The following is a 100975-nucleotide window of genomic DNA, read 5'->3' as shown; positions in this document are numbered from 1 at the left end:
TAATTCAATAGGCCGTCACAACCGGATGTCTTAAACCCGCTCACCGATACCTACCTGAAAAGACCTTTTCTGGTAAAAGCACAGGGGAGGACTGAGTTTTGCATTTACCGACAACTGTGCCTTTCGAGTTTTTTATTTTAAGTAAAAACAAAGTAACTTTGTACTCAATCATTTTTTATTACAGCACAACTATTTACTTATTAACTACTACTGCTTATTTATTGGTCGAAATAGTCACTGTCATCATCACTCGACTCTTCTAAATTAATAATTAACGGTGTTATCAACCGTGCCTTGTACTGGTCTTCTTCTTTTGTGGAATGTCGTACACAATTGGCCCACATTTCGGCAGTTATTTTGGAAGCTTCTTCCCTAATTATGTCAATTGTTGCACTACTAAATTTTGGTGCCGTATTATTCCTTCTTATACTATTTTTCATTTGCGACCAGATTAGTTCGATGGGGTTAAATATACAATGGTACGGCGGAAGTCTAATCACCCTAAATCCACGATCTCGCGCCATAGCATCTATTTTATATTGTTTCTCAAATTTTCGAGTGTGTAACACTTCTAATAATTGTGTCTTTGTATAATTTTCTTCAAAGTATAAATCATGTTCTGTAAGGGTCCGTTAACTTGGCACCACCTAGTTAATGAATTTTACTCAAAAGCTAGCACCTCGTTGTTCTAACCTAGCACCAGCTAGCACCACCAATCAAAAAGCTAGCACCACCTAATTATTGAAATAAAAGCCTTATACTTTCGGGGGGGGTCAAGTTAACGCTAGCCCCCCGACATTATTTAATTCTCATGAAAAGTTGGTCCGAGGTAGTTTAGACCTAGCACCAGCTAGCACCATTAGTCTCATAGCTAGCACCACTCTGCAAGTATTAAAAAAAAATTAAAAACCAAAAAAAAAGTAGCCCCCACTTTTTTTTCTTTAATGGCAAAAATCAGTAGGTTAATAGTCTAGAGCTAGCACTCGCTGTATCCATTAAAAAAAAGTGTGTTTTTATTCAATAAAGCCATGTAATAAAGAGTTATTTTCGGGGGGGGCTAAGTTAACGCTAGCCCCGCAATATAATTTAAAGACAATGAAAAGCTAGCACCTAATAGTTTAGAGCTAGCACCAACTAGCACCATTAGTCTCATAGCTAGCACCATTAAACAAACTAAATAAAATAATTGAAAAACCCTGAAAAAATAACTCGCATCTATAATTCCCAATCGTGGCCGGAAATAAACTATGTTTGAAAATTAATACATTACAATCATCCATTACTTATAAAAAGTCATGTTTTCTGCATTGAATAGAACTTAATATCTACATTATCTACATATTTAATTAAATTACATCACTTGCGTTCAAATCGTTCTTCATTTATTTCAACACACTAAAAATTAGGCCATGATAAATGTGATCATTTAATTTTTTTCCACAGTCATACATTTGACTGACATTACGTAAATAACAAATTTGAAATAACAAGCGAGACTATAAAATTTAAGTCATTTGTAATTTATAAGTCCGAGGTTAATGACGAAAACTTTTGTAAACTCTAAATTCCTAAAAATATTATTAAAATAATTTAAAATCCTAGAAACTTAAGAAAAAATGTGTCTAGAAGTCAAGTACAAATTATGAAGTTTTACTATCCTTAATAATAATTCCTATTTTGAGGCAAGCGTCTATTCTTTAGTTTCGAAATAGACAAAATATTGGTTATTGGTTATTGGTTAAAATGCAAATTATTTTCTAACATATACTTATCAACTAACAAATTATGTGGACCAACATATTTTACAACAATGATGTGGTTCATGTAAAACCAAAACTTTATAAAGAATTATAGATTTAAAAGGTCCATATTTATTAATCTAACCATTAAGTGTACATACTCACACAAATGAACTGATGCACGTTTACCGGATATTCTTAAACAAATTTTCCACAAAAATCAAAATTATAACTAATCCGGTGTTACTGGATACCGAGGGAGTTGAAACCCAGCTCTTCTGGATCTTTTGTAGGATATGCATTTCTTCACAACGAAAACTGGAAGATGTTCGACATTTATTATGTTGCATGTTGCTTTTTTTATGCATTATAGTTTTGTAAAGGAATCACGAATGTTGTTTTTATAAGTCCAATTTTTTTTTGTTATGCTGTACCCAGTATTTTCCTATTTTCTTTCTATCTCTTTTTTAAAACAAAAGTATTATTAAAGTGGCCTCTATTACATTAGATGAGCAAGTTGGAACTAGTTATAAATTTGAATTACTTTATAGCTCCCGTAAAACAAATTTAATTAACAATTGATTATTAATTATTTTATCTCTATTCACACCTGGATAAGTCTGAATAGGCAACACATTTTACTTTCCATAAATGACTTCCTCTTAAATTTCTTGTAGCAGTTACAAATTATTTTCAACTTTTGCTAAAAACGTTTTGGAATTCCGAAAAAAACCGATATGCTTTTAACTTTGGCAAAATGTGAAGGAAATTTTGAGGTTGTCGTTCATCTATATGCCAGGCGATACAATTCCTTCTAACCAAATATTTATTGAACTCGAAAAAAGCTTAAGAGAAGTTGATTAATTTAAGAAAACTAAAGTTAGGCATCTTACAGTAACAATGCCAGAAATGAAGCTGCCTTGTTTGAAATTATAGAGAAAATCCGCACGTGAGTCAAAAGCAGATCGGAAGACAAATGCAGATTACTCAGAGTTCGGTTTTTAACGTCCTGAGGGCAAACTGATTTCATCCATACCACTTCAGCCCTTCCAAGTCAAAATGAAGATCATTTGCGCAAAAGGATCGTGTGGTGTTGTACAGATCTCAATTTAACACCCGAGATTCTAAATAGACTACGTAGAAATTTTGAACACAGGATAACGCTGTGTGAAGATAGAAAAGGCGGGCAGTTTTAACCATACCACCCTATTATTGGAAACATATTATTTTCCATTATTAGTTGCCCGGCATCTTTGTTGTCATTTATGACATAGTGTGATTTTTGTGTTGTTGTTTTGTGCTGTAATTATTAGTTTAAAAAGATTAACAGATTGATCAAAGATGCTTCTGATGTGTATAACATGTTGCCTACATCAAAGTATTCAGATGATTCATGCGTGAACATTTAAAATAATGACCCTATACAGGGCATTACACGAATGAGTACGAGTCTGCAAGAATTAAAAATGCAACCCAAAATACAAATTCAAAACTTACTTGGATGCCTTTTTTAAATTTCAAATAGCGCTAAACATAGTTATCCGGGAGTTAGAAATTTGTCACTGTTTGTCAGTATTTGAAATGTATTCAGATAACGATAAAACGGGTCTATCATTTATGGGGAATGTAAAAAGAAGGCTTCTTTGGCATCTAGAATGTATGTGGACCCTTATCTGCAGAGAAAAGCATCTACCAACAAAATCTTTAAAAAGCTGGAAATGTCGTTACCGAAGAGTTGACCACCAATTAACAAACCAAGGCGGAGAACAGCTACCGGCGCCGAAAATGAGTTTACTGTCTTAGGAATGGTGGAAAATAACTCTCACGTGGTCCAAAAAATAGTCGCAGCCGCAGTGTATGTTAGTGTAGCCTCTGTCAACAGGATTTTGAAAGTCAACAAATTTCATCCCTACCTGACCTGACCTGACCTAGTGCAAGAATTAAATCCCGCATATTACGGACAACGATCAGCTCTTTGCAATTTCTTGATGTTAATAAAAATCTTTTTGAAATTTCAAATCAATTGACGTTTTTTGTCAAAAGTTAACAAAATTCAAAATTGCTCACTTTGAAAAAGAATTGATAAAACTTAAAAAAATATCCATGTAAGCTTGGACGGTGTATTGTGGGTTGCAATTCCAATTCAGTCAGGTTCACAGGTCAGGCTCGTAGTCATTCGTGTAATATCCTGTATTTACTTAAAAGAAAAAAATGGAGTTACAGTTAAGTCGAACTTATTTTTAAATATTTGCCTACAATATATGTTTTTTGGAAATTATTTATTTTATTTACTGTCCCATAGTCATAGTAGAAAAGTACCGACAGTATGCAAACAATGTCTGTTTTAGGGATATCCGACCCGGCATTGAGGGGAGTAGATGTCTGATTAAACTCTGAAAGAAGCGTGTGTTCACAACTCCTTTCTGAAAAGTAATACGAAGTTTAATGTTAATTAGAACCATCTATAGTTATCACTACTAGAAATAAAAAACCGGTTTTTAAATTCACAGCTCGTTGGCTGTACTATTTTCCAATTCCGAATCACTAAACCCGCGGTCCTCACTATCTCATTATTTATATTATTATTATTATTAGTGATTGAAAAAAAAAATCAAACACCAAGGTTGTACAGTTATTTGACATATCGAGGAGCACCCGTTTAGTGACTCACCGTGTATATCGGCACGGACTAGAACTAATGGAAGAATTACAGTTTCCTTGATTAAGAAGAGTCCGTCTTGACGACGACAGTTTGCACTACAAGACTACTACAGGACAATTTTTTTAAACCTAAATCAAGTAAACAATATTCCAAATAATCGAAACGTGTTTTTAGATCTCGTTTTTACGAACATTCTTGATTTGCAAGTTTCATCCGCAGTCGATCCTATTTTTGCTGAAAGTTGTCATCATATTCCTTATTCGTGGTCCATTTTTTATGTTCCGTCTTCAAAAAAATTATCTTCACAAGCCAATGTATTTGATTTTGCTAACGGTGATTTTCAACAGTTAAATTACTTTTTAGCCTCTATTAATTGGGTCAATCTTTTTTCTGGTCTTGAATTAGATGATATGGTTACTGCTTTTTATAATGTTGTTTTTTTTGGAATGGACACATATATTCCTAAGAAAAGGGTACATTATTTTTCATCAACTTATCCCCGATGGTTTAATAAAGAGTTAAAAGATTTGTGTCGCCTCAAGAAAATTGCCCATTCAGTCTATAAGAAATCTGGCAGATATGATGACTATGAATATTTTAAAATCTTAAGGACCCAATGTAAAGAACTTAACGAAAATCTGTATAATTCCTACCTTTCTAAAGTCAGCGATAGCATTACAAATAATCCACAGTTCTTCTGGAAATTCATTAATGATAGGAAAAAAAGTAGTGGTATTCCTTGTGAAATGCAATATTTCCAGAAGTTTGCCAAAACTGGCACTGAAATTTCCAATTTGTTTGCGGAGTTTTTTTCCTCGGTTTACGTAGAAGACGCCAACAATGATTTTGATCAAGAATTTGATGGTATAAATGAAGTAGCTGATTCTGGACTGAAAGTTGAGTTATCAGAAGTTTTTGAAAATATCGCTCGTCTTAAACATTCTTTCCATCCTGGAGCTGATGGCATTCCAAACGTTCTGCTGAAGAACTGCATTTACACAATTACAATGCCCTTGTGTGAACTTTTCAAAGTGTCTTTGTCTCAGGGTAAATTTCCTAAGGCCTGGAAAAATAGTTACGTTACACCTATTTTTAAATCTGGGGATCGTAATAAGATCGACAATTACAGAGGTGTTTGCAATCAGTCTACCATTCCTAAAATATTTGATTCCATTGTAGCCAAACAATTGGAATGGATTTCTTCTTCTATCATCTCCATCAAACAACATGGTTTCCGCAAACAAAGATCTACTTGTACCAATTTAATGGAATATTATTGTTATTTAAATGAAGCTTTTGATAAAAAACTACAAGTGGATTCTGTGTATACTGATTTTTCAAAAGCCTTTGATAAGGTAAATCATAGGTTATTATTCTGTAAATTGCGTCACTTAGGGTTTAACAATAATACCGTTAAATGGTTAACATCATTCCTGTCGGAAAGATCACAGCAAGTTAGGATTGGTAGTTACATGTCGTCTCCTTATTTGGTTCCATCAGGCGTACCTCAAGGGTCGCACTGCGGACCAATTTTGTTTTTACTGTTCATTAACGATTTAATGCGTGGCTTTCGTTACTCCAATTTTCTGTTGTATGCGGACGATTTGAAGGTATTTAAAACTGTTAGTTCCGTGAAAGATGCACTTGAATTACAATCAGATCTTAATATATTATACGATTGGACAGAAAACAACTTATTGCCTTTGAATGTTAACAAGTGTCTTATTATATCATTTCTTAATATCAAACTGAGGGTGAACTTTGACTATTATTTGGGTAATTCTATCTTGTCTCGTGTTGAGGAAGTCAAAGATTTAGGTGTGGTTTTCGATTCTAGATTAACATTTAAGAATCATTATTATTTTATTTTTAATAAATCAATACGGACTCTTGGGCTCATTTGGAGGCATTGTCAACATTTTTCGATTTCGACCCTTAAACTATTATACTTCTCTCTTGTTCGATCTCACCTAGTTTATTGTTCTTCCATATGGTATCCTAATTATAAAACAGATTGTGATTTATTGGAAAGAGTACAGAAAAAATTCCTTCGCTTATTAGAGTTTAAGCTTGGTCGAACTCATATACAGGGTAATTACACTTGGGTAATGTGTAATTTTCATATTAATTCACTCGAAACTCATCGCATAATTTCCGATATTTCATTTCTTCGAGGACTTATTAATGGTGAAATAGACAATGCCTGCTTACTAGAAAAACTATCTTTCATTGTATTGCCTGCTGATAGCAGATTGACTCGCAGTCAACTGATTTTCAGAATTCCTTTGTCGATAACAAAAAGATCGCAAAACCATCCAATTAGACGAATGATGAACACAGCCAACACACTCGCAGAGGACCAGAGGTTCAACATATTTAATATTAATAAAACTGCGTTTAAGAATTTGATCAGGAATCTAAGCTATTTTGTAAATTCTTAATTAATCATTTTTAATTTTATTTTGCACGTATTTATTTATTTATTATTTAATATTTAGTATACATATTTAGTTTTATAAGTTTTGTTTCTTGTATTATTAATAATTTAATTAATATTGTAATAGGGGTATCCCGTTAATAAATATTCTAAATATTCTAAATTCTAAATATTCTAAATTTGATGCTAATTTTACGATCTTATAAAAATATTACCGTCGCAACAACAAAGTTTTGTCAAAACTAGAGCTTCTTTATTACAAATTTGTAATAAAGGAACTATGGTTAAAGTGTTAACTCCAAACACTATCGATACAAAAAAATAAATTAGTTCTTATTAAAATGAGTAACGTGTTTGTTAGAAATAAGTAATGAATTTGCATTAACTTGAAAATAAGTTGTTTCTAAAGCGTGTTATTCAAACAAATATTCATTGTATAAGTGTAGTAGGGATCTACAAGGCCCGTCAAACTGTTCACAAATGCTATTTTGTCCGTATACCTGAAGTATTACTAAGCGCGAAACTAAAGAATAGACGCTTGCCCCAAAATAGGGATTATTATTACGGATAGTAAAACTTCATAATTAATTTGTACTTGACTTCTAGACACATTTTTTCTTAAGTTTCTAGGATTTTAAATTATTTTAATAATATTTTTAGGAATTTAGAGTATACAAAGGTTTTCGTCATTAACCTCGGATTTATAAATTACAATTGACTTAAATTTTATAGTCTCGCTTGTTATTTCAAATTTGTTATTTACGTAATGTCAGTCAAATGTATGACTGTGGAAAAAAATTAAATGATCACATTTATCATGGCCTAATTTTTAGTGTGTTGAAATAAATGAAGAACGATTTGAACGCAAGTGATGTAATTTAATTAAATATGTACATAATGTAGATATTAAGTTCTGTTCAATGCAGAAAACATGACTTTTTATAAGTACTTAATGAATGATTGTAATGTATTAATTTTCAAACATAGTTTATTTCCGGCCACGATTGGGAATTATAGATCCGAGTTACTTATTTTTTCAGGGTTTTTCAATTATTTTATTTAGTTTGTTTAATGGTGCTAGCTATAAGACTAATGGTGCTAGTTGGTGCTAGCTCTAAACTATTAGGTGCTAGCTTTTCATTGCCTTTAAATTATATTGCGGGGCTAGCGTTAACTTAGCCCCCCCCCGAAAATAACCCTTTATTACATGGCTTTATTGAATAAAAACACACTTTTTTTAATGGATCCAGCGAGTGCTAGCTCTAGAGTATTAACCTACTGATTTTTACCATTAAAGAAAAAAAAGTAGGGGCTACTTTTTTTTGGTTTTTATTTTTTTTTTTTAATACTTGCAGAGTGGTGCTAGCTATGAGACTAATGGTGCTAGCTGGTGCTAGGTCTAAACTACCTCGGACAAACTTTTCATGAGAATTAAATAATGTCGGGGGGCTAGCGTTAACTTGGCCCCCCCCGAAAGTAAAAGGCTTTTATTTCAATAATTAGGTGGTGCTAGCTTTTTGGTTGGTGGTGCTAGCTGGTGCTAGGTTAGAACAACGAGGTGCTAGCTTTTGAGTAAAATTCATTAACTTGGTGGTGCCAAGTTAACGGACCCGTTCTGTAAGGAAATTTTGAAATTTGAAAATTTTAACAAACAAAATTACTCTGAGTCCGGTCCTTCGCGTCTCGACCGTCCCTGGCCCGTCGAAAAGGTCTTTTCAGGTAGGTATCGGTGAGCGGGTTTAAGACATCCGGTTGTGACGGCCTATTGAATTATAATGGGAGTCAAATTGGTGTGAAGTCATAAACGCCAAATATATTTGAGGATAGTATACCACCTTGGATTGGTGCAGTGTAATACTAAAAATAACTGTATTGTATTCCCAAAATTATCTGCGAAAATCGAGTGAGCCCTTCCATCAATTTTTTGGGGGGAATAAATAAATATTCTTAACAATTCACCATGCTTACAATAACTTTAAAACGTCTGCAAGATCTCAAAGTATTCATTTTGCAACTCTTGAGTTATTCACTAAAATAAATTGACTGATCCATATATTTTTTTGAGTCACTGTAAAAGCAAATCTAAAAAATATGAATGCAATGATAAATTACGAAAATATACTGATGATGTTTTCCACATTTTAGATAGGATTTATTCGGCAAAATCTTGAGATGACGTCTTCAAGTTTTTGGGCTTGATAAACAGATATATTTTGATTGAAAACCTACCATGTCAAACAGTAACTTCAAAACGTCTGCAATATTTCAAAATTCAGTTTTGCAATTCTTGATTTAATCAATAAAATAAATTGACTCACCCCCTATAAGCAAAACTAAAAAATATGAATGGAATGATAAATCACAAGTATAGTCTCTTCCTATTTTGGACATTTTAGATAGGATTCATTTGGCAAAATTTTGGGCTGACGTCATCAATTTTTTGGAGGGGATAAGTAAATATATTTTGAATACAAATTTATTATGCGTATCATATGTTTTAAAACATCTGCAAGATTTCAAAGCATTCGATTTTGCAGATTCAAAATTAAATTGTAGGTGAAACGAAGTTCACGGGGTCAGCTAGTTAGTTATATTTCACTTTAAAAACAAATTCTTACAATTTTAGAGAGGAATTTTATTTTCAAATTTCACAAAAAACTGAATCGCTATCACTTGACAAACGCTTTCAAATAAGCAACTTTTTGTTTTAATAGACAAACTTTGAATGAACGGCGGCAAATGAACCACCCTAATTTGCGACCCCACTATTCACTGCACCCCTATGATGACTTCTAGCACTTTTCATTCTGAGAAACTGATAACTAAGCCGCCGCCATTGCCGCCGCAAGTATTTGAGTTGGGCTTGACGGTTCGAAGAGATTAACTGTGAGTTATTTATAATTATAAGATTTATAAGCAACGGCGTTGACAGCGCCGTAACACGCCACAGTGTCGACACTATCCGACTATTTAAGATTACCATGGCAACGGAAAGTTGAAATGCACGTGTGCGGGAACTTCGACTTTGCTGACTGCGCGAAAGTCATCAAAAAAAGTCATGAATACAATAGTATATTATTAACTAAGGTTGTGAAGACAGACATTCTAGACCGAGCGCAAATTAGAACCTGAGACGCGCAGCGTCGAGGGCTCTAAAGCGCGAGGTCTAGAATTGGCTTCACAAACGTGGTTAATATACTATTTTTTCCACTAGTAGCCCATTTGAGGTTTGCGAATTTTCAAAATGTTTTTTCTGAAGTGCATCAATAAAAATGTGTACTCACGTCATTTTAGTAAGCTTTGGAATTTTATTATTTTTTGACAATCCAGAAATGGTCCAGAACTTTTGTTTTAATTTCCTCCACATTTCCCGTTTTTAATAAATTTTTGTGTGAAAAATGTTGTAAAGTGAACCATCATGTACCCCTCCTCATTTCGTCGTACTTACGCGACCGCGACAAATTTGGCTGAAAAAGGTATGGACCTTTTATCGTTAAAGCGACACGGGGAATGGAAATCCTCCAGCATAGCAGAAGGATACAACGACGGCTCAATCTTCAATAAAAAAAAAAAATCGCCGAAATCGTCCAAAGCTCATCTGCGGCAAATCAAGTCAAACCAAATAGGAACCATGATTCAGTTTCAGTCCCGTAAACTTCATTTTCACTCCCATCAACTTCATCAACTTTGTTTCACCAATTTATCCTCAATTTATAATCAATTCAGGGTTTGGAAATCATTCCAGGGCATAATTTAAAAGCAAATTTTCCAAAATGATCGTTTTCAGGTTATGTCTCAGTTTTTCTGACAGTTGTGGACAGTTGTCACATTAGGTGGCCAACTTCACGTTTACATTATTGACCAAGGTTCACAATTTTCCAAATTACAGACCTCTAGACAAGTCGACAATTAGCCATTGTAATGCTACTAGTGGAAAAAATAAATTATTGTGCTATCATTACCTCGAGTTTTAATGTTTTAATGTTATGATTAATTTTTATATCTTTTATCGCGTAGATAAACGCCACACTTACCCAGAAATCGCATGAGATAACAACGAGTAAATTTTTACTGTGGAATATATGTGATACTTGTTACTGTTACTGTGCTTTTTCTACTGATAGATTTTTCTTTAGTTGATCATCGAAAATTTTTCATTCTACTCAGATCATAGTGAATGGAAGAAAATGAAGTTACTTTTGTACAATTATGTTTTCGCGAGTGTGTTAATTTCAGCCGAAGTGATAACATTAATTAAAGATAATAGTATCACGTGTGTTTTAACAGACGATTCTGTTAACTCCACTATATACGTAACAAATGCCGATGACCTTGAAAAACTTGAACGGATAATTCCTGAAATAACCAATATATATGACGATGATTGGCAATGGAGACGGTCGAGTGTTGACTTTTGGCCAATACTTGACCCACGTTGGACAAGTAATTAAAGCACACAACGAAAGGAGATTTCTTTACCGTTTCTCAGATTTTAGGCCAGACACTACAGGTGTCAGACTTGAAAACCGATTCTCATTATGTTTAAAACAACATTCAAAAATTCTTTTACATGACATAAGTTACCAACACTCTACAAACATACCAATCCGACATGTGAGTATGTGACAAAAACGCATTTCTTAAGTTCATTAATTTTCCGGTGTTAAAGTTGAATGGCCCCTACACCGCTTGTCAGTGGCAGCACTACGAAATAAAAAAAAATATGACACATGGGAGTCTAGTCAACATTGAAAACAACAATGTTATTAATGTAACAAAATTGGACTTTGAACCAGATTGGGTAACATTTTCTCCAGACAATTTAAATATTAAAGTACATAAATGTAAGAACTTGATCCTAAGATAGCAACCAATAGTAATAATAGTATGTCTCTATTTTACAGATCAATTTCGATACTCTACAACAACTAGCACAAAACCGTCATACATTAACATAACATCTATGAGCTGCGTCTCTTTTTATGTTTCTGTTGATGAAGGATGTTACCTGAATATTTCGGTACAACCAGCAAACAGCATTACAAAAATAGCTGGATTTAATGAGAAGAACAAATTAAAACAGTGGAAAAAATACGAAATAAGGGCTGATCCTAAAGCGATTAATCAAACGCTTTCGATATACAGAGGACGAGACGACAAAGGTACCAAGGGTTATTGGACAATTGATGATATACACGGTTGTAGTTCCGAAACAGGTAGATATTTTTGCTAAATTAAACTAAAACACCGGATGGAATACTTTCATCTCGAAATACGTAAGTATAAACCTTAGCTACAAAATGATTTTCAGTTATTTATCGGACCAACTTGAGTACATCTTGGACTACCCAGAAGTGTGCGGAACTAAAACAAACGAACTCTTCAAATAAACTTTGCACCAAAGCCTCTTTAGGAGAAAAATGTAACATTAAATGCGATGAAGTTTTGGGACCGAAATATCCCAATTGTGAGGATCATCGAATATGCTTGTCAAAAAATAAATGTTACTGTGCCTGGGGTTTCAAGGGAGAAAAGTGTACCGAAGGTGTTACGTAAACAACTGAAAACAGTTAAAATAACTATTTCTTATTTTAGAATGTGAAGGAGATTCTTGGGGATTAGATTGTTTGAAAAATTGTACTAACTGCGAAAAATGTGATAAGAAAACCGGATGTCAAAAATGTAAGGCACAGTACTTCGGGGAACAATGTGTGTATAAATTTCCCGTCGTGAAAAGGCCACCTATTTTAGAACCCAGTGACGACGAGTCGATAAGAATTTTAACAAATATTGAATATGGACGAGACGAAGAAACGCCAGAACATTATTATATTCAGTGGAAAAAGGTATATTACACCTACTGTAAGTTGTTGCTTGTTTTTATGTAATGTTGCTAGCTTGACAACAACGATGGGTTTGAAAATTACACAGACCAGCAATTCCTCATGACAAAAAATAATGAATCGTTCTCAACAAATATTTCGCGGGATGATTCTTATCAGTTTAGAATACTATTGGTTAGCCATAATTCATCATTTCAACAAGATACCATCCCGCAGTTAACCGTATACAAAAGTAAGTATGTAACTATAATATAATAATATGATACAGATATTTTTGAAAGGTATGTAAAAAAACGGAAAATTGGACATGAAACACATGTCACAAACTCAAAATCAAATTAATTTTCCGTTTTTGAGACAAACTAAACAATCGATCAAAATTTAGCATGCGCTACTGGTTTACGGCAATTCGTTGTTTGTTAAGCAACATTTGCGCCGGGCTAATTTTACTTTCAGATGAAGAACAATAATCGTAGTTCGGCAACAGAAAGAAAAACTTTCAAATAGGTTTTCTTGAAAAATGCAAAGTTACGCAAATGCCGAAATGATCAACGTGGTCTTTAATGCACGGCAGAACATTTGGAAATGGTCTCGAAACTCGACGTCTCGATGGTGAAGCTTTCTCCAGTCGGAATTTACCAGACCGTGGAACTTTCCATGCCGAAAAAATGATAATGTCGTTTCTAAAAAACTTGACAGGCGAGAAACAAATTTTGACTTTTTACTTGTCACTGTTGACTAATACTTTAGGCTAGTTGCTTGAAATGCATTAATAATGTACACCTTGCACTTTGTTAATATTTGTCAATGGCGGAAGAAAAGTATGGTATAGGAGTAATTTTTGTGAGATTGATACAATCAACAAAGTCTTGTATGACTTTCCAAGATGGGCGAATTTAACTTTTTTTACATACCTTTAAACACACCCTATAGTTAAAACTTAAAAAAACAATTTTAGAATCTTTGACTGCACATGTGAAAGACAATGATACGATTGTACTAAACTGGACTAAACGTGATCTACATGAAAATAATACGTACAAGATAGCACACAGGGTATAAACATCGACAATATTATATTGAATTCTGTTTCCTCTCTGTCAAACCCCTACAACGTTTCAGAAATTCTGCACATTATTTAGCACACTTCCTTTAAAAAATTCTTTGCTTTTTTACTATCCCTATCTTTCTTTACATTCAAAATTGCGTATCTCTGTATTGATCAATGTACCAGTGTTTGTAAAGTAAACATTCTGTTTCGTTGATATCTACACCGACCGGCATGAAAAAAAGAGCAGCTAATAGTACAGTGCTTTGACAATTTTACTACGCTTATTTTTGATGTTGTTGCTTGACCAGCATATTAATTGTGTGTACCTGCACCCCACACTTTAGATGAGCTTCAGAATATGCTTTTAAAGGAATGAAAGAATATCCAATAAGAATAAATAAACAATTTATTTCATGGGAGACCCTAGATAATGGCAGCAGTCTTATTGGTTCGTGGGAGAAATACGCGTTATTAACGTCGTTATACAGTGTGCCCAATGAACATTGCTTTTGCTTTTTTGAAAACTTTAAATTTTTTTTCATTTTTATTTGATTTTTGAATTTTTTACCATTTTCTATTAAAATAGTTTCCTAGTTCCAGCACATGTTTCTATGCTTGGCAAGTTTCCTCTCCGTCTAACCCCTGCATGTTTTAGAACTTTTGCATATCTTTTGGCACATTTCCATTAAAAAATTCTTTGCTTTTTTACTATGTCTATATTTCTTTACATTCAAAATTGCGTATCTCTGTATTAATAAATGTTCTAGTGTTTGTAAAGTGAATATTATGTTTCGTTGTAATCTATATTCATCGCCCTAATTTTTATTTATCTTTTTCTGGGTAACTTGTATTACCTTTTGTAATTATTTAAATGTGCTTTTTGTTTTTCTTTTGCAAGCGATTTTTCTTTATTTTTCTTATTTCGCTAAAGTTATAAATTAACGTTGTTTATCTTCTATCTGTCCTCTCTTTGAGTGCCATCATGTATGATTTAACTCTTTTCTTTTTTGTATTTAATTAAGTATACATTTTAATAAGATTATGCGTTTGCATTTGTTAACATTTTTAGTGTAAAAAATCATTCTGCGCTGACAAAGCAGAGGAAGAATATAACACCACATCTACAACAACTATTGCACTGACTATAAAACACTTTAAAATATGCAGCATCAAGTTGTTCTTTACAAAACATGGAAGCGATGAATTCATAGAGCAAACAACTGTGATACCTCAAACTTCAACGAAGGAAATATTTCCCGCAGAATTACCAAGAAATGTTACCTTCTTGAAAAATCAAATCGTCCTTCAATTTAACAAATGCGACAATTTTACTGGACCGTTGAAATATTCAATTGAACTTATATGCATAAGCGAGTGGTGTGCAAATAGACCTACTAAAGTTGATCCGTGTCATTTACTAAACTACTTACCTAACATTACTAGAGATGTAAAAGGTTTATCACCTTTTACGGAATACAACATCACCGTAACTGCGAAAAGGATTGATCAGCATGACAAAATAAAAACTTATTTAACGAAGTCAATGCCGTCAGGTGGATGAGCATTTATCTCTTTAAAATTAACGAATTCATTATTTTTGTTCATTGCAGCACCACCACCAGTAAATACTTTACAATTATATTCTAATGACGAAGACACTTTGTCTATAAGATGGAAGGAACCCTTTCCAGCAACAGGAAAAATAGAAGCGTACAATTTTACTCTCAGCGATAACACCTCAATTCTTACTACAACGAATTGTACGTTTTCTTGCGAAATGTGGCCCGAATTTCAGTGTGCAGATATACCGAGGGTAAAAAAAGTTAGCGTTTACAAAGTGACGGTGAGTTTGTAAGAACTTTATAAGTTTCATTAAAGAAAAAAAGTCAGTTTTAAAACAAATAAGCTGACATAAGTTGAAGCTGTGCCAAATAAACAAAACTGTCTTAGGTTCGAGCAAAAAACTACGAAGTTGCTGAATGGAGTGAGTCCAATTTTACTATAAATGTCGAAAATGGTTCGTCTTTTATTTGTGTAAACGTAATAAATTAATTTGATTTTTTAGTAACTCAAGCACCTCAAAATTTGCGGATCGAATTAAGTCCACAATCAATGGACGAAGTGATACTTAGATGGGAGTACCCACTTTACACATATGGAAAAATTGAAAAATTTTATACAATACTACACGACAACAGTAGGACAGAAAATAGTACGATCCAAGTTTCCAATGAGATAAACTATAACAAAACTGTATAATACTCTACATTTCTTCTACAGCAGTCAATAACGTGATTGTTTCAGATTAAAATCAAGTATGGACATAAATATAACTTCACTGCTTGGGCACAAAACGCTCATGATGGTGAAAAAGCATCGATTTATTTCGTAGTCTCTAAACCCATTTCTAAATTGTCGAATCAAGCGTTTATATTATGGTGTACAGAAAAATGTTATTTAGTAACACAAAAATCAAAAACTCTAGAAAATACGAAATACAACATTATAATAAAACAACATAATGGAACCCAAGAGGAAGACGAAGCGAAAGGATTAATTTCTTTTTCGAAAGATAAAATTCCATGCATGGAAAATAACGCATCATGTGACATCCATTCAGAGTTTCAAGACGTAGCAAATCAATATTATTTTATAAAAATAGACGGTGAAGAAACTCCTATCGAATTCACAGCATATGAATTTAAACTCGACATTATATCCCAAACAAATAATAATATTATTATTTTTCTTATAGTTGTGCTAATCCTTGTCGTTGTCTTCCTTCTAGGATTCTTGTTTCACAGGTTAATTTACTCAACGCCCAGAAAATAATTGTTACCAATTTATGTCGTTACAGGAGAAAAAGTCAAGCACAAATGGCCAAGAACAACGAAAGCGATCCTTCTTTCGAACCTGTCAAGTTCAACCATTTTGAGAATTTCTTCTCAACTGCGCTCGACGATGACCCAGATGACAACATAATAACACAACAATTCGAGGTCAGCTTAAAACCATTCGTTGCGTTCTTAAAAACAACCCTTTTCAGGCTGTAGCAAGGGTTACAAATTGTCAACAAGGCCAGTTACACGAAAACGCTAACAAAAACCGCTACAACAATGTCTTGCCATGTAAGCATAGTTTAAAACATTTACTAATCTAACCATTTTTTCGTTTCTAGATGACGACACTAGAGTAATTTTGCAAGGAAACAGCGAAGGAGACTACATCAATGCAAACTACGTCGACGTAAGTCGTCACCTGAGAACTGGTTTGCCGCATATCCAGACCGCGTCCGAGGGAGTTTCGCCTCTACTGTTTGGTGCAGATTTGCCGCATGTCGCACTTGGGCGAAGCGAAAAATCGAAGTTGAAAAGTAGTCGTTACTATTCGTCAATGATTAGTGATCATTTCGTGATTTCGAGTATGCATTCTGAATGATTCAAATACTAAGGAATCAAGAACCGATTGCCGAAATACCGAGAACTACCGACCTCCTAAACCTATAAATCAAATACCCTTACTTTTATTTACTAACACTTCGCTTTCAAGTTGAGTTGAATGTTGAATATAGAAAAAGGAATAAGTTAAAAATAATGCGGCCTTTTGTTAGTTGGGGCCTTCGGGCCTAACTCTTGATTACTCTCTAACAAAAATTTAATGAAGTAACCAAAGTTACTAAATAATAATAGATTTATAAAGTACGTTTTTTGTTTTTGTTTTTTTTTTTTATTCTATGTAATATTATTTCATTTATTTTTGTATTTTTTACGATTTAAATATATTTTTTGTATTAGTCCAGAAATTATTAGATATTTTCATACCGCAATAAAACCAAACCACAGCGAGTTTCATTGAGTAATCAATACCCGAAGTAACGATTATAAATAACGATTACTTTTTTAAAAAGTAACGAATACGTACGAGTACACCAAAGTAACGATAGTTCCCATCTCTACTGATTTGCCCCATGTCCAAGCAGAAATCGATACAGTACCGTTATCCGTACGTACTTCCTTGCTGTTTTGCTTTTCAGCGTTAGGTTTGGGGTTGGGAAAGAAATCGTATTCAACTTCACGCGCAGAACAATAAGAATAATGTGAAATAAATAAAAAAGAAACTTAACAATTTTGCTGAATCTGAAATTTAAAAAAAGCAACTGTAATTTGTGCAACTCTTTTTCTGTTGTTATAGATGTTACAAATGTTTTCAATTTTTTTTTTAAGAAAGATTGAGTTTCAAATTATTAGATTCGAAATTTTACAAATTTAAATTTCAAATAGATTTGTTGTTCGATAAACCAATAATTTAATTTTTTACTAAACAGTAACATTTTTGTTTAATTTTTTCTCGGGAATGATTGAACTTATTTTCTCTAGTTTTAGTGAACAAGATTTATAACGCTGCATACCAGTAAAAGAGTTCACAAATTTTTGTAGTATTCTTATTTGTAGAAACGATATTTCTACATCAATAATCACAAATAATATATACATTTTTAATTTTTTAAATTAAAATGTAAAAGTAATATGAAAATTAAAATTTCGAAGCAAAATCTGTTTAAGTGGATTTTGCTTCGAAATTTATTACTGGAACGTTTACAAAAATCAACTTTTGACATAAAATGCTTGCAAATTTGAAACAGAATTGGAATGTTTCTTGACAATCATGCCTAATACATTTTTGACTTGTATCTTTTAAAAAGAATTATTTCCGAATTTATAGCTATTTACAATTTACGATTTACTTCAAGAATAAATTCCGTATTAGAATTTTACCTATAACTAAATAGATGTATGTTGTTAACTTATATAAGGTACTTTACATCGAAACGAGTAATTTGTTTTTTAATATGACATTGCCTTTCTTTATCATTCTATTTGTCTAACAATTATTGTTGTGCAATTATACGCGTGTAAATAAAAATAACTTTACAATAACTTATTTATGGGTAAATTTTTTTACCAATTAATTTAAGTGGATGGTTATATGTAATCGTAATAATACCGCATAAAATTCACTCACTGTTTAGGTATATCAGATATCAAAAGCTATTAAATCCAAATGTTATTGTTTATTTTTTTTATGTCTCGAACGTAAGCTAAGGAAGTATTGTAATCAAGTTCATCGGGCGACTGGCTACTTTTATGGCTTCTCAACGATTCATGACTCCTATAATACGAAAACATAAGTCTCTCGTTTCCGGTTGATAAAACGCTGACCAACATTTGTAATCATCCTCCCCATCATATAACGTCATCTCCAACTTTTACAGCAATAAATGTTATATCAATTTTAAAAAATAACATACTTTTTCATTTGTTGTAAACAACAATAAACTTATTGAATTTTTACCCTAAGCATCCAGATTGAATTGAACTACCATAACCCTAATTTCTTGAGATTTTGGAAACAGGATATACTACATAAAGAAAGTTAAAAGAATTTGAAGTAATGTAATGATACTCTTTTTACATCAACATACTATTGTTTTTGTTTATAAATTAATTGGGCATCGTCCAAAATACTGTTCATAAATTATAAGTGCAGGAAGAATATGCAAAAGCATGCAAATACATTTTTTGCGTATAATAATATGTATTTTAATTAGTAAAAAAAAGTAAAAAGTCTAGTTTAATACCTTACCTTATTAAAATAATAAGATTAATTAATTATGTAGTTAGCAAACAATGACGTTTAATTTATACTTAGTAGGGTTCACGGCATTAACTTTTCACATTGCATGTTTAATTCGGAGTTATAATTTGAGAATGTAATGTTTGTATTGATGAGGCTGATACGTGTTTAAACTCCATATTAATTTTAATAATAATGAAAAAACTTTCAGAGTTTAAGTAATATATTTGTAGTCACTGCTCCACGTCTTTCGGTACACAGTACCGTCTTCAGGCAGAAGAGAAACTAATTTACCCGTTTATTTATTTTTCTAGTTTAGTAGTACTTGGTAAATTCAGAAAACTGTATGTTATTTAAAAATACGCGACAAATCACAAGGCCAGGCAATCTAGAGATCTGACTGCTGGTTTGCGCGGGAAATACTGCATACTTTTTAGGTAAAAGGAGTCTATGATAAGCGCACGTAGGAGATGATAGACAGAGAGCTAATATATAGAGCTAATGTATTGGAAAGAAATAGGACAAGTTTACGTGTGCACACCACAGCCTCCCTTTCTTTTCTGAACAGTTTGGGATCATACCATAGTATCATATCTAATCTATCTAATACTATTAAACGAGCAAAGTTTGTATATATATATATTTATATATATATATACGTATCCAACCGTCGTTACCAGACCCAACATATTAAACAGACGTTACCAAGCCCGGTTGTTTTTCCGAGTATAATATAATAAATTTAATGGTTTTTGCAATAACAAACTTAAAAAAAAGTAGAGGGGTAAAATTATTCCTTGAAAAAAGTTAACACCATATTCATCCAACGTTACCAGACCCACTATGTCCAACAGCTTTCTCAGTCCCATTTCAGTATAAATAACACAGTAAACCGACGTTATCAATCCCGACATTGTTGCCACATTAAATTTATGGAAAATCGCTTCACATTGTATTGATCTGTAAAATTTCTTGTGTATCTTGAAAGTTGGATGTACAACCAGTGGATATGCAAAAGTGTCACAAAAGAAAATAAGAAAAACCAAAAATATATCTTATCTGCCTGTCTTTTTGACGCCATGAGTGCCATGACAAACGGATAACCATTAATAAAATTAACGCCAAGGCGATTTTTTTATTAACAGATATGCAAGTTTGATAGACATCAGTAACATTTTCTTTTTACTAGTTGTACATGTCTATCGAGTTAGTTCAACCAAAATTTGGATACCTATTCCCACCTAAAATTAAAAAAAAAATTATAAAATAACATAATTTTTCACTTGCGGTTTATTAATGCAATTTTTATTTGACCTTAGGCGTACAGATTTGTAAAAAAAATGTTAGCACAAAAATTTTCTAATTTATTTCATAAAGTTTTTAAATGAAATTTAAGCTTTTCTTACACATAACATAAATCACAAATTAAGATTTTTTAATATTAAAATCCTAAAAAACTCGAAATTTTAACCACAAAATGGTACAATATGTGTTAGAAACTTTAAAATTAATTTAGAGATCTAAAATTGCATATTTTTTAAGAGTAACTTTAATATTTCAAATTATTAATTGAAAAATTTAAGAACGCGAAACTAGTAATAAGAAGACCCTCTTCAAAAGAGTTACAATGCTCCATAGCAATTATTTAATCAATACTTGTTAATAAGGGCAATTAATAACCGCCTATTAACAAACGAGTTGGTTGCAATACTTTTCCGGTGATTGCAATTTCATACACGAAACTGCTAAAAATCAGTTTCAAATTTCATGATATTTATAACATTTAAATAAAAAGTTTCACATCAAATGCGCGGGGGTATATCTGATTGCTGTATTAACCCATTAATTATAAGTCGTTTATTAATAGCCGTAATTAATGAATGATTTCGAGACAGAATCACCAAAAAATGTTTTTAAGCCTAGCTGGCAGCTTTAGAAGCACAACAAAATGCTCTATAATTTTCTGCAATTTTAAGCTTGTCTCTGTCTATATTGTTAAATAGAAAAAAAATAATTTAATGAATTATTGGTACTCTTAGTGTCAAAACTCAATTCATAAAACGTTTGCAAATTTACAGGCCCAGTAAAGTATCACTGTCGAAGGATCTCGATCCCTTAATAATACTTAGCGTGGCAAACGCTACAATGAAATTAGTGCATGTGAAGTCCATGTGTCATTTTAGTTTTCGTGTAGGTACATATTTTGTCTGAACCATATGAATTCTGCAAAATAATCCTTATGCTTGCTGAGCCACATTTTAAGACTTTCATCTTTCTCTAGATTGTCTGTTTCCCGTCTAAGTATACCGGGTGTCCTACGTAACGCTTTCGGGCACAACTCAGGTATTTTTGAACGGATTGTTATGAAATTTGAAATGTAGGTATTTTGATAGGTGAGGATTAATATGAACCGGTGAGAATAATCATTATCTTGAAAAAGTAAATTTTCCATGCCTTAATTTAATTTTGAAATAATTAAGTTTAATTAATTTGCATCACTTGATTAAACATGAAAAATAAATACTGTATGCAAAAATTCATGTCCGAAATACGTCTGGTTAGCCAAACCGATAAATTATTGCGAAAATAATTCCAAAAATTATTAAAGGATAGGTTGCTATGAAACAAAAAACTGCTATCCTCGCATTTTGGACACCCTTGCGGGAATTTGATACCTCTTTGCCAAGCGTTATTTTTCGAATTTTAAGAAAATACTAATTTTCAGTCATTAATTTTTTTGAGACAGCTGTATAACCAAATCTAAAAAATATTAATGCAGTGATAAATCACAAGTATAAAGTCATCATATTTTGCATATTTAAGATAGGATTTATTTAGCAAAATTTTGAGCTGATGTCATCAATTGTTTTTTAGGGTGGATTAGCAAATACATTTTGATCAAAGATTTACCATGTTTATGATAATTCAAAAAATATGAATAAAATGCGGATTTATACCGCAAAATTTTGATGTTTCATAATTTTGCTTTTTTCCAAAAATCTGCACTTTTTGGGTAAAACTCAATACGGAGTCATAAACTACATATGTAGGACTATGTTTTTTCATACAATTTAAAACCCATTTACTATGTGCAATTTTAAAGTGACGTCATCACATTATTGGTGAGGACGATTAGACAAATTTTGGTTAGCGTTTTACCATCTACATGATATTCCTAATATACTCGTAAATACAAAAATTTGAAAACAATCGCCCCGTACTTTCGGAGATTATCTGCCTAATAAAAATCAGGGGCTGTAGACAGACGGACAGACGGAAATGGGAGACCTATTTCTTCGTCCTGTAGGGGTAATGAAAGGTCGAGAAAACGTAGAAGTAGAAAGTCGGCCGATGGACTTGATTACAATACTTCCTTTACTTACGCTCAGTAAGTAAAAAATCAACTAAATGCGAAATTCTAACGAACAGAAATAAATAAAACATTTACCGACAAATATATTCATTAAAAAAAATTAAAAAAAAACTAAATGTTGCTTTAAAAAGATTGTTGTCAAAATCTACCAATAGATGTACAAATTAGATGTAGCTAAAAGAATGATCTCTGTCAATTAATATTAAGTGAGGATCAATTAATTTAGAATATAATCAAGTTCCTATCTTCAAATAAAAATTAAGTAAAATATGGATGCGTAGATCATTATAGCGAATTTGAAAATAAGAGAGGATTAAAAAAACTACACTTACAGAAGTATACAATTTTGCACTTTTCAAATTACATTCAGTTAAACGCTTTGGTGACCTGACCTGACCACGTTCATTATAACTGTAAATGCTCATTCACAATGGGCATAAAGCATAGGGATGTCATAAGCATTAATGCATAAGAATTTATGTTTAGTGCTCTATTATGCTTCTATTCGTTTACAATGAGCATAATGCTTAGGACATCCTTATGCTTTATGCCTATTGTGAATGAGCACTTATGCTCATTGTGAACGAAGACAACCATAGAGCACTAAACATAAATTCATATGCATTAATGCTTATGACACCTTATGCTTTATGCCCATTGTGAATGAGCACTAAGGCATAATTATGCAAAATTTTGAGGAGTCATTTTCTAATTTCTGAAATTAATTGTCAAATGTTGTATAATTTTTATATATTTTTCAAAAAATTTACATATATCGTCTACTAAATATAAATACAACGATCTGATTTAAAAAAAATAATTTTTAACTTTCATTTGTTTTTATCTACGACATACAACTTATATTTTTTAAATGACACCAGACACTCTGAATATTTTTTTAGGATTCATGTAGAGATTTTTTTCTAAATTTATTGATGTATCATAGTGTACATAATACGTTAATATTTTCAAACATTAATAATTTAATACATCATATTTGCAATAAAATGTCTTGAGTTAATAATGTTTTCGTATAGAAGTTTAATTTTCAAATTTAAAACTCCTATACATTAATAAGTGTTATAAACCGTGTTAAACTTGCTATGTAACAAAAATTTTGGTACACTTATCCGTCACAGTTACCTTGCTAAAAAAATTAAATTAATTTTTACCACAACTTTTTAACAAAATGCGAAACATGGTACATCAATGTATTCAGAAAAAAAAATTACAAGAATTAAAAAAAATATCTAGGATGTCATTTAAAAAACAAAAGTTGGATGTCATAGGCAAAAAAAAGAAAGTTAAAAATCAGTTTTACAATTAAGATCGCAATACATTTAAAATTATTCAATTTGATCTATTCAAAAAAATAAGATAGCTACGGGCCCGGGCTATTTTTTTTCGAACATATGGTATATTTAAACTAAAAAACCTTATCTTTATTATTTTTATTAAACATAAGGCTGAATTATGTATTTAGTTAATTAGCATTTTACCCCTGTCTCCACGATAATCCTAAACTGTATCTAGAATTTCAAAATAATCTGTATAGTATATAATTTTGGAAATTGTCTCTAACAGGAACGGCGGACAAATGACAATGAAAGACATAATTTTTCATATTCTAGGTCTAATAAGAGTTATGTAACATCGAGAAAACATGAAACTAGCCATTCCTCAAACGATTCATTGTAAAAATGCTTTATTAATTCAAATAACATATTTTTACTCAATGCAAGCAGTCAGATACAAGTAGAATAAGAAAAGTACTCATGATTTTCTTAAATACTGAACTGATCTGCTAGAATGCAGTGTTGCAGATTTACGGATCTGGTAACGTTGGTCCGATCTGGACGATTTTATGCAGGCAGATATTATATACAGCTAAGCGACACGACGCCCTCTGCAGAAAAGGGGAATGAACTATTTCTGTATAAAATTTGACGTTCAACAGTTTTACCAGACCCACATTTTTATTTCAATTTTTAATTGTACTGGGCCCAAGAAGGTGATATACATGGTTAAACGTTATCAGACCCGAACCCGGGTCTGGTAACGTCTCAAAAGGTCTGGTAACGTTTACTAGATATAGCGAGTCGGGACTGTGTAAGCGGTATAACAACTATATATATATATATATATATATATATATATGTAATGGGTTTCTCGAAAACGGCTCTAACGATTTCGATGAAATTTACAGGTTAGGGGTTTTTTGGGTCAAGAAATCGATTGATCATAGTTTTAACTTCTGAAAATTACAGCTTCATGCATTTTCAGCAATTTTCAGGCAGTGAATTATATTTGTTGCTAGGCAACATCAGATGACACTACACGAACACGAGATTGTTTTATATGAGAAGTTTGGGTGACAGTCTGACAGTACGTTTGACGTACCTTTTTATCTTCAATTGTACGTACCGAAACATACTCCACTGTATAGAGGACGTTGAAATTCACCTCCTGAGGTGAGAAAATTTACCAAAAACTAAACAGTGAGCGGATAAAAGGCACACGAAAGTGTGTTGAATTGAGATTATTTTGTCAAGCATTCATTTCAGAGGTTCCACGGTCAGTGTCAACATGTGATCGTTTTCGGGGATGGGACCGTGTTATTTGAGTTTTTGGGCTCAACGTTTCGCACACTTTCGTAAATGGCATCTTCGGGAGCAGGGTTGAGATTGAGAAATTAGGAATAACACAAAAGAGCACGGTAACTCAGTATATTAACCACACCAGAGGCGAAACTCTTCTGGCAGTAAGAATGTGGTTGTGACCTTTTTCTAGAGTCGAGAGAGAACTAGGAAAAAAAAAAACGACAGAGAGAAAATTTGGGTAACAAATGAGATGTCAAACAATAATTCCAGTTTTCTGTTCTTTAATCTCTACATGTCACTTATCAGTGTTTAAAACAAAGACTGCTTATGGAATTTCTTTTTTAATGTGTATTTTTAAGTAGCGCGTGTACTTCAAAATGCATACTATACGCATATTTATCTGTCCTAATCTGATCTAATACTACCAAACGAGCCGAGTGAAACTCGGTCAACCAGATATTAGTATATTATTAGCCAAGGTTGCAGAGCCAAGCATTCGAGACCGAGCGCAAATTAGAACCCGAGACGCGCAGCGTCGAGGGCTTTGAAGCGCGAGGTCTAGAAGTGGCTTTGCAACCGTGGTTAATATACTCGTAATATTTTTTTCACTAGTAGAAACCATAAGACAACAAACTGAAAAAATAAACGTTCAATTTTTTGACGCAACATGATTTTGTTTTGATTTCTAATCAAACTTGATCTAAATCTTCAACACAAAGAAAACCGTTTATACTTGTCGCTGAGTTAATCATTTTATCTTCTATCGTCTACCAACTACCGTGCGTATACTCAAGTAATGTTTGTAGCACACATTTGTTCATTTTTTAAGAAATAATTACATCAAACATTGCGTACATAACCTCAATTTTTCTTTTTGAACCGGTGGTCGCAAAAGTTGAATTTGCTACCTCTAAATGAGTCGACATTTGCATGCGTCATGGCTGCTAGTGAAAAAAATAATAATTGACAAAGAGTTCGCAAAGGAATCCAACGGAAATATTTATACAATTGTTTACAACTACCAGTACAAATAATTCTTTTATTTTCAACTGAAAAGCGTATAACTATATTAAGTACTACCTAGATAGTTATTATGGAGTTAGGGGTAATCAAATAGATTTAGGTTGCAGTCAACATAATTGTCACTGATACATAAGACATGGAAACGAATAATTTATTTCCAAATCCAAATATACTGCATTTACAGTTTTAAACAGTATCACTGCTAATTTTCTCTGCTTTCCCGACAATAGCTACTTGTAGTCAATATCCACGTAATGTAATAAAATACTGGAATCTTATTGTTTGAGACAACAACCTATTTTTACCCGAGTGTTCTTTATCAGTTTGAATATTTTATATAAAAAAATTACATATTAAGCTGCAATTTTAGTAGGACTGCAGCGAGTCAACGAGCCGCCATTACTCCGCCAATGCAAAGAAAATATCATTTCATTATCCTTTGTAAAAATAATTCCTTTCTGTAAAACACATTTCAATTTGGTACTCCGTATTTCGTTCACAATTCACCATTTAACAATGGAAATTAACAGTGCAACATTTGGATTCTACAATTTTTAGGTAAAATGAATGACTGCAATGAGTTTTATCAAATGTAGATTTTATATAAAAATAAAGAAAAATAAGTCTCTTTATTTTAAAAATATTTAGAAAAAATCGAATCAAAACATCAATAACTTAACATTCATTGTTCGTTATACTTAGTTAACTACTTCACCACGCGATTTCTAATTATTGGTCCTTGCCGTATTACTTGTTCCGCGCGTGAAGTTGATTAAGAAATCTTAATCTTAATTATCTCTTAAAAATGTATCTATTATTATCTGTAATTATTGATGTGGAAATATCATTTCCACAAATAAGAACACAGGTATGCAGCATTATGAATTTTGTTCACTAAAATTTTAGAGAAAATAAGTTCAATCATTTCCGAGAAATTATTAAATAAAAATGTTATTGTTAGTAAAAAATTAAATTATTTGTTTAATGAGTAACAAATCTATTTGAAATTTATATTTGTAAAATTTCGAATCTAATAATTTGAAACTCAATCTTTCTTTAAAAAAATTGGTCTAAAGAGTTTAGACAGTACTTCCCTCGCTGTCGGAAACTTGACGACTGCATGCCTATTGTGTTTTTTTTTCTCATTACATTTTTGTAGTGGGAATTTAAAAAAAAATGCGATGACGTCATCAACATTTTTGCAAGGACACGTATATCAGTTGGGATAGATGTAGTGTAATATAGTTGGATTAATGTATCTTTTTACACACGTGACCAAAAGCTAACGTCCGAACTAATAACTGTTACTTTGTAGTAATTAGTCAAAAAGATAGCAATGTTCATAACGTCAACATGACACAAATGTGTAGGCTCAGGCAGGTCTTTTGGTTTCGGTGCTTTCCGATTGGGTCGTGATTTTGTCGGACTGGGAAGAACGCAGAATCTTTCTTTTCGAGTTTTAATCTTCGAAACGGTTCGGCGAGTAACGCCTAGAGCATCTGCAACTCGCTAAAAATTTGAGCGAAATTATTAACCATGAACCTTCAAGTGGTTTTTACTTACTTACTTGTTCTGTACCATTTAATGAGATTAAAGGACCACCATTTTCCTTCTCAAGAGCAAAATACTCTATAAAGTTGGACACGATGTCCTGGGCACGGGAACTCAAACGTTTGCCCGCCATGTTGTAGACCAAACACGAATAAGAAATAAGATAACAAAACATAAAAAATAGGACAATGAAACAAGAATCCTAACAACCAACGAACTTTACGAAGAACTGAATAGAAAACTTAAATAGAACAACGAAAAACTGCGATTAACCACTCTGAGTAAAACCAAAAATGACAGTGACGTTTGTTGAAAAATCGATGAATTATTAACAGTCACTAGATTGACTACATCAGTGCCTGTCGCACTATGTGGACGCATTTATTGCGTATTTTATCTTTTTCTAATTCAAGGAACTTTGTGGAAGAGAATAACTGACGTAGAGCGTAATTTGGCCTAATTTCGGTAGACATACTATTTGTCTGGCTTTTCGTTTTTGTAATCCTTAAAACAAAGATTCTTATGGTAGGTGCTGTCTGAGCTTGTATGATACTTCGGTCACGTGTGTCAAAAGATACATGAATCCAATTATACTAACAATAAAATTATTGTATTCCCAAATTTTCGGGAAAATGAATTGGGTCGTTTTGAATATTGATTTGTTATAATCAATAAAATAACGAAACAATTTACTCACGTATACGGCAACTGAAAATCGTTTATGTATAAGCATTCTTAATTTAAGATGACAAGCGTAACAGCATACGTGAGAGTCAAACAGAGAAACTGTAAACAAAACCGATGGTCGTCTAGAAATTTGTATTGCTTCGACTTCCGCTTATTATATAAAACATTGGGTTTTATTTTAATTTTTGACGGTGGAATTCACAATTGGTTGATTATAAACATGTCTATTCCACATTCGCGGAACCTAGTCAGCGCACAAAACAAATGCATGTCTGTAATGTTAAAGTCGATGTAAATAAGCGTGCTACCCTTATGTTTCAACCGAATTTTTACTTTAAAAAATTTTGTGTCTACCAAATTGGGTTGGTCCAATATAATACTAATAATATATAAGTGTTGCCTTTAATTTAATCAATAAAATAAATTGACTTCATTAATTTTTTTGAGCCACCTCTTAAGAAAATCTAAAAAATATGAATGGAATGATAAATCACAAGTACAAACTCATCATATTTTTTGCATTTTAGATAGGATTTATTCAGCAAAATTTAAGGGTGACGTCATCAATATTTTAGGAGGGATGAACAAATACATTTTGAACAAAAGTTTACCATGCTTATAATAACTTTAAAATATCTCCAAGATTTCAAAGCATTCGGTTCTGTAAATCCTGATTAAACCAATAAAATAAATTAATGCATTCATTAATTTTTTTGAGTCACCCTGTATATGCAAATCCAAAAAATATGATTGGAATGATAAATCACAAGTACAGACTCATCATATTTTGTACATTTTAGATGGGATTTATTCAGCAAAATTTTGGAGTGACGTCATCAATTTTTTAGGGGGGAAGAGCAAAGACATTTTGATAAAAAGTTTACCATGCTTATGATAACTTTAAAACATCTCCAAGATTTAAAAGCATTCGGTTCTGTAATTCCTGATTAAATCAATAAAATAAATTGACGCATTCATTAATTTTTTTCAGTCACCCTGTATATGCAAATCGAAAAAATTTGAATGGAATGATAAATCACAAGAAGAGACTAACCATATTTTGTACATTTTAGATAGGATTTATTCAGCAAAATTTTGTGGTGGCGTCATAAATTTTTTAGGAGAGACGACTAAATACATTTGGATCAAAAATTTACCATGCTTATGATAATTTTAAAACATCTTCAAGATTTCAAAGCATTCGGTTTTGTAGTTCCTGAGTAAATCAGTAAAATAAATTTTGCGCATTCATTAATTTTTTTGAGTCACCCTGTATATGCAAATCAAAAAATATGAATGGAGTGATATATCACAAGTACAGACGCATCATATTTTGTACATTTTAGATAGGATTTATTCGGCAAACTTTTGAGCTGACGTCATCAAGTTTTTGGAGGGGATAACCAAATATATTTTGACTAAAGATTTATGGTGCTCTTTATAGCCTTAAAACATCTGCAACATTTCAAAACATTCGGGTTAGCAGATTCAAAATTAAATTGCAAAATGTTGTTTTATAATTTTGATTTTTTTTCCAAAAATCTGGACGTTTCGGGTAAAAACTGAATTCGTAGTCGTAAACTACATGTGTAGGACTATGTTATTTTATACAATTTAAGACCCATTTACTATGTACAATTTTGAAGTGACGTCATCGCATTAGTGGTGGGGATGATTAGACAAATTTTGGTTAGCGTTTTAGCATCTACATGATATTCCTAATATAAGTACAAAATTTCACAACAATCGGTCTAGTACTTTCGGAGATTATCTGTCTAATAAAAATCCGGGACGGCAGACGGACAGACGGACAGACGGACAGACGGACAGACGGACAGACGGACGGACAGACAGACGGAAATGGGAGACCTATTTCTTCGTCTTCTATATTCGTAGTTTTAATATTGAGGGTGAAATTATATGCATCGTTTCATTAGAAACAAATATGGTGCGATCAACAAAAGATGGACGTGCTAGATGTCTTTTTCACAACGAAAAATGAGGACAGTAAAATACATCATGATTTTTGTAGACGACGCCTTCATAATTCCCTGTGAATCACTGCTTATCGCACAAAAATTAATGGAAAAACCAAGATTTCTAAATAAATCTAGAAAGTTCTCCAAGTTAATTCATTAAGCATACACTTGTGACAGCATTATTTCACTTTCTGAGTGAATAAATAAATAAATATAAAAAAAATATAAAAAAACAACTCGAGGAAAGTATTTTGTGCTAACTTCATGGTATCTCATCACTTCTGAGTTTTCAGCACTCCTCTCTTTCTTATTTCTTAAAAAAAAATACAGAAGCAAAAATTCAGTTCAAAAAGCTAAAGCTACGTGGATCTTTTCTACTTCGAATCCATACAATATTTCTTTAATACTTGTCAGTATTTTCTTCTAATTCAGAAATAAGTAAAAATCCTTACATAACAATCTGCGTTAATAAAAAAAAGCTTATAAAACCTATTAAAGAAATATTTCAAAATATATAATCTAATTGCAAAATTTAGAACAAACACAGCATTAAGAAAGAGGATTTACACGAAACTTTTTCCTTATCTTTCAATGATATAAAAAGTATATCAACGGTAACCAAAAAAAAGGGGAATTCCCCGGAATTATCAAACAAATCGCAAGAGCATGTCTCGGTACAATTAAAAACTCTGAAAGGATCTTTGATTTTTATCTAAATTGTATTCTAATATATAGTTAGTTAGTGCAATAAACCAAACACAGAGCTAACTTTTTTAAAGAATTAGAATCCAAAAACCCAATACGGAGAACCGAAAGAATGCACATCTTAATAGGAATTTGAGAGCAATTATTATTAGGGCGAAATATTTTTCTTATTAATGAGATAGCGTGCTTAAAATTTGAGGACTAAGAGATCCATACCGACCACCTCGCCAGTGACCTCTACTACTCTGATCTGGTCTGCTTGGCGTTAATCTATCCTAGTCAACGCGATCAGACTGCCCGAGACACCTACGAACATGTTGGCATATGGCTAATGGAACTAGTTTTGAATTTTGAAAATTAACAATTAGGTTTTTGAATGAGTTATTTAGTACATTTGGGATATTGATTCAATGATTAGTTCATTGTTGCAAACTATCAATTTTGGAGCATCTTTTTTTGTGTTCTCAATATGATACCAAAGCCACAGTAGATCCAAAGCGTCGCAAAACCAATTGATAACAAAGAATGAGATAAAAATAGTACAGTATACAACTAAGTAGAGTTGATTTACCTCCTTATCTGATATCAGCTCATAAAAATTCAACAAATATATTACATTTCATCCAGTTATGTACGTTATGCTTGCAAACGAAACATGTGGTACTTGTTGTTCCTGGGTAGTTTGGCGAGAGCTGAAATTATTACGCTTACAACAGGAACAAATATAACGTGTGTCGCTACTGACAACAGCGTTAAGTCAACTGTTTACCTCAGTCCACCAATTAATTCAGGTAACTATAGTACGATTTGGCAAAAATAAATTAATTTTATTCACAGTTAGTAACATACAAATTTTCTGACCCCTAAAAGGTTGGAAAGTGAGCATGAACAAAATAGTATACAAACCTCGGCAAAAGTACCATTCCTGTGTCTCGAGAACTACCTACGCCTCTCGATAAACTATAGTTCTCTCGACAGAAATGGAAGACTTTCCGCCTCGGTATGTAATATACTATTAATTAATTTCAAAATACATCATTTCAATAATTTTGATGCTTATAAAACTAAAACAACAATAATACAGTCTCATCTTGTTTAATAATTTAGCCTAGATAAAGTAAAACTGATTATTATCATTTTAATTTTGTTGAGTAGACGATTTATTACTGATATGTACGTAGATAAGTAGAACAAAGAAGACTGATTGTGTTACACGTGTACAGATTGTTCGAAAGCGGCGTTAAGATTATTGTTGAAAAATTCTTTGACGAAGTCTAATAGGTCTACAGTTTATAGCAGTTATACACCCTATATATTTTTCTATACGTATTTCTGTGGAAAAAAGATCGCATTAAAAAATTCAAAACTCCACAATTTTTAAAGAAGTTGAAAACTATTGACAAAAAGACATCTGTGTTTGATATAATTTTATTCCTATTTAGTAATAATTCGAAAAGTGTACAAGAATAAGGGGTGACAGTTGGGACACCTTGTGATTTATCTTTTATTCACTAGTATGAAAATAAAGAAAACCAACGTCAAGCTACGAATTTCTATTGCAGACATTGACGCACGTTTATGTTATCACACCGTAAACCTTGTTTATATATTAATCACAGATAAGGAACCAACTGCCAGGACAAAATGTGATTAAATAACGTATGTCCTATCTACCCCTTTGCGTTTTCACCAAGCTCACACTTTTCATACTTCGACATTAATAAATATTAATTCCCCCCTCACAATATCACGAATTCGGTTGACGGTTTCCAGGTTTCATAAAACACCCGACTGAAATCAATGACTGGATTCACGATGATTGGGAAACGGTAAATTCGGTAAACATGAACCACAATCTAGTAATCGATAAACGCTGGGAAGGTATAAAATATATTATATAAAGAAAGTAGAACCAAAAAATTCACTGCATATGTCGCCAGGTTTTCAAATGCTTCACGAAGACACTGGTTACGCTCTAGATCAGAATTCCTTGTCGTTTTCCGTTTGTGTGACCGGAAACTTCTCCCTCAACGTCTTCACCTCAAATTTTTTAAAGGAAGGGTGGCTAGACGTTACACCACCGTACATTAACGTAAGCAAAAACGCTGATAAAATCGAGAATTTCCCCTAACCCTTGAATACCTAGTTCTCCACGAAGAACAACTCGTGCAGATGGTTCCACTACAGTCTCGTCAAACACGGTAACACCATCACGCTAATTTCGGCAGACAACGTAGAGAAGTTGTACAATGTGGATTTCGACCCGTACTGGATCTACGTCAAAGACCCAAATCGAAACACTACTTTCTGGAAATTACACAAATGTAACACTTGACAAACTAATTTCAACAAATTAAACTTAAAATCAATAATTATAGACAAGTTCAAAATGGCTACCATACCAACTCGAGAACAAGAAGAAACCAAACTGGCAGTCAATTTTACCGACAACCTATGCCTCTCGATGTACGTCTCGGTAGACACAAACTCCTACCTAGACATAATCCTAGAAACTAACACCAACGTCACTAAAAAAACAATCATCGGATTTAACGAAGACAACACATTAAAGGACTGGCAAAGAATCCAGCTCGAAGCACCGAGTTTCGGGGAAAGCAACATTTCGTTTTCCAGAGGCCTGATCAATGAAAAAGACCAAAAAGGCTACTGGGCAATCGACGAAATTTCTTTCTGCAGCAAAAACATCGGTAGAACTAAAACAATCTCGCCGTTGGTTTTATTCACCGAATTTATTTGCAGAAGTTCTCACCGCTTCGTCGCAAGATGAGGCTCCTGAAGACTACAGATGTGAAAGCTTAGAGCAGAAGGAGCAACTTGCCCAAGCCACAAACTTACACATGCTAAAATGCGATAAGCCGGGATTTTTGGGCAAGGACTGCAATGTTCCCTGTGACGTGGTACTAGGATCGTCGTACCCTCACTGCGAGAGTCACAAGATCTGCCAGGACGCGTCTTCGTGTTTTTGTAGTTGGGGCTATACAGGACAAGACTGCAACGAGAGTAAGGGAAAAATGTGATAGGAGCGGCTAATTATTTGTCTTTTTAGCATGTGGGAGTGGTACATGGGGCATGTTCTGCAAGAACAAATGTAGCGAGAAATGTGGGCGAAAATGCCATGGGTCTACGGGAAAGTGTTTGAGTCCGGAGGGTAAAAGTATTTGTCGCACTTTTTTTTATCTGTCTAAATTGACTATCTCTAGACCGCCTGGGCGAAACTCTACCCATAAATGTTACCATCACGGCAAACAAAACTATCATTTTTTGGCCAAGCATCGACAAAAAGCTTAAAGATGTGTGGTACGATGTCAAATTTGTGTGTGGGAGCAACTGGTGCAGAGGACAGGTAGTTGAAAACTACACCATCGGTATTCCTTCGGGAAATGAAGAAGTTTTTGAGTTTAAAAATTTTAAACCTCTTACGAAGTACCAAGCCAACGTAACTGTCTACGGGTTCAACAAATCGCTAGAGAAGCAGTACAAAATGATTAGAGCCGACAGTAAACCCGCTGGCATTTTTTAAAAAATATATTACATCTTCAATTTGTAGATGTCTATGTGATCAGAGACGTGTCAATTTTTAGTAGTACTTTTAGCAGTCTTTGGGTGAAATTCGGAGTCGCAGGTATGCCAGACAAAGATTCGTCTTACCGGCTTTGGTATCAGGAAATCGACTCCAAATCTCACCCAAACAACACCGAAAACGTATCTCGTTGTAAACTGTGGGACGGCTACATGTGCGCAAGAATTGACAACTTAAAAAAGGAAACGCTGTACGCTGTAGTGGTAAGTACATGCAACACTAAGACGATATACTTGACGAACGTTTCGACTATAGGTTGAGCGCATCAAAACACAAGATCAAACAGAGGCTTTGTCCGAAATATCCCTAGGCTTTACTAATGTATCCGGAACTGACGCTCCTGAAAATGTGAAAGTCGGGTGGGGTTCAGATGGTGAAGCTATCATTTCGTGGACCCGCCCGATGATCACAGATGAGCAAACACGAAAATTCCTGGTAGAGGTAAAATCCGCAGATAATGTTGTGAAGCATGTTGAGGTCAAGGAAAATCAAAAAACAGGCAGGTGCAAGGTAAGTTAATTTTGATCAAATTATCAAAAGGGAAAAATATTCCACAGTCAATTGTTGCTATTCCAGAGCAGAGATAAAGTCTGTTAATAATGACGCACATTTGACTTAAAATCTAACCTCGAATGTGTAAATTTAGGATATTTACGACTCGCAAATATGAAAACAGGGTCACAAGTTTCTTAAATGTAACTTTATTTTCCCGGATAACTAGATCTTTCTGAAATAAGGTGTTCTGAATCGTAAACTACTCGGTATATATTGGAATTTTAACGTGCACCGGAATAGGATGTCGAGTTCGAGCTACGAGCTAACGTTTTTCCATACCGACATCCGACACCGACACCAATCTGAACAGAGGTATATAAGAGAGAGAGAGAGAGATAAATTGGTGTGAATGTGTTAGTCCAAGATCCCAGGGCCCCCAGAAGTTATTTATTTTCTCACAAATTAAATGTATAGGATGCAGTCGGATTGGTATATACCTTGAATGTATGCATACCTGCTAGCTTGGGCCGACGGCGAATTTACAGGTACCAGGTGCTAAAGGTAGGTAAAAGCAGACTTACATTTCTCAAAATTTCAGTACTGATTTTTACGGTTGTTTTAGAAAATATTGTTGAAACTTAATAATTTAATTTAATGGTAAATTTAATAAAATATTAGTTTATTTTGCATGGTAAATTTCAAAATAATTCATTTAAATATGAATCATTATTATTATACAATAAGCTGTGATTTTTTGTCAATCTTCATTGTCATCATCATTGAAGTTTGATAACTCATCGTCAATCCAATAATGATATTAAGAAAAAATGGACAAAATACAAGTACCGCCCACCCACCCCTTTTCAATTGTGATGAATGCTTTATTCATCGTGAGGTGAACGGCGAAGTTTAGTTGCAAAATCCTCATTTCTCTACAAGACATTAACATATGAAATTCATGACAATTGAGATTGGGGTGGGTGGGTGGGGCTTAATCTTTGTTTTTTTTTTAATATATAGAGTTTTCTTTGAACAACAGGAAAGTTAAACATGTTTTAAGTTTCTTGTTGGGAAGAAAAGACTTCTTACATTAAGAAAAAATGGACAAAATACAAGCCCCGCCCACCCATACCTTCGCAATTGTAATAAATGCTTTATTCATCGTGAGCCGAAGGGCGGAGTTTGGTTGCAAAATCCTCATTTCTCCACAAGAAATTAACATATGAAATTCATGACAATTGAGATTGGGGTGGGTGGGTGGGGCTTAATCTTTGTTTTTTTTTTTTAATATATAGAGTTTTCTTTCAACAACAGGAAAGTTAAACATGTTTTCAGCTTCTTGTTGGGAAAAAAAGACTTCTTATGTTAAGAAAAAATGGACATAATATATGCCCCGCCCGCCCACCCCTTCTCTATTGTAATGAATGTTTTATTCCTCGTGAGCTGAAGGGCGGAGTTTAGTTGCAAAATCGTCATTTCTCTACAAGAAATTAACATATGAAATTCATCATAATTGAGATCGGGACGGGTGGGTGGGGCTTAATCTTTGTTTTTTTTTTTAATGTATAGAGTTCTCTTTGAACAACAAGACAGTTAAACATGTTTTCAGTTTCTTGTTGAGAAAAGAAGATTTCGTATATTAAAAAAAAATTAACGATCCGTTCGTAGTGATGACCGAATCTACCCATCCCTTTATCCTATACATTTTATTTGTGAGAAAATAAGTAACGTCTGGAATCTTGAGATAAGCGAAGACAAACACGTCGGAGGTCACCAATGTAGGTATGCGAAGAAAAAATGTTTGCTGCTTCGGTGCGTAATCGAACCGCACATATCCCGTTTGCCGGGCAGGAGCCTTGTCCACTAGGCTACCGAGCGACTGATCTTTACTTCGCTTACTCAGCTATTGTTGTGCCGCTAGAAATGTAATCATGACGCGCTGGATCGGCGGGACTCAATAACAAAAACGTAATTATTAAAACGACTAAGTAAATGAGAACGGGAATTAGCAGCAGAGTGCAACGATGATTATGATATTTCTGTATGATAAATAATCAAAAAACCAATCGTCATTAATCATCATTTTTTCAAAAAATACAAATGCAACGTATTTTTCGTTTTTATTATTTTTTAAGAGAAAATTAATGACTTCGCCGCGTATACGTGTTTAATTTATATAAATTGACAACGCAGAGTTAAAACTCCATCCGTGTGTCCCTGGGTAGACGCACTCTTTTTTTCATACACACTGCATTTGCACCAAAATGCGAAAAATTCCTTTCCAGAATGTGTATATTTTTCAAAACCTTGCATCATCAATTTAAAAACATATTTTTTATCGCTATTAACCGTATTGATCGATGATATATAGATTACATGTTGAGTGTCGTTTTTGAGACAACAAACATTCCACTCCCTCTTGCGAAATACTCTTCAAATGTGTTTACGAAGTAACTGCTAGTGAAAATTTTGCATTTATTGAAAAACATTTTGTGGTAAGCGAAGAACAATGTGCTGCCGCAGTGGGAATCGAACCACACGTCTCCCACATGTATTATATTCGTTTTATTTTAAAACCTTGATGAATGACACAAATATGAAAAATTCGCTTTGTTCAAAATACTCTTTGATCCAGTTAATCTTGGCATTGTTTATCAAGTACTTACAAAATATAAGCGATTGATAAATATTTGCAACAAGTGATCAGCGAACCGATAATTCTTTCAAAATGTTTATGAGTTGAGCATTAAAATTTTAGTGATACAATCCACACCTTATATCTTAAGTAGGCGTCAAGTTTATTTGCGATAGGATCTATAAGATAAATTAAAAAAATTCCAAGGTTTCTGTAAAAACCCAACTGAAGATATTGAAATAAGTTACACTTCAAAGGAAGTTAGGGATCGTATTTTCGTTGAAGATCCACCAACGCCGCAATTTATCTCAGAAATACATGTAATAATCCTGGAACAATCTCAGTAATTTGCAAAACTGTACCAAAGTACGAATGCAATTTTTTTTCTGGAAATTTAAACAAAATTATGACGGTTGTAAAATTAAATATAAATAGATCTAAAATATTGAAAGGATGATAAGATATGTGGCAAAAAATATTTATTTATCCCGTCACTCATAAACTCGTAAGCCGCCAATAATCCAAATTAATTGAAATTCATTATATGTACTAAAGTCATTTATTTTTTTTAAGTAAAAAGCGATACAAAATTAGAAACTTAAACAAGAGAACTTTTTACATTTACTTTTACTTACAAAAAATGACAACAAGGTTCAGTCGTGATTTTAGCGTTACTTTACATTTTATTTTTCAAAACGAGTGACGAAAGTGGCTGTTTTGTCACAAGTGTAGAAAAAGGGAAGGGACATCAGTTCTTTCCCCATCTTACTACCGAGAACAAAACACACTTTCGTCACTAATTTCATTTTCCTTATTGATTGAATTTTTTCGCTAAAGTCACGATTGATAAGTAAGGGAACATGCAAAGGTATGTACCTATGCATGCATCCCTTCGTTTGAACAATGATGTCTCTATTTGTAGCTTCCGGTAGAATACAATTCCTGGTACACAATATCAGTATGTGTACTTACGGAATACGAAGGGGAAAAGTACACAATAAATGCGACGTTTGTTCCCTTCAAGTTTCCGCTTTCATCAAATCGCCCCATAATAAAGATATGTGGTCAAACATGTCATTTACTGATCCCAAAACCCGAAAATCAAAAATACCAAAGGTAAGACGTTTCAAAAAACAACGCAGAAAATATTTGTTATTTAAACATTTATTTTTGTTATCTACGTGCGACAATATTTAACAAAAATTTCAGACGTAGTTTTTTTGATAAGCAAAAGTACGCAATAAATGTCCTCATTTTTGAGATAAAACTTACAATTTTTTTAGTTATTCCCAAATAGTGGGAGTTCCCGCCAAAAATAATTACACCAACATAATGAAATTGTTGGAGAGTAAATCAGATCTAGGAGAACACGGGTTGCTACGTTTGAACGTTACCGATTATGACGATAAATACTTCATAGCAGAGACAGGCACAGAGTCGATTTTCCAGCTGAACGGCATCAAAAATTACACACTACATTTTGTACACGAAAACAACGACGATTACTCCATTTATCCTAGACAAAATCTAGGGGAAAAAGAAGCAGACGGCAACCAAACGTTGTTATCATCAGTACCATTCTTAACATTATTTGTAACCATTTCTACCATTTTATTAGCGTTATTATCATTATTATTCTTACTGAAAAACGTTAAAAAACGAAGGTTCGTATGTCCGTTTTATGTTTGCAACATGTCTCACTACATCTCCGTTATTAATTTAGAACTAAATTCGATGAAGAAACCAAAATAGTAGGAGAAAAATTATTAAACCCTTCAAAGCAAGGTCCACAACAATTTACCAAGGTGGACGTCCGATTACTGGAAACCTACATCAAACAGGCGTTGCTCACCGGGAAGGACTTCATTGCACAATTTCGTGTAAGTAGCACCAATTTTTTTTTACTCAAACTAACACCCAACGTAGTCCCTCCCGGCAGCCAACAGACCCACGGTCCACGCCTTCCACAACAAAAACAAAAACAAGAACAACGAAAACATACCATGTAATCGAATTTGACCAAATAAAGCTTTTTTTTCAAAATTCGTATTTTTTTTAGATGACCATAATCGCGTCACTCTCGCAAAAATGGAAGGGCTGGGAGACGACGATTACATAAATGCGAGTTACATAGACGTAAATATGTTTGCCTTGTCAAAACCCGGTGTACCTTCTCCTATTATAGGGTCTCGATCGTCAACAAACTTACATAGCCGCTCAGGGTCCCAAATTTTACACTGTTCGTGATTTCTGGAGGATGATTTGGCAAGAGAACGTCCACATCGTCGTAATGGCGACGAATTTCATGGAAAACAAAAAAGTTGGTGTGTTTTATTGCAAACGAACGTAGCTAATTGACTGTTTTATGTGAGCAGAGGAAAAGCGCTGAGTACTTTCCCCAAAAATGCGGCGCTATTTTCGAGTGTGGCACACTCACGATAAAGTTAACGAAAGAGGAGGTTTACGAACACCACACTGTCAGAATTTTGGAAGTCTGTTACAAGCGAGCAGTCAGACAGATACAACACTTCCACTTGACGTGGAGTCCTGATAGTCATAGGCCTTTGTACCCGAACTGTATCGTACCTTTAGTGAAAACGATCCGCGCAATCCGCGAGAGTAGCGACCGGCCGATTTTAATCCACTGCAGGTAACAGTCCTGGACTTTACTCCGAAAGTACTAAAGTGATTGTTTCAGTTCTGGGTCCAACCGGACTGGAACTCTGATTTTGTGCGACTTAGCGCTCCAAATGGCACAGTCGAGCGACAGTGTGGACTTTTACTCGCTGCTAAAGACCATAAGAGATCAAAGACCCAACATGATCAGCAGCGAGGTAAAGTAAAACCTGCACTGAGATAAAAACTTTTGCAAAGACAGTTTCAGAAACAGTACATTCTGGCACACTTGGTCGTGCTCGAGTGCCTCATGGAACACGAAAACGTGTTCAAAAAGTCGTTCAGAGAGAACTTGCACTTGCCAGTGTTTAAGGAACAGTTGAACTACGTGGCGAGACTCGCGTGGCACGACGACGTCGTTGAGCACTGGGCGTCGAGACGCAGTAATTCCAGCAGCTACACGTTTTTAAATTATGCAGGTACTTTAAGGCCAAAAGCGTGCACTTTCCATTTACTTTGTCTAAAATTTAAGTGGACGGCTACAACACGAGCAAAAAATTTTTGACGGCGCGGTCGCCCTCCAAGCAACTGATTTCTAGTTTCTGGAAAATGGTGACCCAAGAGAAAATTCACTTGATTGTGCTGCTAGATCAGGAACAAGACAAGGTAAAGGAAATATTCGAAGTCCAGGTTTTAAACGCACCGTTGTAGATGTGGCCATACCAAAACGTGAGCAATAACACGCTTTGGTCAGTCAAAGAGGTCAAGTCGTGGAAAACCACCTACTGCGAACTCACGAAACTGTCGCTGAAGGTTTCCCGATTACCAACGAACAACGTATGAATAAATCGCGCGTTTGTAAAAATTTTCAACGTTGGGTTTTAGATTATACACGAACAAACGATTTGGTTGATCGAAATGGACAATTCCCAGCACTCCGAAAACACAAACTGGTTTCTTAACATCATAGACGATTTGAATAAACTCAGTGACTCGAAGCCCATTCTAGTGATGTGCCAGTGAGTATTTTGTCGGTTTTCCACCCAGTCTTGAAAATTTTTAGTTAACAGTGACGGTGTCAGAAAAAGTGGTATATTCGTTACTTTAGACTACGTAATCGAAAAATGCAAGAAAGAGTTCGAAGTGGACGTCTGCAACGCCATAAGAAACGTCAGACGGAGCGGCTTACCTTTCGTCCAGAACCCTGTAAGTTTGAATACAGAAGCGGCTTCACTTTAATGTCAAAAATATAACGTAATTTTCAGAATGAAATGGAATTTCTGTACTCGACGGCTCTACAATATTTACAGAAGTTTGACGCGTACGCTTGCATATTATAACCGTTATAATACATCTTAAAATGACACGAAGCACGGGCTGCAAAGGATACGAAGACAATTGCAGCCGGTCCGGGCACAAAGCTGTCAGACTTCCGGAAGGAGGCAGCTTTTAAGGAAAATACTCTCTAGGCTTGTGCTGGCCGCTCCTTTGCAATAATTTCAGATATTATAGTTTAAGCTTTGTCTGTTATTGCTATACTAGAATCGCCGAAAGGGAAAGTCGCGTCTGACCAAAAAGAACGCTAGGTTCGGTGTTTGATCGCGTGATTTTATTCGGCGGTTCAAGTATAGTTTAATAATAAAACCCACTACGTGAAGAAATTTGAAGCGTATGACGATTTTCGTAATGACGTCATTGGTGAAAAGCCGAAGAAGAGGGACACGATTTTAACCCAACTTTCGTATTTCGACATCAACTAGAATCACGCGTTTTTGTTGTTTGTTTGTGTTTGTTTTTAGACTTACTGTGAACTTATTCATAGACCTAAGTGTTTTTCTTTTATCTATATACTTAATGTTACTCTGATAGTCTGAATAAGTTTGATAAGACACTTACAGGCTAGATGGTTTTGTGTAAAACTGCACAATAAATTGAACCAGTGGTGGATCGTGAGGTTTAAGCCGATATTAATATTAATATTAATAATAATAACCTTTACTTTCAACAGGTTAATAACGCAATTACAGAAAATATAAACCAAAGTAAACTTAATTTACAATCAAGAATGTGTACAAAATAAAAAGAAAACAAAAAAAACAATAAATGTAGCAAAATAATTAATAAATATAAAATAAAATAGTTAACAGTTTAACACATTTGTAACATTTCTTCTTTTGAGTCAATGCTCATAAATAACTTAAGATCATCCTCTGCAAAGAAAAGCGTTTCAGATGAAATAACACTCGCCAGGTCGTTGATAAAAATCAAGAATAACGAAGGTCCCAGATGGATTGGAGCCCTGAGGCACTCCAGAAGTTGGTTTAAAAGTGTGAGACTTATGATTTCGATATTTGACATATTGCACATGGTTAAATAGGTATGATTGAAATAATTGCAAGAGATAATCTGAAAAACCAAAATATTTAAATTTATCAATCAGAAAAAAAAATATCTGTCCGATCAAAAGCCTTTTTTCTTTTTTAAAATAAGTGATTGTCTAGTGTAAAGACAACATTGAGCTCTATGGGGAAGAACCGGCCATTTTTGTTTAAAATTTACATTTATCAAAATATTTGCTTTTTAAAAAAATATTGAATAAACAAAATACATAACGTGAAACTAGGCAACCCTATTTACAAAGGATCCGTTTCAATCATTGGTTGAGTTTGACACAGCAGAGAACCTTGCAGTTATTTTTATGTTTTAGCAGCATTGTGCTCTATTTTCTATTAAATTTGCATATTTTTAGTCACAATTTTGGTAGTTATTTTTTACTTTTACTTTTGACAATAATAAATAATCGAAATTTGAAAAAATCGAAAAAATAAAAATTGGAAAATCGAAAATTTAAAAATCGAGAAATTGAAAAATCGGATCATTGGAAAATAGAAAAGTTAAAAAAAAAGATGGAGAATCGAAAATTTTAAAAATCCCGAAAACTGAAAAATTGAAATATAGAAGAACCGAAAACCCGAGACATCAAAAATCTAAAATTTTAAAAATTGAAAGATTAAAAGTTGAAAAATTGAGAAATCGAAATATAAGGCAGCCGAAAATTGAAAAATCGAAAGTTTAAAAACGAAAAACTGAAAATCGGGAAATCCAGAAGTCGAAAAATCGTACGCTTATAAAATCGAAAAATTGAAAAATCAAAATCCTGAAAAATCGAAAAATTGAAGAATTGAAGAAGTGAAAAATGGAAACTTTGGGAAGAAATGGGAAAATAAAAAAAAAAGATTACGTCAGAAATCGGAAGACTGAAAATTTAGAAACGTCAAAATTTGAAAAATTCAAAAATTGAAAAATCGAAATATTTAGAAATCGTAAAATTGAAGAGGATAAAAATTGAGAAATTGTATCATTGAAACATCGGAAAATTGAAAAATCGAAAAATAAAAAATGGACAAACCGAAAATTTGAAGAATGGAAAAATTGAAAATGCCCAAACTTGAAGTACTGAAAAATTGAAACGTCTAAAGTAGAAAAATCGAGAAATCTAAAAGCCGAATAATCTCAATAATGTATTTATACCTAAACCACAAGTTCAGGATTATGCTATAGACAAAACTGTGGAACTTCCTTGTCCACTTTGTGTATCTTATATCTGGAAATCTAACCTTGAAGCGTTATATTCTGCCTCGATACCTTTGGCTAGGAAAAAATACGATCAACTGCAAGGACTGAAGTTGTTCGTGTCGGAGGAGTTTCAGTCATTTTAAGTTAAGTTCTGTTAATAATAAACTGAGGAATGAACGAAAACAATTTCAGTATTAATAATTTTATAACTCTTCCGTAATGTAGTCTACTATTTTATATAAACAAAGACAATTTGTAAGTATATTTTATTTTCCAAAATTCTGAAAATAGGCCTCCTTTTAACATTTATTTTAAATTGTTGCAATTAGAATCAAGTTTTTTGAGAATATGCACCAATTTAGAAGCTTCTGATTCAAGACGACGTAATCTGCACCACAGTACAAATAAATTTTGTTTATCAACACATTGCGTGTATAAAAAAATAAATTTCGTAATTCCATAAATCAGTAAATAAATTTGGAAAAACCCACGTTCTATTTACTTTAATCAGTAATCTACCGTCAAACATTTACACAACATGATTCACATTCTTATGCGTTTGTTTACCTTTGTGCGCATTTAACTAAGTTCAGACCATTTTAGGCCAGTGCCGATAATTTTTGAGCACAAAAAAAATTAGAACAGGATGATACCCATTGCAAAAGAAAGAAAATATAACAAAAATAAAAGGAAAGATAATTTACGGGCGATCTGAGGTCGGGAAGTGGAAGAGGGGGAGCTTTTAAGGGTAGAAAACGGTTTATCACGATTTCCGGCAAAACTACAAGTCCTATCGCAAAAAGTTAAATAGCAAAGTTATAGATAATAAAAAGATTTACAACTTTTGTATTTACACTTTCTTTACATAACCTCAAAATTTATGCGAAAAATGCAAATAACCGAGTTTTTGGTTTTTTATTTTTATCTCCCACAAAAAAATTTTTTTTTTCGCGAAATTTGGTGAAAACTTACCTATTTATGTCCCAAACTCACTGTAATTTTATTCAAAATATTTATTTTTTCGCCTTATTTTGATTTAATATCGAAAAGCTACCCTAATTTTCAATCGAAAATTCTCACGTCAAAATGTTTGCTTTTTGAAAAAATCCGTGTGCTTTTGTTCGTTGAAATATCTAGTTTCTGATGGTGTAAAGAAAAGTATACATTACTATGGCAAATTTTCACAGGAAATCCAAAAAAACGAAACAACTCGAATTCGAAAATTTTTTTTAATCATGTAAAATTTTGAGATATTTATTAAAATTTACACTTTAATTACTCGAAAAACGTAAGATTCCATGTTACACTGATAAACCAAAAAATTGAAAATCCATGAAACAAACGCCTTCTGTTGGTGGGAGATTTGTCAATATGAAAGATGATTTAATTCTTGCCAATTGATTTTCGAAATCTTAATTGATTCAAGGTTATATTGTCATTTATACATTTATAAATATATTTGATTAATTGTAATCCATTTTTTGCGATATCTTCTTTGTTTGCATGTTTTTTATAAAAAATATTGGCCAAATTTGACAAATTTTTATCGTCTAACTAGCAGACCCAGGAAACGTTGTTTTGCCATATAAATTATTTCTAGTGAATATTTTAGTAGATAAATAAAAAATTAAATTAAAATAAATAAATAAATTATAATTAAATTAAATTATAAATTATACATAAAAATTTACACACACTGTGACACTAGAATTTTATATACTTATTAGAAGACAATGAATTTATGATGTTTTTCTTCAATTGATTCAAAAGGACCAAAAAATCAATATCTTGACCCACAATTATGACAGTTTTATTAGTATCTATGGCACTTTCTATGACGATCTTAATTATGTCAGCATCAGCATCTTCTTCTGCTTGTTTACAGGAAAATCCTTGTGACTGTAGATTCCAAAAGTTTCTTTTAAATAAGTCAATTTGTCACGATTCTCTTCAACTAACTCAGCCTGCACGTGTATTTTTATAAACAATGTTGTTCATTCTTCTGATTGGCTAAAATTTTCCGTAGGCCATTCAAGTATATAAGTTATCTTAAAATAGCAATAAATAGGCACCTATGCATATTATTTAAAAATTATCCTACAACTTTAACAAAATATTGTAGATGTCTTATAAAGTATTAAGTTTATTAACTTATTTGGTTGTTAATTATAGTAGTATATATCGATTTGCAACTTTTTAATTTATCAATGTAACATGGAATCTTACGTTTTTCGAGTAATTAACGTGTAAATTTTAATAAACAGCTGCAAATTTTACATAATAATTAAGAAACAACTTTTTGAATTCGAGTTTCTTCGTTTTTTTGCATTTCTTGTGAAAATTTGCCGTAGTAATGTATAATTTTTTTACACCATCAGAAAGTAGAGATTTCAGCGAACAGAAAGCACACCGATTTTTTTAAAAAACCAAATATTTTGACGTGAGAATTTTCGATTGAAAATTAGGGTAGCTTTTCGATATTAAATCAAAATAAGGCGAAAAAATAAATATTTTGAATAAAAAAAATTACAGTGAGTTTGGGACATAAATAGGTAAGTTTTCACCAAATTTCGCGGAAAAAAAAATTTTTTTGTGGGAGATAAAAATAAAAAACCAAAAACTCGGTTATTTGCATTTTTCGCATAAATTTTGAGGTTATGTAAAGAAAGTGTAAATACAAAAGTTGTAGATCTTTTTATTATCTATAACTTTGCTATTTAACTTTTTGCGATAGGACTTGAAGTTTTGCTGGAAATCGTGATAAACCGTTTTCTACCCTTAAAAGCTCCCCCTCTTCCACTTCCCGACCTCAGATCGCCCGTAAATTAATTTTCCTTCTGTTTTTGTTATATTTTCTTCCGTTTCCAATGGGTATCATCCTGTTCTAATTTTTTTTCACTTTTTACCATTTTCAAAGGCTTCGGCACTGGCCTATTGTTCTTGACGAAAATGACTACTTCTATTTAGTCAATTAGATTTTTTTCGAAAAATTACGTTGGCCAAACCGTCAAGACATACGTATTTCCACGATTGCAAATATTTGCACACTCGCAAATCATACTGATAAAATGTAGAGGTTTACTTAAACTTCCTCAAGTTAGTCAGCATGTCTGTGCGTTTGTGCCTGTGTTATATTTTTATTGCCACATTTGCGATTCACGGAAATGAAAACGTGTTTAGTTCGGTGGCTGCCGATGACAAAATTAATGCAAGTCGTTGCAAAGGTTCCGATACTAGCGTTGGCGAGCTGAGTTGCCACAAAAACCCACAAAATCTAGCAACGTGCGACCTCACTCAAGATCGGGACACAAAAAGCGGCTTTGTGTTATGTGCCGGAGAAAACGGATGGGAAGAGAAACAGGACTATCTGTCAAACATAAACGACGAACTATGGAAAGGTACAGCATGTTTGTTTAAACGTGACTACCGAGAATTGCGCGCCAAAGATTTTAAATTTCATGAATGAACACATTTTTTTTAAGATTTGCCAATTTTCGAAAATGAGCTGGACGTAAGTGGCTTGGAATTAAACGCGATGTACCTTCTCTTTGTATGCAGTCAGGGTGATTTTACGTTGGATGACATCGTCGTGATAAGTAGCCACCCCGATAAGTTATCCGACGATCTACTAATTGAATGCAAAAACTGGAACGACTATACGCTACAGAGGTTGGATGGTGAATTTCGAATACGAGATGGCAAAAGTAGGGTCAAATATCTACCTGTGGCTAGTCATGACAAACCACACCTTTCAACAAAATCAACAAAATCAAAATCTTTCTGGAAACTGCAAAAAAGCAAGTGAATTTGACGAGTTTAATTTAAAACGGACACTTTTTTGTAGAGACAGTTATAGAAGCTGACAAGCAAAATAGCCATTCGTGCGTGATCAAGACAAATTACCACGGAAAATTAATTTTGAGCATGTTTGTGTATCTTGGAAGTGGAAGTATTTTAAATGTTACGGTAGCATCCGGTGGGGGAAGCATTTCTACAATTTTTCAAAATCACTCTCGGTGGACGAAACATGAACTCACATTTTGTTCCGATGAACAAACAAATGTTACTATTGGCCGAAAATTCGACAGTTCTTCTTCTAATAATCGGCGGTATTGGGCTATAGATGAAATTAAATTTTTCACAGGTAGATAACTTAATTTTGTTTTCGAGTCATTGTGGGGTATTTTAGGCAGCGCCGGTTCCATTGATTACAGTATAAGAAGAGAACCTAAAAACCCAGTCGTGCTGGAAGCCCCAGTACTGGAACACATTTCTGATAACTCCATAACCATACGTGTCAAGAGCTTTACGTACGCTCCCCTCCAGCCGAAGCAACGAAAATGCATAATCCAGTACAAACAAGTAAAAATTGACATTAAAGGTGTTGGTTCTTGTAATTTTTAATACTTTTCAGGAAAACGAAGTCGATTTTAAAAATTTTAAAATATATAATAGCTCCAAAGACCTACTTTCCAAATCGTTTGTGATCCGAAGTGTTGATACAATAAATTCCCGGTATAAAATACGAATACTATTAATTAGCTCATATCGCTACTACTCAGATCAAAGAATACCTGAGCTGATCACACCCAGAAGTAAGGTGTCCACTTGTAACTTTTTTTCATTTTGAATGTGATTACTTTCAGAATTACACTTCTCCCAAGTAACAAACAACAGCTTTAGATTAAGATGGTTTCCACAGAAAAACGAAATATTCCGATATCAGTTATCGGTATGCTTTAACACACACTTGCCCTGAATTTACATTTTAAAAAAATGGTCACATTTCAGTGTACACAATCGTTCTGCCAGCATACTGAAACAAGTGTGCTTTCCGATTCTGTCAAAGAACACTTAAAACCTTCAACAAACTGCACAATATTGGCCTACACTTTTGAAAGTAAGGCACGACAGTTTTATGACGAAGTCAGTGTTACCACACTTGCAGCCACGACCATTGACGACAATGAAATGCCTGATAATATTACCTACGACCAGAATAAAACAGTGATTTCGTTCAAGGACTGCTCAAAATTTAGTGGACCCATAACTTACACTTTTATGTATGAGTGCGTCAGCGCTTGGTGCGAGAACAATGATGGTAAGAGTTTTACGTACCACATGGAAGTTTACAAAAAAAATATTGAAAGGGATATAGCGTTACAAGCGTTTACAAATTACAATATAACAGTAACAGCGGCAAGAATAAATGATCAGTCAAAAATATACGAACTTCAAACTGCTCCAGACAGTATGCAACTCAAAGTTAAAATCTACAAAAGTATAACATAATTTTGTAGCACCCAAGGAAGTTCGAAACTTGACAATTGACTGTCGGAGTAGTAGTACCGTCCGGTTACGATGGTTACCACCGGACCCACCAACCGGTCAAGTGTCAAGATACATTATCTCTCAAGGGAACTCAAAAATACCACTAGATAATGACAACCGTGACACTTTCGTTTCTACAAACATACTACTAGAAGCTAACGTAACTAATATTGAGGTTCGAGCCAAAAATCGAAATGTCGAAAAATCGGGAGCCCCCAAGTCTGTTGAACTCTCCTCTGTGCCCCTGGGTTAGCTACACAACCATTTATTCTTATAAATATTTATTATGTTTTAGTAAAAGACATTCTGCAAAATTTCACTGTAGTACCATCTCCAAAAATATCATTCAGGTGGCACCGCCTAAACAACCTCTCAATTCAGGTCCAAAACGAAATTCTACAAGATTCCAACGGCGAATTTAACGTAAGTCAATTCAATCAGTTTTTGTAAAATGTTCAACGATTTTTCAGATTTCAGTTGGCAGAGAAGACAAAGTGAAGTTAGTCGTGTCGAGTGTAAACTGTCAAAGCGAACAAGTAACTATTGAAGTGGAAACGAAGCCTCCAGAGTTTAATTTGTCGGGGAACCCTATTATAAAAGTATGGTCAGAAACAAACTATGAGTTACACGTACCGACACCAGATGGTGCTACAACCGAAAGCACAAATTTTACTATTTTAATTAACCCTGACGATGTGAACTCCAAATGGACTGTACCAAACCTACAAGAACAAAATGGTTACGTTAAAGCACAAATCCCTCCTAATGTAGCGGTTTTTCTGAAGAACCAATCATACGAAATGTTTCTTCAAGATGTCAAAAGTGGTGAACCCTATCCTTTGCTTCTGCGACGTTCGAACACCGAAGAAGACTGGAGCTCCTTTCGAAAAGTCACTAGTTTATGTTTAATAATAATTAATGCAGTCACTTTAACTTGCTTGGGATATCTTATTCTGGCGTCTGTTGTTACACTTTAGGTGACACTCGAGTCTATGGGTGTGTTTTAGGTACATCTATGAAAAATACCCGTTCAACTTAAATAGGGAGGCACGTCACCGACAAGAAGGTTATCAGATGGCGACTTTAACGCACTTTCCGAACATTATAAAAGGCAGAGCTTGAAACAAGTTCGGAAGAAACTAGATTAGATCCAGGGTTTTTATGATTTTCTCCATGTTTCGAATATTGTCCCAAGAGCTGTATCAAAGGACAAAGGCTATCCCTCCTGGGCCTCCAAATGATATAAATACGTAATGACGACCTGTTAGTACAGTATTTCATTAGTAGAACCTTGTGAAAGTGAAAACAAACTCCGGATCATAGAAAAACCTTTTAAATCTTTTTTGAAGTATTATTATTTTTTTGACTTCTCTTAATTCCATAGAAATTTCCTAGTAACGATTATAATAATAATAATAATTTAGTTTCGTATTTTTGCACTTAAATTGCTTATACACGTCATTAAAATATACCTATACATGAAGTATTATCTTAATTACAACTTTACACAAAATTCTTATGACAAAGATTTTAGTCAGACATAAAAATTCTTCGTAATTGTAGAAAACCTTTTTAATTAAAAAATATTTCATAAAGCTTTTGAATCTAGGCAATGTCAAGCTTTTCACCGATTCTGGTACTTAGTAGACAGACAATTAGGTCCAATTTGACACTTTTTTAAACGATGATAGGGTGTAATTATTTGTGATTTGTTTCGTGTATCATCACCGTGAAAACAGTTATTGCAATCGTATTTACTTACATATATTTTCTTTTAAGGGGGAACGCTAGACGAGAGACAAGTTTGAATTGGGCGCCATTTGTTGCCTTAAACGCAACCAGCAATTCTTTAATTTACCTGACGCGCTGGGATAGACGACTACCAGACGTGGGTCATAAAAGTATCCTAAACCGATAATGCAGAGTAATGATAATTTATGACCGGCCCACAACATACCTTCAGCACAGAATAATCATTTCTCGTATTCTTTTGACATATTAATTTTAATATTCGAGATAATTATTATATTATTCAAACACAATTTAGACACTGCAGAGCAAACAAGGCTTATCAAGCCCGTCTATTACTTTATTCGCCTAAATGTATTATTAATACCGTTTTCAAATTACACCAAAAATTGAAAAATCGGAAACTTAATAATTGAAAAATTGAAACATTTTAAATGAAAAAAATCGGTAAATCGAGAAATTGAACAATCTAAAAATTAAACAATTTATAAATCGAAGAATTGGAAAACCAAAAAATCTAAACCGAGAACTTAAAAAATCGAATAATCGAGAAATCAAAACATCAAGCAAAACAAAAAAATTAACGGAAAATCTAAAACTTAAAAATTGAAAAATTGAAAAACCGAGAAATCGAAACATCAAAAAATGGAAAAATTGAAGAACCGAAACATTGCAAAATCTCAAAACTGAAATACTGAAAAACTGAAAAATGGAAGGAAAATTGAAAAATCGAAAAAGTGAAAAAATTCAAAACTGAAATCTTGAAAAACTGAAAAATGGAAAGAAAATTGAAGAATCGGAAAAGTGAAAAAATCCAAAACTGAAACATTGAAAAATCCAGAAATCGAAAAATTGAAAAATCACAATTGAAGAAAGAATTGAAAAATCAAGCAATAGAGAAATGGGAAAATCAAAAAATCAGTTAATCGAAAAATTGAAAAATCGAAAAATTTAGAAACGTCAAAAATTGAAAACTGAAAAATAAAAAAATTAAAAATCGTAAAACTGAAATATCGTAAAGTTAATAAATTGAAAAACTGAAAATTTTTGAAAAAAAAATCGTATCAAAAACTAAAAATTCAAAAAATCGAGAAATCGAACAATCAAAAAATCAAAACATTGAAATCCCAGTAAGTTGATAAATAGGAAAATTTAAAAAACAAAAATTTTAAACATCCAAGAATTGAACAACAAAAAAAATCTAAGCCTGAAAACTCAGAAAATTGAATGATCGAAAACAAAAAATCTAAAATTTAAAAATCATGGAACTGAAAAATCGAAAAGTCGAGATAGTGAGAAATCTAAAAACCTAAAACTTTAAAAACTGAAAAATTAGAATATCGAAACATTTAAAAACCGAGAAAACACAATATCAAAAATTTGAAAAATTGAAGAAACGAAATATTGCAAAATTCCAAAGCTGAAATATTGAAAAACCTAAAAATGGAAGGAAAATTAAAGAATCGAAACAGTGAAAAAATCCCAAACTGAAACATTGAAAAATTGAGAAATGGAAAAACGGAAAAATCAAAAAAATTGGTCTAAAGAGTTTAGACAGCACTTCCCTCGCTATCGGAAACGTGACGACTGCATGCCTATTATGTTTTTTTTTCACATTAGATTTCAAAGCATTTGGTTTTGTAGTTCCTGATTAAATCAATAAAATAAATTTGCGCATTCATTAAATTTTTTGAGTCACCCTGTATATCCGAATCCAAAAAATATGAATGGAATGATAAATTACAAGAAGAGACTCATCATATTTTGTAAATTTTAAATAGGATTATGCGACAAACTTTTGAGCTGACGTAATCAATTTTTTGGAGGGGATAAGCAAATATATTTTGAATAAAAATTTATTATGCTCTTTATAACCTTAAAACATTTGCAAGATTTCAAAGCTTTAGGTTCTGTAGTTCCTGATTAAATCAATAAAATAAATTTGCGCATTCATTAATTTTTGGGGTCATCCTGTATATGCAAATCCAAAAAACATGAATGGAATGATAAATCACAAGAAGAGACTCATCATATTTTATACAATTTAGATAGGATTTATTCAGCAAAATTTTGAGGTGACGATATCAATTTTTTAGAGGGAATAACTAAATATATTGTGATTAAAACGGTCCTGGTTTAATAAGAAAAAAATATTGTTCGTCTATAAAACAAGCTCGTCTTAGACAAAGTATTCGTAAAAAAGTATGTCGTAAAAAAATTTACGTATGCTGGTCCCGACTGCGATTATGGTTTAAATATTTTTTAGAAAATCCTGTCATGGATGTAGAAACATTTGTGACAGCCAAAGAGGTTTTTTTAAGAAAATTATCTTTGAATTTAGACCAAACTGAAATAGACACTAGGCAACAGGCACATTTGGGCAAAAGAAAGAGAAATTAGGGTTACGGCTTCAAATTTTGGACGTATTTACAAACTTAGACCGACTACAGCAATAGCTAAAACTGTGGAGTCTCTGTTGTATAGTACATTTAGAGGTAATAGCCATACATACTATGGACAACAAAGTGGGGAAAAAGCTGTCAAATGTTTTGAAATAAATAAAAATATAAAAACTGAACGGTGTGGCTTGTTTATTTCAAAACAATTTCCTTACTTGGCTGCTAGTCCAGACGGGGTTCTAGAGAATAGGAGTGCATTAGTCGAAATTAAATGCACTTCAAAATCGCAAAATTTGTCTCCCGAAGAAGCGGTTAGAAAAAAAATAATCAAATTTTGTACATTGACAGACAGAGAATTGAAAGTAAAAAAAAATCATGATTACTACTTTCAAGTCCAGGGACAAATGCTTGTTACGGGTATTTCACAAGTTTATTTTGTTGTATGGACACCCAAAGGAATAAATATAGAAAAAATTTATAAAGACGAAAAAATATATGTAAAAAGATGGCAGATAAACTTGGCAGATTTTACTTTGGCGCATTATTGCCCGAAATATTTAATTGATTCAAGAAGAAAGAGGAACCTGCCTTTGCGAGAGATTTTTTTAAATAAATAAAATTTGTTTCTATTTTTTTATGTACTTTAATAATTTAGTACATTTTTCATCACCAAGACTTGCATATTTTTATTATAAATATATTCTGAAAATGATCTCTCGGCAAATGAAAACATATACGAACACTTTTTTCGAGTAAACAATGAAGGGAGAAGTTACTGGGCGTAGGGCTTTTTTAAAACACCTCCTTTCTGGGATAAGTAGTAGATACACTTAGCTACTTATACGTGTTAAACAAAAGCTGTATTTTATATATTTTTTATTATTATTATAAATATGTCTATTAGTTTTATTAATTAACAAAGCAAAATATATATTAACAATAATATTACAACGAATTTTTAGTAATCATGTGTATTGAATTCAGGATCCTGAGTGGAGTAAAAATATTATAGTTTCCCAGTTTTAATTCGGTTTTATGATAGTACCTCATTGCGTAAAAGTTAATTTCCTTAACAATAGATTACTAGGGCCGGTCCTGGCGGCTTGTTATAAAACTGAGTTCCTTGCCATAAATTAGAAAAATCAGCCGAGAACTGTAACAATCAGCTTATGGTAGACCAGGCGATAAGGGTTTTACCTGGAAAGTCGCTTCCGTAAATTTTAGTGGCGCTCCTGTCGGCAAAGTACTGAACTAACTGCTCAAATTCTGTCGAATTGATACCCATTTTTTTCAATAATTGTTAGTTTTTGTTAAAAACTCAGCTAACCAATAGATCATTAATTTTCCTCTGATATTCCTGTTAAAATTATTTGACGTATTTTGCATTAATTTGTGGTGTATTTTGATTTTAATAAACACCTTATTATTTAAACAAATTGTACCACTAACAAACATTTAATGACTCTGCGCCCTGTAAAAAGTGATGTTTTATCCATGTGCGAATTTTCAAGCGATTCTATGATGGTTATGACTCAAAAAACTTGAAAAGAAAACATACAATGGTGCTTTTTTTACGATATTTCTCAGCCATATTTTTTTAGTTGATTGAACTGGTCTCTGCGCTCTAGAATATGAAAATAGCTGCAGTTTGATGTATGATACATCTATATTAATATCATTTTTTCATACAAGAAACCAAAAAAATGTTTTGCCATTTTCCAGATTTACTCATTTATTCTTTTTTACGCTTGTAATTTTATCTTTCAATATATGTATTAAAATGTAGCAGCGTTTAATTATTACTACCTCTTCCCCTACATACAATTTAGCTCTTCCATTTCCAAGAAAATGGACCTACACCCAAATAAATAATTTTCTTATTGTCCAAATGCTCGGTCGCGGTGAAAAACAATTTGGGCAGGACACAAAGTCGGTAATTTTTGATGTCAGAGATATTTCTCTTCTTGAACACACGACATTGATGCTACTTTCCAAATACTAGGAAAAAAGAACACTTTAATATTAAATTAAATAGAAAAATCAGTAAAGCAAAAATAAATTTGGAAAAACTCACGTTCTATTTTCTTTAATCAGTAATCTAGCGTCAAACATTTACACAGAGTATGATTCCCGTTCTTACGCGTTTGTTTACCTTCGTGCGCATTTAACCAAGTTCACACCATTTGTCTTGACGAGAATGATTAGATTATTTTTATTTAGTCAATTCGATTTTTTTCGACAAATTACGTTCGCCAAACCGCCAAGACATACATATTTCCACGAATGCAAATATTTGCACACTCGCAAATCATACTGATAAAATGTAGAGGTTTACTTAAACTTCCTCAAGTTAGTCAGCATGTCTGTGCGTTTGTGCCTGTGTTATATTTTTATTGCCACATTTGCGATTCACGGAAATGAAAACGTGTTTAGTTCGGTGGCTGCCGATGACAAAATTAATGCAAGTCGTTGCAATGGTTCCGATACTAGCGTTGGCGAGCTGAGTTGCCACAAAAACCCACAAAATCTAGCAACGTGCGACCTCACTCGAGATCGGGACACAAAAAGCGGCTTTGTGTTATGTGCCGGAGAAAACGGATGGGAAGAGAAACAGGACTATCTGTCAAACATAGACGACGAACTATGGAAAGGTACAGCATGTTTGTTTAAACGTGACTACCGAGAATTGCGCGCCAAAGATTTTAAATTTCATGAATGAACACATTTTTTTTAAGATTTGCCAGTTTTCGAAAACGAGCTGAACGTAAGTGGCTTGGAATTAAACGCGACGTACCTTCTCTTTGTATGCAGTCAGGGTGATTTTACGTTGGATGACATCGTCGTGATAAGTAGCCACCCCGATAAGTTATCCGACAATCTACCAATTGAATGCAAAAACTGGAAGAACTACACTCTGCAGAGGTTGGAAAGTGAATTTCGAATACAAGGTGCCAAAAATGGGTCGAAAGATCTACCTGTGGCTAGTCAAGAGAAACCACACCTTTCAACAAACTCAACGAAATCAAAATCTTTCTGGAAATTGCAAAAAAGCAAGTAAATTTGACGAGTTTAATTTAAAACGGACACTTTTTTGTAGAGACAGTTATAGAAGCTCACAAGCAGAATAGCCAATCGTGCGTGATCAAGACAAATTACCACGGAAAATTAAATTTGACCATATTTGTGTATCTTGGAAGTGGAAGTATTTTAAATGTTACGGTAGCATCCGGTGTGGGAAGCAATTCTACAATTTTTCAAAATCACTCTCGGTGGACGAAACGTGAACTCACATTTTGTTCCGATGAACAAACAAATCTTACTATTGGCCGAAAATTCGACAGTTCTTCTTCTAATAATCGGCGGTATTGGGCTATAGATGAAATTAAATTTTTGACAGGTAGATAACTTAATTTTGTTTTCGAGTCATTGTGGGGTATTTTAGGCAGCGCCGGTTCCATTGATTACAGTATAAGAAGAGAACCTAAAAACCCAGTCGTGCTGGAAGCCCCAGTACTGGAACACATTTCTAATAACTCCATAACCATACGTGTCAAGAGCTTGACGTACGCTTCCGGCCAGCCGAAGCCACGAAAATGCATAATCCAGTACAAAGAAGTAAAAATTGACATTAAAGGTGTTGGTTCTTGTAATTTTTAATACTTTTCAGGAAAACGAAGTCGATTTTAAAAATTTTAAAATATATAATAGCTCCAAAGACCTACTTTCCAAATCGTTTGTGATCCGAAGTGTTGATACAATAAATTCCCGGTATAAAATACGAATACTATTAATTAGCTCATATCGCTACTACTCAGATCAAAGAATACCTGAGCTGGTCACACCCAGAAGTAACGTGTCAACTTGTAACTTTTTTTCATTTTGAATGTGATTACTTTCAGAATTACACTTCTCCCAAGTAACAAACAACAGCTTTAGATTAAGATGGTTTCCACCGAAAAACGAAATATTCCGATATCAGTTATCGGTATGCTTTAACACACACTTGCCCTGAATTTACATTTAAAAAAAATGGTCACATTTCAGTGTACACAATCGTTCTGCCGGCATACTGAAACAAGTGTGCTTTCCGATTATGTCAAAGAACATTTAAAACCTTCAACAAACTGCACAATATTGGCCTACACTTTTGAAAATAAGGCACGGCAGTTTTATGACGAAGTCAGTGTTACCACACTTGCAGCCACGACCGTTGACGACAATGAAATGCCTGATAATATTACCTACGACCAGAATAAAATGGTGATTTCGTTCAAGAACTGCTCAAAATTTAGTGGACCCATAACTTACACTTTTATGTATAAGTGCGTCAGCGCTTGGTGCGAGAACAATGATGGTAAGAGTTTTACGCACCGCATGAAAGTTCACGAAAAAAATATTACTAAAAGGGATTTAAAGTTACAAGCGTTTACAAATTACAATATAACAGTAACAGCGACAAGAATGAATTATAAGCGGTCGAAAACATACCAACTTCAAACTGCTCCAGACAGTACGTAACTCAGACAAAGTTAAAATCTACAAAAGTATAACATAATTTTGTAGCACCCAAGGAAGTTCGAACCCTGACAATTGACTGTCGGAGTAGTAGTACCGTCTGGTTACGATGGTTACCACCGGACCCACCAACCGGTCAGGTGTCAGAATACATTATCTCTCAAGAGAACTCAAAAATACTACCAAATAATGACGACCGTGACACTTTCGTTCCTATAAACATACGACTAGAAGCTAACGTAACTAATATTGAGGTTCGAGCCAAAAATCGAAATGTCGAAAAACCGGGAGCCCCCAAATCTGTTGAACTCTCCTCTGTGCCCTTGGGTTAGCTACACAACTATTTATTCTTATAAATATTTATTATGTTTTAGTAAAAGACATTCTGCAAAATTTCACTGTAGTACCATCTCCACCAGAAATATCTTTCCGGTGGCACCGCCTAAACAACCTCTCCATTCGGGTCGAAAACGAAAGCCCACAAAATTCCAACGGCGAGTTTAACGTGAGTCAATTCAATCAGTTTTTGTAAAATGTTCAACGATTTTTCAGATTTCAGTTGGCAGAGAAGACAAAGTGAAGTTAGTCGTGTCGAGTGTAAACTGTCAAAGCGAACAAGTAACTATTGAAGTGGAAACGAAGCCTCCAGAGTTTAATTTGTCGGGGAACCCTATTATAAAAGTATGGTCAGAAACAAACTATGAGTTACACGTACCGACACCAGATGGTGCTACAACCGAAAGCACGAATTTTATTATTTTAATTAACCCTGACGATGCGAACTCCAACTGGACTGTAACAGACCTACAACAAGAACAAAATGGTTACGTTAAAGCACAAATCCCTCGTAATGTAGAGGTTTTTCTGAAGAACCAATCATACGAAATGTTTCTTCAAGATGTCAAAAGTGGTGAACGCTATTCTTTGCTTCTGCGACGAAAAGACTGGAGCTTGTTTCGGAAAGTCACTATTTTGTGTTTAATAATAATTACTGCTGTCACTTTAACGTGCGTGGGATATCTTCTTCTAGCGTCTGTTGTTACACTATAGCTGACCCACGACTCTATCGGTGTGTTTTAGGTACATCTTTAAAAAATACCCGTTCGACTTAGATAGGAGACGCACGTCAACGACAAGGAAGTTATCAGAAGGCGACTTTAACGCTCTTTCGGAACATTATAAAAATCAAAGCTTGAAACAAGTTCGGAAGAAAGCGGACCCACCCGCAAAGGTAATTAAGTCGAGTCCATCGGGCGACTATTTTTTTTTCACGTTGCAGCCGTCTGAACTGGAAGTTCTGGTCGAACCGTCTACAAGTAAGAAAAAGACTTCGGACGCTACTCGCATACCCGTGAAAGACTTCGAGGACTATCTCATGACAGCTCTTGGAGACGACCCATACAGCAACGACTTGACACGACAATACCGGGTAAAAGCCAATCGCATTTAACACTTCATTTCAAACGCACTTTTAGAAACTACCAACCAAAAACGGGAAAACACAAACCGTCGGCTCACACAAAAACAACCACCATAAAAATAGATACCAAAACCTGACGGCTTGTAAGTACCGCGTTCACGCTATTTCGATTTTTAACTAATTGTCGTAGTTGACGACACGAGGGTGATTCTCAAAGACAACGACGACGACGACTCCGACTACATTAACGCCAACTACGTAGACGTAAGTTTGTAAAGTGGCGAGTTTTTGTTAAACTAACTAATCACATAGGGCTACGAAAACGCTAAAGCTTTCATAGCGACGCAAGCTCCTCTAAAATCCACTCTTAGCGACTTCTGGTGCATGCTTTGGCAAGAAAAAGTCACCTGCATCATCATGCTGACCGAATTAGTCGAAAATGGCACCGTGAAATGTGAACAATACTGGCCAAACTTGGACAAAAAAACTAGATATGGGGAGATTTTGATTTCCACTGTGTCGATTAAAACTTTTGCTGATTACACGATTCGTGAGCTTCACGTGTCTCGCAACGAGGAGTCGCGAGTGGTTACCCATTTACAGTACACTACTTGGCCTGACCACGGGGTACCCTTGTACCCTCAGAACTTCACCCCTTTCGTGAAAAGACTCCTCGCAATGTCACAAAAAAATGGCCCTATTGTTGTCCATTGCAAGTAAGGCGGCAAACTCGACCCGACTTTATCACTAATAATTTAAATCGTTTCAGCGCTGGATGTGGCAGAACAGGAACTTTGATCCTGTGCGACATCATTCTCAGAATGGCAGCCAAAGAAAAATACGTTGATTTTGTCAAAGTGCTGACGAAGATGAGACAACAACGGATTAATTTAGTCCACAATGTGACTCAATACGTGTTTGCTCATTCCGTAGTCCTCGAGTGTCTATTCGGGGTAGATTTTGCAATCCCCATTAACGACTCGTTTCAAGACAATGTCTTCAAACTACTACGAAAAACCACAGTCAAACCCATGATGGAACAACTCGACAAAGTCATGATGCAGCACAACAAAAGACAACCCTGTATAGCCATCAATTTGAGCGACGACGACAAAAAGAAGAACAGATTCTCCCACATCCTTCCAGGTCTGGCACGCGCTTAAATTTGCAGAAACCAGTTTTAAATTCAAACTTTAGGTCAAGCTCAGTTGTACTTAAACCCTTCGACTTCGAGCTCCTACATCAACGCGATAGTCGTGGATTGCTACCGCTGCCCCAGGAAGTTCATCGTGACCCAACAACCACTCCCCAACACCGTCGAAGACTTCTGGAACCTCGTCAAAGAATTCGAAGTCAACACGATCGTCTCTCTAAACGAAATCGACGGACAGGACCCGGTAAATTCCAACCCCCACGAACTCAATACATTACTAGAGAGCGGATTTATAAGCACAAAAAAATTAAGAATAAGCGCTTAAATAAGCACAACATTCAATAAAAAAGTTTTATTTTAAGCAAAAAAGCATTAAAAACATAATCGTATTACAAATCAAAGAACACTTCTTAGAACTTTGGATAAAATATTATTACAATAATACTTTATATTTTACACGCGTATTTCAGTTTTCTTTAAAACAATTTATGACTGTAATATGTTCCAAGTTGTCCACTGTAAAATTTTTTCGCCGATCATTTAAAATGTGTTTGAAATTGGAGAATGTGCGTTCAACATCGACACTCGTTGTTGGAGCAAAATTTGAATTTTGTAACTAATGTTGAATCTAACTCCAAATTTTCCACCTTCTGGCCTTGTACAACACGAGCAACGTCGGAAAAAACACCGAAACCTGCAGTTTTATTTAACACTTCGTCAAGTTTTTGAGATACTCTAGTACCAATATCACCCCTTACTGCGTTTGCTTGTTGTTTAAATTCTTTCACTAAGTTTATGGCATCTACCAACAACATGTTGGGTTTTTCTAACTTTTCTATTACCTCACATACGAATTGATAATTGCTTCTTAGAAAAGCTAGATCTTGTCGCAAATCTTTGTTTTCCAAAATATTTATGCAATCTTTAATCGAATGTGAAGAATCTTCGCTAAACTCCGTAACTACTTCCTCAAATTCTTTGATATATTTGTCATAATAAAATGTGGCCTGTAACCATGTTCCCCACCTCGTTATAATCGGCTCTGGGGGCAATGGTATGTTTGGAAATTTTTCCTTAAAATGTTGCACTCTTAGTGGAGCTTTAACAAAATTTTTTTTACCATTTGTCACTAATTTATTAACAGTAGGAAACTGCAAACGTATTCCTTCAGCCACTATGTTTAAACCGTGGACAATGCAAGTAGAGTGAATTAAACTGGGGTACAATATTTTTAGATTATTCCCTGCTTTCAACATATAACGAGCTGCATCCGAGATCATCAATAAAATTTTATTGGCAAAAATAGTGACGTAAGACTGTCATTTACAAATCTTGTAATCGTATTGCCATTTGTTTTATCTAACATTTTCAAACTTACTACATACCCTCGACTAGGGAAATTTTCATTTAAGATTCCAACAATTAAACTTGCCACGTATCTTTCACAACTATCGGTTGTTTCATCGACAGCAAACCATAAATAATTATCTCCAATGCGATGTTTAATTTCGTTGTAAACTTGCTGAAACACTGGGCCTATATAATTTTTTCGGAGAGTCCTTTCAACCGGAATATGTCGATTACAGTGTTTTTCAAGGAATTCTTGAAGAGGGCCTTTCTCCAATTTTTTTAAAGGTATATTGGACTGGATCATCATTTTACATAAATCGAAATTAAACTGAAACTGCTCATCTTTTGTGGAAGTAGATGCAACAGATTCATGTATGGTCTGCTATTTAATTTTAGAAACTTCAAACATTTTCTTCCTTTCTACATGAAGAGTCGTTCTGACATGTTGCATCACGTTATATTTTTTATCACTTTGAATCTAAGACAACATACATATACAGGATTAACAAAGGAAAATAGATAAAAAAAAATTAGTGGGCTTACGGTTTTCACACAAGCTCTGCAGAATATTTTTTTGTTTTCTAATTTTATTTCTGGAAAATCCCTTATCCACTCATCCGGCGTCGATTTTACTTTCGGCATTCTTTTAAAATATTAGTAATGTTACCAAAAAGAACTCAACATGTAACAAGGGAGAACCACGTATAACACTGTACTACGACAGATGCGATAGACTGATGGTTGTGAAATAAACGGTTCATTTACTTAAAGTTTCCATTAGAAAAATTTTAAGGTAGGTGGTTGGGTACAATAATCCTTTTTTCTAGAAAATCTTCAACGGTCTTGCCGCAAAATGCCGAAAAAGAACATCTGGTTAAAAGCTTTAATTCATTATCAACGGAAGTAAGGATTTAAAGTCATAAAATCTATGGAGTATTTTTCCAATCCTATAATAAAATTTTATTACCCAAACGACCGGAACCTATTCACAGAAAGGGTCTTGAGTAAGTGTACTTCAATGATCAAGTCCAGGTAAAATGCATACGATACGATACGGCTAACTAACAAGTATTTGTCATCCCGACAAGGCCGGCATTTGAACAAAATATGCATTAAAACTAATATTCGTCGAAAAAAGCATTAAATAAGCATATAAGTTTTAATATGCATAAAATTGAAAAAAAAAGCAAATAAGCATAAAAAAATGTGTCAAATGACTCCAAATTGTATCATAGTTACAGATATAAAAAAGTGCTTACATTTTTCACAAAAAGCATTAAACCTAGAAATCCGCTCTCTATACATTACAAACGCGATTTTTTCAGAACTGCCCCCAATTCTGGACGCACGGCACCCAACTAGTCGAAGAGAGCGAATTCCGAACGCACGACATCACAAAAGTGAAAATCTCGCAGGAATCAGACGCCACTGAAAGAACTGTCAATGTTATAAAAGTGAAAAACTGGCAGAGAGACGCGGGGTATCCTAGCAACCCCAAGGACTTGATTTTGGTGTGGAAGGAGACGTTTAACACGTCGTGGAAGGGTAATAGTCAGATCGTGGTCACGTGTTAGTGAGTACTTCAACGCCAAGTTTGTGGTTATTTTTACAATTGTTTTTGAAGCGATGGCGCCACTGCTAGCGGGCTTTTCGTGGCTTTGGCTTACCTTATTGAGAAAATTAACTACGAACAGTCGTGTGACGTTTTCTCCGCCATCAGAACGGTGCGGCAAAGTCGGGAGGAGTTCGTCCAGGAATGGGTAAGCGCGGAATTTTATGGAAATGTGAAAATGGAAACATTGTGGTTTCAGGGCCAAATGGAATTTCTGTACAAAGCTGCGAAAGTGTATATTGAAGATTTCGACGACTACGACAATTTCGACTAAATTAAACTACTGTTGGCGTATTGGACGACTTCAGTTGGCAGCCCTGGTGTTTTCTTGATAGCGTCGGCTAGTTGTAGTGGCAATAGTAGAAGTTTAAACAGTTGGTACTCTTTTTGTATCCCGCTATTCCCAGACCCCAACATTGAAACGAGTTCGAGATTCTAAAATAGGCGCGGTGTTGCCAGCGTGCGTAAATTAAATTAAAATAAATTAAATTAAAATAAATTAAATTAAATTACCTGTATTTGTTCGAAGGCCTTCATCACCACAGGTCTCTCAGCAGTTTGTACATTAGAGTTCGAATTAGCAAACTTCAAATACCGGTTGTACACCATCTCGAAATTCATTGGTTGGTTGTCATATATCTCGCAGTGATGTTTCATCGAAATCAGCAACGTTAACTCAAGGACGCTCAAATCTTGCAAAACTTGAACGATTTCGTCTTTCTCGAAACGTTGTACCTGCTCAAGGAACGCCTGATGTGTTAGCTTGTTGTTAGTATCATCCAGTTGTGACACGACAACCATCTAAAACACCCTGTATTACTTAACTACGTAACAAACGATTGTTATATGATTATTACCAGAATATTTTTCAAGCTCTTTTCACTTAAATCTACATCCAGCAGTCTCTGCATCACAGATTTAAAATTTTTATCTTTCAACAAACTACCAACATGAGCGTTCCACTCTTTCTTAAAACTAGCCGAAACATCTAAAGTTTCGTCGTTATGAATTAACAGAAACGCCTTCAAGCGTTCCAATCTATATTCTAAATTAGACTGGCCCCTAGTTTCGTCTGTCCCCATAAACAAAAAAATCTGTCTATGCGAAAACCTGCTCTTCACGCGCTTTTCCAAAAGTTCTATAACATCCAACCGACACGTGACACCTAAAAACGCACGATAAAAACCACCAAAAGTCACCCAAAAACCTACCAAGGACACAAATGGGGGTTTGCGCTGACTGAGACACATCGAACAAATTATACAACAACGTCTGATTGTGGTGCGAACAAAACAAATCAAACTCTTCGATAACGAAAATGACGCTTTTGGCGGTGCCCCGTTGCCCGGACTTCAAACAAGCCAGCAAAAACGCTAAATTGTCGGCGAAGCTCCCGAACACCTTTCCGTCCACCGCGTTGTCTAGTTTCATCTGCGACGTGATGCTTTTGAGAGCCAGGCGGTCGTCGGTGTGGACGAGACCGTGCAGCTGCACCAGAATGGCGTCCGACTTGAAGTCCAGGTCTTTGAGGACATCTCTAACCAACTAAGTAATGGAGATTAGTGAGGTTATGGGGGCTGAATGTGACTCACCGTGGTCTTGCCGGAGCCGCGGGGGCCTATCAGGAGGGCCGAATTGGACTCGCCTGACTCAATGGTTCGCTGGAGGAGGTCGCGCACTTGCAGGCGCTCATCGCGGTGGCCTACGAACTCGGTGTTGTTGAGGATCCTGGTTTTTAGGAATTTGCGTAAAGTGGTGAGGTTTTTGTCGGTCAGGGGCTTCATTTTTGGGGGCAGGTTGTTATTGTCATTGCTAACCTATTTCAACAAATTTAAAATCGGCGAAATCGCAGAAGGCGCGCTGTGGTACCAATATCAGAAAGTTGAAGTAACTGCAAACGTGCTTATTTAATTTAATAATAAATTAATAAAAGACCAAAATTGGTATGTTGTTATAAATTGTCAATTAGTAATTCATGGACGTTATAGAAAAGTTACTATTTAAGTGTTTCTTTAATATTTACTTAAAACAAAATAATCACTGATGAGGGAATTTTGTGTTTTAGTGTTGTTCGACATAGTCAGGGTAGGAAACCTTAAATGTGAAGGTCGTTGAATGCCATTTGATAGTTTGTCTGATGAGCGCAGATGTCGCTTACGTCGAAATGTATTATTTTTACAGAGTCCTGTACAACTTAGCTGCCACCACAGACCATTAAGCAAATAGAAAGACGTTCAAAAACCACTACGATTTAATGTGGCGATTACAGCGCTGCTCGAGCTCCTGCATGAATTAAGTCCACTGATTACTAGATTATAATTACTATAGTAGTAATTTTATTTTTAATTACAATTTTAATTCTATAAAAATGAAACTAAATTCAGTAATGAAAAACATATATTTGATAACAATGACAAAATTACAAAACAACTCTCAAAGAAAAACAATTTCATTTCGAAATACCTAAAAAAAATAATTTAATTACAAACTGCTTAAAAAAAACTCTTGAAACTACGGGTAGGTGTTAATTTTAAAACCTATTTGAATTATTAATTCTTCTACGATTATGTACTTCAAATTGTTTTTGCAGATTGGTCAATTTTTTATTTATTATTAGACGCACTGCCAAATTAATAATTTCCGTTCTTAAATCAGCAATATGAATGTCACAGTTAATCCAAGTAAAGTTAATTGTTGCTGTTATATGTTCTTTTAAATTTCTTGCAATATTTGGAACTTCTCCAAAATTATCTAAAAAGAAGACTATGGTATCGTAAATCTCAGCTAAGCATGTTACAAATTCTTTTGTAGCATATTTCAACCTTAATTTTTGATCCTGTTCTTTGTAAAGAGTGAAAATATGATGTTCTTCGGTTTTTTGTGCAATTATACAATTTTTACAGTCTTTACATGTGATAGCTTTTAATTTTTTTATTAAAAAGCCACAAACATATGTAATAGCCTGAAGATCATATAAATCTTTAAATGCAGCTCTATTAGTTGAGCTAGAATTTTCTAAATTTACCAACTCATTGATATTTTCTGTAAACTGAAAATTTGTTGGTTTTGATGACGAGGATAAAAATATTCTAAGATTATCGAGAAGTTTTCCTACATCTTCTTCACAATTCTTACCATATGCTTGATATGCTATCAAATTATTCAAAATACTTGTTTTTAACGCCGATATAAATTGAAAACACGATGGATTACTATTTCCTGAACCGTATTGTCGTATCACTGAAAATAAATTTTCTAGAGGATCCTGATTCAACATTCTTGTTCGCAAAAATTCGAATTCATTTTTTTCACACATCTGCCAAAGAAGTCTAATTCCACGAATGTTATTTAACCAACCTTCTTTAAAGGGCATAGTTGTTTTGAATTGACCACGTACTTCGTCATAAAATTTCCAACTTTCGATTTTTTTTTCCATTTTATTCCAAAAATCAAAATGACCAGATTTCTTTGTTAAAGCACATCTTAGCTTTGGATTGCAGTGGTTGTTACGCATATTAATACCAGTGGAGTTGAAACTGTCGAATAAATCATTTGCGTCTTTTACAAAGAAAGCCGTTTCGATTGCTTCTGAAGGAATATTTTCTTTTGAATCTATTAGAGTTTCAAGTGCAGCTGCCATACTGGCACTAAGTGTTTTTGCTGCAATTGACACTTTCATCTTTAATAATCTATATCTGTTCACGTAAAGAAAGGGTTCTCGGATTTTATGCAAAGTTTGAAATCTTCGAGTACTATCAAATTGATAAGCTTGTCTCAAATACATAAATTTAGCTTTCTTGGTTTCATCATAATAAATCGTATATTTAAGGAGAGCATTTCTTAATGATTTCAATAAATGGGGACTATCATATAAACATACAATTTTTTTTGAATTTACCTTAAAGTATGGTTAATTATACTCTACATTTGATTCTTCTTTTAAGAAACGTAGAGCCTTTACATTCGAACTGGCCTGATCACAAACGGTGCATATGACTTTTGCGCCGGCCATATTAAGTTTGCTAATAATTTCTTTAATTATTAGTTTTAATTTTATACTTTTAATAGAGTCCTTAACAAAATAGTACGCTATTGGTTGTTTCCATCCGGAACTAATACCTTGTATCATAAATACTAACGCATGGTTAGCATAATTTTTATTTCGTCCTAAAGATCCCAAATCCTCAAAACCAATAATTTTGTCAGTAGATCTCGAATAAGTTAAATTTGTAGATAAAGACACTTCATCAAACATAAGCTTGCATAATCGATCTCTTGGTTTCAGTTTCTCAATTCTCATTTTTAACTTATCAAATAGTTTGTCATTCACGCCACATTCAAAAGGTATATTTTTCAAAAATTTGTACAAAGTTGTTTTTGACGGAAGTCCGAAAAAATGTTTTAAAAAGCGATAACATTTTGGACCTCTTTTGTACATAGCCAAGGCAAATATTTTATTTTCAGTTGACCATCTAGGAATTTTTTTTTTCATGTTATCAAATTGGGATTTTATGAAGCTTGCACTTACAGAATTGCAATTTTCTTGTAAAATGTTAATTAGATGATTTTGGGGAGCACGTTTTAGAAGATCCAAGTTTTTTTTTGATTTACATAATTTTAAATTTAATCTGTTTATTGCCTGTTTCTGGCGTTTTGTTATTCTAAATAAAGTTTGCTCTCTAGGAGTTAAGTCGTCCACTCTTTTGCATCCTACCTTTTTCAAAACACTGGGTGAATATTTTCTTTTTTTCGGAGTATGTGATATTGTCGTGAGAGTATCACAATGGCGTTTGCGTCTTTGTGAATTTACGCTACCATCATACTCAGATTCCGAAATAGTTCCGACTAAAAAAATAAAAATTTTATAATTTTTTTGTTCACTTTTACTGGAATACCCATCACCATTAGTATTAATCACAGCTTGACTACTGTCCTTAAAAATAGTGGGAATTGCGTATTTATGAAGGTTCGTTTGTGCGGTGCTCGTAAAGTAATTTTTACTGAAATGATCTTCACAAATGTAAGCTTTTTTACAATTAACAACAATTTTTTCTGTGCAGGAGGCATTAATGGTATCTATCCACTTTTGTTTTTGAACTGGAGATTTAGGAAAAATAAAAAAATGTTTATTTTTGTTCTTGTTGATTCCTGTTGCGTATACTGACGGACAATTTGGAACTTTGCATCGATATTTATTAATAATTTTCATTTCCGTTGTATCTGAAGCAAGTAAAACTATATTAATATGACTTAAAAATAGCAGATATAATAGTCACCAAACTTACTACTGAAAACCTTTTGAAAAAATTATAATTTGGCGTTTGAATTTGAATGACGTTAAAGGAGATATTTGTTGACAGTAAACACGATCTATTACGAAATTAACACGAGTATAAGCGAATGAGTGTTTGCTCCAGCCGCTCGCGCAGCGCTAGTGTCGCTTCCTAGACTATACGATTAAATGGCAATGAACTGTCTTCCTATTTGTTTAATGGTCTGTGGCTGCCACAGTGTACTGTATAGCTGCCAACTAAAAATGGACCAGTGGCGTTGCATGAAAGATTAAGTTGTATTTAAAAATAATTGTTTAATAGTACAAAAATATGTATAATTGTACAATATGTCAGTTCTACTCCAATGCAATATGTAAAAATGTAAAAACTTTATTAAAATATTAATAAAAAGTATATAAAAAAAATACACAACGGTATTATCTATTTCTTAATATATGCCCACCAAATTTTTGTTTAAAATTGAAAAAAATTTGCAGCATTGCTCAACAGAAATTTATATATTTATATCCTGCCATTTTGACATTTCAAAAATTCAGATTCTGAAATAGTTGTCTGTGAATAGTTGTCATGTATTAAGAATTTGTCACTGAATTACCAGATGGGCCCAGGCATAATTAACTATTCACCAGAGAAATGGAAACAACAAGAACTTTATTGAAGTTGCGGGAAAAAGTTACACGTACAATAGTATAGGAGGTGCTCATGTAGTTGGAAATTCTTATATTTCTTCCACCATGTCTTTATAAATAATTCAGTAATAGATAGTTGTGCAGTAATAAAGTATTATTCCAAGTGTACAGCATCAGTTGTCCATTTACTGCAGACCCTAGGTTCTTAATCCAGACCAAAAAGTACCTTACATTGTCACATCAAGTGGCAGAACCTTTCTTGTTTGATGGCCCCAGCTGTGAGCATCCAATGAATCCGCTCCAGTTGTCATTTTTCTAACATAAATTAAACCTCAGGTAGAGCTCATGAAAGGAACTTGATAAGAACGCAGAATCTGTAGCATCTACGTTTCTCACAATATTATCAGTAAAATATTTTTCGGCTATTCATGTCCAGAAACGAATCGATTTCGTATTTTTTGTCTTCGTCGCTTTCTTGTCCATATTTGCCCTCAGCCCACTCCCTTTCCAACTGCCATCCATGTTTATAGTCGCTCCGGTCGTGCAGAAATATACAACTGTCCCCAAACCCGCAAAAACCCGTTTCTTTGTAATCTTTACAAATATCCGGCTGATAGTCCCATCTGACGGTGGCGCGCAAATTGGCCGGGGCCCTAATGGGGCCCTTTCTTACAAGCCCGGAACTGGCATTACCCGCAGCGGTCTTATCGTCTTCTTTGCCTTCCAGTTCTTTGTTGATCTCTAACCGCTTTTCAAAGAGGGCTTGCGCGTCTCTGTCTCGCTCGGTTTCAATTTCCTACACAAAAAAACGGTTTAGGGTCACTTTGTCGTGTTAACACGATCACTCACCAAAATCGCCGTGGCTCCTTGATCGGTGGGGCCTTCGGCCATTGCGGAGCGCTTCGACTTGTAACTAACCAGGAGGTCTTCCTCACTACTCGAGTCATTAACATTTTCATTTTCTTGTTGCTTTTTTTTACTCGTACTTTGAACATTGGGGTTTTTCTTCGACTTGCGATGGTTTGGACGTTTCACTGACGGTTCTTCGTCGCTGCTGTTGGACTTTTCTGAAGAAAGTGAAAAACATAACCTTTAAAACGACGAAATGGATACGTTAATAAATGACACGTGATTACGCCAAAGTTTGGTACTTACCTTCTTCAGAACTCGATTTCGGCCTCTTCCGATATTCCGTGTTTCGTGCCTTACGCTTTTTAAAGATAAAACTACAACTTTCTTCAAGTCCTGTTTTGACGTCACGTTCGTCCTCCATGTTGGTTGACTTCACTATGTCCCATAGAATACCCTCACTATAGAATACGATCTCCAATGCTTGTATGTTGTTCCTAATGAACGCCTCTACTGGTGTGGTACGGAACTAAAATCGGCGCCAAATTTGAAAGGGAATTTTGCTAATAGATTTTTTTTTATATTTAAAGGGAAAACATTGTTTGTGCATTTTTATATGTTAGTTTCAAAATGCCAAAATAGGCCAACATATAAAAAGACACAGACACAAACAGTACAATAAAAAATGTGGAATATTTTCCAAACAATATATTTAACCGTAACATTGAATAATTAATGAAAATACTACTACAAATAACAATAAAAATACCATAATATGACAAAATTCTAAAAGTACCAAAAAGTCAAAGAAAACAGTGCAAAATAAAACAGCATAAGAAAATATTTTGAACAGAAATCGCATGATAAACGAGATAATGAAACTGGCTTGCCCTGATAACTTACATTTGTACTTTTATTTAAAATAATAGAACAAATAGTACATACCTATATACACACCTAATTATTACCTATATACAACTTAATAAAAGTGTGTAGATTTTTAAAATGCAAGTAAAAAACATGTATTTGTTGCAAGCAGAATATTCTTAACAAAATAGCCACTACATTAAAATAACAAAATAAAGTCTGAGACTTTTTAAAACTAAATTAATTTTTAATCTCCCATCAGTAGAAACGCAAACTGCCTTTGCACTTTTTGTTCATACCTTAAGAAATGTGACAATACAATCACTTTGATAACATAACAATAGGTTAAAGATTTAGACAACTCAATGAAAATCTGGAGATTGCAATTTCGACCTCCTTAGGTATCACAGTACAATATATCTCGGTGGTAATGTTCGAATATTTAACCTCATATAGCCATCATTTTCTTCTGGTATGCACAAAACAAAGCTGATTAATAACCTGCAAAATGCAAAATTATACAAATGTTCTATTTTCTTTTAAAACGTAAATATAATTTTTGCATTTCTGTCTCCAACGAAATTGATCTGTTCGGTTCTTGCCTACCAAATACTATATTACTCAGTTTTTTCATGTATCCAAAGATAAACACTCTTACAAATAAATGGAAAAGTTTAGTTTTTAGTTCTTCGGTATGCAAGCATTCCTGAAAATCAAAATCAATTGTAGTTCGCAGGTGGCTTATAATCCTTCTAGAAAGAGAAGAATGATAAATTGCAGACGGTAAAAGAATGCGCAGGTGATTATGAGTCTCAATCAGAGTTTTAATCACCCCCACATTCGTATATTGTAACCGTCTGTTTTTATCATCGTACTCTTTCTTTTCCACCAAGCCATGATACTGTATATCTGGATCCCCATCGTGCTTTAAGTTAGATCGACAGATTTCACAGCCAAGTGGTTCTTTTGACATATGTTTGACTAGAAATCCGCTTATGTAGCCTATAACATTCTGGTCATAAAGTTTATCCTTCGTTACAGTATCAGGAACTGGTGGCGGTTTCCACTGATCTTCGACACATTTCCGATTTATTTGAAGACCAAGAAACTCCCGAATTGTGATCACAAATGAGTCCTCATCTTGTTCACAATTAGAGCCACGAGAATGATAGGAGCAAAAATTCTTCATCATCAATGACTTATAAAATGGCACGAATGCTCGACAAGTAGGATTTGTATATCGTCCTCCATATTGTCTTACATATTTGACCAAAAAAATTTTCCAACGGATCTTGGTTAAAAGCTCTTGCTGGGAAAAAGTTATAACCAAGTTTCGTTAGAGTTTCCTTGATAATCATAAAACCATTTAAAGTACGATACCACCCCTGTAAAACTGGGGGTTTTGCTCGGTCTCCAGCTTTACGTGGTACAAATCTCATGTTGCTGAACATGCGTTTCCCTTCTAGCCAACAAGTGTGATGGTAATTTTTAACTCCTACCAATTTACGTAAGTTCTTACCACCGCAGTCTCCAAATCCTCCATTAACACTGTCAAAGACAGAATCCATGAACATAAACAAATCGGAAGTGTATTGAGCATCAGGCGGCAGGATTCCCCCAAATGTCCGGCTGGAACAGAGATTTATGAAAGAAGAAACACTACGGCTAAAGACCTGTGAAGCATAACGAACTTTCATTTTTTTGCCTCTTAAGTTAGGCTTCACATGGTCTATGGTGATCTTTGGCATCATTCTTAGGTTGTCACCCAGCGTCTGATCTAATCCATATGCCTTTTCAAAAAAACTCCAAGAAGCTCTTCTCTCCACACCTGCTTTATCTACATAAAGCAGATCTTTGGTGAGAAGATTGTTCCGCATACTTTTTAGAAGATGAGGAGGATCAAAGAGAGGGACAACTTTGTGATCACCAATTTTTATCACATTCTCTTCAGTTTCCTCTTCATTTTCTAAAATAGCACGTCGCCTGGTTTCCTGCAAAAGTATATCGATTGCAGCACTGTTTGTAGTGCTTTGATCACAAACCGAAGCAATGATGTTTAAGCCTATCGCTGTTGCTTCTTTCACAATCTCTTTATAAAAACGGACAATGTTTACGGCAGCTAAAGAACTTTTACAAAAAGCAAAAGCAACAGGTTGCTTCCACCTTCCAAAAATTCCTCTAAGCATAAAGACGCAAACATGGTCTGCAATTTTTTCCGTCCTTGTTGTACCGTCATCTTCAAAACCCACAACTCTGTCCTCACAAGGCAAGTAGTCAAGGTGAGGCTGTATGGACATCTCATCGAAGATGAGAGTACACAGATTGTACTTGGGGTCCATTTTGCGACGTACTTGCTTTCCGAGAACTTCGAATATGGGTTTGTTGATACCCGGTTCTATTGGAACTCTATTTAGGGTTGCCCTCAGAGTGTCAATAGACGGCAACGTAAACATTTTAGACAGAAGTTTGTACGTCTTCGGGCCATGTTTCCATATGGCAATGGCGTCTGCCTTTTCCTCAAACGTAAAACTCCTGCCTTTTGGTTTACGATTTACGTTCCTAATCTGATTTTCGAAAAACCGCTGCTGAACAGGAGTCAACCCTTCTACGAGATCAACCAATCGTTGATCCCGAACAAATTTCCTTGCGGACTGTAGGTCATGTCTCCGCTTTTCAGCCTGCTTTTGCAAGCGGCCTACTTGTTTTTGCAGGCGTTTTGCTTCTCTGTAGAGTTTTACTTCGTTAGACGTAAAATTGGTCGTTGTCCGCTGTTTTACGCCTATGCGCTCCAAAATTTTACCTGCAAATGTACACAGGTATTAATTAATTGCATCATTTTTACTTTATGTACAGTTCTGTTCAATGAAAATTATGTTACATGCAGTTATAAGTTTCTTTAATATCTTTAAACAAATTATGCTTATCGTTATTAGCTCAAAATTAGATAGACAATCAAAAATTATTAGTAAACGAACATAAGAGTTTTCATTAAATTAAAATACATACGTGGAGTCGTTGTAGTTCTCAGAGAAACATCCCGGGTCTGTCCAAGTGGTGTACTTCTGCTTCCAACAAAATCTAAAAATAAGTAATAAATATTTGTTATTGAGACTAATAATATTTTATTTTCACTATTTTTAAATTCACAAAAATACATATTTAAAATCACACGGTGAAAAAAAATACTCCTAACGTATATCAATATACCCTAAGTTACGCCACTGCTTTTTCACCTATTTGACACATGACATATGCGTGACATATGGTTGGTAGAAACGCGAGATGACGCTATGCTGTACCACAGATTGTTTTATAAACACGTGATAAAGTTTAACAATCTACCACATTTTTATATGTTGTAATCGTTTGAAAATTTGTTTTTGGAATTACGAAATTATGGTATCAAACTTTGCAGTTTCTTACCGATTTTTGAATTACTTTGTAGCCCTGAAGGTCCAGCGCAAGGTAGCTCATTGACCCCATTCTCCTCTGTAAGTCATAATATTATTTTTTTTGCCATTTATTTTTTAGCATTATAATACCTCCAAAATTCAGTTGTCGGGCTTGAATGCCACTATTCCGTATATTTCTACGCTCCGGTGTAGTAGTTGAACCTATAAAATGGAAAACCGTTCATGTTATAGTAAAACACTTGTAATATTTACATACTTTGAGAATGTGGGGTTCGTCGAATACGTGGCGATAAATTCGCCATGGAGTAGAAATCAGGGCATTCCTTCCTTGGGGTCAGGAAGATGAGATCAGTTGTCTGGGGCACTACAGTGGACGCATCAATTTTACTTGCCTCCAGTGGTGATGTAAGTAGAGTATCATCTGTAAGTACACATGTCTTAATATTTGTTTCGTAGTGACTTTCAATTTGTTTTTACCTCGAGGAGGCAAAATCGTTGGTACCGCAGATTGATGCAGCCTTTGTGTACCTTGGACATAGTCTTCAGCCCGAAAATGTTGGTAGCAAATGTACCCTCTCCGATAAATTTGGTCATTTGTTAAACCCTCGAATTTTGGGTTATTGGAGGCTTTAACCCATGCCATAAACCTATCTAGACCCCGTTTCGGATGTGGAAACCTAAATATAGGGGCCATCCTGTTCCCACATTTATAAATTGCACAAGTTTTGTGCGTTTTTTGTGCTTCCATTCTTTTTTCTACAAACATTTGTTATAATAATGCTATAAACAATGAACATAAAGTGAAAACATTTGTATACTTACATTTTTTTGTACACTACACAACACAACAGCTACAAAATGCACTTAGCAACACGATAAAAATAAAACTGTTGTGTTTCTTTGGTGGTGTGGGGGTGTTAGGGGAAAGTAGTGTCGTGTGCAGGGATGTGAATTCTAAAATTTTGAAAATCCGCGCGAAGCAGCGTTTACAGGTTTCTTTTCATGCGACCCCTGGTGAGTGGGTAAGAAAATACGTAATGAAAGGTACAAGCGCAGCCTATACCACATTAGCTTCTATTGTAGGGTTTTCTATGCTATGTCTTTATAGAAGTTGATCTCCAATGTTACCGACTTGTTGTTGGTTGGCGCCATCTAAGCTCACCAGACCAACTAATGTCAAAGGCGGGACATTTAAACACTTCTATGATTCTTGTAGAATAAATCATAATTTATTTTTCATAGTATTTGTAAATTATTGTATCCTTCTGTACACTATTTGTTTAAACATAATGTAATAAAAATCGTATTATATTATAAAAATAGAACATTGTACAGAAGAGACAATAATTTACAAAAACTATTCAACTAGTTGAAATAATCAAAAACAACTTTAACGCGTAAAGAATATATTAAAATATAAAATGTGCACATCACAAAGTAAGTGGACCTTTCTTATTATATGTATATAACACATGGCTTTTACAGTTACATGTATATAAAAGAATTATTGGAATGAAGCACTGGAAAGTATAGTACAGTTGCGGCCATTTTAAAGTCGTACAATTTTTCAAATACAAAACTTGAGCATTGTAAATTTCTCTTAAATCTGAAGTTTCTAAAACGTCTTTTAATGTCATATAAGTCAGTGTCGTGGAGTGCAAATTAATTGCAAAGATTGCAATTGAATAAATTATTAAAGAAACTCAAACCGCTATAAAATGAAAAAAAAAGTAAAAAATGCTGAAGCTTTTAAACATTTATTAGCAGAACAACCATTTCTCAGTTCAGTTGCTTTTAGTCTTCTATGTGCTGTTCGTATGGAGCTTGGGAAACCTGTAGCAACTTTTGCGTGAATTGCAGTTGCAAACGGATGCTGCCTAAGGTAGTTTCCTAGGCGAGTATCATCATTTTGATTTGAGCATTTTGCTCGGCCCGCATCTTGTTTTCTTGCAATATTTCCTGTTGCCTCAAATTTTTGTTTTGCTCTTGCAACAGTTTTTTTGTCGACGTTTACTTCTTCGGCTATATATATTAAATGGGGACACGGTCTCTCAATCTTGTTATAATGATGGATTTTTGCAGCTCAGATAATTGCGGCATTTTAAGAAATTACCCGACACTGTTTTGTCAAAAAATGACAATGACATTTACATGATTGATTAAAGCCTAATCAACACATTACAAATTTTGAAATTTTTGTGGAGTACGTTCAAAAACCGTGTACGACTTTAAATTGGCCGCAACTGTACCTACATATTTTTTAACACTACCAAAAATAAACAATCATATACTAAAGAACATAACGTCTGCAACAATAATCTAGCAAAGATAACAGATGAACAGTTCATTTAACAACTATAATAACGTATCTTTAATAAAAAAGACATGACCGATATCAATGTTATACAATAGAAAAAAAACGAGAAATATTGAAAGCGATGAAAAGGGCAGCTTCTGACATGGTGTATAACATGTATAATTTTGATTTTTAAATAAGAAACTAAAATAAAACAAAACGTTTTACAGTGATGCAACGCAAAAGTATAAAACAAAATCTTATAAGTCCAATATGTTACATAAGTAAAATCGAAACAAATCTTTAAGTGAATATTTCAGTTCAGTTTATTACACGACAATTAAAATTCAAGCAACATAATATACGTATAAGCACGTTCACAATTGTTGACTATTCCAATGATGCATTAAGTAAAAAATAGTGTAAACAAAATACACTTCATTATAATGATAATATTGTAATAATAAATAATTATAAAAACATATATATAACTGGAATGAAATTCGCTGCTTGATACGAAAGTATTCGTAATGACTAGCCTTTCCTAAAAAGTGAGTAAGTGGGATAAATCCATTTTTCGAATACATTATGCCAACGTAGATTAATTTGTATACCTACATAATAAATTATAAAAATATAAAGTTCTTTACTTGCTTCTATATCGCATGTACACCTGATACAGCTCCATTTCCAACTCATCATTTTTCCGCGGTTCCTGTTTCCCAAAAATAATGTTGCTCAATCTTTTCGTATATCCAAAAATAAATAATCTTACAAACTGGCCGAAAATTGTTGTCTTAACTTTTTCCGAATGAGCACAAGGCTCAAAAAATTTCGCGTAGCTTCATGATTTTTCTCATTTTTCATAATATTAGATATTTCTATATTACTTAAGCCGTATTTCCTATCAATTTTATTCCTTGTCCATATGTCTCCGACTTGTTCGGATTCTTCGGTTTTTTTTTATTCTTTTTTAAACCATCTCCGAAGGCTTTTTGTGCTAATTTATTACCTGCATATCCGACTGCACCTAATCCCAATGCTTTGGCTGCAGCTATTGCTGCAGGAATTAAAGCAGGCAAAAATCCACCTATTTGTGTTGGAGAAAATTTGATATCACAGTATTTCTTCTTGTCTTTTTTACATTTTTTAATTTCATCAATCTGTTTTTCTCTCAATTTAATTGTTTTATTAGCTCTTCGGATAACGTTTGGCGTTGCGATATTTCATTCCAATCTAGTTTATCCTTGAACTCTCTAATAAAGTCTTCTGATAGCTTTTGGTAATTCCATGATATCATTTTCCAATCTACTTTATCTTGAAATTCTCTTATAAAGGCTTCTGATAAGTTTTGACTCATTGAAATTTTTTTCCAATCTATTTTATCTTCAAATTGTTTGTATTTCAATAATTCGAGCTGCTCCATTTATTATAAAAAGAATATTTAATCTTAGAACCAAAATATAAGTTGAAAAAACTTGTCTAAAAGTCTTGAAAATCAACATTTTTTAGTGACAAAAATTTAAAAGTTCAAATTTGGGGAATATTTAATGGTGAAAATGAGTTGTTCACGATTTTTTTGCTTTTCTGTTAACCCTTGAAAACCTGGCTAACCGTATTCATATGTGTACTGAAATGGCCCAACTGAAAAACAGGGTTAAAAGACGAATTTTAAGTGCTTTTTAAATGGTAACTTTTTTGGCCGAAACCGTATTCACGTTTGATAAAACAGGATATATTTCTTAACCTAGCAAAAGTTTGTTGCTGTTTACATAGCTGATAAAGTCTTGCTTAAATTAACCTAACGTAAATTCTCTCCTTTTTCTAATCCAGAGTAAAGTGTGTCGTAACTACAGGTTACTTGAAGTTATTGCTATAAATTCGTAAGATAGAATTCAAATACTATAGTGATATTAGTCTGTATCTTAACAAATAATAAATCAATTTACCATTTATTGGGACGCTGTCCAACACTGATAATGGCGCCACACCAAGTCCCTCTTCATTACTGCTCACTCCATTACCTAAAACAATATAGTGTTACAAAATGTTTCAACTTTAATTACAGCACCCATATGTTTAAAAAAAGTATAAGTAAATTTCATATTATAGATCCAATACTAAATTTCTTTTTTTAAATCAAACACGTACAACTGTTTTACGGCACAGTGTACCTAGATCATGATTGTTGCTGATTAAGTACGACATATATTTACTAATAATTCTGTACAATTTCGTCTGTGACATTGTTTATAAATAAAGAACTATAATTACAACTTTGACTTCAAATTTGATGACAGGCTATGGATACTAAACTTTTATCAGTGAATTTTAAGTGTACTCTTCAGAATTTTATATTATAATAACACACCGCTCGTAGAACATTCATTATGCACGGATGTACATTTGAAAATATCTAAAGACATTAAATACCCTAACTATAATTGGTATTGCTAGCGTTGTATACCTATTTCATGTTGAATTATGCTTGTTTTTCATTACTTTGTGTGCAATATTATACTTTTGCTATACTTACTTATGGAGGGAAATAATGTTCTCTGCACGACGCTCCTGGGAAATACACCTCCAGACGTGGATGGTGAACCTAGGTACATTTCAATATTTCAATTTCACTGTAATGTTCATAGATAGTAAAATTAATAAACTTACAGGCTGATGGTGTAACACGTTTTCGTACCGAGCTGGGCATAAAAATGAGTTCACGTTGTGGTGTTCTAAAAATTAGGTCCTCCTCAGATTGGGATGGTCTTGGAGGTGATGGTGCATCAATTCCCTGTTCTGTGGCAAACGATGGACCTGTATAGTTCAAGTAATAAATATTTTACATGTCACTTCAAAGGATATTTTTACCAATCGGCAAATTTTGCGAAGGCACAGCAGTTTTCCTTAATAAACGCGAATTCAGGATTTTATCCTCTTCCTTAAAATGGTTGTGGCAAACGAAACACTTTTTATAAATACCATTATCTCCTAGTTGCTCGAATCGAGGATTATTTGCTGCCAGAACCCACTTACGAAAACGTTCCCCGTTTGTTTTTGGATTGGGGAAACGGTACATCGGTAGCTCTCGCTTTCCGCAGCCTTTTACAGAACAAGTATTTTTGGCTAATGTGCTCGTCATCGTGCTGTGTAAAAAATAATATTTTTTAATTTGAAACGCTTTCATTACAAAAATTCTTACCAAATAAACGAAATTTATTGTCACACTTACACTATTATTAATTAATTGTCTGTTTATTCTAATCACTAACACTAAAATCACTTAAAAAGTACGTAAAAGGCTAAAAAAAAAACACACCACAAAACTCAAAACGCTACAAATCGAACAAACAACCACCAAATACAACGCAGCATAAAATACGCAGTTTACTTTTTTATATGTAAATAACCGCTCCACACACAGTGGCGTACGTTTAAAAAAGTAAAAATATTATCAATTTTTTAATATGTGCCCACTGAATTTAAAAAAGTGGTGGATTTTTAACTATAAGGTTGGTAAGCTAATTAGCTTTCAACTATCTAAAGCACTTTGGAATCAAATTCTAGTCAATTTAAGCTACTGACGTTGTATTTGCAGCAAAAACTTTGATGTAAGTATACAAGTAAACAAGTATACATTGTCGTTTCTGGACATGAATAGCCGAAAAATATTTTACTGATAATATTGTGAGAAACGTAGATGCTACAGATTCTGCGTTCTTATCAAGTTCCTTTCATGAGCTCTACCTGAGGTTTAATTAATGAGCCAGTTTGTAAGATTATTTATTTTTGGATATACGAAAAGATTGAGCAACATTATTTTTGGGAAACAGGAACCGCGGAAAAATGATGAGTTGGAAATGGAGCTGTATCAGGTGTACATGCGATATAGAAGCAAGTAAAGAACTTTATATTTTTATAATTTATTATGTAGGTATACAAATTAATCTACGTTGGCATAATGTATTCGAAAAATGGATTTATCCCACTTACTCACTTTTTAGGAAAGGCTAGTCATTACGAATACTTTCGTATCAAGCAGCGAATTTCATTCCAGTTATATATATGTTTTTATAATTATTTATTATTACAATATTATCATTATAATGAAGTGTATTTTGTTTACACTACTTTTTACTTAATGCATCATTGGAATAGTCAACAATTGTGAACGTGCTTATACGTATATTATGTTGCTTGAATTTTAATTGTCGTGTAATAAACTGAACTGAAATATTCACTTAAAGATTTGTTTCGATTTTACTTATGTAACATATTGGACTTATAAGATTTTGTTTTATACTTTTGCGTTGCATCACTGTAAAACGTTTTGTTTTATTTTAGTTTCTTATTTAAAAATCAAAATTATACATGTTATACACCATGTCAGAAGCTGCCCTTTTCATCGCTTTCAATATTTCTCGTTTTTTTTTCTATTGTATAACATTGATATCGGTCATGTCTTTAAAGATACGTTATTATAGTTGTTAAATGAACTGTTCATCTGTTATCTTTGCTAGATTATTGTTGCAGACGTTATGTTCTTTAGTATATGATTGTTTATTTTTGGTAGTGTTAAAAAATATGTAGGTACAGTTGCGGCCAATTTAAAGTCGTACACGGTTTTTGAACGTACTCCACAAAAATTTCAAAATTTGTAATGTGTTGATTAGGCTTTAATCAATCATGTAAATGTCATTGTCATTTTTTGACAAAACAGTGTCGGGTAATTTCTTAAAATGCCGCAATTATCTGAGCTGCAAAAATCCATCATTATAACAAGACTGAGAGACCGTGTCCCCATTTAATATATATAGCCGAAGAAGTAAACGTCGACAAAAAAACTGTTGCAAGAGCAAAACAAAAATTTGAGGCAACAGGAAATATTGCAAGAAAGCAAGATGCGGGCCGAGCAAAATGCTCAAATCAAAATGATGATACTCGCCTAGGAAACTACCTTAGGCAGCATCCGTTTGCAACTGTAATTCACGCAAAAGTTGCTACAGGTTTCCCAAGCTCCATACGAACAGCACATAGAAGACTAAAAGCAACTGAACTGAGAAATGGTTGTTCTGCTAATAAATGTTTAAAAGCTTCAGCATTTTTTACTTTTTTTTTCATTTTATAGCGGTTTGAGTTTCTTTAATAATTTATTCAATTGCAATCTTTGCAATTAATTTGCACTCCACGACACTGACTTATATGACATTAAAAGACGTTTTAGAAACTTCAGATTTAAGAGAAATTTACAATGCTCAAGTTTTGTATTTGAAAAATTGTACGACTTTAAAATGGCCGCAACTGTACTATACTTTCCAGTGCTTCATTCCAATAATTCTTTTATATACATGTAACTGTAATAGTCATGTGTTATATACATATAATAAGAAAGGTCCACTTACTTTGTGATGTGCACATTTTATATTTTAATATATTCTTTACGCGTTAAAGTTGTTTTTGATTATTTCAACTAGTTGAATAGTTTTTGTAAATTATTGTCTCTTCTGTACAATGTTCTATTTTTATAATATAATACGATTTTTATTACATTATGTTTAAACAAATAGTGCACAGAAGGATGCAATAATTTACAAATACTATGAAAAATAAATTATGATTTATTCTACAAGAATCATAGAAGTGTTTAAATGTCCCGCCTTTGACATTAGTTGGTCTGATGAGCTTAGATGGCGCCAACCAACAACAAGTCGGTAACATTGGAGATCAACTTCTATAAAGAGGACATAGTGAAGTCAACCAACATGGAGGACGAACGTGACGTCAAAACAGGACTTGAAGAAAGTTGTACTTTTATCTTTAAAAAGCGTAAGACACGAAACACGGACTATCGGAAGAGGCCGAAATCGAGTTCTGAAGAAGGTAAGTACCAAAATTTGTCGCAATCACGTGTCATTTATTAACGTATCCATTTCGTCGTTTTAAAGGTTATGTTTTTCACTTTCTTCAGAAAAGTCCAACAGCAGCGACGAAGAACCGTCAGTGAAACGTCCAAACCATCGCAAGTCGAAGAAAAACCCCAATGTTCAAAGTACGAGTAAAAAAAAGCAGCAAGAAAATGAAAATGTTAATGACTCGAGTAGTGAGGAAGACCTCCTGGTTAGTTACAAGTCGAAGCGCTCCGCAATGGCCGAAGGCCCCACCGATCAAGGAGCCACGGCGATTTTGGTGAGTGATCCTGTTACCACGACAAAGTGACCCTAAACCGTTTTTATACGTAGGAAATTGAAACCGAGCGAGACAGAGACGCGCAAGCCCTCTTTGAAAAGCGGTTAGAGATCAACAAAGAACTGGAAGGCAAAGAAGATGATAAAGTATACAGAGGGATTAACAATTATACGCAATACTACAAACCAAAGGACACCGCTGCGGGTAATGCCAGTTCCGGGCTTGTAAGAAAGGGCCCCATTAGGGCCCCGGCCAATTTGCGCGCCACCGTCAGATGGGACTATCAGCCGGATATTTGTAAAGATTACAAAGAAACGGGGTTTTGCGGGTTTGGGGACAGTTGTAAATTTCTGCACGACCGGAGCGACTATAAACATGGATGGCAGTTGGAGAGGGAGTGGGCTGAGGGCAAATATGGACAAGAAAGCGACGAAGACAAAAAATACGAAATCGATTCAGATGACGAGGATTTGCCTTTTAAATGCTTGCTTTGCAGGGAGAGTTTCACTGACCCTATTGTCACCAAGTAAGTATTTTTTTTAGGTTTTTTTCCACTAGAAATGCGTCATAATAATATAAATAATTATTTTTGATTTTATTTATTCAATTTTTGTAATTTACCTCTTCCTGTCCGCAAATTTGGACAAACTGTTATTTTTTGTGTAATTCGCGCTTAATTACGCAATTTATGTATTTCTGAACCCGTCACATTTAAATCGAGGCCGACTGACCTTCGACCTTCGTTCCAGATGCAAGCACTACTTCTGCGAAAAGTGTGCTCTGGAAAGATACAAGAAATCGGCTCGGTGCTTCGCCTGCAACGCCCAAACCAGCGGCGTCTTCAACCCCGCCAGAAAACTAATAGCGCGTCTCAACAACGAAGAAAAGCCGAAAAAGGCCGACAGCTCCAATTCCGACTCGGACTGACTCCGTCCACCAAGACCTTCACAACAAATAAGTACTACTAAATAATATCACGATAAAAAAATAAATGTTATGTATATAAAACTAAACTGGTTTTTGTGGACAAACCTACACACTTGTCCCGATCCTCCGGAACGAAATAAAGCGAGACGGACATAGCGGCGCATTTCTTGCCTTCAAGGTGGGGTTCCAGTGAAAGGTAGTTGGATTCGGTGGAATAACCCCCATCCGAATGCGCTCGTTCTCTGTCTTTGTTTCTGCGGCTTGGGCGCATTCACGCAAAAGAGAAAGCTTGATGGTAGCGGCTAACAGTAAATTATTGTTGCGAGAAAGGCAGAGGCTTCAATTTGTGTGGTAGTTGTGAGAGCGGCAACATGGGACTGTTGAATGGGTGTGTTTTTGGCGTTTTGGTTTTTTTGATGGAGGGATTTAGGGCAGCGGCTGTTACAGGTAGGAATTGTTGGGTTTTGTGTGTTAGTACTTATTTAGTTCGTGTGAAAAAAAATTTAGACAATTGGAAACAAAAGATCTTTATTTTCAGAACGGGATTTTCTTTGTCATCGCCGAAATAGTTGACATTAACATTTTTTTTTTTGCTATAAAACCGTCGAATTTTATATAAATGGTGAAGGTTGCTTAACGCTGCAGGTTTACTCATTGATGTGTGTTGCATTATTAAATGCTAATTTCAATGTCTTTCGTCTACGGGTATTGCATGTAAAATGATCATTAAACACCACTCATAAAACTAATTAGTGCGTCATTATTTTATACTTATCTAGAGTCAAATGTCGTCTTCATAATCGCACATATTTTTATATTCAACTAAATTCAAACAAGTAAGTATTCACTTACAAGGACATACAAGATTTTTCGTTTTATTGTGTCAAACGTGAAAGAGAATTTTAATTTTATAATTTTTTGTATTGAAGCTTTGTTTAATATTCATTGAATCATACTGCTGTGATTGTCTAGCATAATGTTACTGAATTTATACAGTTCTAATCATTTGCTTAAAAAAAACGTGTCTAGGCAACTACTATACAGGCCCCCTACTTTTAGCCTGGTTTTCAAAATAACTTTTAAAAAGTTAAAAATTTTAAAGAATTTGCCCGCTTTTTCCAAACGTACCCTTTTCAAAAAAGTTAACATTTCAAGGAAAATACACCGTTTTTTCAAACAAGAATACGGTTTGGTCCAAACAAATTTCTCTTTCAAAAACACTTAGAATTCGTCTTTTATACCCTGTTTTTCTGCTGGGCTACTTCAGAACAAAAATGAATACGGTTTTAGCCTGGTTTTCAAAGTAACTTGTGAAAAGATAAAATTTTTAAAGAATTTGTCTGAGTTTTCGAAGTCGCCCTTTTTTTAAAAAAGTCAAAATTTTAAGAAATATATCCTGTTTTATAAAACGTGAATACGGTTTCGGCCAAGAAAAGTTACCATTTTAAAAACACTTAAAATTCGCTTTTTTACTGTTTTTTTCTGTTGGGCTACTTCAGAACAAAAATGAACATGATTTTGGCCAAACAAATTCCCCTTTTAAAAACACTCAAAATTAGGACTTTTTTCCTGTTAGGCCCCTTGAGAACACAACACATTTTTAATGCTTTTAGCCTGATTTTCAAGATAACTTTTGAAAAGTTAAAATTTTTAAAGAAATTGCCCGGTTTTTCGAAGTCACTCTTTTTTAAAAAAGTCAAAATTTTAAGAAATATATCCTGTTTTATCAAACGTGAATACGGTTTCGGACAAAAAAGTTACCATTTAAAAAACACTTAAAATTCGTCTTTTAACCCTGTTTTTCAGTTGGGCCATTTTAGTACACACATGAATACGGTTAGCCAGGTTTTCAAGGGTTAACAGAAAAGCAAAAAAATCGCCATTAAATATTCCCCAAATTTGAACTTTTAAATTTTTGTCACTAAAAAATGTTGATTTCCAAGACTTTTAGACAAGTTTTTTCAACTTATATTTTGATTCTAAGATTAAATATTCTTTTTATAATAAATGGAGCAGCTCGAATTATTGAAATACAAACAATTTGAAGATAAAATAGATTGGAAAAAAATTTCAATGAGTCAAAACTTATCAGAAGCCTTTATAAGAGAATTTCAAGATAAAGTAGATTGGAAAATGATATCATGGAATTACCAAAAGCTATCAGAAGACTTTATTAGAGAGTTCAAGGATAAACTAGATTGGAATGAAATATCGCAACGCCAAACGTTATCCGAAGACTTTATAAGAGAATTTCAAGATATAGTAGATTGGAAAATGATAACAAGATATCAAAAATTATCGGAAGACTTTACAAGAGAATTCAAGGATAAAGTTGATTGGGAAAGTATATCAAGGAGACAAAAGCTATCAGAAGACTTTATAAAAGAATTCGCGGATAAAGTAGATTGGGAAGGTATATCATTGAAACAAACACTTTCCGAAAATTTTATAAAAGAATTTAAAGATAAAGTTGATTGGTTCTATATATCAAATTCTCAAAACTTGTCGGAAGACTTTATAAAAAAATTCAAGAATAAAGTTCATTGGTATGAGATATCATGTTGGCAAAACTTATCGGAAGACTTTATAAGAGAATTTGAAGATAAAGTAGTTTGGGAAAAGGTATCAAAGTACCAAAAATTATCAGAAAATTTTATAAGAGAAGTTCATGACTTTTTGACCTGCGGAGTCGTAGAATATGACGATAATAAGAGAGCGATAAAAAGAAATGAAGATGTTAAAAATTATGAATATTTTACGGGGAGTAATAGATCACCCCCCCATAAAATTCAATAGAATTTACACCAGTTTTCAAGACAGTTAAAAAAATATAGGAGTACATATACATATTTCAAGTATAAATTTCAACTATGAAAATGTGTAGCATACAGTATTCCTTAGGTGTATCACAGACGATTAATTAGTTTTATTATTTGATCGATAAGACCACATTTAAATCCAAAAACTGTCAAGTCAAATTTATCAGATTTAACTAATGTATTCGAAATATCATCAAATTCATAATACATTTTATCTTTAAACAAATATAAATTTCTATATCTGAATGCTCTGCTTATATTTGGAGGTATTCCAGCAAATAATTCTGAAATAAGGCCATTTTTCTTTGATCTAAACAAACACTCATCAAACTCAATGTACAAGACTTTATCATAAAATATATATGTTTTTCCAGAATAACTTCTAAATATTGCATCAATTCTTTTTCCTTTTGGTATTCCTAAATTTTCAATAGATTGACCGTTATATCCACTTTTAACATTAAAACTTGGAAAATCAATTAAATAATATAAATTTTTAACAACCATTAAAACATCGCCTGAAGGTCTTTGATAAATATGTGAAATTTCTTGAAAATCATCTGGCAAAAAATATAAATAATCTTTAATTAATTTTGGTTCTTTATCATAATTCATGTCTTTTAAATTGACTAACCAAACATATTTCTTATAAAAAATATACATATGATGATTTGAATTAAGAATGTATCAATTTCTTTATTAAAATCACATAAATTACCGAATATACCTCTAGGCTGACCTTCAGGGACGCTTTGCCTTACACAGGCGCGGATCCAGGGGGGGGGGGGGCAATGGGTGCAATTGCCCCCCTCTGACGCACGACCGAGGTACTTTATTTTGACCAATTTCAAAATTTTGAAATCGCATTTCATTTTGTAATTACAGTACAATCTCTATAATCCGAACTACGATTATCTGAACGTCCAGTAATCCGAACAGAGGCTATTTGAAGTCGATGCCTCTTTAATCCGAACAAAAACTGTGCAATCCGAACTGAACTTGAAAACATGCACCTACTTGCAAAAATGACGCAAGATCTTTCTGCACATGTTGTATGGAATATTTTGAAATTTTTTAAAATTACGATATTTCAATGCACGGAATTAATTAACTAATTCTGGAAAAAAGGTTGAAGTTATCGAAGAAATGAGACCCGAAATCTATAAGAGAAAATATTTAGTTAAGTTTCGAAAATGGGTCGAAATTTGTATGAGGAAAATTTCATTTTTGAAAAAGTTTCCTAAAAATTCTGAAAAATTCAGGGATATATATCCCGACGTGCTGATTCCAAAAATATAGCATGTTTATGGCAACGGAGCAATATTTTCAGAAAATTCGCTTTAAAATTCGACTTTTTCGAAATTTTTAAAAATTGCAATATTTCAACTGGACGATTCTGGAAAAATGGTTTAAGTTATTGAAGAAATGAAGCCAAAAGTGACTTCTGAGGCCCAAAATCTACAAGAAAACGTATTTAGTTAAATTTCCAAAATCGTCGAGAATGGGTCGAAATTTGCATCATGGAGGTAATACGAATACATAATGGAAAATGTCCTTTTTGAAAAATTCATCTAAAAACTCTGAAAAAATTCAGGGTACAGATCCCGTCGTGTTTATTGCAAAAAAATTGCGTGTTTATGGTCACGGAGTAATATTTTTTTAGAAAGTATCTATTATTATCCATTGTTGCTTAAGAATTCTTTAATTTTGTTTAATAAAATTTAGGTTTATTTCTTGAAATTTGTTTTCAGTTGTGTATGAAGTTGTTATTCAATGCCCTTTCAGATTTTTGGGAAAATCGCTGATCCGAACAAATCGTTAATCCGAACACACCTTTTTCCCAATTAATTAGGATTATCGAGGTTTTACTGTACACTTATACGTGTAACGAAAACTTGAACCTACGCAATGAAATCGGTAAATTAAATAACATCTTACCTTGTGAACAAACCAATTTTGCTGATATAGATGCACAGAATGCAAAAACTTCTTACCGGAATGTAGTTACGAAGAATTCCCAGAAGACGATAATAGTAAAGCCAAAAGACGATAAACAGTCTACTAATAAAACAAAATTTGATGTTATGAAAAGTGTTGATCCTCTTAAAGACGTCAACATTGGAAAAGTTAAGAATTTGAAAGATGGCGGTTTGCATTTTCAGAACAACAAGACTCTCTTCTGTTTATATTTCGCATTTGTGAGATCAAAATTAGAATACGGTTGCACTATTTGGTCTCCCGGTTATAATACGCACTGCCTCAAAATAGAGAATTTACAACGCAAATTTTTAAAATTTCTCCACTTTAGAGCATTCGGTTTTTATCCGGATAGAGGTTTTCCTCATGATAATCTGCTATCCATTTTCTCAGTTCAGAGGTTAGAAATGAGACGTGTTATTTTGTCTTTATGTTTTCTCTTTAAACTTGTAAATGGTAAAATTGATTCAGACGTACTATTGGGAAAATTGTCTTTCTTGGTAGCTAGACTTAATACCAGAAATCCAGAATGTTTTTACGTTGAATTTTCAAGAATAAACGTACATATGTTTTCATCTATTGTGACTATGTGTCGTAACTATAATTTATACAGAAATCATTTTGACCTATTCAACAGCAGTATCCGCCAAATTAAAAGTTTGCGTTTATAATTTTCAATTAGATTTTCTCTCTCTTTTTTTTTTCTTAATTCTTTCCCATCCTTATAAATGGTTTATCTGTTAGGATGGCTAAATAATAATAATAATAATAATAATAACCGTCAATATCATTTTACATTATGTATATTTTAATTTGTTCCTCATCCTGGTTCCAAACAGTTTGTATTGTTGACCCATCTCAATCAACAGTGCATTGTAATAGCGCAAGATTGCTCGCATACTTTCCTTCTTAAACTTCCAATGCATGTCTGTCATCGTTTGCCTGAAAAACATCTTAGTTTGAAAATACACCAATTCTTTGAAAACTTAAAAAATGATTAAAACTTCAAAATCGTGATATTCAATGTTTAATAAACCAAAATTTTGACCAACAATTAATAGTCATCTTAAATATGCAAATACATATATCAAAATGATCACAAATTTTGCAGCAACAAGTTGTAAAAAAAATATATTATAGTTTGAGTTTGAAGAGGGCGCAGAGGCGCTGTTTTGTTGATTATTGTGTGTTATCACAACCAGAGTCCACGGTTGGATCTGTTGAAGGGTTTGAAGAGGACGCAGAGGCGCTCTCATCTGAGCTTATATTCTCTCCTGCTCTGCAAGAACAAAACAACCAATATAAAGTAAACAATTGAGCTTGTTTATAAATTCTACTTTTTGATCCCGCGAGTCGAATATCAACGTGATTTTCAATGCTGGATGCAACCATATCTGTACCAAGTTGTAAGGGGTCAAATCCAAGCGCTGGGGCGGTATTTGATTGAAATCCCGTCAAGCCTCCAGGAAAGAGGGGAAAAGGATCCATTGAAATTACCCCGTTTAGGGGCACTACACGTGTTCGCAGATCACTTGCGTTGATGATTAATGTACAATTATTTAAAAAGGCCATCTTTACTGTGTGACGACTAATTTCAAATTGCTTAAACTCCTCAACAAGGTGAGTTTTTATTCCATATGTCTTATCTTCCATTTTTCGTTATGCACAAAAAATTTTAGCGATTAGATGGCAGAACTCTGTTTTTCGAACTCGACAAACTTCAACGACTAAAACTTGAATGAAGATAGACTTATTTTCCGAAAAAAATCTGAATTAGAAGTTAGGTGTTTAAATATCAGGGTAAAAAGTCAAATTCAACGTTGTTAATAATTTACTAATAGATAATCCGATTCCAATTTTATAAAAATATATGTAACATGTCAATTGCAAAAACACCTCGAAAATTTCGCGTAGCTTCATGAAGCAAAGCCGAATTCTTATTTTTCATAATATCATTTGAGCCCTTTTTCTTGCCAATTTTATCCCTTGCCCTCGTCCTTGCCCATGTCTCCGGCTCGTTCGGCTTCTTCGTTTTTTTTTATTCTTTTTTAAACCATCTCCGAAGACTTTCTGTGCTAATTTAGTTTAGTTCATAATTTAGTTAATTTAGTTCAGAATTTTAAGTATTTTTAAATGGTAACTTTTCTTGGCCGAAACCGTATTCACGTTTGATAAAACAGGATATATTTCTTAAAATTTTGACTTTTTTAAAAAAAGGGCGACTTCGAAAACTCGGGCAAATTCTTTAAAAATTTTATCTTTTCACAAGTTACTTTGAAAACCAGGCTAAAACCGTATTCATTTTTGTTCTGAAGTAGCCCAACAGAAAAACAGGGTATAAAAGACGAATTTTAAGTGTTTTTGAAAGAGAAATTTGTTTGGACCAAACCGGATTATTTATATTTTTTGGCAGATGATTTTCAAGAAATTTCACATATTTATCAAAGACCTTCAGGCGATGTTTTAATGGTTGTTAAAAATTTATATTATTTAATTGATTTTCCAAGTTTTAATGTTAAAAGTGGATATAACGGTCAATCTATTGAAAATTTAGGAATACCAAAAAGAAAAAGAATTGATGCAATATTTAGAAGTTATTCTGGAAAAACATATATATTTTATGATAAAGTCTTGTACATTGAGTTTGATGAGTGTTTGTTTAGATCAAAGAAAAATGGCCTTATTTCAGAATTATTTGCTGGAATACCTCCAAATATAAGCAGAGCATTCAGATATAGAAATTTATATTTGTTTAAAGATAAAATGTATTATGAATTTGATGATATTTCGAATACATTAGTTAAATCTGATAAATTTGACTTGACAGTTTTTGGATTTAAATGTGGTCTTATCGATCAAATAATAAAACTAATTAATCGTCTGTGATACACCTAATGAATACTGTATGCTACACATTTTCATAGTTGAAATTTATACTTGAAATATGTATATGTACTCCTATATTTTTTTAACTGTCTTGAAAACTGGTGTAAATTCTATTGAATTTTATGGGGGGGTGCTCTATCACTCCCCGTAAAATATTCATAATTTTTAACATCTTCATTTCTTTTTATCGCTCTCTTATTATCGTCATATTCTACGACTCCGCAGGTCTAAAAGTCATGAACTTCTCTTATAAAATCTTCTGATAATTTTTGGTACTTTGATACCTTTTCCCAAACTACTTTATCTTCAAATTCTCTTATAAAAGTCTTCCGATAAGTTTTGCCAACATGATATCTCATACCAATGAACTTTATTCTTGAATTTTTTTATAAAGTCTTCCGACAAGTTTTGAGAATTTGATATATAGAACCAATCAACTTTATCTTTAAATTCTTTTATAAAATTTTCGGAAAGTGTTTGTTTGAATGATATACCTTCCCAATCTACTTTATCCGCGAATTCTTTTATAAAGTCTTCTGATAGCTTTTGTCTCCTCGATATACTTTCCCAATCAACTTTATCCTTGAATTCTCTTGTAAAGTCTTCCGATAATTTTTGATATCTTGTTATCATTTTCCAATCTACTATATCTTGAAATTCTCTTATAAAGTCTTCGGATAACGTTTGCCGTTGCGATATTTCATTCCAATCTAGCTTATCCTTGAACTCTCTAATAAAGTCTTCTGATAGCTTTTGGTAATTCCATGATATCATTTTCCAATCTACTTTATCTTGAAATTCTCTTATAAAGGCTTCTGATAAGTTTTGACTCATTGAAATTTTTTTCCAATCTGTTTTATCTTCAAATTGTTTGTATTTCAATAATTCGAGCTGCTCCATTTATTATAAAAAGAATATTTAATCTTAGAATCAAAATATAAGTTGAAAAAACTTGTCTAAAAGTCTTGGAAATCAACATTTTTTAGTGACAAAAATTTAAAAGTTCAAATTTGGGGAATATTTAATGGTGAAAATGAGTTGTTCACGATTTTTTTGCTTTTCTGTTAACCCTTGAAAACCTGGCTAACCGTATTCATATGTGTACTGAAATGGCCCAACTGAAAAACAGGGTTAAAAGACGAATTTTAAGTGCTTTTTAAATGGTAACTTTTTTGGCCGAAACCGTATTCACGTTTGATAAAACAGGATATATTTCTTAAAATTTTGACTTTTTTAAAAAAGAGTGACTTCGAAAAACCGGGCAATTTCTTTAAAAATTTTAACTTTTCAAAAGTTATCTTGAAAATCAGGCTAAAAGCGTTAAAACTGTGTTGTGTTCTCAAGGGGCCTAACAGGAAAAAAGTCCTAATTTTGAGTGTTTTTAAAAGGGGAATTTGTTTGGCCAAAATCATGTTCATTTTTGTTCTGAAGTAGCCCAACAGAAAAACACAGTAAAAAAGCGAATTTTAAGTGTTTTTAAAATGGTAACTTTTCTTGGCCGAAACCGTATTCACGTTTGATAAAACAGGATATATTTCTTAAAATTTTGACTTTTTTAAAAAAAGGGCGACTTCGAAAACTCGGGCAAATTCTTTAAAAATTTTATCTTTGCACAAGTTACTTTGAAAACCAGGCTAAAACCGTATTCATTTTTGTTCTGAAGTAGCCCAACAGAAAAACAGGGTATAAAAGACGAATTTTAAGTGTTTTTGAAAGAGTGGACCAAACCGTATTCTTGTTTGAAAAAACGGTGTATTTTCCTTGAAATGTTAACTTTTTTGAAAAGGGTACGTTTGGAAAAACCGGGCAAATTCTTTAAAAATTTTAACTTTTTAAAAGTTATTTCGAAAACCAGGCTAAAAGTATTAAAAATGTCTTGTGTCCTGTATAGTAGTTAGGCACCCTCTATAAAAATTTTTCTTGTCAGCTCTATACATCTCATACAACTTGTGTTAAATTTGTAAACCTCTGCAAGAATTTTTGGCCTTCACATATATTGCGGCACTCAGAGTTCATTTCCCCTAAAATTCGCACCGAAAATCTTTTGTTTACTTGCAAAACCCAATTAACCAACGTCCTGTCTCTATTTTCCTCACATTCCTCACCATCCAAAAAACCCGAAGAAAGCGACACTCCAAATCCAATCTGCATCAACCCAATGATCCGTGATTCGAATTATCAAATTAAGATTAGAAACTCCGATATGGTCCCTGGCCAACGTTCACGCTTTTCTTCCTCAAATCGAATGACACGCAATTTGTTGTGGTTAAATCCAAGCAAAAGAAGCGATTATCGGAATGACAGCGTGACTCATCCCGCGATCTGAATCACATTGTCCATCGAAATTCAATTAGATTTCGCTTCTTGTCGTAACACTCGATTGCGCGCCCAAAACGGGGGAAGTTCACCCCGGCGCTAGCCAAGCGTTAATACCAGGAAGCGGACAAAACCGCCATAAATGGTACTGATTAATTGACGCTTCAGGACCGACCCATGGGAAAGTGGTCGTTTGTTATCTGGGCACATGGTCGGTGTACAGGCCGGACAGGGGGTCCTTCACGATCGAACATCTGGATCCGACGCTGTGCACCCACATCGTGTACTCCTTCGCTGGGTTGGACATCGCGACGGATGGCATTAAGGCGCTGGGTTGGAAATTTATATTGGGTTGTTGAATTCGTAATCATGGGTTTGTTTTAGATCCGTTCCAGGATTTAGCGGATGATTATGGGAAAGACGGGTACCAGAAACTGACAAGACTGAAACATAGATATCCACACTTAAAGGTGACTTTGGCTATAGGGGGGTGGAACGAAGGGTCCGAAAACTATTCCGCTATGACGAGGGACCCAACTAGAAGGCAGAGATTCATATCAAGTGCGATTGATTTCATCAGGTAAAAATTCGATTTATTTAGTTATACTTTCTGAGAAAAGCGAAACCTTATTATTCTCATCAACTGATGTGTTAACGAGACTGTTCCGACTTAAATAGAAAATATCAATAGAAAATAATTTACTGCTTCTTTTGCATAAAGCAGTTTTTTTGGAAAGCCAATTTCGTCTATTCACTGCGGTCATGTAATAGTCCGCAAAAAGTGCCAATTTAAACCGAAGCCAGAGTAAATTAGTGAAATTAAATCACCATCAAACAAGAATCAGTATTGATGGCAATTTATATTTAAAATAAGAAGAGTAAAAAAAAAGTTTACAATAGCGCGCGATTTTCTGAAAGACGGTAAATACACAAAGAGCGATGCGTCAGCGTTTTTTCACCCATTTGAAACTGTTCTTGTTGAGGTAACGCGGTGTGACGAAGAAAAAACCGGGAACCGTTTAAAACAAACTGATTAGTGATTATCTAGTGTGTGCTTGGTAAATGGGCGTGACTGATGGTAGACATGCTCATCACGTTGCGTGATAAACAACCTTTTTTACTTCCCGAGCGTAAGCAAAGGAAGTATTGTAATCGAGTCCGTCGGCCGACTCTCTACTTTTACGTTTTCTCGATCTTTCATGACCCCTAGAAGACGAAGAAATAGGTCTCCCATTTCCGTCTGTCTGTCCGTCTGTCCGTCTGTCCGTCCGTCTGTCCGTCTGTTGTCCCGGATTTTTATTAGACAGATAATCTCCGAAAGTACTCGACCGATTGTTGTGAAATTTTGTACTTATATGAAGAATATCATGTAGATGGTAAAACGCTAACCAAAATTTGTCTAATCATCCCCACCACTAATGCGATGACGTCACTTCAAAATTGTACATAGTAAATGGGTTTTCAATTGTATAAAATAACATAGTCCTACACATGTAGTTTACAACTCTGAATCGACTTTTCACCCGAAACGTCCAGATTTTTGGAAAAAAAATCAAAATTATAAAACAACATTTTGAAATTTAATTTTTAATCTGCTAACCAGAATGCTTTGAAATGTTGCAGATGTTTTAAGGCTATAAAGAGCGTCATAAATCTTTAGTCAAAAAATATTTGCTTATCCCCTCCAAAAACTTGATGACGTCAGCTCAAAAGTTTGTGGAATAAATCATATCTAAAATGTACAAAATATGATGAGTCTGTACTTGTGATCTATCACTCCATTCATATTTTTTGGATTTGCATATACAGGGTGACTCAAAAAATTAATGAATGCGTAAATATATTTTATTGATTTAATCAGGAACTACAAAACCGAATGCTCTGAAATCTTGCAGATGTTTTAAGGTCATAAAGAGCATAATAAATGTTTAGTCAAAATATATTTGCTTATCCCCTCCAAAAACTTGATGACGTCAGCTCGAAAGTTTGCCGAATAAATCATATCTAAAATGTACAAAATATGATGAGCCTGTACTTGTCATTTATCACTCCATTCATATTTTTTGGATTTGCATATACAGAGTGACTCAAAAAAATTAATGAATGCGTAAATATATTTTATTGATTTAATCAGGAACTACAAAACGGAATGCTCTGACATCTTGCACATGTTTTAAGGTTATAAAGAGCATAATAAATGTTTAGTCAAAATATATTTGCTTATCCCCTCCAAAAACTTGATGACGTCAGCTCGAAAATTTGCCGAATAAATCATATCTAAAATGTACAAAATATGATCAGTCTGTACTTGTGATCTATCACTCCATTCATATTTTTTGGATTTGCATATACAGGGTGATTCAAGAAAATAAATGAAAGCGTAAATTTATTTTACTGATTTACTCAGGAACTACAAAACCGAATGCTTCGAAATCTTGAAGATATTTTAAAATTATCATAAGCATGGTAAATTTTTGATCAAAACGTATTTGGTCGTCCCCCCCTAAAAAATTTATGATGTCACCACAAAATTTTGCTGAATAAATCCTATCTAAAATGTACAAAATATGGTGAGTCTCTTCTTGTGATTTATCATTCCATTCAAATTTTTTCGATTTGCATATACAGGGTGACTCAAAAAAATTTATGAATGCGTAAATTTATTTTATTGATTTAATCAGGAACTACGAAACCGAATGCTTTGAAATCTTGCAGATGTTTTAAGGTTATAAAGAGCATAATAAATTTTTAGTCAAAATATATTTGGTTATCTTCTACAAAAAACTGATGACGTCAGCTCAAAAGTTTGCCGAATAAATCGTATCTAAAATGTACAAAATATGATGAGTCTGTACTTGTGATTTATCATTCCATTCATATTTTTGGATTTGCATATGCAGGGTGACTCAAAAAAATTAATGAAGGCGTGAATTTATTTTATCGATTTAATCAGGAATTAGAAAACCCAATGCTTTGAAATCTTGGGAATATTTTAAAGTTATTATAAGCATGGTAAACTTTTGTTCAAAATGTATTTGTTCATCCCTCCTAAAAAAATTGATGACGTCACCCTTAAAATTTGCTGAATAAATCCTATCTAAAATGCAAAAAATATGATGAGTTTGTACTTGTGATTTATCATTCCATTTATATTTTTTAGATTTTCTTAAGAGGTGGTTCAAAAAAATTAATGAAGTCAATTTATTTTATTGATTAAATTAAAGGCAACACTTATTATTAGTATTACACCCCAACCAACCCAATTTGGTAGACACAAAATTTGTTAAAGGAAAAACTCGGTTGAAACATAAGGGTAGCACGCTTATTTACATCGACTTTAACATTACAGACCTGCATTTGTTTTATGCGCTCACTTGGTTCCGCGAATGTGAAATAGACATGTTTATAATCAACCAATTGTGAATTTCACCGTCAAGAATTAAAATAAAACCCAATGTTTTATATAATAAGCGGAAGTCGAAGCAATAAAACCGATGGTCGTTTTGTTTACAGTTTCTCTGTTTGACTCTCACGTATGCTGTTACGCTTGTCATCTTAAATTAAGAATGTTTATACATAAACGATTTTCAGTTGCCTCTGATACGTATACGTGAGTAAATTGTTTCGTTATTTTATTGATTATTACAAATCAATATTCAAAACGACCCAATTCATTTTCCCGAAAATTTGAGAATATAATAATTTTATTCTTAGTATTACACTACATCTATCCCAACTGATATACGTGCCCTTGCAAAAATGTTGATGACGTCATCGCATTTTTTTTTTAAATTCCCACTACAAAAATGTAATGAGAAAAAAAACACAATAGGCATGCAGTCGTCAAGTTTCCGACAGCGAGGGAAGTACTGTCTAAACTCTTTACCCCAATTTTTTTTTTTTGGTGAATGTTCGGTCACTGCAGACTTGACATTAACATTTCAACCGAATTTCATTTCAGAAAATACAACTTCGACGGGCTCGACCTCGACTGGGAATTCCCCGGCAAGCGCGGCGGCGCCCCTGAAGACAAGCTCAACTTCCTCCTCTTAGTCAAAGTAAGTCCAACCCTCACCCCACCCCTGTTCATCCAGGCGTTTTCTAGGAATTGCGCGCCGCTTTCGACAAATACAACCTCCTCCTCACCGCCGCCTTCGGCGCCGGTAAAGACACCATCGACATCGCCTACGACGTCAAGGGTCTCTCGGTCTACCTCGACTTCATCCACATGATGTGCTACGATTATCACGGTGCGTGGGACCAGAAGACCGGCGCCAACGCGCCTCTGCGCAGCTCCGACGTGCTCAACGTCGAGTTCTCCATCAACTACATGCTGAAACTGGGCGCCTCCCCCAAGAAGCTAGTCATGGGAGTGCCGCTCTACGGCCGCACTTTCTTCCTGCCCCAGCCGATTAATCCCGCTTCCGAACGCAAACCCAAACTGGGGGCGGTAGCTAGGAATGTGGGTTTCCAGGGGCCGTTCACGCGAGAGAACGGGTTCATGGGGTACAACGAGATCTGTCTGGAGTTGAACAACAGCTCGAAGCCGTGGATGAAGTACTGGGATAGCGAGTCCAGGACGCCGTTCGCGGTTTCAGGGAGCAAGGTGATAGCGTACGATGACGCGGATTCCATTAAGGAGAAGGTGAAGTTCGCTATGGAGAAGGAGCTGGCGGGGGTTATGGTGTGGTCGGTCGATACGGACGACTTTCATGGGGATTGTACCGCTGTGGGGGCGAATGGGCACTTTGAGAATTTCCCGTTGATGAGGGCGATTAACAAAGCGGTGGAGACGTCGCTGGAGGAGATCAGTGCGGATAAGGAGAATACGATTATTCATGGGAATGCGGGGCGGAAGAGTGAGGCGACGGGGCGAAGTAGCAGTGTGTTGTTTATGGTGGGCTCCACCATGTTGTTGTTTTTGTTTGTAAAATTTTAATGTAGTTAAGTAAATGTGATTTTATGTTAGGGATGCTGTGAAGTTGTACACTGAATGTAGCAAGGAAGGCCTTGCATAGACCAACACGTGTAAATAAAAATGTTCTAATTACAATTTTGTAGACAGTTGAAGAAGAAACAAAAGCAAGGTAAAGCACGGTTTAATCATTAGAAAAATTAATAAAATACACAAAATATGGAAACAAAATGCATCATATTCTACGTAGTTTGACCCTACAGCGACTGAAATTATTTAGAAAAATAGTAAAATTGGTCAAAAGTTGCTACGTTCTCAGTAAATTATATTCCGCTGCATCTAGACAGCCGTGTATTGTGGGTTGTCTAACTTGCCGTTGCACAAATAAATTTAATTAAACTTAAATAGTAAACAAAATAATAATAACATACATACTACAATAAATTTTGGTCGAAACAGTTTTAGTTGTAAAATTTAGAGACGCATTTCTACGTTTGTTCAAGGACGTAATACATATTAATAGTCCAATATCCCAAGATTACTATTTTCTCACAAATTAAATGTGTAGGATAAAGTAGTATTGGTATATAAAGTAGCCCAAGAGCTATAAGGATATATGACCATCATAAAAGTAGTAGACCGCAAATAAATACCCTCTTTGTGTGGTTCGCACCAAGCTTACCGGTTGGCAATAAATCGTCGTCTGAACATCATAGTCTAATAGGTCTTCAGTAATAATTAAGTAAAATTTTCACGCTTAATTATAACGATAATTACAGCATAATTAAATATGAATTCATTTGAACTCGTAATGAAAATTATGAACAAACCACAAACCGTTGTTGAGTTATGAAAAATATTTTTTATTGGATGTTCGAGAGAGATTTATGGTTTAAACAGCAATTAATTTAATAAAATAGTAGTTTATTTGCATGTTATGATAAGCAAAAAAATAAATAAATTTATTAACACGAAATTTCAAAATAATTCATTATTATTCAATAAGCTGTGATTTTTTTTTCAATCTTCGTTGTCATCATCATTGAAGTTTGATAACCCATCATCAATCCAACATTGGTATTAAGAAAAAATGGGCAAATATAAGCCCCGCCCACCCACCCCTGTCTCTATTGTGAAGAATATTTTATTCATCATGAGCTGAAGGGCGGAGTTTAGTGTGCAAAATCCTCATTTCTCTACAAGAAATTAACATATGAAATTCATAACAATTGTTTTTTTTTTTAATATAGAGTTTTCTTTCAACAACAGGAAAGTTAAACATGTTTTCAGTTTCTTGTTGGGAAAAGAAGACTTCATATATTAAGATAAAATGGACAAAATATTAGCCCCGCCCACCCACCCCTTCTCAATTGTGGCGAATATTTTATTCATCGTGAGTTGAAGGGCGGAGTTTAGTTGCAAAATCTTCATTTCTTTAAAAGAAATTACCATATGAAATTCATCACAATTGAGATTGGGGCGGGTGGGTGGGGCTTAATCTTTGTTTTTTTTTAATATATAGTTTTCTTTCAACAACAGGAAATTTAAACATGTTTTCAGTTTTTTGTTGGGAAAAAAAAACTTCTTATATTAAGAAAAAATGGACATTTTGCAGACTAAACTCCGCCCTTCAGCTCATGATGAATAAAACATTCATCACAATAGAGACAGGGGTGGGCGGGCGGGGCTTATATTTTGTCCATTTTTTCTTAATATAAGAAGTCTTTTTTTCCCAAAAAGAAACTGAAAACATGTTTAACTTTCCTGTTGTTGAAAGAAAATTCTATATATTATAAAAAACAAACAAAAATTAAGCCCCACCCACCCGCCCCGATCTCAATTGTGATGAGTTTTTCATTCCTAAT

The 100975-nt window shown here is 33.8% G+C and overlaps 10 protein-coding genes and 2 long non-coding RNA genes across 17 annotated transcripts; 8 read left to right on the top strand and 4 right to left on the bottom strand.

Moving 5' to 3' along the window:
• The first annotated feature begins 10864 nt into the window (after nucleotides 1-10864).
• Nucleotides 10865-17534, top strand: LOC135126283 (uncharacterized). Of its 2 annotated transcripts, XM_064052220.1 has the most exons (17): nucleotides 10865-10922; nucleotides 10975-11281; nucleotides 11328-11452; nucleotides 11508-11682; nucleotides 11743-12054; nucleotides 12150-12383; nucleotides 12434-12684; nucleotides 12736-12913; nucleotides 13640-13737; nucleotides 14802-15285; nucleotides 15343-15575; nucleotides 15683-15749; nucleotides 15798-15985; nucleotides 16037-16536; nucleotides 16590-16731; nucleotides 16779-16860; nucleotides 16911-17534. In XM_064052220.1, exons 2-17 carry the CDS (start codon nucleotides 11026-11028, stop codon nucleotides 17168-17170), a joined length of 3585 nt encoding a protein of 1194 aa, XP_063908290.1. In that variant the 5' UTR covers nucleotides 10865-10922; nucleotides 10975-11025; the 3' UTR covers nucleotides 17171-17534. The 2 variants fall into 2 exon arrangements, with proteins under 2 accessions (XP_063908290.1, XP_063908289.1); XM_064052219.1 differs by having other exon boundaries at nucleotides 10914-11281.
• A 14347-nt stretch (nucleotides 17535-31881) lies between these two features.
• On the top strand, nucleotides 31882-42783 carry LOC135126269 (receptor-type tyrosine-protein phosphatase C-like). 3 transcript variants are annotated; one of them, XM_064052187.1, is made up of 24 exons: nucleotides 31882-32075; nucleotides 33058-33165; nucleotides 33225-33376; nucleotides 33431-33608; nucleotides 33663-33992; nucleotides 34045-34305; nucleotides 34352-34453; nucleotides 34506-34802; nucleotides 34853-35088; nucleotides 35141-35395; nucleotides 38938-39131; nucleotides 39299-39679; nucleotides 39739-39895; nucleotides 39942-40020; nucleotides 40075-40151; nucleotides 40201-40335; nucleotides 40391-40665; nucleotides 40714-40849; nucleotides 40900-41110; nucleotides 41164-41297; nucleotides 41343-41468; nucleotides 41517-41650; nucleotides 41702-41837; nucleotides 41897-42783. In XM_064052187.1, the coding sequence occupies exons 1-24, from the start codon at nucleotides 31940-31942 to the stop codon at nucleotides 41969-41971; spliced, it is 4305 nt and encodes a 1434-aa protein (XP_063908257.1). In that variant the 5' UTR covers nucleotides 31882-31939; the 3' UTR covers nucleotides 41972-42783. The 3 variants fall into 3 exon arrangements, with proteins under 3 accessions (XP_063908257.1, XP_063908259.1, XP_063908258.1); XM_064052188.1 differs by lacking the exon at nucleotides 31882-32075 and adding an exon at nucleotides 32123-32284; XM_064052189.1 differs by lacking the exon at nucleotides 41897-42783 and having other exon boundaries at nucleotides 41695-41837.
• Nucleotides 42784-47066: 4283 nt separating this feature from the next.
• LOC135126267 (uncharacterized) lies at nucleotides 47067-52973 on the top strand. Of its 2 annotated transcripts, XR_010280024.1 has the most exons (12): nucleotides 47067-47605; nucleotides 47690-48004; nucleotides 48052-48351; nucleotides 48397-48569; nucleotides 48622-48802; nucleotides 48854-48939; nucleotides 48999-49458; nucleotides 49508-49786; nucleotides 49834-49961; nucleotides 50009-50496; nucleotides 50546-50801; nucleotides 51318-52973. XR_010280024.1 is itself a non-coding variant. In XM_064052185.1 (11 exons), exons 1-11 carry the CDS (start codon nucleotides 47314-47316, stop codon nucleotides 50658-50660), a joined length of 2817 nt encoding a protein of 938 aa, XP_063908255.1. In that variant the 5' UTR covers nucleotides 47067-47313; the 3' UTR covers nucleotides 50661-50879. The 2 variants fall into 2 exon arrangements, 1 of the variants encoding a protein (XP_063908255.1); XM_064052185.1 differs by lacking the exon at nucleotides 51318-52973 and having other exon boundaries at nucleotides 50546-50879.
• A 2985-nt stretch (nucleotides 52974-55958) lies between these two features.
• LOC135126266 (uncharacterized) lies at nucleotides 55959-64113 on the top strand. Its single transcript, XM_064052184.1, has 20 exons — nucleotides 55959-56337; nucleotides 56422-56736; nucleotides 56784-57083; nucleotides 57129-57301; nucleotides 57354-57534; nucleotides 57586-57671; nucleotides 57731-58196; nucleotides 58250-58528; nucleotides 58576-58706; nucleotides 58754-59232; nucleotides 59282-59432; nucleotides 59481-59630; nucleotides 59677-59764; nucleotides 59812-59885; nucleotides 59934-60337; nucleotides 60391-60767; nucleotides 60819-61018; nucleotides 63450-63697; nucleotides 63749-63884; nucleotides 63936-64113. The coding sequence occupies exons 1-20, from the start codon at nucleotides 56046-56048 to the stop codon at nucleotides 64008-64010; spliced, it is 4605 nt and encodes a 1534-aa protein (XP_063908254.1). The 5' UTR covers nucleotides 55959-56045; the 3' UTR covers nucleotides 64011-64113.
• Nucleotides 63948-65720, bottom strand: LOC135126268 (origin recognition complex subunit 4). The gene is made up of 5 exons (XM_064052186.1): nucleotides 65329-65720; nucleotides 64948-65281; nucleotides 64594-64901; nucleotides 64250-64537; nucleotides 63948-64171 (listed from the first exon to the last, which is right to left on the bottom strand). Exons 1-5 carry the CDS (start codon nucleotides 65518-65520, stop codon nucleotides 64007-64009), a joined length of 1287 nt encoding a protein of 428 aa, XP_063908256.1. The 5' UTR covers nucleotides 65521-65720; the 3' UTR covers nucleotides 63948-64006.
• Nucleotides 65721-69664: 3944 nt separating this feature from the next.
• On the bottom strand, nucleotides 69665-70962 carry LOC135126265 (E3 ubiquitin-protein ligase RNF113A-like). Its single transcript, XM_064052182.1, has 3 exons — nucleotides 70815-70962; nucleotides 70509-70726; nucleotides 69665-70455 (listed from the first exon to the last, which is right to left on the bottom strand). The coding sequence occupies exons 1-3, from the start codon at nucleotides 70930-70932 to the stop codon at nucleotides 70063-70065; spliced, it is 729 nt and encodes a 242-aa protein (XP_063908252.1). The 5' UTR covers nucleotides 70933-70962; the 3' UTR covers nucleotides 69665-70062.
• Nucleotides 70963-71224: 262 nt separating this feature from the next.
• Nucleotides 71225-74621, bottom strand: LOC135126041 (uncharacterized). Its single transcript, XM_064051830.1, has 3 exons — nucleotides 74609-74621; nucleotides 74382-74453; nucleotides 71225-74175 (listed from the first exon to the last, which is right to left on the bottom strand). Exons 1-3 carry the CDS (start codon nucleotides 74619-74621, stop codon nucleotides 72575-72577), a joined length of 1686 nt encoding a protein of 561 aa, XP_063907900.1. The 3' UTR covers nucleotides 71225-72574.
• An 8-nt stretch (nucleotides 74622-74629) lies between these two features.
• LOC135126263 (uncharacterized) lies at nucleotides 74630-75605 on the top strand. Its single transcript, XR_010280022.1, has 3 exons — nucleotides 74630-74840; nucleotides 74907-75193; nucleotides 75245-75605. It is a non-coding gene; the product is annotated as an uncharacterized LOC135126263 (long non-coding RNA).
• A 3263-nt stretch (nucleotides 75606-78868) lies between these two features.
• Nucleotides 78869-80437, bottom strand: LOC135126261 (uncharacterized). 2 transcript variants are annotated; one of them, XM_064052181.1, is made up of 6 exons: nucleotides 80287-80437; nucleotides 79956-80230; nucleotides 79755-79901; nucleotides 79621-79689; nucleotides 79034-79108; nucleotides 78869-78957 (listed from the first exon to the last, which is right to left on the bottom strand). In XM_064052181.1, exons 2-6 carry the CDS (start codon nucleotides 80224-80226, stop codon nucleotides 78935-78937), a joined length of 585 nt encoding a protein of 194 aa, XP_063908251.1. In that variant the 5' UTR covers nucleotides 80227-80230; nucleotides 80287-80437; the 3' UTR covers nucleotides 78869-78934. The 2 variants fall into 2 exon arrangements, with proteins under 2 accessions (XP_063908251.1, XP_063908250.1); XM_064052180.1 differs by lacking the exon at nucleotides 78869-78957 and having other exon boundaries at nucleotides 78987-79108.
• On the top strand, nucleotides 79043-80231 carry LOC135126264 (uncharacterized). The gene is made up of 2 exons (XR_010280023.1): nucleotides 79043-79693; nucleotides 79757-80231. It is a non-coding gene; the product is annotated as an uncharacterized LOC135126264 (long non-coding RNA).
• Nucleotides 80438-82740: 2303 nt separating the features above from the next.
• LOC135126014 (E3 ubiquitin-protein ligase RNF113A-like) lies at nucleotides 82741-84283 on the top strand. Its single transcript, XM_064051802.1, has 4 exons — nucleotides 82741-82964; nucleotides 83053-83270; nucleotides 83324-83796; nucleotides 84020-84283. Exons 1-4 carry the CDS (start codon nucleotides 82772-82774, stop codon nucleotides 84195-84197), a joined length of 1062 nt encoding a protein of 353 aa, XP_063907872.1. The 5' UTR covers nucleotides 82741-82771; the 3' UTR covers nucleotides 84198-84283.
• A 199-nt stretch (nucleotides 84284-84482) lies between these two features.
• LOC135126260 (probable chitinase 2) lies at nucleotides 84483-99248 on the top strand. Its single transcript, XM_064052179.1, has 5 exons — nucleotides 84483-84644; nucleotides 94364-94528; nucleotides 94580-94775; nucleotides 98157-98253; nucleotides 98301-99248. Exons 1-5 carry the CDS (start codon nucleotides 84569-84571, stop codon nucleotides 99132-99134), a joined length of 1368 nt encoding a protein of 455 aa, XP_063908249.1. The 5' UTR covers nucleotides 84483-84568; the 3' UTR covers nucleotides 99135-99248.
• Nucleotides 99249-100975: the final 1727 nt, after the last annotated feature.

The sequence above is a fragment of the Zophobas morio genome, unplaced genomic scaffold, assembly GCF_036711695.1.
Source record: "Zophobas morio isolate AGI-343-1 ecotype UQ-CSIRO unplaced genomic scaffold, CSIRO_AGI_Zmor_V1 ptg000010l, whole genome shotgun sequence".
Classification (NCBI taxonomy): Eukaryota; Metazoa; Arthropoda; class Insecta; order Coleoptera; family Tenebrionidae; genus Zophobas; species Zophobas morio.
This window is presented reverse-complemented; position numbering and strand designations above follow the sequence as displayed.

Coding starts and splice junctions, on each gene's coding strand:
- LOC135126266 (XM_064052184.1), top strand. CDS start 56,046: ATGTCTGTGCGTTTGTGCCTGTGTTATATTTTTATTGCCACATTTGCG. Junction 57,084..57,128: donor TGAAATTAAATTTTTGACAG/GTAGATAACTTA, acceptor GGGGTATTTTAG/GCAGCGCCGGTTCCATTGAT. Junction 57,672..57,730: donor TATTCCGATATCAGTTATCG/GTATGCTTTAAC, acceptor GTCACATTTCAG/TGTACACAATCGTTCTGCCG.
- LOC135126041 (XM_064051830.1), bottom strand. Junction 74,176..74,381: donor GAGAACTACAACGACTCCAC/GTATGTATTTTA, acceptor GTACATTTGCAG/GTAAAATTTTGGAGCGCATA.
- LOC135126265 (XM_064052182.1), bottom strand. CDS start 70,932: ATGGAGGACGAACGTGACGTCAAAACAGGACTTGAAGAAAGTTGTAGT. Junction 70,727..70,814: donor GAAATCGAGTTCTGAAGAAG/GTAAGTACCAAA, acceptor CACTTTCTTCAG/AAAAGTCCAACAGCAGCGAC. Junction 70,456..70,508: donor AAGGAGCCACGGCGATTTTG/GTGAGTGATCGT, acceptor TTTTTTGTGTAG/GAAATTGAAACCGAGCGAGA.
- LOC135126283 (XM_064052220.1), top strand. CDS start 11,026: ATGAAGTTACTTTTGTACAATTATGTTTTCGCGAGTGTGTTAATTTCA. Junction 13,738..14,801: donor CGTACAAGATAGCACACAGG/GTATAAACATCG, acceptor TAACATTTTTAG/TGTAAAAAATCATTCTGCGC. Junction 16,537..16,589: donor CTAGGATTCTTGTTTCACAG/GTTAATTTACTC, acceptor ATGTCGTTACAG/GAGAAAAAGTCAAGCACAAA.
- LOC135126268 (XM_064052186.1), bottom strand. CDS start 65,520: ATGAAGCCCCTGACCGACAAAAACCTCACCACTTTACGCAAATTCCTA. Junction 65,282..65,328: donor GCGGCTCCGGCAAGACCACG/GTGAGTCACATT, acceptor TCCATTACTTAG/TTGGTTAGAGATGTCCTCAA. Junction 64,902..64,947: donor AACCCCCATTTGTGTCCTTG/GTAGGTTTTTGG, acceptor GTGCGTTTTTAG/GTGTCACGTGTCGGTTGGAT.
- LOC135126267 (XM_064052185.1), top strand. CDS start 47,314: ATGTCTGTGCGTTTGTGCCTGTGTTATATTTTTATTGCCACATTTGCG. Junction 48,940..48,998: donor TATTCCGATATCAGTTATCG/GTATGCTTTAAC, acceptor GTCACATTTCAG/TGTACACAATCGTTCTGCCA. Junction 49,962..50,008: donor ATTCCAACGGCGAATTTAAC/GTAAGTCAATTC, acceptor ACGATTTTTCAG/ATTTCAGTTGGCAGAGAAGA.
- LOC135126260 (XM_064052179.1), top strand. CDS start 84,569: ATGGGACTGTTGAATGGGTGTGTTTTTGGCGTTTTGGTTTTTTTGATG. Junction 84,645..94,363: donor TAGGGCAGCGGCTGTTACAG/GTAGGAATTGTT, acceptor TTGACGCTTCAG/GACCGACCCATGGGAAAGTG. Junction 98,254..98,300: donor ACTTCCTCCTCTTAGTCAAA/GTAAGTCCAACC, acceptor GGCGTTTTCTAG/GAATTGCGCGCCGCTTTCGA.
- LOC135126014 (XM_064051802.1), top strand. CDS start 82,772: ATGGCGCCAACCAACAACAAGTCGGTAACATTGGAGATCAACTTCTAT. Junction 82,965..83,052: donor GAAATCGAGTTCTGAAGAAG/GTAAGTACCAAA, acceptor CACTTTCTTCAG/AAAAGTCCAACAGCAGCGAC. Junction 83,271..83,323: donor AAGGAGCCACGGCGATTTTG/GTGAGTGATCCT, acceptor TTTTATACGTAG/GAAATTGAAACCGAGCGAGA.
- LOC135126261 (XM_064052180.1), bottom strand. CDS start 80,226: ATGACGAGCACATTAGCCAAAAATACTTGTTCTGTAAAAGGCTGCGGA. Junction 79,902..79,955: donor TTCGCAAAATTTGCCGATTG/GTAAAAATATCC, acceptor TGAACTATACAG/GTCCATCGTTTGCCACAGAA. Junction 79,109..79,620: donor AACATTATTTCCCTCCATAA/GTAAGTATAGCA, acceptor ATATTGTTTTAG/GTAATGGAGTGAGCAGTAAT.
- LOC135126269 (XM_064052187.1), top strand. CDS start 31,940: ATGTGGTACTTGTTGTTCCTGGGTAGTTTGGCGAGAGCTGAAATTATT. Junction 33,166..33,224: donor AATCGATAAACGCTGGGAAG/GTATAAAATATA, acceptor ATATGTCGCCAG/GTTTTCAAATGCTTCACGAA. Junction 41,651..41,701: donor CCCATTCTAGTGATGTGCCA/GTGAGTATTTTG, acceptor TTTAGTTAACAG/TGACGGTGTCAGAAAAAGTG.